At 40.0% G+C, this 126,307-nt stretch overlaps 7 protein-coding genes across 8 annotated transcripts; 1 reads left to right on the plus strand and 6 right to left on the minus strand.

Annotated features, from left to right (window-relative positions):
* Window positions 1-7,253: 7,253 nt before the first annotated feature.
* On the minus strand, window positions 7,254-8,548 carry LOC145445460 (uncharacterized). Its single transcript, XM_080323648.1, has one exon. It carries the CDS (start codon window positions 8,502-8,504, stop codon window positions 7,491-7,493), a length of 1,014 nt encoding a protein of 337 aa, XP_080179774.1. The 5' UTR covers window positions 8,505-8,548; the 3' UTR covers window positions 7,254-7,490.
* Window positions 8,549-19,742: 11,194 nt separating this feature from the next.
* Window positions 19,743-21,023, minus strand: LOC145444380 (uncharacterized). The gene has a single exon (XM_080322347.1). The coding sequence runs from the start codon at window positions 21,021-21,023 to the stop codon at window positions 19,743-19,745; it is 1,281 nt and encodes a 426-aa protein (XP_080178473.1).
* LOC145444065 (uncharacterized) lies at window positions 20,942-25,405 on the minus strand. The gene is made up of 2 exons (XM_080321975.1): window positions 24,755-25,405; window positions 20,942-22,850 (listed from the first exon to the last, which is right to left on the minus strand). Exons 1-2 carry the CDS (start codon window positions 25,367-25,369, stop codon window positions 21,228-21,230), a joined length of 2,238 nt encoding a protein of 745 aa, XP_080178101.1. The 5' UTR covers window positions 25,370-25,405; the 3' UTR covers window positions 20,942-21,227.
* Window positions 25,406-32,436: 7,031 nt separating this feature from the next.
* LOC145444066 (uncharacterized) lies at window positions 32,437-42,773 on the minus strand. The gene is made up of 9 exons (XM_080321977.1): window positions 42,098-42,773; window positions 41,167-41,430; window positions 39,945-40,169; window positions 38,570-38,641; window positions 38,406-38,483; window positions 37,666-37,740; window positions 37,207-37,299; window positions 34,344-34,449; window positions 32,437-33,115 (listed from the first exon to the last, which is right to left on the minus strand). The coding sequence occupies exons 1-9, from the start codon at window positions 42,132-42,134 to the stop codon at window positions 32,800-32,802; spliced, it is 1,266 nt and encodes a 421-aa protein (XP_080178103.1). The 5' UTR covers window positions 42,135-42,773; the 3' UTR covers window positions 32,437-32,799.
* Window positions 42,774-73,849: 31,076 nt separating this feature from the next.
* On the minus strand, window positions 73,850-79,633 carry LOC145444382 (uncharacterized). Its single transcript, XM_080322348.1, has one exon. It carries the CDS (start codon window positions 79,631-79,633, stop codon window positions 73,850-73,852), a length of 5,784 nt encoding a protein of 1,927 aa, XP_080178474.1.
* A 12,049-nt stretch (window positions 79,634-91,682) lies between these two features.
* LOC145444004 (uncharacterized) lies at window positions 91,683-99,649 on the plus strand. Its single transcript, XM_080321907.1, has 5 exons — window positions 91,683-92,274; window positions 92,338-92,529; window positions 92,589-92,822; window positions 95,444-95,537; window positions 97,945-99,649. The coding sequence occupies exons 1-5, from the start codon at window positions 92,079-92,081 to the stop codon at window positions 98,159-98,161; spliced, it is 933 nt and encodes a 310-aa protein (XP_080178033.1). The 5' UTR covers window positions 91,683-92,078; the 3' UTR covers window positions 98,162-99,649.
* A 10,154-nt stretch (window positions 99,650-109,803) lies between these two features.
* On the minus strand, window positions 109,804-113,960 carry LOC145445290 (induced myeloid leukemia cell differentiation protein Mcl-1 homolog). 2 transcript variants are annotated; one of them, XM_080323469.1, is made up of 4 exons: window positions 113,527-113,960; window positions 113,005-113,098; window positions 111,385-111,860; window positions 109,804-111,326 (listed from the first exon to the last, which is right to left on the minus strand). In XM_080323469.1, exons 3-4 carry the CDS (start codon window positions 111,856-111,858, stop codon window positions 111,213-111,215), a joined length of 588 nt encoding a protein of 195 aa, XP_080179595.1. In that variant the 5' UTR covers window positions 111,859-111,860; window positions 113,005-113,098; window positions 113,527-113,960; the 3' UTR covers window positions 109,804-111,212. The 2 variants fall into 2 exon arrangements, with proteins under 2 accessions (XP_080179595.1, XP_080179596.1); XM_080323470.1 differs by lacking the exon at window positions 113,527-113,960 and having other exon boundaries at window positions 113,005-113,446.
* Window positions 113,961-126,307: the final 12,347 nt, after the last annotated feature.

Raw genomic sequence — 126,307 nt, forward strand, 5'->3', positions numbered from 1 at the left:
ACTTTATGATGGTCACATGAATTTCCCGACAACAGTGCTTTTTAACGTAGGTGCCGCGAGTGGTTTGCCGGTGAGCTGTGACTTGAAGTGTGGTAACAAGCGTTTATTCATTTTTTTTATTCCAATGATTGTTTCACCAAATGTACTCGAACCAAGAATCGTCTCTATGCCAGGAATCATCAGGGCATCCTTCGTGTCACGCGTTATGATTTAGTGGTAGAGATTACGCAAGCGCCGAGTAAGACTACCTACACAACACATACCAGTGTTGGGATCAAGTCATTATCTTCGAGTCACGAGTCATCTCGAGTCATTGCACATTTTGACTCGAGTCAAGTCAAGTCAATCGATTTTCAAAGGTAACTCGAGTCAAGTCAAGTCACTCCTTTTTTAAGTGTGACTCGAGTCAAGTCAAGTCAAGTCAAGTCAAGTCGAGTCACGAGTCAAGTCACAATTCAAGTCAAATTGAATTTTCGAAGTATCAGTGACGATTCAAAGTCATTACATTTTGCTAGCTGTGTGAAAGACAGAATAATTAGCCATTTATCCTGCATCAAATAACTAATATAAAGTTTAATATGCATGCAAGAAGGCGTCTATCACACACACGTAGAACCGCAAATAAAATACGCGACTAACTGTATAGCTATGCTACAGTCTGTTATAATATCAGCCAATAGGATCGAATACGAAGCCTCGATAAGCTGTAACAAATTGATATGGATTTGAATCATTCAGGAGGGTTGGTAAAGGTGATCACTGCGCAATGTTAGCACTGAGCCGTCCAAGAAACATCGATACGTTAATGGCTATTGTATAATTATTATTATTATTCTACTACTACTACTACGACAACGTAGCCTGTGATCATTTCGTCTGTGGTCAATATATTTGTGATGCAATAATGGACGATCATTCAAAAGTACATTCAGTGAATGCCTGGTTACCCTCACAAGTGACACAGTCGTATCGCGAACAATACGAACATATGCACAAAATACACTGATTTGATTGATACTGTTTACTTGATGACTTGAAATTGACTCGTAAATTTTGGTCCGAGTCACGAGTCAATCCGCATTTTTGAAGCGCCGAGTCAAGTCAAGTCAAGTCATTTTTGCAAAGTGACTCGAGTCAAGTCAAGTCATACGAAAAAGTGACTCGAGTCTGACTCGAGTCAAGTCATGACTCGAGTCATCCCAACACTGACACATACACGGACGAACTACCTACAAATAGCATTCGCATGACACTTTGTGATGGCCTTCTAATTGTACCATGCTCGGCAATTCTGTAAATTGTTGCAGCGCCTCGGACCCGATTTGTATAGTAGGATTCGCGTCCCGAAAGCGAGGCAAATCGATTGGCCCTAGTTTTTCTAAGCCCCTCCGAAAGTGTTTCGTACACGATCCTGGTGTGCTACGACCAGGTGATAGGCAACCAAAGAGGTTGCACCCATAAACGTAAAACAGTAAAAAGCCAGCTGTTGCATGTTATCCATTGAAGATGAATTACGAGTCTGCCTGCCATCATTTCAAGCATTGTGACTAGAACTCGAGAGATTGAGTAAGCATAACTGGAAAGTAGGGATGGTGTGAACGTGAGGTTCGCGTTCGCGTTCTGAATGTGAACCTCGGGAATTTAGAGGTCCACGTTCACAAACGAACCTTGGTAGGTTCTGCACTGTGAACCTTTTTCATATATTATAATTTTCGCTACATTATAAAATTTTTGGTTGAAGTTTATTGCATTTCAACTGCGGCCCACTCTATGCATGGCGCTGACACCATAAAAAAGTCAACACTGAACGAGCATGAACCTTGACATGTTGCGGTCGCTGAACTGCCTATGTGATTCTGTGTAAGCTGTCTTCCCTTGAACTTACAGCGCCGCAAAGTCCTATAAGTTTCCCGATCTAAATATACGCGATCTTGAAGTACGGTAGAAAAGTATATTGCTTGAAGTTCCAATTGATCGAATTTCCTTATATCCAAATTATAAAAAGACACAGCAGTAGCACGAATAAGATATTGTCCCAACAAGATCGATAGATACAGTGGGGGAACGTCCGGTGGGCCAATTACTATTGACAAACTGTACCCTATCACAGCTATATCCAGAATATTCCCTTAGACCAGACCACGAAGTATCGTCAAGCATGCGCCATCTAGCGAATATAAGTATGGCTCCTAAATAGGCCTTTTGCAGGACTTCGATCACGTGACTAGATACGCATAGCAACAACAAATTGGTTAGCAAGCTACTTTCTCGCGCACCTGCTTCAGTGCTAAATATCGCATACTGTACTGTTGATTTCTGGTTGTAAACGTTTCGGAAATTTGTTGTAGAAGTCATCAGAGATTTACCTATGCTAGATGTCAATCCTGTACAAAGCACATAGAATGATATCGTCAGAATTACGCAGAAATCCGTCGTTAACGTAGCCGTATTTCGGATACAGTATATTATCGTTTTTGGGCTGTAAACGTTCGCAAGTGTCATGGAGATGCGCAAGGATTCAAATATGTTGGGTGTCTTTGATTCATGAACTATGTAAACTCCTTGCGTCAAAATGATCGACATTGTAGCCGTTATTTGGTAGTCAACTATGATTTTATGACACAAAATTCGACATTGCAGGATATTGACTGCGTGATATTTATTGCAGCATTAAGTTAGGTGTGGATAGTATACTATAGTTGTATTGTAGCGGTAGTTGGTAATCATTGCAGCATTTTGATGATTGATATCGATTGCAATATATATAGGATACTGCTATTTTTAAGCCTAAGAGACAATGACTGCCAGTGCCAGTACGTTGATGTGTTATGAATTCATGCAATGAGCTACATACCATATATATATTAAATATCCTAAGCTATTGTATGACTTCTCAGTTGAACAATTCAAAATATTTAGACCTCGACACCTATATTACAAGTTATTGATCATTCTGTCATGCTGCCAAGTGCCACTACCCGAAGGAAAATGATCATCAGCTCCAATTGAGGGTGAAACAAACTGTCCCGGGGCCTGGATTACTTGATTGATTGCCTGGATTGGATTACTTCACTCTATGGCACAGTGCAAATATCTTGAGTTTCAAGACATATGGCTATACCACATGCATACGGATTAATGATCTGATGGATTATCCCAAGAGAGCCGAACATAGGCAACTAAGATATTGATGATGCCTTCGTCAAGAATTCAGCCTGGATCCAATTATTATCACCACATAAAATTTGGTCATGCGGTGGAAGGCAGCGTGGTTTCATGCCAACAGAAAATGTCAGCAGATGATCTGACCACTGACTAAATGTCCTGAACTTCTTTCCCGATGTTGATGTCTGCTTTGAAAATGATATTTCATTTGTGTACAGCAAGACAAGCGCTCTTCCGTGGATGCTATGAATATGTCTAGACAAGTGGCTATGGAGGTAGAGGAAAATACATTGGCATAACAGTCTCGGCAGTTATTGAACTTGATAAGGTTAACATCAGTGGCGGCTCGTGACAATATCGGGTGGTGGGGCAAGGGCTGCGAGCGACTTTTATCAACATGACGTCACAATGGCGTTTTCCAACGTAAAAAAGTAACTTTAATATGATGGTCACATGAATTTCCCGACAACAGTGATTTTAACGTAGGTGCCGCGAGAGGTTTGCCGGTGAGCCGTGACTTGAAGTGTGGTAACAAATGTTTTATTCATTTTTTTTTAATCAAAGGATTATTTTACATAATGTACGTGAACTAAGAATCGTCCCTATGCCACGAATCAATTATCAGGTCATCCTTAGTAGCATGCGTTATGATTTCATGGTAGAGTTAGAGATTACGCAAATCGATAGGCCGTCCGAAAGTGTTTCGTACACGATCCTGGTGTGTTACGACCACTCAGCTGGTGGTTACGAGTTACGACCAGGTGATAGGCAACCAAAGCGGAGGTACCCGGCGTACGATTGGATCAATGGACTGGACAATTTCTATCATCATCATCATTGGTTTATTAGCAATTTTATCAGTTCAATACACCACAAAAATGCGATACAATGAAAAGACAGGAATATGTCGAAGCGACAAGGAGTAGTCTTCTAGACCTTTAATTTTCACTCTAAAGGCAACTGCGTAAACTAGCCTACGTACGGAGCAGAGATTCAATACGATTCATGTTCGCACTTGACTGGACCGGACTAATTACAATGACTAGAACTCGAGAGATTGCGTAAGCCTAACTGCAAAGGTCAACGACTTCGGACACATACGCATTTACGCAATTGTTATCTCATAGATTGGGCCTGTCATATTGAATCCAGAACATCAATTTGAATGGTCTTTGAAGAACTAAGGACAGCAGCCTCGGAACTTCGGTCTCGGAACAACATAGTATATTTTGGCCTTGAAACTGGAGATTGTGACGCAACACATACGGCTTACTGTCTGCTGCCAAATCGCCGTTGGAAAATATATTAATCAATAAATACATGAATGAAAGCCGTAAACTTAGCATAATGTTACATGAAATCATCGAGAAGTAGCATTCGCAATCTCATAAACCATTCCGGCATGGTACACTGTCAAAATCAATACAAACAGACGAACACCGAACTTTGAGTAAAATAGATCGAGGAATAGGCTGATCGAATGATCAGCTGTTAGCCGACATCGAAAATGAAATAGCTATCGCATTTGACAGGGGATTGTAAGCAAATGGTTTGAAGGCCACAATTTCACAGTGAAATGCACATTGGCGAACATAAAATTATGTGAATATTTGAATGCAAACCGAGAATCCTAGTTAGCTGTTTCATGCGATCATCGAGATATACCATTGGAAATATCATCACCGATCTCGTTATGGAACGCAGACTAGATTAGCACAGACAGACACCGGCTTTTCCGTGAGATCCGCAATGATGTAGGTAGGCTAAGTATCAGATCAGCGCGCATCTCTACCATACTCGACCTCGAAAACGAAATAACTGCCTCAATCATTGAGCGTCAACTTTAAGACTTGGCACCGCGTTCGATACTAAAATCAAGACATACCGTGCAAAAGTTCATGACAGATCTAGGTATGGAACACCGTTAAAATCAATAGAGACCAATAACGGCTTTTGCGTAAATCTGTTAGCGATAAATTAAGAGTCAGCTCTCACTCGACTTTGGAAACGAAATTACCACCCACATAGTTCAGTGATAAACTTAAAACTTATTACAGCGGTCGATACTAACATTAAGACTTACTGTGCCAAATATCATGACCGATCTCGGTATGGAACATCGTCAAAATCAATGGAGACCAATACCGGCTTTTGAGTAAAATCTGTTTGCTGTACAATGTACATGATAGATCAGCACACACTGAACTTCGGAAACGAAATTACCACCCTTATCTTTGAGTAGCAAGCCTGAAACTTAGAGCAGTGCTAAATACTACCTTCACGACATATCGTACCAAGTTTCAAGAATTATCATGGTGCGAAACACCGTCAAAATCGACATATACCAGCAAAGGTCGAGTCAACGCATATCACGGTAACCGAGTTCAGATATAGATACGATTGTTACATCACACCTTAAGGGCGACAGGCATAGTTGCCCCACTTGCTCGGCCATTTTACGAATAGGAGAGAGTAAATCACCGTTTCTTTATTGTGCGCGGCTTTGAGAGAATAGATAGTGAAAGCTTGTTATGAGCGCTACCGGGGCAAGCCCCGGCTAGGCATTCACAAAGCGAAAACACAGAAGAGAATTCGATTTTCGCAGAGACTTCGCTATGTATGGGCATTTGTTAGCGAAAGCACAAGAATAATGCGGGTTTCGCCATGATCTCGGTATATACTGATTGCTGTGCGTCTATAAATGGTTAAATTGTTATTGAACAGAATTTTAGGTGGGGCAATGCCCCAGTTGCCCTATAGGACGAGCCGCCACTGGTTAACATTCATTTTTCTTCAACTATTTCTTATGCTCTGGGTATCGAATGCACAAAAATTAATAAATCGATCTTCTTTGCAAGTTTATTTGTAAATTCGATGAATCAAAGAATATCATAAGTTCATAATATTACGGAGTCAATGCGAAAGAAACAATGTTAGTCGTCTTTAGAGGAGTTTTCTGAGTTGGTTGAGCCAATGCACAGAGGGGGTCAGAAACGAAGTACTATTTTACCTGAGTACTAGCGTCATTATGAGTTTAGGCTACTTCCACTTCTACTTGACACTTTTTAGGTAGTACTTTTTTGTCAGGTTTGGGATTTTGTCAACTAGAAAGTAGCTTTGGCGCATGATTGCATCCCCTTCAAGCGTGAGGTTGTCATAACAACTGGGCAAAATAGCCCCAGTACCACGGTAACTAAATTAATTTTTGAAAATTGCACTTATTTGTGGTGTCATCACCCTTTTGCGTTGATCAAGAAGATGCAACATGCAATGTTTACAGTTGTCACATGGCATCAATATCTAAAACTAAGTGACCCTCAACCAAATCTAATTCATGTAACGAATTTCTTGATCGCTTTTCAGAAATTCATTTCTACTTCCACTTGAAGTACTTTGGACATGTCCTGGAAGTAATTAATGCTACTTGTACTGGAGTATAAATTAAGGCATTACTTCAGCTCGGTTCCCAACAATGACCACGTCTGGGTATAGGATGACCGATCTTGTCACTGCGTTTGAGCTGCTCTAAGAGTTATATGATAGTTACTTCCCTTAGTTCGCTAAATATCGCACATATGTGACATCAACTATTTATCAAAATCGAGTGTGATTTGCCAAATCCACTTCAATCGCAGTTGCGAAGTAGTGGTAATAAAATTGGCATTGTATAAGGCAACAATAAAGTGCAGTGATTTGCTTAGTCTCGACGGCAGGTTCTCCCAAAAGATACTTCCGATGTGTTCAGCGACATTTGTTTTATAGCAGCACGCCAGCACCCAAACCAGCAGACAGTATATCCTGATCCTTGTGGGTCCCAGCTGCTTCAGCCATATCTTCCATGCAAAATCAGGCTCCACAACAGACAAATAGTACTGCTTGAACTAACAAATACTCATACAAGAATATAAGCTAATTGCTTTACTTCAAATGCATAAATTTAAGTACATATGATCAGAGTTAAGTACCGTAATACGACTACGTTACCGATGGATTTCTGCGTAATTCTGACGATATCATTCTAAATGCTTTATACAGGATTGACATGTAGCATAGGTGAATCTCTGATGACTTCTACAACAAATTTCCGAAACGTTTACAACCAGAAATCAACAGTACACTATGCGATATTTAGCACTGAAGCAGGTGCGCGAGAAAGTAGCTTGCTAACCAATTTGTTGTTGCTATGCGTATCTAGTCACGTGATCGAAGTCCTGCAAAAGGCCTATTGTTGAACCCCCAAGATTAACATGAAATGCCCACAGTAACATGCCCCCCAAAAAAAGTTATAAAATGACAAAGAACTTTTTTGCAAATTAAGTAAAACATTAGTCCATTACTGGCTCCTCGTCGGTGGAATCCTCGGTAACTTCCTCTGCAGCGAGAAGCACGACCAATTTGTGGATAGGTCGCTCCAAAAACTGCACATCGTTGATTCTTCGTCCGTACTGATCAATAGTACGGTCGGCGATGCGTATCTTGGCCTTTCGCACCAGCCCATCTGTCGAACTCGAAACCGAGTGTACGATTCCCAATTTCCAAGAGTTTCGCGGAATGTCATCATCATGAACGATAACAATATCTCCCACTCGAACATTTCGACTAACTTTGCTCCATTTAGTGCGTTGTTGCATGCCAGGTAAAAACTCCCTTCTCCATCTGAACCAAAACTGATTCACAGCGTATTGCGTTCTTCTCCAGCGCCTTCTTGCATAGAGATCTGGCTTGCCAAATTCCCCTGGAGGTGACAACAAAATTTTTGGTTTCATCGTTAACAGATGATTTGGTGTCAATGGTTCTGGTGCATTGACATCACCCAAATTGATAACAGTTAGTGGTCTTGAATTTACCACATTTTCCACTTCTGCGAAAAAGGTTCTGAGTGATTCATCATCCAAATGTGAACCTATTTGAAAAAGCAATGGTTCCAAAACACGACGCACCGTAAGAATTTGGCGTTCGACATTCCCATTCATATGACTAGCTTTTGGCACGTGAAAGTTGAATTCTATCAGATCACAATTTTCAGACAATAGATAATCTCTGACCTTTTTCTGATTCATCTCACCCATCGCATTTTGGAAGGCATTCTTTCCCCCAATGATGTTGCTTCCGCAATCACTCAACAGTGATTTTATCGGTCCTCTCCTTGCAAGAAATCTTCTCAGTGCATTAATAAATGAATCCAAGTCCATAGAGTTTGTTGTCTCCAAGTGTATAGCTCTGGATGACAAACAAGAGAAAATACCTCCGTACCTTTTCAATACGGATCGCCTTTCTTTGATTTCAAATGGCCCGAAGAAATCGCACGAGCAAAATGTGAATGGACCTTGCTCAGCCATTCTCGACTCTGGTAACTCGCAAGTAGTATAGTAGATCGCTCGTGAGCGGCTAATTTTTGCATGGGGCTCTTATGGGCGGGGTGGTGAGGTGCCTGAAAACCGGGGGTGGTGATGGCACCCTTTTAGACCCCCCTTGTGGTGGTGAGGTGCCATGTGTTCTTATGGATGTGGTGATGATGGCACCCTTTCGGGTATTGGCTGCGGTGGTGATGTGCCTTGAAAATTCGTGTTGGTGAGTCGTACTTTCAGACCCCCCTCTCGCTCGTGATTCGTAATGTGTTCTTATGGGTGTGGTGGTGAGTCGTACTTTCGGGTATACGCTGCGGCGATGACTCGTATTGAAAACTCGTGTTGGTGATTCACCCTTTCGGGTATAGGCTGCGGCGGTGATTCGCCGTGAAAACTCGTGGTCGTGACTCGCCTATTTTGCTATAGGCTGCGGCGGTGATTCGCCTGTCATGTATTCTTACGAGATCTCTGGTGATTCGCCATGTGTTCTTATGGATGCGGTCGTGATTCGCACTTTCAACCATATCTCGCGTGGTGTTGAATATGTACGAGTCACCAACAATAACCGCACAGACGGAAACGTGGTTTGTTGTGAGGATTACGCAGTGCGTGCGACCTATATTTCGAATGACCTGCGCGCTGAATTGTTGCCCGTGCAGCTGTTTTGTGCTACTATCGTATCGATTATTACACTAATCCAGTCAGTGTGAAATAGTTTGCTAAATCTAGGAATCACTTCCAAGGTAATATTTTGGTAATTAGTTTACCGCAGAGCCGGCGTAGACGGCGATTCGAATATCAACAATAACCGCGTTCACAAACTAACACTTCAAAAATGTGCGAAATAGGTTACAAATCCCGCGATCGCTCACAAGATAATACCTAAGACATAACCATCGCCCGCGACTTGGTGTTACAGGCATGCCGATCACTCACGAGGTATTATTTTGGTAATTAGTTTGTCACAGAACTAGATTTCACTGGTAAGATTTAATAACTAACGAATAACAGAACCGTTGCAGACGGTGATTCGAATACCGACAAATTTTCACTTATTTCTGACCCAACCTAATCCTCTGTGAAGTTGACGCTTATTCAAAAAGGTGTGAAATAATTGTAAAATCCTACGTCGGTGACGCGATAATGCATCAGACATAGCGATCTAGTTATAGTACGGTGTCGGAATTCATTCGCGAGATGTTCTATAGGTGAATTGAGATAATCCGAAACCGAATATTTTTACTTTGGCGTAGTGTGAATTGAAATAGGATTGACAAACATGACTACCATCTTTCCAAGTACCATTTCGATATTATACGCACATTGATTTGAAACAAGTAATGAAACATTGCAACTCTATTCGCGATCCCGCTTTCCGTTTGTCAAAGAGATATTTTAACATCTTACCATACTCAAAAGAATTATTCACAACATTAACAATTGTTAAAAATCTAGTTTTCACTTACTTGATTATATCACTGCAACTCATAAATTTGAATTAATTCATCCTGGCTGTATTCGTATGATCGGTCTTTTTTATTCAATTGTAAAAGTCGTTACTATTCTGAGGACAAAGTATTTACTAATCGGTGCATATACGATTTGACTTGAACATATTATATTTTGAGTATACGAGATTTGAATGTCTGAACAATAACTGAGAAATAATTTATCACAATTAAATCCATATATTACAGCGTAAAAGATATTGGAATGTCAGCAACTCGGTAAGGTCATAGTTACTACCACATTACCTAATTTACCCGACCAACTCGTCATGATCATTCCTGAAATCAACACAAACATAACCACTGACTTGAGTTAACCACAAAACAGCATCAAGTTTTAAATCCACTTGTAGCTTACGACTTATTTGAATGCGGGTTATGTTTCGTTGTAATTGAGCGTACGGAAATAGTATTACGTCTCGACATCTCACCATCTTACCATATTCAAAGAGTCAACCACGAAAACATTGTCAAGGAAATCCGTTTGTAACTTACCCAACCAACTCAAGCAGTCAGCCAAGCATACACGAATCCATACAATCACTAAAATCTAAAATCCATAACAAGTTCGGTTGTACTCTTATCCCTACGATGCATCATTTTTTATTCAACTTTAAAAGTCGTTACTATTCTGTAAGATAGAGGAATTACTACGCGGTATATTCTGCAAGACAAAGTAATTATTACTCGATATATTTTGTGAGACAAAAGTAATTACTACCCGTTGCAGGTGACTTGAGATTAACATAATTGTTTCAGTATACGAGATTTGAAAGTCTGATCAACGTATAGTTGCGACTTCATTTCTTACAATCGAACGCTGGTGTTATATCGAAAGTTACCATTCTGTAAACATAAGGATTGATACATAGATGTGTCAGATGTAATAGTTGATCATGACTTGATTATTAAATTATTCGTGTTAATTAGACCCGGCGTTGTGGTAAAGGATATGACAGCAACAAACTTTTCAGTACCGTTGTTATTAACATATCGAGTTGTAAAACTATGCATGTCCGAAATGTTCATGATTGGAAAATTATTCTACCTTGATACATATCACTCTGCGTATCGCGGATATCAGAAAATATTTTACAAATTTAATTGTTTCCAGTAACCAAGACTAAAGATGAAACAACAATTTCGTTTGCTGATTAACAACCGGTGCAATACTTTATTGTCGGAATCTGCGACATCGAATTGAAAAATACCCACATTACGCAGTACGAAAATATCACTTTGGGCTCCGGGGCGGTGTCATTTAATCTGTGTTAAACTCTGTTCACACTCTCTGTCGAAAATGCGTGAAATGCAAAAACATTACGAGGTCACACTCTAAGACTTTGATCATCAAAAAAGTAAATAGTGGTATCTTTACTGGATGGATTCTATTCAACTGGTCTTGGTTAATACAAAACCCATAACAGCAATATCGAAGTATGTGCTACACTGAAATCTACAAAAATGTGTTTGTATTGCTGTTCATAGTAGCGATATCGATTTGAACCTCCAGAATAATTGTCATCATGTAAGGGCAGTTGTTGTCAATTTGTACGATGTTCACTGAATGCGTACTAGAACTAATTGTGTAACACACACGATCAGAGAGATTGAAAATTTCCCCATTGTCATTCGTCACAATACTCGGCCACTAAAATACGTTACTTGGATGTGATTGAATCGCTGGCAGTTAACTCGATAAATCAAACCCCTTAGAAATTTCACTCACTCGTTGGATATTAAACAGTGTCACCTAATCGGTGTAGATCGTTTTTCTAAATGTAAATCATATAGGTCCAGCAGAAAACAATTTTCACTCACTCGGAAATGAAACCAATGTGTTGGTCTCCATTCGATATTTTGTTTGTGTCAAATACTTTGCAATGAGCACATTTGAGTGGTTGAGCTTTACATCATCAAGCTGTCATTTGTGAATCAAGATTTCGGTAAACTTGTGAATGTATTGTTTAACTAACCGAAATTTAGTGATTGGTGAACATACCAAACGATACACATCCACCTCCGAAATACTGCGTTGATCTTAATTCCATCATCGTGATAATCGAAGTACATTTCTTTCGAATTCATAACAACCGGCGTTTCTATGACATGATAAATTTTTGACAAGTTATGCTTAGAAGATTGGTTGCATATCGCGAAAAATATTATACCAATCATATTGATACTCATATTACTTGAGTTTCTACGCTTAATGTAAATGTAAACTCAGCCGTCTTTTAACATCACAAAGACATTGATAAAAAGTAGGCAATCAAACGCTACAAGTTTAACTTTTGTAGGTTGTGTATGATTACCCCACGCAACTCATTTCTTACCAAAGGTATATGAAATATATTCATGGCACACGGAAATACTCGATATTCCCATGCTACGAATCTGTACAATGATTGGTGACGCTTTCAAACTGTTTCGATACCTCAAGACCTTTATTGTCGGAATGGATGTTCATGTATCTTAATAATCAAATAGTTCAACACAGAACTAGTATTAACAGAAACATCAGAGTTGTTTACACAAAAGTTTGTAAGTGTACAGTATGTGAATACCATGTGTAAGTTCAGCACAATTATGGTATCAATCCGAGTTTAGGTAACACAATTTACGACACCGAGGTCGCCTCATCTTTCGTAAGACAACAAACCAACCAAGGCTTCAGGATATGTCCATGTCATAGCAATAAATCAGCTACTCCAACAACAGAGTACATATATTTTCTAGTTACGGTACTTACATCTTACACACAAGTCAATCTACTTTGCTAACGAAAAGTGCTGGGTCATCACATGGTTGTCCTCACAACAATACAACTAAAACATACTAGCAAAAAATGGTCGTTATAGTTTGCACACCAACGGTACATCGTACAAGTACCAAGTCTCGAGAATCCAGTTATTCAAAAAACGTGAAAGTATTTCTACGCCAAGTCGTGATGTTGACGAAAGCGTATATTGTAATATCATGATCGATTTGCATTCGTTGGTTACAAAATGTCACTACTCTAAATAATTATTTTTCACTCAAACACAAACGCATACTTGTCACCATTCGTTTTCATCAAGTACGAGTTCAAGAAACTTACTTACTACGACATGAATTGGTATTTTTATGTTGTGTAAATAGGTAATAATTAATTCAAGTAACACTATATCAACATCATCGAGTTGTGCGAATAGATTTACATGTGGTCTTGTGGTTTTAATCGAAGTACACAGCACGGTCTAATGTAGAGTCATCTCTATTGTACAGCAACTCGGTAATCGAAATGCATTAATATTTAAACAACGATCTTGATTCGTCACGCGAAAAATATCTTTACTGTCGCAACACTCTGATACTCTGCACAAGATGTGTAAATCCTTTTCACACTCATAATAATACACTAACGGGATACCGACGTCAAGCAACAACGTTTAACATTGGTATGACATTGTTATCGGATGTGATGACATTGGATCTGCATCAGTGTAACAATACATTTTCTCTTGGTCATCTAGCTTTTCCTAGAGTAACAAAACCATTTTCATTTTGAAATCCGACAAACACACCTGACAATTTGGTATTTGTTGCATTGACAATAGTTTGAAACAGATTACAACGAACAGTGACGGAAATATACACGGACTACCGGTTTCAGAGTATACCCCATCAGTCGTATCACATCATTATCATCGGTTAGCCACATACAATATGCTCTTGTATATCGAAATGCATGTTTTGGAAAATTGGACAATAGGCTTCAATAGTTCTTTGATGTCCGGGTTCGTGCTTTGGATTTTCCAGAGTCGAAATGTCTGAATAAAACACCTCCTCGACGATGGTTGGTATGTGGATAACGGTATTCGGAAAACGGTTGGATTTATGTCACCCATCGCGATAACAATTCCAGGTCGAGTTTTCCCCCCGCATGTTTACTATATTGTGTCTTTATTGGTCAATGTATGTCTCGACATTCAGTTTGAAATCGGAAACCCTGATAAAGTATGTAACCGGATCCGGATATCAACTCTGAATCGATAAACCAATGAAAAATATTCAAAGTAAACATGTTACACCCTGTGTTTCCACGAAAAAATACCATCCAGACATACGTCGCGCTTGTTTGCCCACATCAGTATACGCGTAAATGGAGGTGTGTGACATTGCATGCAATGTGTTGGTATACAAACATCGATCCACAGACATTAGCCGGTAATTTTGATGCAGATCCAATGTCATCACATCCGATAACAATGTCATACCAATGTTAAACGTTGTTGCTTGACGTCGGTATCCCGTTAGTGTATTATTATGAGTGTGAATAGGATTTACACATCTTGTGCAGAGTATCAGAGTGTTGCGACAGTAAAGATATTTTTCGCGTGACGAATCAAGATCGTTGTTTAAATATTAATGCATTTCGATTACCGAGTTGCTGTACAATAGAGATGACTCTACATTAGACCGTGCTGTGTACTTCGATTAAAACCACAAGACCACATGTAAATCTACTCGCACAACTCGATGATGTTGATATAGTGTTACTTGAATTAATTATTACCTATTTACACAACATAAAAATAACAATTCATGTCGTAGTAAGTAAGTTTCTTGAACTCGTACTTGATGAAAACGAATGGTGACAAGTATGCGTTTGTGTTTGAGTGAAAAATAATTATTTAGAGTAGTGACATTTTGTAACCAACGAATGCAAATCGATCATGATATTACAATATACGCTTTCGTCAACATAACGACTTGGCGTAGAAATACTTTCACGTTTTTTTGAATAACTGGATTCTCGAGACTTGGTACTTGTACGATGTACCGTTGGTGTGCAAACTATAACGACCATTTTTTGCTAGTATGTTTTAGTTGTATTGTTGTGAGGACAACCATGTGATGACCCAGCACTTTTCGTTGGCAAAGTAGATTGACTTGTGTGTAAGATGTAAGTACCGTAACTAGAAAATATATGTACTCTGTTGTTGGAGTAGCTGATTTATTGCTATGACATGGACATATCCTGAAGCCTTGGTTGGTTTGTTGTCTTACGAAAGATGAGGCGACCTCGGTGTCGTAAATTGTGTTACCTAAACTCGGATTGATACCATAATTGTGCTGAACTTACACATGGTATTCACATACTGTACACTTACAAACTTTTGTGTAAACAACTCTGATGTTTCTGTTAATACTAGTTCTGTGTTGAACTATTTGATTATTAAGATACATGAACATCCATTCCGACAATAAAGTTCTTGAGGTATCGAAACAGTTTGAAAGCGTCACCAATCATTGTACAGATTCGTAGCATGGGAATATCGAGTATTTCCGTGTGCCATGAATATATTTCATATACCTTTGGTAAGAAATGAGTTGCGTGGGGTAATCATACACAACCTACAAAAGTTAAACTTGTAGCGTTTGATTGCCTACTTTTTATCAATGTCTTTGTGATGTTAAAAGACGGCTGAGTTTACAATTACATTAAGCGTAGAAACTCAAGTAATATGAGTATCAATATGATTGGTATAATATTTTTCGCGATATGCAACCAATCTTCTAAGCATAACTTGTCAAAAATTTATCATGTCATAGAAACGCCGGTTGTTATGAATTCGAAAGAAATGTACTTCGATTATCACGATGATGGAATTAAGATCAACGCAGTATTTCGGAGGTGGATGTGTATCGTTTGGTATGTTCACCAATCACTAAATTTCGGTTAGTTAAACAATACATTCACAAGTTTACCGAAATCTTGATTCACAAATGACAGCTTGATGATGTAAAGCTCAACCACTCAAATGTGCTCATTGCAAAGTATTTGACACAAACAAAATATCGAATGGAGACCAACACATTGGTTTCATTTCCGAGTGAGTGAAAATTGTTTTCTGCTGGACCTATATGATTTACATTTAGAAAAACGATCTACACCGATTAGGTGACACTGTTTAATATCCAACGAGTGAGTGAAATTTCTAAGGGGTTTGATTTATCGAGTTAACTGCCAGCGATTCAATCACATCCAAGTAACGTATTTTAGTGGCCGAGTATTGTGACGAATGACAATGGGGAAATTTCCAATCTCTCTGATCGTGTGTGTTACACAATTAGTTCTAGTACGCATTCAGTGAACATCGTACAAATTGACAACAACTGCCCTTACATGATGACAATTATTCTGGAGGTTCAAATCGATATCGCTACTATGAACAGCAATACAAACACATTTTTGTAGATTTCAGTGTAGCACATACTTCGATATTGCTGTTATGGGTTTTGTATTAACCAAGACCAGTTGAATAGAATCCATCCAGTAAAGATACCACTATTTACTTTTTTGATGATCAAAGTCTTAGAGTGTGACCTCGTAATGTTTTTGCATTTCACGCATTTTCGACAGAGAGTGTGAACAGAGTTTAACACAGATTAAATGACACCGCCCCGGAGCCCAAAGTGATATTTTCGTACTGCGTAATGTGGGTATTTTTCAATTCGATGTCGCAGATTCCGACAATAAAGTATTGCACCGGTTGTTAATCAGCAAACGAAATTGTTGTTTCATCTTTAGTCTTGGTTACTGGAAACAATTAAATTTGTAAAATATTTTCTGATATCCGCGATACGCAGAGTGATATGTATCAAGGTAGAATAATTTTCCAATCATGAACATTTCGGACATGCATAGTTTTACAACTCGATATGTTAATAACAACGGTACTGAAAAGTTTGTTGCTGTCATATCCTTTACCACAACGCCGGGTCTAATTAACACGAATAATTTAATAATCAAGTCATGATCAACTATTACATCTGACACATCTATGTATCAATCCTTATGTTTACAGAATGGTAACTTTCGATATAACACCAGCGTTCGATTGTAAGAAATGAAGTCGCAACTATACGTTGATCAGACTTTCAAATCTCGTATACTGAAACAATTATGTTAATCTCAAGTCACCTGCAACGGGTAGTAATTACTTTTGTCTCACAAAATATATCGAGTAATAATTACTTTGTCTTGCAGAATATACCGCGTAGTAATTCCTCTATCTTACAGAATAGTAACGACTTTTAAAGTTGAATAAAAAATGATGCATCGTAGGGATATGAGTACAACCGAACTTGTTATGGATTTTAGATTTTAGTGATTGTATGGATTCGTGTATGCTTGGCTGACTGCTTGAGTTGGTTGGGTAAGTTACAAACGGATTTCCTTGACAATGTTTTCGTGGTTGACTCTTTGAATATGGTAAGATGGTGAGATGTCGAGACGTAATACTATTTCCGTACGCTCAATTACAACGAAACATAACCCGCATTCAAATAAGTCGTAAGCTACAAGTGGATTTAAAACTTGATGCTGTTTTGTGGTTAACTCAAGTCAGTGGTTATGTTTGTGTTGATTTCAGGAATGATCATGACGAGTTGGTCGGGTAAATTAGGTAATGTGGTAGTAACTATGACCTTACCGAGTTGCTGACATTCCAATATCTTTTACGCTGTAATATATGGATTTAATTGTGATAAATTATTTCTCAGTTATTGTTCAGACATTCAAATCTCGTATACTCAAAATATAATATGTTCAAGTCAAATCGTATATGCACCGATTAGTAAATACTTTGTCCTCAGAATAGTAACGACTTTTACAATTGAATAAAAAAGACCGATCATACGAATACAGCCAGGATGAATTAATTCAAATTTATGAGTTGCAGTGATATAATCAAGTAAGTGAAAACTAGATTTTTAACAATTGTTAATGTTGTGAATAATTCTTTTGAGTATGGTAAGATGTTAAAATATCTCTTTGACAAACGGAAAGCGGGATCGCGAATAGAGTTGCAATGTTTCATTACTTGTTTCAAATCAATGTGCGTATAATATCGAAATGGTACTTGGAAAGATGGTAGTCATGTTTGTCAATCCTATTTCAATTCACACTACGCCAAAGTAAAAATATTCGGTTTCGGATTATCTCAATTCACCTATAGAACATCTCGCGAATGAATTCCGACACCGTACTATAACTAGATCGCTATGTCTGATGCATTATCGCGTCACCGACGTAGGATTTTACAATTATTTCACACCTTTTTGAATAAGCGTCAACTTCACAGAGGATTAGGTTGGGTCAGAAATAAGTGAAAATTTGTCGGTATTCGAATCACCGTCTGCGACGGTTCTGTTATTCGTTAGTTATTAAATCTTACCAGTGAAATCTAGTTCTGTGACAAACTAATTACCAAAATAATACCTCGTGAGTGATCGGCATGCCTGTAACACCAAGTCGCGGGCGATGGTTATGTCTTAGGTATTATCTTGTGAGCGATCGCGGGATTTGTAACCTATTTCGCACATTTTTGAAGTGTTAGTTTGTGAACGCGGTTATTGTTGATATTCGAATCGCCGTCTACGCCGGCTCTGCGGTAAACTAATTACCAAAATATTACCTTGGAAGTGATTCCTAGATTTAGCAAACTATTTCACACTGACTGGATTAGTGTAATAATCGATACGATAGTAGCACAAAACAGCTGCACGGGCAACAATTCAGCGCGCAGGTCATTCGAAATATAGGTCGCACGCACTGCGTAATCCTCACAACAAACCACGTTTCCGTCTGTGCGGTTATTGTTGGTGACTCGTACATATTCAACACCACGCGAGATATGGTTGAAAGTGCGAATCACGACCGCATCCATAAGAACACATCGCGAATCACCAGAGATCTCGTAAGAATACATGACAGGCGAATCACCGCCGCAGCCTATAGCAAAATAGGCGAGTCACGACCACGAGTTTTCACGGCGAATCACCGCCGCAGCCTATACCCGAAAGGGCGAATCACCAACACGAGTTTTCAATACGAGTCATCGCCGCAGCGTATACCCGAAAGTACGACTCACCACCACACCCATAAGAACACATTACGAATCACGAGCGAGAGGGGGGTCTGAAAGTACGACTCACCAACACGAATTTTCAAGGCACATCACCGCCGCAGCCTATACCCGAAAGTACGACTCACCAACACGAATTTTCAAGGCACATCACCACCGCAGCCAATACCCGAAAGGGTGCCATCATCACCACATCCATAAGAACACATGGCACCTCACCACCACAAGGGGGGTCTAAAAGGGTGCCATCACCACCCCCGGTTTTCAGGCACCTCACCACCCCGCCCATAAGAGCCCCATGCAAAAATTAGCCGCTCACGAGCGATCTACTATACTACTCTCGCACATCTTTTTTGCCGATAATGGTTTCCGTAATTTCCGACAAGTTATGCATTGGTGGATGTGCTGAGAGACAGCGCTCACACCACCTATAATGCAATATCCATGTTGACGTATCTCATTGTGCGTGATTCCACGTCCCATATGATTGACCTTTCCATGAAAATGGCGAATAATCAAGTCCGTTACGTGAGATTTCCGAGGCGGCAAAATTGGATTCTTGACTTCAGAAGACAAAGAGCTGTTACGGATTCTTCCGCCAACTCTTATCAAGCCATCACTGTCCACAAATGGATCTAGTTTGTACAAAGGACTGCCTTTCTTTACAGTAGAACTCTTCGACTTTGATGCAGGATCAGGACGTTCCATTTCATCAGGAAAGAATTCACTCTGTAAGTCTTTCAAGATGATCCTTTCTGCCATTGATAACCTTCCAATAGTGAGAGAACTGTTTATTGGCAAACCCTTCAATCTGTCTTTGAATTGCAGGCAGTTAGCAACAGCCCGTTTTGCCTTGAACCACGACAAAACTGTTTTGAATTCGTATTACAAGATTTAGATCCCGAATTTTCATTGGAAGTTGTACTGAATGACACAGTCTTCCTGACTTCCACATCAACCAAGTCATCCACAGATTCGCCTGATGGACGAGCGTCCTTTGGTATTTCAAATCTTCCCTCTTTCCACAAGAATTGCGGTCCATCCCACCATAATGAAAGTGATAAAAGTTTTTCCAGCGACATACCTCTGCTTGCAATGTCACTTGGATTATCATGTCCTGCTACATGCATCCATGCAGAAGAGTCTGTCAAATCATGTATCAGTTGAACTCTGTTTGCCACAAAAACATGAAATCGCCTCGCTACGTTATTTATATATCCCAAAACAACATTGCTGTCAGTCCAAAAATACTCTTTCAAATTTTCATACCGCAACTCTGTGTTGAGAAATTTGCTCATCTTGGCGGATACCACAGCCGCAGTCAGTTCCATCCTAGGAATCGACACTTGCTTCAAGGGTGCAACTCTCGATTTTGACATAATGAGAGTGCAATGCACTTTCCCTTTATCACTAACCAATCGGAGATATGAACATTGCCCGTATCCATACTCACAAGCGTCGGAAAAATGATGAAGCTCCACTTCCTCAACAGTACCGAATTCATCACGTTTCACACATCTTTTGATTTGAATTTTATCCAAATTGTTCAAATCACTTAACCAATCTTCCCATCTACGAGCATAACTTTCTGGTAGCGCAGTGTCCCAATCGAGTTTCATTTTGCACAATTCTTGCAATAATACCTTTCCAACCAGCAGAACAGGGGCCAGAAAACCCATCGGATCAAAGATAGACGATACGACACTCAATACTGTTCGTCTTGTCACTGGCTTATCCACCAATTCCCTGTGGAACCAAAACACATCCAATGACGGATTCCATGAAATTCCCAAAGACCTCTCTGTTAACGATGACATAGTATCGAGGTCAATGTCCTGTAATCCCTTCGCCCTTTCCGATTTCTCAATCGATTCCAATACTTGCATTTTGTTCGACACAAATTTATGCAGTCTCAATCCCGCCTTTCCACATTTACCCACGCTGTTTTTCACCAATTCAACAGCTTCGTCCACAGTCTCTACCGAGGTTAATACATCAGCAACGTAGAAATTGGATCGAACAAATTCTGCAGCCTTGCAGCCGAACTCTTGCTCTCCATCATCAGCGGCCAACTTCATGCCATACATGGCCGCCCCTGGCGATGATACACTTCCAAAAGGAAATACCTTCATACGATAGGGTGGCGAGATAGCGCAGTGGTATAATCCGCGGCTACAACACCAATGGGTGCGGGTTCGAGTCCGACCGAGGTCGACTTCCGAATTCCGATATCTAAGTGTTGGAGGTTTACCTAGGCTCCTCCTCGCAACCTCATCCGCGTTAGCGGCGTCTTAAAAAAGCCTGGAGGTGGGCCGTGCTATAAGTCGGCAGTTACGGAAAATACAAAGAATATCGGCCTGGTGTAAATGACCACAGTAGTCGACAAACACCATGAATACCCAACAACAAAAACAAACCTTCATACGATACTCTAAAAGTTCCTTTGAAAGATCTTCATCTTTCCACCACAGAAATCTCAGTATATCACGATCCTTTTCATTGACATAAAATTGAAAAAACATTTTTTCAATGTCCGCCATGATGGCTACTTCGTTTTTTCTGAATCTTAACAAGATTCCCGTCATATTGTCCATCAAATTTGGTCCGCTCAATAGTACGTCGTTGATGCACAGACCACCGTACTTGGCACTCATATCATTTACAATACGAAGACTTCCTTTCTTGTTATGAAAAACAGGAGAATGAGGTATGTAGTTGATACGACCATTCTTTAAATCAAGTATGTTTTCTGGAACCTTTTCCGCGTACTTTTCAATTGTCAGATTCATTTGATCCTTATACTCCTCATGAAGATTCTGGTTTTTACCCAATCGTCTTTTGACCTGCTCTGCTCTTTTCGCCGCCAAAGGTCTGTTGTTTGGCACTCTAACATTGTCGTATTTCAATGGCAGAGGGAATTCGTAATGCCCGTCCTCTCTCCTTGAAACATCGTTTGAGAGGATGTCCATAAAACGCTTGTCCTCAACCGACAAAGAAGCTTCCAAATTACTATGTTCGATGAAATCCATTTCTAGCAAATGATTGATATTCTGTGGACACATAACTTCCTTCGCCTTTGTCATGTATACAAAGGCGGTATTCCCTTCAGCAACAACTTCTGAAGTTTCGAAGCCTTCTTCCATTAGTGCCTCTCTCACAATAGTATGATGCGATACCACGCTAGATGATTCACCCTTCAAGTCCTTACAAACATTACCAACAATTCCCCAACCAAACATAGATAGTTGACCATACGGATCCTCAGCATCACCGGCTACAACCTCACGAGGACGTAACGCTTTAGGAACATCAGTGCCAATTTTTATTCCAATTTTCATATATGGGTCATAGGGCATAATCTTATCCGCAATGCTTCGAAGATGAGCCCACTCTCTCGCCACCTGAGGTTTAGGGATTTGTGAAATTTGAATTGGAATTTCTGCTCTTGTGTAAACTTGAGGAATAGTGGCAGAAGAGGTTTCATCGATACTTGAAACTTTTATTCCAGTGATCCTGCTTGAGTTAATAACTGCACCAGATTTATACAATGTGGACATCTGTAACTTGGTATTTACAGATTTCAGTCCTAAAGTTTCCTTTAGATCACCAATGATGAAAGTCCGATTACTTTGACCATCTAGTGCACAATAACATTTGACCTTCTTGGAAGGATTGGCAGCAGTACTCACATAAACCGGGACGATCATAGTATTCTGCTTACCTCCCTCCTGTCCTTCCTGGGAGCACACTTGCGTACATTTCGAGTCCACCTCATCAGGTTCCACATGCAGAGATGTCGAATGCCTCCTTTTGCATATCCTGCAAATTATTCTTGCTGTACAGTACTTGGCCACGTGGTCTTGCGATGAGCCACAACCAAAACATAGTCCTCGTTTCATTATAAATTCCCGTTTCTCCATATGGCAGTGGTTCCCAACCTTTTTCCACCCACGTACCATTTCGAGGTTTTATGCAGCGCTCGCGTACCACCTACATCCACTATTTATGACGTCATAATCACGTATTTGACCTATGCGAGGTGTAATAAGAAATTCTATTAAGCTAGGCATCATCAGTAGGGCTGGGCACAATGATTCGAGTACTCGAATCTGAATCGAGTATCAATTTTAATGATTCGAGTCGAGTAGTAAAAGACGATATATTCGAGTACTAAAATTATACGCTTCTCACCACTGAAAGTTAATTTATCAACGAGAATTATAGTCTCGATACTAATTTTCACTGTTGAAGCCTTGAAAGCTTGCTTGGCGTTATAGTAGCATACGAAACATACAGCACAAAGCTACGAAGGTTACTGGACGTAGCACATTTCCGAAGTCGTGATTATCCCACAATATTGTCACCAAGTGGAATGAAATCGGTATGGTCGAAAAAATCCCAAAGTACATTTATGAGATGAATAACAGGCTTTATATTCTTCGTGGTGGAATAAACGTTACATATTACTTTGACGCATTGCATTCTGTTATGACGTCATAATGAGTGATACTCGATTACTCGACTCGACTCGAAGCATATTGCGTGATTCAGAATCGAATCACTGAGGTACTCGATTTTGCCCAGCCCTAATCATCAGCCAGGGTTGATGATGAGATGCATGGAATTGTTTTCTCACCTCCAGTCACAAGAAGAACAACAATTTATTGAAATAAAAACAAACAACATAAGCTAATTTGTTTAATGCAGGGGTGGCCAACCTTTTTGCTATTCACAGCCGCATTTTGAGTAGTCAATTAGCCCACGGCCGCATTCCAGGACATAGTTCGTAATGAACAAACTGGATGACAAATACCCATTTTAAACTATGTCCATTTTCGGTGAGCTCCAGACTAACCTGTTTATTCATATCGGCGTACGTACCGAAATCGCGAGTGGTCATGTTATGAATGGATATTTTGGTTTCGTCATGGTCGCGCCACGCGCGACAATTTTTCAGATTCACGAATGAATTTTGTCATTAATATTCGTAGTTTCACAAATTCGTATCTAATATTTATTCTTTCTCAGCCAATGTAATCAGATTCTCCGGTATTAAGTAGATGGACGGCGTGTTTTCGAAAATTTAGGGCATCAGTTATAAATGATGATGTATCTTCGGGTGGACCAAATGTAATAAGTCACTTTGTTGAATACTGCTATTTCCTGACCTCCCATCAGGATTGGGGGGGGGGGTATATTGGAAATATATTGAAATCGCCCAAACGCACCATAGAAACAAATTCCATTCGTGAGAAGGACACGATTCCAAGTTGGTATTTTATATCTGGGGCGCATCAGTTTTCGTTGCTGCTCACATCTGTACTGTGGTGTTCAGGTTGCAAAGGGTGCTACTACATTTATATCGAAAAAAAATGAAGTCGAAAAAAATTTCAAAGTTAATCAAAATCTCCTAAAAATTTGGGAGTAAATTCGTGAATTCAATTTTCATGTCGACGGTCGCCAACACATACAAATTGAAATACGTGCCCACGGCCGCACAAATTTCCTTCTACTGCCGCAGGTTGGCCACCCCTGGTTTGATGCGATGGCTGCATTTGTTTATTTTCCACTAGCTGGTCGATGCGTGGCATACGTTTGCTCACAGCGCATCGAAAGTCGTGCATGAGCGCAACAAGTCGGTTTCGTTTATTCGCCGTACCTTACCACGACGATGATGGCGGCTTCAGAAAACTCAAAATCAACCGCAACTGAACTAATAACTCCCTTCGGTCGAAAAAAAAAACAGAATCTACTCGCGTACCACCTGGAAGACCTTCGCGTACCACTAGTGGTACGCGTACCACAGGTTGGGAACCACTGCCATATGGGATAGCTTTCCAAAGCCTTCACAATCATCAAGGTGATGTAGTTCTTCACAAAAATAACACTTCGTCCTTGTAACACTCGTGTCGTCCTGACATTCTGTCGAGAACGATGTGACCTTAAATTTTCCCTTGTAAGAGTCTCTATTGCTCGCTACTTCAGGAGACCCCATTTTCCCTTTGTCATTTGGCGAATCCAGATCATCCAATTCTGGAATATTCATCTTTTCGGCACAGACATCGACAAATCCTGCCACTTCTTTCAATGGTGGATATGACGCCTCACCATATTTACTTCGCCATTTGTAAACTTCATCCCGCCATTTACCTCTCAGAAATTGCGGTAGTTTTCCAATGATTATATTACTTTCAATGGCATAATTCAAAACACCAAGAGCAGGTATTTTCTGCTCAGCTGCTGCGATTTGATCCAAAAAATCTGCAAATTTTTTCATACCAATCCCATCTTTGACATTGATTTTTGGCCAAGAAGATAGTCGATTCAAAAATGCATTTCCAACTACATTGTCGTTGCCGTATCTATTTTTCAATCTCTTACGTGCCTTTTCATAGGCATCTCTACTCTGCAAGAGCAGTAAACCCTTTATCATTTCCTTAGGCTCACCAGATAGATGTGACTCTAGATCAGTGGTTCTCAACCTTTTTTGACTCGCGCCCCCCTTGGAGATGGTCAAAAAAAATCGCACCGCCCCTGACCCCCCTTGCATTTATCGTCATGTCAAAAAAAAAAACATCATCTAATACAGAGGTGGGCAACGTTTTTGATAATCATGGCTGCATTTCGATTACTTATGTACGGGGTAGCGTAAGGCCGCATTCCAGGGCATAGCCGCAATGAACGATCTGGACACAAAATTCCTATGGTAAACTGTCCATATCCATTCCCGGTGAACTCCGGACTATTCTACTTTTCACAATGGCCTATTGTATGCAACGAAATCGCGAGTGGCAATGTTATGAATAGTTGCCGGGAGGTGCATATTGTCGCGCGGAGCGCGAACATTTTTCAGGGCTGCGAACGAATTGTTATTTCTTGCCAATTCCCATTCCGGCTCAGATTAAGCCGGGCGCTACTGCATTAAAATCAAAAAATGAAGTCTTGTTGAATTGCGCGGAGGGCGAAGAAAATTTCAAGATTAATTAAAATCTCTCGAAAATGCGGGAGTGAATTCGTAATTGCAATTTGCATGTCTACGGCCGCCAACATATACAAATTGAATTAGGCGTCGAACGCCGCTCAAATTCCCTTCTACGGCCGCAGGATGCCCACCCCTGATCTAATAGTATACATAAGGTATATCTTACGCCAATTTTGAATCGGCATTCCAGTTGTTGAGTCTTTTACATGACAAATTTCTCCAAACTTGTTTGAAAATAACAAAAAACATTGAACAAGACATCCATTAATTAATTTCAAGGTAGGTCACCCTGAGACTAATCCTGATGCTGGTCGTGAGTACAGAGCGCAAGGTGTCGTTCTGTCCTGCCAGGCTAAATTTGATCAGTTTTGGAAATTAATTAAATTGTGTTGATTTATAGCCTAATTGAGGGCGAAACCGGGCAACCTATGTTGCATCTAATTCTGTCTTAGGCAGTGCAGTTCGCAAGCTACTAACAAGAGCTGCCCAGCGCGCCAAGCTTTAGACTACTGTCAAAGCTATCAAGCAATGAATGACTTACACGTGGGAATTGCTCTCTATATCTCCAAAGAATTTCAAAAATTTGCTCAAATCAAGTTGAAATCAGACTATACTCCGTTGAGCGCGGTTGCTAGAGTTGGTATTTTGCAAGCTTTCTTGAATATGTAATAAATTTCATCTTCATTAAACGTCTTCTCATAATGGATGTGAAACACATGTTCGGACACGTACAATTTATACTGACTTTGTCAATTTCTCGCGCTCCCCTATAGTGACTTCGTCAATTTCTCGCGCCCCCCTGAGAGCCTTCCGCGCCCCCCAAGGGGGGCGCGCCCCCAGGTTGAGAACCCCTGCTCTAGATAGTTCAAGAGCTCATGCACATTGCATGTCTTCGACTGAATCAATGCATCAAACGAAGTTTCCCAGGCTAAATATTCCAGAATATTGCCATCAAAAACACCAACCTTAATTTCTGGTAGACCACACGATCGTGCCAACATGGCATTCGAAACAGTCAATTCCTTCAAAAGCTGATCCAGATTTGCATTAACATGATATATCCCATGAGCACCATCGTTATTAGGTGCTCTATCCATTACATTTTCGGTGTTATCCAGTACACTACTCGGTGTCGACTTCCGCCCTCCATCAATTAGCCTTTGCAAGTCTCGTTGATTCTGAGCCGACAGGTCCTTCATCTTCTGCTCGTAGTCTCGTTGATTCTGTTCAACCAGCAGAGCAGTGTCTCTTTCAGGAGAGTTTGAATCTTCTAGTACAGCAAGCCTATTCCGTCTCCCAGTGGGCTCAGAGAACTTGGCCTTCGTTTCGCCATTGTACTCATCCAAATAATCCTTTGCGTTGTGGCCAGTCTCTTCTACATGACCTTGTATATCCTTGAATGAACAAGAAATTGCTTCCGATTCCTCTGGCCTAAGACGAGGCTCAAGATCAGTCCAAAAATCTTGTGGTATAGCAAACTTCTTTTGCATATCTAAATTTGCTTTTGAAACATATTCCCGATCGTCCCGCGACTCTAGCAGGTCACTCAAACATTTGCACTGTCGCAATACCTCTTTGACACGGAAGTCAAACTCTTGCTTCATGTTTTCAATAACTGCAGAGGTTCCTCTAGTTCTCCTGTCCGATATCACGGTGTGGCCATGCTTGTAATCCTCGGCCATAATTCTATTAGGATCCGAATCTACGTTATCTTCACCCACCAAAGTAGAATTCCTTGAATTAACACCATTTCGGCCACCGCGAGAAGCCTTTCCAGACTTCTTCTTATTTCTTCCAGGAGTCATTATGAAAACCAGAGTACACGAACTTACTGTTTTCTTTAACAGAAGTGTGTCCTTTTCTCCGATATCAGTATGAATGAAGCAAGTCCAATTACCGGCACCAATCCACAGAATATGGAATTGTCCTTTCCTTATGTACCGATAGCCGTCCTGTGTTACTGTTCCGCTTCCTGGCCGTTCAGTGTATTTACTCCACGACCGGACCTTTAACTGTATCTACTGTTGCGGTCGCTGAACTGCCTATGTGATTCTGTGTAAGTTGTCTTCCCTTGAACTTACAGCGCCGCAAAGTCCTATAAGTTTCCCGATGTAAATATACGCGATCTTGAAGTACGGTAGAAAAGTATATTGCTTGAAGTTCCAATTGATCGAATTTCCTTATATTCAAATTATAATACGACACAGCAGTAGCACGAATAAGATATTGTCCCAACAAGATCGGTAGATACAGTGGGGGAACGTCCGGTGGGCCAATTACTATTGACAAACTGTACCCTATCACAGCTATATCCAGAATATTCCCTTAGACCAGACCAGGAAGTATCGTCAAGCATACGCCATCTAGCGAATACAAGTATGGCTCCCAAATTGTTGAACCCCCATGATTAACATGAAATGCCCACAGTAACATGACAATCTCAAAACTTTTACTTGCTTTGTTACAAAAGTTTGCTCGAAATATCCAGCTTTCCGTTTGTGAATATTTTGTGACTCTCTGCCGTGAGCTTGACTCGCAATCACACAATATCAAGAATGAATTACACTACAAATAGTTAGTCAGCGAATGATGCTTATTCAACCAATCAATGAGATTGATATCGCTCTCTGATGTAAAAAATCTAGCAGGCGATGTCATATGTTTATTGTATAAGAAAAAACCAAATCCGTGCTATTGGGGTGTTTGCACTGATGTATGACTTGTTTAAGGGGTAACATAGGTAGCAATTACAGAAACCCGTTTTACACTCTGCTCAATATCAAGGTATAGCAATATTCAGACGCCGAATACGTTGTACGGTCTGGCCTTGACCGTTAGAGGGTAAGTTTATATTTCCTTGCAAGTCCTCGTCGAAATTGTTGGCAAAGTGACGGAAGATAGTAATTTTCTGGGATTATTATATCATTTGATTGCCCCAGTTGATACGTTTGGCGACGTTTAAAAGGTCAATATGTACTTCAACATTGTGGCATTATGTGGCCCGAGTCGTGGCTATAGGTATCGTGTACATTAACGCTATCCCTTCACTGAAACGTAGGGTTCAAATTAGCAATATAACATCACGTGACGTCATGAGGCTCACGTTCGCGTTCACACGAACCTGAACCTTTCAGAGGTTCACACCATCCCTATACTGGAAAGGTCAACGAGTTCGGACACATACGCAATTGTTATCTCGTAGATTGGGCCTGTCATATTGAATCCAAAACATTATTTTGAATGGTCTTTGAAGAACTAAGGATAGCACGCATCCTTGGAAACTCTGTGTCGGTAGAACAGCATGAGATTTTGGCCGTGAAACTGGAGACTGTGACACATCACGTACGGCTTACTGTCTTTAAGTCTGCTGCGAAATCGCTGTTAGAAAATATATTACCGAATAAATACGTGAATGAAAGTCGTAAACTTAGTAGACTGTTGCAAGTGTTACATGACTTCATCAAGAAGTAGTATAAGCGATCCCATGACCCATTGCGGTATGGTACACTGTCACTGCCATAACATACCAAATTGCAAGAATTATCAAGGTGCGAAACACCGTCAAAATCTACCTATACCAGCAAAGGTCGACTCAACTCAACGCATATAACGGTGACCGAGTTCAGATATAGATACGATTGTTACATCACACCTTAGGGGCAACTAGGCAAGGTTGCCGGACTTGCTCGGTAATTTTATGAGTAAGAGAGAGTAAATCACCGTTTCTTTATTGTGCGCGACTTTGAGAGAACAGACAGTGAATGCTTGTTATGAGCGCTCCGGGGCAAGTCCCAGCTAGGCATTCACAAAGCGAAAACGCAGGAGAGAATTCGATTTTCGCAGAGACTTCGCTATATATGGGCATTGGGCATTTACAAGCGAAAGCACAAGAAGAATGCAGTTTTCGCTTTGATTTCGGTATATATTGATTGCTGTGCGTCTATAAATGGTAAATAATTGTTATTGAACCGAATTCTAGGTGTAGCAATGCCCCAGTTGCCCTATAGGACGAGCCGCCACTGTCAGTAGAGCCTTTGATGTATGGCTAAACCCTCGCGCGTGCTGCACTGATGCCTTGGAAAGCCGTATTACAGAAAAATATGCACTTATTTCGCACGTAGCATGTACTACCATCTACGATTGTTGGTTTGGCTTTACACTGTACATCTCAATGGCCTTAAGTTTCATAAAATATCCTAATTATGGCTCTAACGGAAATAAAATTAAAAATATGTAGCTCATAAAAGATTCCCGAGCCCTCTAGCCCAGCTAAAGTGTCACATTCTCATTGCTCAACTGTCGTTTTTCACTGTGTCGCATGTTCAAATGTTACGCAACCCGCTTGGCTAGTGGGGGAGTTGTAACATCACTTCAGTGTTTACGCAGAAAATTTGGCGTAGCCTACATGACAAATCCCATGTATAGATAACTTCGTGCCTCAGTGACATCAGGGATCTTCGACTGTGACGTAATTATCACCATTGATGTATGACACTTTGGAAATTACAATTAGAAATTAAGGGTCAATATGCCTATTCTGTCGAAAAAGGTTCCCGACCCCTGTTCTAGTGTGTACCCCTACAGTTTTTCGGGTGGTTCCGTGAACCACCTAACGTTGCAAATTGACAAGTAGATTACTAATAAAAGGTTATCACTGCCGCGAATGCCTCATACTGCCATCTTGTACAGTTGTCTAAAAAGCTACCTGATGAAAACAAAAGATAAAATAAGGACGTAAGTTAATGTAGTTTTATGGTTGAAATTTCATCAGTGACCTTTGATGGACCATTTGGAGTTAGTCCGCTGACCCCCAAGAGGTCCATGGACGCAGGACCGTAACAACACTTCGTCAGCCGCCCCAAAACGTTGGTCTTGGGCCCCATATGGTGATAAACCCCCATCTGTCTCTCCGTTCTTTCATCGACCTTTGTTATACTGTTTGTATGGCATAACAACGCGCGAAGCGCGGAAAAATTATCGAATTCATGATTCAATCGGCCAATATGATCGGGAAAATGCATATATATTGCTATCAATTTTTATCCTCTCTCTGCCCACGCATGTACGGCCTGTAAACAAAAATTGAACATACTCGGGCGGACCCGTAGGAAAGGTATAATGACATGGTTACAAGATGTTATTTCGTGACCTCAAGTCCAAGTTTATTCATAAAATTTCATCTTTTCAAAACATCACAAGACTGCAATACAACGAATGGTAGGAAGATGCCGGAACGACTAGGAGTAATCTTTGGAGATAAGATCTCCTGTGTGCTATGTCAAAAGACATTGAAATCGTCCCAACGTACCAAACAAAAAGACGCATGTAATTTCAAATTGGTATTTCTGCACGGGCAAATAATTTTTCTCTGCGGAATGGTATTTGTCTCGCGGGGTTCAGATTGCCAGGACAGGAACATTCGGCGTCAGCCATTTAGGTGGTTCCATACCAATACCGGGAAGACCATGACCGAGAATGGACATTACCGTGGATGCAATTTCCAAGAATTACCGAGAATGGTCATTACCGAGAATTGACACCACCAAGAATGGATATTACCGAGAATGGTCATTGGTCAATGCCAAGAATCTAACTTACTGGGACTGACGATGTTGAGATTGATACCGGAAAATCGACTGCGAATGTGGCAACGTCGTGATGCACATAGCCTACACACGACCTGTAGGCTACATATGCATAGCATGACTGCATTGCATATATTGAAAAAATTGCACAAATTTTCAGAAAAATTCTCTCTAATTTATGTTAATTCACGAAATAATTTTGGGCCCCCTTCGAGCTCCCCCCCCCCATTGGGTGGTTTGGGGTGCAGCAGTTACGGTCCTGCATGGACCTCAGGTTACAAACCCCTGGACTATGATATCTAGCTTGCACTAGTCTCTTTCAAGTTTTTTCATCGTCCATGCTGTTAAATCACCAATTATTGTGAAACGAACCTCGAGAGGTCGGGCCATACGCAAGCTGAATATTGTTCAAACCGGTTGATCAGTAAAACTGGTGTCCGAGTCTTCGCCGCTTGGCGCTTATAGCCATATCGGGATAGCATGGACGTGTTGTGCAACACGTAGAAAGCCTTACAAGACTACATCTGCACCTTCACTGCCCAGATGCATATGCTAATCATACACTCATGATATGGATACGCACATATCGTGTCTAAGTATATCATGAGTCGGTGTATAATATATATACCGTAGAAACATCAAGGACAAAATATATAACAGCATATTCCTAATTCATTTAATATGCTTGCCTTTTCTTTACATGTTGGGCCCATGTGTGTGTCTGATTCTAAAGACCACTCTAAGTCGTTTCAACACCTTCTTATTTTTTCATTGTATCGCAATCTTGAGTTGTTTGTAAAAGGATATAATTACCATCAATACAACTCAACAGTTTACCATATAAGAATTTTGAACTCTCTTAGTAATCTGCATCTAGTTTCATAGATGCTTAGCCTTCATAGACTGACGTCACTACAACAGCATACAAGAAAATCGTTTTGATCGTTGATTTATAGCAAAAAATAGATCCAAAAGTGCAATAACGACGATTTTATAGCCACGCCGCGTGAGGCGGTTATCGGAAGCCGCACGCCTATAAAAGTATACAAAAGCCACTAGAGCGTAGCAACAGTTCAATTGCCTTTTCAGCGATTTAATTGTAGTAGCACCAATACTTGACACCTTTTCCAATGCCGGGTGTAATATGCTGTCAGGTCTTGTGAATGCTTAACAGCGATGCAAGTTCGAATAACCTGCGTCAAGGCCGCGAGATCGTGTTTATACGTTTCGCAAGATGGCGCTATGATAGCGTAGCATTTTATCGTTAACGCGAATGAGTACACGCCTCGCAATATTCTATCTTTCCAAGGAAGAATAGGCAGGGTTTTGACATCCGTCCTCGCTCGCAACGCTGTATCTAAAATGTTCGAGATGATTGTATTGGAAATTGGTTGAGTTGTTTTCGCCGATAAGATTCGATGAAATGGACGGGATGCCGTCGCATGGCTTTGAGCATGGATGAGGCGTCGTGGGTTGTGCTTCGTAAAAACGTTCTTTGTCCACATCGATCATGTAGTCGCCCCCTTTTTTGACGCTGTTGTTGTTGTTGGTGGGCGCCGATATGCGTTCGGAAGTACATTTGCCTTTCTCGAGGCATGCTTTGATGCGTCGCCTGAAAGGAACAAGATTCTTCGGATTAGTCGATACGTACACTCGAGCAGTCAATGATGGCGGAGCACAATGACTGGAGTACTCGGAGATGAATCGAGTGTTATAATGATTCGAGTCGAAAAGTGAGAGAGGACTATTTCGAGTACTGAAATTACACGCTCTTTGCCACTAACAGGTAATTTTTTAACATAAAGTTTCGATACCATTTTCCACTGTTGAAGGCTGTAAACCTCGATTGGTCGTATCGTAGCATACGTAACATGTAGTACAAAGCTGCACACGTTACTAGAAATTTTATATATGTTGAAGTCGTAATCGACATAGTATTGTCACAAAGTGCACCGAAATAGGTATGGTAGAAAAAAATACCAAATTATCGTTCCTGTGGTGTAGAACTGGCATTCTATTTTTTGTGGCCGAATGAAAGGTATATATTCAAACTTTACACCACTTTCATACTGTTTTAACGTCATAATGAGTGATGTTCGACCTGACCCCTACGTCTAATACTCGATTCCTAAATAAGTATTCGAGCCACACTCACTACAACGTCACAGTAGAATGAATGACTGAAAAGCTTAAATATGAAGCGTTTATTCGACAACAGACAACAAATTAATGAATACTAGTAACCCTATGGCCTATACCTACATTAAAACGATAAATTGTTATTTATCGACCCGAGCAATTCCATAACGTTTTCATGACAATGTTGCATGTCAATCACTTTTCAACATAGTAATAATATTACTTCCGCCAACGTAAGCAGCGTGGCGCTACAAGTTTTGGAGGTAGGGATACTTGCACGGCTCACACAGCTATAAGAGGGTATCGGAACCATATAGTTCTGGTCGATAACATAACTTTTACTTGTAAAATCATCCTTCGCTACTCGACTGAAATCGTTAAAATTCATACGGGATTGGGAATCGAATATTTATGTCCAGCCCTAAAACGTTTTGGTGTATAATCGTATTGGCTGGATTCCTGAACATTTCTATGGCACATATGAGCTTGTCATTGGAAATTAGGCTAGACGTTGTAAAACTGTTAGAACCGCAAATACTGGGCGGGATATTTTAAACCGATCCTATTTCCCAAATGGACTCTTTCAATACATACGACTGACATCAACGAAAATATGGTGAATGGCGTAAATGTCCGTATAAATACAGTAACCATATGATTAGGACTTTAAACGTATTATAGTACTTTGTAAAAGAACTCACCGGAATATAAATGTCAACACTAATAACGCGAAGATCAAGCATAAAGCTATGAAAATTCCGATCAGAGTGGAATTCGTGGTTTTTGTTACTTCCTCTGGATTGTCATCTAAAAAATGATACGAGAATGCGTAAACGTAGGAAGGACAAATGATTACGTCACAGGTATGAGCTCTTGCCAATTCCACATTCATCCGAACAAACCTCAAAACAGAACAACCTGAGATATCACGTTCGTCTTTATATAGTCGCGAACTTTGTGAAGTCGCACCATTTGGTTACGCTGCAGACGACTACGTGAACGAATATGCAAATTGCATGCGCGTAAAGTTCGTGCTGGTCAGCCAGTGCATTTGTAATCAATCACCGACTGGCGGTCGCTCATGTGGAAGTGTATTCTCATGTAATGTGATTTATTTTGCCATATTATGCCATGACTTATGCGTAACCTATTCAACTTCCGCTTGCTGCTAGTCGCAAACTTTGAATCCAACCGCAACACGCGTATTCTGAATTGTGCCTGTCTTTTCGATACAGGGTTTACATTTTATAACCCTTGAAGAACATATAAAAGTCTGGATTCAGGTCATATCTGGGTGAAGCAACCAAAGTTATGATCAGGCCTGGATAAAGATTTGCCTGCCGTAGAAATGTAATTCATGTCTTGAATAAAACTCAATCTAGGGCTAGCATCAAACTTGGAGAGCGCGAAATTAGGGCATCTTGATCGTGTTCGTTGACACTTGATAGTGAGCGAGGTAGCGGTCTCCTCCTGGACATAAGCACTGTCGCTTAAATAGCAGTGAAATTAATTTTGAGTTGCAACATCCATCAATACACGGTGTGAGCAGATATTTGAATTTAAAACTATATATATTCATTAACCCCTGTAAGGGTGGCGAGATAACGCTTCTCCTCACCACTTGATCAGCATAAACGGTGTCTTAGAAAAGTCTAAAAGTGGGCCGTGGTACAAACTGGTAAATACGAAATCATAAATCAGTCGGTAAATACGGAATCAAAAGTAAAGTATATTGGCCTGGTGTGAAATGACCAATGTAGTCGAAGCATCATGATTATCATAGACGACAACAACAACAACAACAAGAACCACTGTATTGTGTCCCAATCTGTGGTCTAGTCTAGACCACTTCGACAAATATAGGCCATACAACAGCGTAATGTATGAGACATAACGTACCAAACCACAGGACAATATATATTCATATGGAAATGAACCCGAATATTTTCCGGTGCCACCCGTCAGGGGTAATCGCCAGTAACTATAGTGTATTGAAGAGAACATTGTACATCAACAATCATACAATCTTCTTCCCAATTCTCTACTAGTTGCTGACGAGTATCAGCCAAAAGTATTCGGATTTATTTTATTAATAATATTGTTTTCAATTTTAAGAAGTTCAAAGAATGTGTTAAAACAACAGCCGTAAAGTATAAAGTTGCTCACCCATGACTGCGTAAGTGCGTACATACAAAATCCTATCGCTACTAAGTACGATGAAATATTTTCGTAGTATGAGCAAGCAGAGTATTATAGTGACCATGTGGCCTGTACACTATACACTAAACAATGTAAGTCGTTACTGGTGAGTAACTCTGGCCGTATTCATCTAATACTAATACCACGAAAGATGAACTCGTCTTGACGGGTTAAATACCGAAGATACACGCAGACATTGGTATTCAAATCTGATCAAAAACTTTCGACATTCGAACCGAGCGGCTGAGTAAGTTATGAAATCATAGCGTTGCACCTGCGCAACATGACAAGTAGGCTTAAGTTTCATCAAACTACGTTAAGGGTTCGCTTCGAATGGATACAATTTGACTTCCTTTTGTATGGTGGTATAATGAATAAGCTTGACACCACTTTCGTTCCAGAGTACATCAAATGTCAATACAACGTTTTATCGCACTTATATGAAACAAAAAATACGCAGTTCCGAAACTTAAAAGTGCCTAGATTCCATCTAAAGCGTGGGTTAGAAGGCACTTCTTCAATCGTATCTTCGCGATAATCTCAGGATGTTGAGCAATGACGCATTCACTGAACTATCTGCGGGAAATACGCCCAAGGCGGGCTTACACGCGTCGCTGTGGAAAAGATCATTTATTGTTTATGCAGGTATGTTGTGATGAAGATATACTAAACATTGACCTCATTTTCACGAAGTTCTCCAGTAAAGCCGTGAATTTCAAAGACTCCTTAATCTGCCTGATTACTGCCTTCCGGTGATTTTAGCCGCATGGCACATCTTCGTGATGTGTTCGCCATTGTTCGCTCGCAACCAAGTTGGATTAATCATAGAAAGTGTTTTACGACTAATGATATAACACTCTAAAGACAGGTGTGTAAGTCGTGTGTCCACAATTCAACTCCTGTGTGAGACAAAGCAGTTATTATGCGGTCGTCGGACTGTAATGTACAGCGTATGTCAATCCGTATTTCCAACCTCCAAAGACACTTCGGTACGTGTATGTATCGGATTTCAAGTGACGTAGACCCCATATTTAGTAGTGTGGACTGGACATGCACAAACTATTGGAGTTTGAAAACTAGCAACTAGAACTAGAACTAATCACTTTTCAAAATCGCAACTAGAAACAGAGCTAAAACTACTCAAAACGCCACCATTCAGTTGACTGCCAACTTATACAAATATGTCGTACTGACTTTCAAGATAATTAGTTTTCGGATTCATCGTGACAAACCCCGACTGTTAATAAATTTGAAAGGTCAATATCTCATCTATAAATAGAATGTATGGATCGAAAATGTAAGTCTATCTTCATCGTATTGGATTGCACGGATAATTATGCGAAGAACAAATCAGTTTTCACCCACCTATTGGAGCAGCTTGCAAAGTGCTTGTGCTTTTAACGAGTGTTGATGTTGACCGCAATGGTATGGACGAAGTTCTTGTAGTAGAATAAGTATCTGCAATACATCTGATGTTTGTAAATCCAATACACGTCGAAGGATTTAAACATATAGCCCTATGCGGCCAATTTTGATTTATACTGCCAAATTATCTGGTACAGGAACTTCACAGCCAATATACACGTGGCAGTGTGTAGGACAATTCCAGTGTTCGAATTCAGCCAGTATCTACCGGTTCTATAGGACCGTCTCATGACATGTTATAAGATCAGCAAACCGGTTGGCACTAAATGCGGCTGTCAATCACTTTCTGTAACAGAACCGACTGGCAAATGTGATTTTAGTGGCAGAATCGACTGTCAAAATTTTTTCATCCCATCACTGAATGGCTCCGATTTATACTACGATATAGAAAACATTTACCCTTGCGCTTTGTTTGCAGTGTGCTTGTGGATCTTCTGCTAATGGTGGCAGTGGTCGTAGCTGTTTGATTCATATCTGTGTGAAATGAATTCTTTTAGGAAACAGTCAAAGATCTTTCTAGATGGCGGTAAGCTGAACAAGTGAACATTTATTCATCACCTTATTCAGCACATGTCATGAGCCTTCAAGTTTGAGATACCGTCTACCACACAGACTTGGAAAACAAGATAATGCTACATGTCTAATTAGAGCGTAGTGCCGGTAAATTATTCTTGAAATGTTTCTACGCTCTGAGTTTAATTCTACTCTAATTTCTGGTTTTCCTGAAAATGCTACAGGAGAACTGTATCGCGCGAAACGAGCCAAGCTCGATGTCAAACATTTGTCACTTTCATGCGGATGAGAATCAACTCTGTTTTTATAGGAACTGTTGTTGTTGTATTTCTTTCTCATTAGGAATTGACTTCAATTTCCAAGTTTATGCATATTCTGTAAATCTAATTCTAGTCTAGTCTGAAAAAAATTGTGTAGCCATAATCCTAATATTCTTCGGAAGAGCTCAAAATTTTCCAGTTGGCCAACTCTCTGCTGTCACATGACTTGCATTAGCGATATTTGATTGCCTGACATCCGTCAAAGCTGGGAAACGCCGTACCAGTCAGCGGGCATGCTTCCAACTGGCGTCGAGAAGGACTTCATTTTGCAGTTTAATAACCAATAGATTATAAAATCGCACTCACCTTTTGGAAGAGCTTGTGTAGTCAAACGTTGAATTATAATTGCAGCATTTGAGGCTGTGTCGTTTTGCTGCTTTACATCTGTTGAATATAACGCACGGCTTTTACTTCGAAAGGGTTGGCCTATACGCACACAAACACTTTCGAGACGCTTATTCCGGTCTTACCTTCCACGAATGGAGTTGGCGTTGTTGGGATTGTTGCCGTCGATTTGGGAGTCATGGGAGTGAAGACAGATGCTGAAAAGATGCTATATCATTGAAAATGGCAATAGTACAATGAGGTAATGTCGCGGGCTAAAGTGATGTCAGGCCTAGCGTCCACCGGTCTGGTATTTTTCAACGAATGTGCCTCAAACGTTTGTGGCTTACATAGTTCGATTGCATACATACAATTCTCTGAATGCCGGAGTAAGCTCTTTACAGAGCTATCGCAAATATATTTTCCAAATACACCACAATTCGCCCCAATTAAATTGTTATATTAATGCCAATTTTTGCGGGCCTCTATGTTGATTCTTATGTAGAAACACTATCGTCTGCGCGACTACTATAGCTTGCGTTACATTAATATATATGTAAAGTTATATTTATATGCATTAAGTAAGGCAGGACTGGCGACGTGTAACCCGAATTCTTTTTTATTGCAGTAGTAGTATTCAGAATTTCATCAAATGTTAATAAGCTGTACCGCGAAATGACTTAACCTTAAACTTCAGTGGTGATTTAGAAGTAACAACTTGAAGTGGAGAGCTGTTTTCATTGCTAACGCCATCGGGTAGCTGTACGAATAACAACAGTAGCACGTACACAGTGAACAGGCAGAAACCTTTCACCGATTAGTAACGAATCAACCAACCAACCAATTAAATCATGATAAGCGCGCTTTGGATAGTTTTTGTTTGTGATATTCATGGTATGGCGTTTCGTTGGACATTTGCGGTACACATACTCATAGCTCATGAAGGATCGTCTCTCAGAAGAATTCGAAAAATTGAAAATTTGCTTCAAATGAGCCCAGACGAATTAATATTGTATTATGTATTAATATTTAAATGACGAATCATTCTTTTCAAGGTCTCATTTTTCAAGTGGGAGATAAACTCTTCTTGAAAGAATCTCTCATAATTTCTATTAAGTGGAATATAATCTGACTTCAAATAAATGTGTCAGATCGGTGGGCTTTGTAGCGTTTCATCTTGTGACTAACTGTTTGGTCGCAAGTTCCAGCTCATTAAAACTCGACCACTCTGATGCTATACAGAGTACAGATCTCCTCTATATTATGAAATAAATAGCCTTTTTGACAAATTAGTATGCATGTTTCGATACGAAAGAAATATAAGATACTGGACAGTGCTCTTCAAGTGCATATACATATTGTTATTCTGTTTTTTTGGAGCTTCTGTTGATGTCTTGGACTATGTATTTATTCTACCTCATTTTCCTTGTTTGGTTGTTGACAACAATCTTTATCCATCTTACTCTATCTATACAGCATCGCCTTGACATCATCAAACGCAAAAAGCAAATCATAACTCACGTGGTGACTGGAAGTTGTTACAGTCGATGAAAGTGTAGTTTAGCTGGAAGCCTCTCATCTTGAACGATTTTTCAGTGTGGAACGACACCATGAACGGCCACCTGTCGTGAATCATGGAGTGACAGTGCGGAAAGTGTTCCCGAATGATATGATGACATCCGAAATCTGTTACTGTGTTGAGCATGAACGCCAGACAGACGGGCCCTTCCTTGTCGCATCCTTTCACTGAAAGGAAGGCACAAATGTTCGAGATTGATCATCTTAAAATAACATCAAAATTGCATCCCTATCTTTTGACAAAGTCTCTGGAGAAACTGCCAACTATTGTTTAATATGCTGTAACATTGCACATTCCATATTCAATGCAGCCTGAGATTTATGAGCTGCCATTTTAAAATCACACCACTGTGAAATGACGGGGTCTCTATATTAATTACCAAAGAATTGTTATTTTTATGTTTATTATATTTCTGGAGAGTATGCACCATGTCTCTGATCATTGATCATTGATCATGGTTATACCCGACCCGTAAATCCAAGTTACCAGCATATATTATTATCAATATTTAGTAACTACATCTTTACAATGAAGACATCAGCCTTCATTTTGCAGCCGATCCTAACTCTGAACTTAATTGCGGTTATAAATGCAAGCATTAATTGAATTAAAATGTTTTTTTTTATACCGTGGTGTAAGTCTGATGTAGGTTCTGGTTTCGTGTACCACCCGTGTAAATGCAGACATTTTTTCTATGAATGTAGTTCGATGGAATTGAATGATGGGAATTTCTTGCAACAACTCTCCTAGACGTGGCACACAAACTCCACTATCATGAGAGATATCCAACAGATTCCGGGCAACGTCTGATTCCGCATGATCCAAAAGATCACGTCATTGGGCACTATGCTGTGCATATTCTTAGGAAGGCCTAAAATCACACTTGTGCACGTGAATCGGAGCATAATTTCTGTCATTTAGATTCTTCATTTTAAATCATCTCTACCTCTGCTCTGCAACCCTTGCCAATTCTTTATCTACCGCAATTCTGTAGTCTGACTTATATTCATGTATTGCATAGGAATAACAATTTGACTGTATTACTGAGATTTCAAAAATTTACTCCAATCTCGTCATTTTCCTTTGGGGACAGGTTGCTCCCAGGATTATGTGTATATTTACCAGTCTTACTGTGAATAAAGAATATAATATTAAGACACTGACCGTTGCCTAACATGACATAGTCGTCAACTCCATAGCAAGACGATCCGTCGGCTGGATCCGCTACGTGTGTCTCAAGTTGTACGTTCAATAAAATGAGTTCTGATCCTCGGATATTCTGTGGTGGGTTGAGCGTCCATTCACAATTTTCGTAAGCGCTGTACTGGTCTGGATATCCGGGTGACTGGATCATACCGTATCGCTGGTAACTTGTGTAGGGCGACCCTCTATCCGAGCATTGACATTGGACGTGTTGACGAAAGAAACCTGCATCACGAAACGAGTGGATTATGTATGTGTATTCACATATTACTACAATAGACCAAAGCTACACAACTAGCGGACTGCGGTCCGAATGTGGAACATTTCAGTGTTGAATCTGTATATTATCTGTCTCAGCATTTACATTTTTGACAAGCCGAATCCATTACCATTGATTTTCAAAATTATCCGTACGAACTACGAATTCCCACTATATGTTTGGGTGTACTTACTGCTGCGAGTCAGCGTTTTCAGAATGATCTCTATAAGGAATAGATCTCACATCTGTTTGGCCATAAGTGAAAACATTACCACTGCCTTGATCTCGCTCTCATCACTTCATAACCAAGATTTCAAGAACTAGCAAGAAATAATTTTCCCACAGGCTGTAGCTAACAGAACAACAAATACATTTTGCTCAATGCCTTTGCTAATGCCGCGTTAATGAATTTTGAATCTAGTTATCACGTATTGCCTTTGTACGACTGTAAATTATTGCATGATTGTGTAACGGACCTGAGCAAATTTTAAACCATTGTAACAGAACATTGGGTGGCAGTAGTTGAGGAGCCATTTAACCGACTGTAATGGAGTAGTGGGGAAGTATTTTCATGAAATCAACGCGAATTTGTTATACTTCAAAATTTCATATCGCGCAAAATAAGTCACTTACTAGTGATAACGACTGATATCGTTAAAAAACTTTTCATCGTTGGCTATCGTCAATAAACGTAACCTAAAGTATGTAACGTACGCTATGCTGAAATAGATAGCAAGTATTGCATATATAAGAGTTTAAAAAGTTGAGGACATGACGATTCACTATTTTCTCCGCTATGTTGATATTATATAATATACCTTGGGCAATCTGAGAAAAAATTGTGCTCAACTGTCAAATCTCGAAATCATACTCTAACGTTTAAACCACACCATCTCCCAATGATGATACTAGCTAAGCCACATCTTAGAACCAAATACAGTATCTTCTGGTTGTCATCCGGCGACTCGGCTAACGTTGATACGTCTAGATCTAGCAAAACTCAACGGTGGAACACCTCAGCATGTTATTATTTAACCTCATTGCTTTGTGCGATACTAACGATGGAATAGCGTAAACCATTCATTTTAGTGATGTATCTAACATACTACATGGAACGTAATGCTTTTGGCGAACGAACAGGCAGAACCGAAAAAAAACTTATTGAATCTCAGATGTCTTAGATTTGTCGCGAGCTAAATATCGACTTAGAACAGGCGTCATCCATTTTACAGGTTATCTCTTGACTGTTTAGGCTCTCCTTTAAAACCCCATAATTATTCTTTCATTTACTCTTCCTTAAAAACAAAAACACTTTCAGATATACAAACCACTGGCCTGCCCTTGCGCAGATGAGATACATTTACACTACCAGCTTTATCACATTCAATTGATGGAAATGATGCATCTAGGCATTGACAGTCACACTATTTAATTCATAACTTTAAACACTTTGCTAATATCTGCATAAGTAAATAATTTTCACATTTATCACTAGTTTCCCTGCCAGATGCACTGCTATACGTGAGACGGTTCGAAAAGGTATGCCTATATTAACATATCGCATATACGACGATCATTAGAGAAAAGAAAAAATGTTCAAAAAGAGTCCGAAAAAATATTCTTTTATAAGACAGTTACATCTAAACGATAAACACGGGCTCAAATAATACCTATAGAACTACACGCATGAAATATATCCTGGCATTCTAAATTATTGGGTTAATTTCAACGTGTGCACAGACTATCACCGATACTACAATCAAGCTCGGCCTGGTCTCGTCAAACCTCAAAAATGAAATTAATCACGATGATAAAGTCAAATCTTGAATCGCGATCGCTCTCGATTCATATTCGTCTGCCATGGTCGTTTTGGAATCGCGCTTCCGTTAGGCTGAGTATAGATAGGTAATGTTTTGGAACGGAACTTGGATATCAGACGTATACGTGGCCGGTCGCGTTGTAGCCATGCAAATAGTTTGCCTGACATGTCAAATTGCGATGCGTTATGGCTGGGAGTTACATTGCGAATTATATATAACTGATTGTATATAGAAAAGGGCTATCGCGAGCACAAGCTTTTACTCAAACTCATGAGATATTGTGATCCTGTTGTGTTATATTATATTATTATTTGCGTCTTATATATGTGTTATATTATTACTTGTGTGTTATATATGTGTAATTTGTCTCCAAACAGTGAACGAGAATGCTGTGGTGATGAATCAGAATACCACAGTGTACCTGTCACTTTCCGCATTATTTCTTATGCTGTGTAGATGCGACATAATTACCATTGAAACTAAGCCAAAACGTATCATTACTGTTGTGTATATTACATTTATCAAGCGTTGTCCGCAGTTGGCTTGTCACGTTTCGTGTTGTAGGCTGATGCATTCATTCAACCTATGGCTGTATAAATACATCTTGATATTACACACAAATTATAATATCGAATGTGCTTGATTTTAGGGAGAATACTTCATAAAATAGAAATATGTAAGCCATCTTGTTTGTGGTTAGCTGAAATTCTTCTCGAATAACCTTGAAGATTCCGCGTCGTGTCGGCATGTAACGAGGATGGAAACGCCTCGAGAAACGATGGAGCTGCGATAACACTTGAAATCACTCCTCACAACTATTGATCGCAAATGATCTTTTCCACACAAGACCGTCGTCTCAGACTTGGCGCATTATCACCAAGCCGCAGCCCGTACGACCTCTTGGTATTTCATGACTGCGTTACGTAATGTGCTATCAATAACGGGAAGTGACTTCCAGGTATTACAATTGGCGACAGGAGGAAATGTTATCGAGCGGAGGCCGTATAAGTAAATTGCGATACACGTCTCTTTTCATGTCGTCCCGGTATATATGTATTTATTGTCTCTTCGGCAATATCAGCTCTTCTTGTACGCACTCCTGTAATAATATGATCCGACCACACGTGTTTCTAGTCACACTTTTCAACTTCCGCACGATATAGCTAACTACTACCTTATCAATTCAATACAAAACTTCTGTGACTGCTAAATCGAAGATGGTAAAAACAAATCCAAAGCCGTATTTACCTTGCAAGCGAGAGCTAACCTATGTCACTCAGTAACACACATTTAAATAGTATAGGTAGGACGCAATATATCCGAAAATCCAGAGTAATATCTGCAAGAGTAATGACATATTTGTAGTGTACTCTGATATAACCCTAACATGATCGTACCTTTTGAAACTACTTTTTGTTGCCTTGTAACTTCAACACATATCTTTAACGTGAAGTAAATCTGAACTCTCATAGTAAATCTAGAAATACGCTTGTTTCTACACTATTACACGGAATTATGAGAGTTTACATGTATGACAACTAATCTGCACTAGAGATTTTAGGAAGTCGAACGTTACGAATAACTGTTGTCATTCGATGACAGGTGTGAGCACGAGGGTTAAACCGCAGTAATGAACAAATGGTCCTTTCATTGTTTTGCCGATGACACGATATACATGGAAATCCATAAAATGCTTGCCAAGGAATATATTGTTGCTATTGCCACCCGTTCTTCGTATGCTTCATTGTCTGTAATGAAATCACGAAGCTAGTCTAAGAACCTAAACAACATGTTTTGATGCAATAAACGGTGAGGGACGAGTGATGAACACATTCGTAACATCGCTTCTACGGGCAGATTATTAGTTGTTTCGGAATGCAAGTAAAGTGCTATCACAATATTGCTAAAGTGGCATATATAAATGATGGAATGCTAATGGCCGTATCGCGAATGATGCTCACTATTCAACTCCAAAATTGAATCAGTGCAGTCACTAAACATCGCGTACGGTAAATTAATTGCCCTCATCCATCATGCTCACGTGACACCATACTCATCGATTACCGATGACGCGTTTTTATCGTGGACTATTGCTGCTTTCACCATATCTTTGAGCAGTGAAACTCAAAATTCAATGTACTTTGATTACATGCACTATATACCTTCGTCATTACTATACTGGCTTATTTTGCGATGCAGAAGCCGGGCTCACATCTCTTTACTCATTACTCAATGATCATGTTATTAAAAGGGGACGATAGGGTGCAGCGTGAGTAGTGATGATTACGAATTGTTATCGATCAATTTGAATAATATTGTATGTGTTTCGAATGCATTACGTATATTCCCGACAGTTAGCAAATAAAGAATAGCAGACGTTAAATTTTGACATAGCAATATTTCCACTTGACAAACTAACACATATTATAACTGGATCTCAACTAGCCATGGTTTGAATCGACCCAGCGCTCGAGATTACTGGCCTACGGTCTGACATATCGATTCCGCGTACCGACACAAGGCAATTTCATTTCATCGCTTGTCTTTTTATGATATCTTTTGTTACTTGACATGCAGTGTGCAAATGTGCACGCCTCTTATTTACATGGTCTAGGACTGACGAAGGTAGGTAGGTGTCTGATTGAAAGACTCCTTTGAAAGACTCCGATGACTTATTTTTGAACTGAACTGAACTAAACTATAAAAACCATCCAAAACCTTTAGGCACTGCCAAAATGATCGCAAGCTACCCACTCTAACGCAGGAACATTTTTCTTCTTTCTTTCATACCCGACTAGCTCGTTCAACCAGAAGCTTCATCGCAATATAATCTCGCTAAAATCCATACGGCATTAACAACTACTCGAATACTCGAAGCGACTGCCGTTTTCGTGGCTCACGTCGCATGATTAACGGCAAAACAAGCGTCAAATTCGAAACGTGAATCATCGTCGTGATTGTGTACAGCCGCAGTCAAAATACATGGTACTCAAAGTTGCCGCGAAAGCATTTTCTCGCCTATATTTTACGATATACGCGACGGAGTAACATAGGCCCTTTCTCCATAGTATAGACGAGATTGCTTTGCCACCCGCTGTATTGCGAACTGTCTTGCAATTGCGACTCTGACGTAGAGACATTCGACAACGTCATTGGATAATGCTAAGCGATGGTAACCGATTTTCCGTACCCGTATAAGCTAACACCTGCGACTCGCGTGATTCTATGTATTCGTCAGTTTCCGCTTGCTTTAAGAGCAGAGGTCGCACGTTTTATGTGGTGAAGACAGGAATTGGTCATTGATCTCCGACCGTTGACAGTAACTTGGCATCTCACTCCCAACATCAGAGCAATGGTGATTTGACCATTAGCTTGGCTATTCTCGGAATTTCCAAGTGCACGACGGTAAACACGAACAACTGTTTTTCGGTATTTACCAATATATTTATGACGATACTCTGCCGCCAGAAAGAACATATCTGAACCCTTGGAATATTTCATTAGTTGTTGTTGTTGTTATTCATGGTGTTTGTCGACTACTATGGTCATTGGTCATTAGGGCTCTTCAAAAATGACTTTTTTTCTCAAATCGTACTGGCTACTTGATAAAATTGTTAGGTTACCTAATTTAAGCCTACACAAAAAATTTGGTTCAATTCCAGCCAGTAGCCGCTTTGCTACAGGAAAAGAAAGTTTCTATTTATTATATAAAAATAAATAATAAAAAATTTAAAAATTTTCTGTTCACCCCATGAAAGTGTTAGGCTGTCTATAGAAACGTTGCTCACCAAATTTGGTTCAATTCCAACCAGTAGAAGCGGAGTTATTGCCTTCGAAAAATTTTGATTTGAATAAAATAGTATTTACGGTGAGCACAACTATAATAAATAAACAAAGAATCGGTCACCATAAATACTATTTTTTTCCAATCCAAATTTTTCGACGGCAATAACTCCGCTTCCACTGGTTGGAATTGAACCAAATTTGATGAGCAACGTTTCTATAGACAGCCTAACACTTTCATGGGGTGAACAGAAAATTTTTAAATTTTTTATTATTTATTTTTATATAATAAATAAAAATTTTCTTCTCCTGTAGCAAAGCGGTTACTGGCTGGAATTGAACCAAATTTTGTGTGTAGGCTTAAATTAGGAAACCTAACAATTTTATCAAGTAGCCAGTACGATTTGGGAAAAAAAAGTCATTTTTGAAGAGCCCTATTGGTCATTTACACCAAGCCAATTTTATTCGTTTTTATTCCGTAGCAGCCGACTTATAATACGGCCCACTTCTTCGCTTTATTAGACAACGCTTACACGGATGGAGGAGCCCAGATAAACCTCCAACACTTAGGTCGGGATTTTGGAGTCGACCGCGGTCGGACTCGAACCCGCAACCCATTGATGTCGCAGCTGTGGATTTATTTCAGTACGCCATTTCGCCACATTTCATCAGTATTGTATTGCTATTAGGATATTTTATAGCCGAATTTAAGTCTGTTATTCTGTAACTGTGCGTTGTTATCTGCCGTTCGCAAATCTGTGTATTTGCCATTATTACTTCAAGACGATATTCGGTCTCTATTTCGAATTTTGTTAACCGCATTTACTGATGTTCGCTCCTGATGAGAGTTAGTGGGAAAGCTTCGAGTGGAATAAATTTGGCAATGCCAGCATATTGTTTGTTGTTATATGTCGATATTTAACACCAATTGAAAAAGAAATCAATTACTTAGAAATATATTTACATGATCAAGGATTCATACAATATGCAATTTTAATGTAGACGGGCTTGAAATAAACTTGAAACGCATAAAAATGATAGAACACTCACTATGCACCCTAGAATCTTTGTACTAGGTAGGCTATAGGCCAGGTGACGTGTTGAGTGTTGTTATCGAAAACTAACGTATATTGTGGGTTATGACTTTCGGGCCTTGTGCAACAAAAGACACATGTCGTGATTTTCCGATGCCCGGACCAGTCTATATCATGTGCATGTGCATTGTATAAAATAGTCGCTCGACCGAGTTAGTGCTATCGGGGCCTACGATACCTACTACGATAAGTAACCTAGGTCCCGGTGATATATTTAATCGTTTTAATAAGATCGAATCCAGGTGCTGAGATGTTTGGATTGATTGAACAAGAAAAAGTATCTGAGCTATGGATTCGAAAGTGAATTGATCTACTTTATCTCGCAGTATGGTTAATTGACAAGGATATAATATTCTACAGCTCATTTCCTGTATGATAAGGGGCCTTTTGTAATGGTGTGGGTATGTAAATATCATAACGCACGTTAGAACACTACGGTACGAGCTTTTCTAACAAATTTTATTACTACAAGTTGATACCGATGAAGCGACCATTGTGTTCAGTTTTTAAGCGAGGTATACGTATACACCGACATGTGGCACACCTCTTGTATATAAGGCGTATTTCATGTCTGAAGTTCGATCACGTTCGCGGAAGTATTTATTACTACTACACATGTTTGGTATACGAATTGCATTCGAGCAATAATCTATTAGTGTTATTGTATTAATCCAATGCAATAAATGCTTCATATTGCCAACTACCTTACCAACTTCACGCGTATATTGTTACATAGACGAATGGATCAATATATTAACATATGCTCGCAAAGTCGCATTGTACTGGACCTGAAGTTTTATTATTATATCCGATATTTTATATTACAATGAATTAATCATCAAATCACTCATCACATTAGTCAGCCTCGACTATAAAATAATGGTGCTGTTAGATTGCCTAATAGTGAAATAGTAGTATTTACGTTACTTCGCTAAAACAAACACGTTCTTCCGGGAATGTTAAAAGGATAGAGGGTCTTCGTTTTACACTATGACGATGTAGAATATAGCATAGTATTGTTGCAATTGCACAATCCTCAACTTCTTCGGGACATTGCATTCTCCAACTGATTTCTACATTAGGTGCATCTGGATTTATCTTTATCTTTTTGTTCAAACTGCTAGCAGCCGCATCGTATATGTACTGTACAGTTTGGTACACGTTACACAGGTATAATCAATTTCTCAGACACGAAATGCAGTATATAAGATCGCATAACCAATCTATATCAGCAACAACATTATAGTAAACTGGTGCTAAGAATTTCACCTCACAATCCGACACCAGTAATTGACAAATTGCTACGCTATCCAGGTAATCTTGGATGATCATTTTGTCATTGAACGACCTATCGAATGCTTGTCGTCGCTATCATAAGAATATACTGTGTTTATAACAGACAGGCAGAACTTTTAATAACTTTTGCATGGAAGCATTGCGATAATCTGCAAGCCTTCGCGGAACCACAAATTTTCGTTAATTCACAAGCATAAAAATCGGCTACATTAAAAGTCTACTATATTACTATAGATTACTGTTGCACGAAAGGAGCTGTACCTCAGCAGATTGTTACATTTACAAAATCTTTCACACACAACGAAAACATGATAATGAATATTGCGATTCAGTGTGACTTCTGATGTTCCCTGCTTTCCTAGACAGTTCATAAAAAGTGCCATCGTATTCCTCCATCGCTGCAGCGTTCGTTTAATTACACATGAGCTTATCAATATTGGAGATACAGTCTGTATTTCAGAAGGTGGAAGTTTCGATTTCGAACATCAACCTCCCCCGCGTACGCCACTGCACACGACGTATACCATCTTAACAGTCACAATTCGACTCTTATTCGGGACTAATTGCGTGCAACCAATGATGGCCAAGACGGGCGTCTCATCACGACTCATACAAATGAGCTGAGTGTGTCTTGACCTACAGCGGAATCCCTGAGATCGGGTCAGTGAACCCCGGTTATAAAGAACCGGGTTGGAAAAAAATTGGAAATAGTTCATAATCGCACCGTATGTTTTTCCTACTTGCACTACTTCCTCAAGTAATTATTATTCTAGACTACTTTTTACTTTTAATTGACAGTTTGCATATTTGTAGGCATAACGAAGCCTAGAATACTTTTTTCTTTACTTACTTAGAATGTCTGCCTTGAGTAGAAATTCACGACGTTACTTCTACTTTCACTACAGTATCAACGATCACTGCTTTGACCAGCTTAGGTTGCTGCTGTAAGAATACCGCGGCTACTACGGCGAGGTAAGTGTGTTAATGTCGCACTTACAATCGATGCTCCAGTTGTACAGTATAAAACCGATTCTCAATTGATCGGAGACTCTTCTAACAGAAATCCGAAGGACTTCGTATCTACTTTATTCGACCAAGAAGTAATCTAATGATTTCACGTTGTAACAAGCTTCACATAGTCGGTTATAATGGCCCCCAATTCAGTCCACGCACCCGTTGACTTCACAATGACCTGTCTGGGAAACTAACGACTTGATTGTCTTCTGAACATTCAAAATATAAATATATCAAACGCGTTTCCTTGAAGTATTATTACGTCTTCCACTCTAACGTACAACGCCTTTCCAGATATAGAATATATCATCATTAACCTTTGACACGACGAATCAGATATTTATCAGTTTCCTGTGTTCTACATATTCTGTCTTTTGCGGAATCTATGTCCATTGTCTTTCCGTTATTACATCTTCTCGGGCTTTTCAAATTGACGTTCGTAATCTTGTATGATCGTTGTATCAATAATAACTCATAACCAGAGCAATAGAATAGATATCCCTTTGGGCGTTGTGGCGGCTTAATAGAGCGCGTGCCGTATATTTGTGATCGATATTATCATCACGACGCGCTGCTTTGATGCTTTTTGACAAACGATTCAATTTAGACTCACTCACGATCGGTACTGAAATAGTTTTGTGAAAAACACGAAAGGGATGGGATTATTATCTGGTCGCAGAGAAATCGTGCACCTACGCCGTACCAAACTTCGAAGATAATCCGCCCTCGCAGATAATCTATCGAGTTGGACGATATTGTGCTGGAGAAGACACTTCACGACGTTAACATGCAATAATCCAACAAAACTGCCAAGGTTATATAAGTTGTATAAGAAGTTGTGAGTCAGAACACTAAACTGAAACAATTCTAATTATGTATGATGGAAATATATACTAACGATGGCCTTTTAAAACTTCCTAATACAATCTTCAATCTTTTGGTCTGAAAGCGTCAAAGTGGATTTACTGGTACTGAAACATACAGGCTCCCATATCAGATCGTGATAAAGGGCATCCTTTCCAGATTTGGACATACCGCGCGTGGCAAAATTACAATACCTTGTTCGAGCAAGTTTGATGAGAGAACTTAACTGCTGTAATAAAATTGTCTAAAGGTCGACCGTGTGGCATAAAATTACGGGCACAAATCTCGTAACTCGTATATTCGATAATTTAACGGTTGCTAAATTTGTGGAAACAAATTAGTTCTCAGCCATATATCTCGCCGAATACTGCTAATCTGTGAAATAGATTTAAAGAATTAATAACAAAAAATCAAAGGCATATGACGAATTGTATCCTATGTTGTCTTAGGTGACAAATTTCCGTCGTTTCGTATAATTGTACATAACATGTCCAAATTATGAAGTGCAGCTCACCAGAATGAATACTGAAACCAAGGGTGCAGCTTTCCGTGCTAGTCATCTTGAAATTATGAAGGATATTTAATTTCACATAAATTGCAAAACATTATATTTCACTGGGGATTCCGATGGTAACGTCTTAATGTCGACGACTACATTTCTGTTTGAAAATTTTGGAGTTTGTGTTGTTGCTTCGGCTTCAACTTTATCCGGAATTTTTTCAGACCTCCAACAAATTTATATATCGTTACGATCTCCTGAACGATGATACTTCCAGTCTTAAGGCGATGGAAATTTCACGAGTATCGAATATGGAAAATCACTACGAGTCGTATTAAGACATTGAACTACAGATATCCATGGTATCAGATATTGATGGGACACCCTTTGCTTCCGCTACTTTTTTCACTTCATCTTCTAAGCTTTCGTCGTCATTTAAGCTATACACAAGTGATATAGAAAGTGTCGAGTCATATGACTTGGGCGAGTATGCGGCAATACATGTCGAGTCAAGGCCTAGAGGGTCTCTAATCGAGCCAAGTTATTTTCTATGTTTAAGGAGTCAAGTCATGAAATTCTTTGGATACTAAATTATCAAAGAATATAATGTTCCACATCGCGTTTAAAAAAATATGGTACTGATGTTATTCATTTCATTGACTGTGATTGTTATTTTGAAATTATGTTGTGGTCGACTTGAGTACCAACGCCAGTCTTGGTTCCTCTATTATATTCGAGATACGAAATTTGCTCGCGTTAATTTGAGAGGATACTAACTCTTTGTCGCGATACCTTACGGTTGAGTTTCGTAGACCACCGCGGGATGGAAAAATTTGGGTCAAACTGCAGTTTCGGATTCCAATATTGTATATATACGCTATGAATATAGCATGGCAATATATAAATATAACAACGAAACTCTAACTTACATATTCCAATGAAAGAAGGTTCCAAAATGGCGAGGTTATCTTGAGTCCTGCATGGATTTCTATCGTATCGACGACCGCATCTCGTTATACACGCAGAAATGTTACAAAACTATTTATTTGGATAATATATCTACGTAATTTAACAAACCGGCAACCGAATGATTGTCTGTTCGTTTCCGTTTGGAATATGGAATAAAATACGAAGTTGCAGATGATTGTCAGTGAACACAGTTCATTCTGGGCACGCTACCGACTTCACACGCCTCTATAAAATTATGGTGCGATCTGTGATTGTTCAATCAGTCAAACTTTGCGTAACAATGCGTTGTGTGTCTAACCATAGTATCCTACAATAGTGTGGACACAAACAAATCTTACGGCTCACTTCGATTGGTCTACGTTACACTTTCCATTTGACAAAAGGCAATTTGACAGTAATTTTTGACCGTCTTGCCGGGCGCACAAATTTGAAAAAATTGCTATCAATCGAAAGCTACCGGTACTGATTACGATAATAAAAAATTTATCGTGCTCGTGGTCCTAGAACCCCTGATATTTAGCCTTTCATTTTACATTGTAACGGAGTTTTTCATTTTGACACAATGCCGTTGCAAATATATCCGTTGCCCTCCATCACAAGAGTCAGCACAATTTTAGCTGAATTTCAATTCCGTTGGATTGGCAAATAGGAAAGCATGAACTGCGATTTTCAGTTCAATTGGAAATATTTGGAGAATTCCCAAATGTTACAGCCTTTGGCAATCACGACTTCGATAATTTTGTAAAATGAATATTCCTTTAGGCACGCTCAATCTGGTCTTCCTCGTACGGTTACTTTAGGACACTGGTAGTCACAGTATGGGTCGCGACGGGTAAATGTGCGCGATCTCCTGTTTCTGATTCGTACATTACCAGGTCCGTGGTTTTGGGATATGTAGCCAATGACTGAAAAAAAGTGGTAAGAATATGGTTTGAACATGAAAAGTGTTCCGACCATTATATTACTGAAGTCGGTTTGATGTCATAGACTTGTCGGACATTTGGTTTCTCTGGAAAGCTCCAAGTTGCACGGGTATATTTGGCGGATGGGGTAGAGCAGTGCTTTTCAACCTGAGTGACGGTTCGCACTTGTGCGAATGAAAAAAAATTGCAGTGCGAATGACGAAGGTGGTGCGAATGGTGCGAATGAAAATCACAGATGAGTGCGAATGACGGAGGTGGTGCGAATGGTGCGAATAAAAAATCCCGTATGAGTGCGAATGAAAATCGTGAATAATAATTGTTCCACTGACCTGGAATAATTCAAATAAACCAAAATTCAAGGGCAGTGTAACTTTTGTTGTTGCAACGCAATTGTAAAAATTTGTTTAACTTACGACGCACCACTAATCGTAGCTCTCACAAGCCGTAGTGAATTAATATATTCGCCCTATAATTATTACGAAACCAAAAGCCTGGTTTGGAATTTTATGTAGTGGCAGACATACAATAGATCAGCCCGTCTGAGCGTGCAATAGGCTGGAAAAAATGACGTCAAATTGGCTTTCTGCTTTCTTTCGCTACACAATCATCATACTTTCGTAAGGACTGTTTGATTAGTGCGAGGCACGCGGATAGTAATAAATACGATCATTACAGACTCACATTTGCAAGTTACTGTAAGGCAAAATTTTACTCCTCCAAGGTTTAGTAAAGTATGAACCGAAATGGGTCTAATTTTGGGTCGACACGGTGTCAGAGCTATATGTTAATATGTATGTAATATTTGTTGAATTTATTACAAAAATCCTGCGATAGAATTTACAAGTCTAAGGTCACGGTGTTGGCTACTGTAGCCAAAAAGCGAGACACGCAGAAAATATGGCTTTATCATGACAATTCATGATAGGATTTGTCCGACTGTTTTTTCTGGAAAACAGGTTCGAAGCCGTTGGGATGAACTAGTGTAGGGACTAGAAATGTGCAACGAGCGAGTTCAGGTCTATGACACTCATTCATTTCGAGGCCAACCCCTTCTGCGTCGGGTCACATAAAATGTAAAGTTTCAGCTAACAAACCGCTGATAAAATGCGGTGCCGAAACATAAGCGTCGACAAAACCTTGGCCAAAATGACCGATGCTGGATGGCCAAGCCATTCGATATGGACATGTTCCGTTGTCGGTACGCGGAATAGACCCGTTCTTGCAATCTGAGTAGACAGTAGTAGGCTACAACTGCGACAGGCAGAAGAATTTAATTCACCCTAATTTGAAATCACGTGCGTCAGACATATTTTGTAGAGCTGTGTGGGAAAGAATTGAGGTGTGCGCGTTCTGCATGTCATTCATGTCCGTAAAATCGTAGCATACTACTGTAATATAAAAAATGAATTCCTTTTGATGGGCGAGATGACACAAAAACTCAGATTTTGGGGGTAGTATAAAAAGCTTTAATGTTATTGAACTGTTATGAATTCTCAAGTTAGATTGAGCTGAAGAGCAGAACACACGATATCGTGAGATCATTTGCTCTTCCCAGATACTCTCGAGACAGAAAATCGCAAATCGAAATAAAAAGTTAGAGCAACGTATCGTAAGATATAGCGAGCTCTAATGTGCCTACTCTTGATCGTTTGGACCTTATTTTCCAAGACATAAGGCAAATGCCTCAACACAAATAAGTGGGTTTTTCAACCTTTCGACATGCTGGAGCCTCCTATACCTTTTTGTCAGCTCTCAAAATCGATTTCTTCCATCAAGCATTTTCACTCGTGAAAAATACGTTGTATTTTAGATAGGAGTGCAGAACAGATTTTAAGACTTTACCATCCAAGCACCAGTAGACGTTTTTGTACAAACCCAACAACTTGTTTGGCCGCGATGGGTTTTAGTGAAATAGTTGAAATCAAAACGAGCGCCTTTTTAATGAGACACTTGATAGCTGATATGATACATAGTAGCCAATTTGTTGCACATCTGAACAAATACATGTTGTATTTTCATCTTCTTTTAGTATAACGATTTTCGGTTAGCGAATGAAATTTATTTTACAAAAAAAGAGCGAGTGAAGCTCAAAAAGGCCGAAAAGCACTGGGGTAGAGGGAGGAAGTAAGTAGGCCAGTAACTACCACCCCTAATCCCCCAAACAGAAGGGGTCCTCCAATATTTCGTAAATCACCATAAAGTATTGTGTATTTTGGCAGATCTATTCATCTTAAAAATATCTTCGCGCTTGCAGCGATATATACTGTAGGGGCCAATGAGGTGAATAAAAACAGCGGGTTCATCCCAGCATTGTATTTCGTTCTCCTGTATATTTTATTCACTTTGAAATTTTAAGTGGCGTTTGTTTTATTTTTATGCGGTCAAATGCTATTATCTCTACTGCTTTACCGATATCTATATATATAAATTGCATATAGCAGTGACTCTCAAATTGTAGTCACTGGAGGAGCGCGAGAGCTTTCTGGTTGTTGTTGTTGTTGGAATATTCCCGCCACATTCATCAAATTACTGCTAATTAATACTGTTCGTTCTGTAATGAGCACTGTGAATTCATTAAACCGCATCATCACTGAGAATTCTATACACACCCCACGTATTGACAGATCGGGCCGATGAAATGACTATAAATTTGAATCAACCCCCATATTCGATTTCATGTTATCCATTATTATCAATACCCCTACATCACTCTCTTTCATCAAAAGGTGTCATAACTCTTGCGACAAATCTCTGGTTCAAACACGATCATATTTATGCTGGTAGTTGCCCTCCGTGCTGTAGCTGACTTGCCTAAACGCAGCGCTGAGCTGCGCCTGGAATGAATGTACTTTATTTTCGTCTGAGCAATGGAGGTCCCACAACGATCGAGATGCGAAGGTACTGAAAGGCTATTGAGTCTCCACCACCATTTGCTCACTCCTTGATATCCCAAATCATGATCATGCGTTAGGTGGAATTTACTATAAAAACACAAATTCACGAGTTTAGGAAAGTGTAGCGCAGGGTTAGCCAACCCGTGGCCCGCGAGAAGGTTTTGAGTGGCCCGCGAGGTAATATTAGAAATTAGTAATATCACAAAAAGTGGATTGCCCAGATTGTGAACTTGCATGGCCAACCAAAACTTTGATTAGTCTGGCCCTAAAACTTGGGATGTGACGTCTAAAACATCAGTTCCGACGCATTGGCAGATCCATGGGCCCGTCAAATTTTGGTAGATTTATCTAGAGTAAACATTTCTTCACGCTTTCCGCAATATGTTGTCACTCGATTTCTTGCTTTTAATATTGTTACCCCCTCCTGAAAATGAAAGAACGCATAATGTACCAGATTAAGTATAATTATATTCGCAATTACTAGAGAAAGTGTTGTCCAACATGCGACCTTGCGTTTGCACTCGCAGAAAGACCGTCGATGATGAAACATAGGCAGTAAATGATTGACGCATGTTGGCCGAAGCTTTCGATATCGATATGACCAGGCGCCGAATAGTCCTGTTCTTATAAACTGAGCCCAGCAATATACCACAGACCCGCAATATACTCAAGCAACAATAATATTGACCTATAAACTTAGAAAATTTTTCGCGCTTGGCGCGGCTAGTGGCCCGCACGATGGTTCGTCAGTGAATTGTGGCCATTTGGCCGAAAAGGCTGGCCACCCCTGGTGTAGTGCAATTCGCTAGATGCCCAACGCACTGTGACACCAGTGGGCGCTCAAGGCTTTCAATAAGTTCATAATTGCCTGCTCACTAAGTAGAGTTGCATTCCGGAAGATCTAAACCCCTAAAAGACGGGAGGTGATCGGTAACGAATAACTCAAGTAAGGGTTATGACTTTAGACAACCTGCACTTATATTTCAAAGTTTTCAGCTTTTTTGGCTAAACTAGTCACAGGATATTTAGTTTTTGCTTACTTGAAAATCGGTACTAACACTTGTACCTCAGTAGACGTTCACGAAGTCACTTCTACTTCTACTTCAGTACCAACTATATCTACATTGACCACTCCCGATCTAAATTGAGCACAACTGCACTTGAACATCATGTTGTGAAGTTCATGGTCGACAATGTCAGCTTACACATATATACAAAATCGAAGGAAACAAGCAACTTCATGGCCATCTGCATGAAGAATTTATTTCCTGGTTACGGATTCATTGGTTATTACAACACACAATCATTTCCTTCATTTTTTAATTAGTAACAATTCATGAGAAAAATCGCATATTAATTCCATAATTCTTTGAACCGATAGCAGACGATATAGATAATATTAAGATCTTGGTTGCTTTCACACCCTATTTAGCGTCCACTTGCAACGTTATCTCCTTTGTGATGTCACAATATGCGTATATGTTTGAATTCAGAATCGTTTTGCGTTATTTTCACTTTAACACCTGACGAAGAAGCGGAGCTCCGAAAGCTCGTGTGATAAATAATATTATTACGTTGCAAGTGGACGCTAAATAGGGTGTGAAAGCAACCAAGATCTTAATATTAATTCCAGTCACTCCAAAAATACGTTGTTGGGTGATCATGACCCTGCGGTCAAGAGTATAGAGAAGGGTTTCTTCATGTTTTTTCCGTGACACTGCTCGATAAATGCGGACAATTACGATCTGCAATTCATAATCGCGTGCTGATGGAGCATATTTCTCTTGACCAGAGATAGCATTCCAATATGTCCACCTGAAGACAATTGTAATAGCAGGGTTTTAATAACTCGACTGATGACTCGACTCGAGTCACAATTTTACGTTGACTGGACTTGACTTGAGTCATTATTTGTTAACTTAAAATAACCCGAATCAACTTGAGTTCGTTTGTGTATTGACTCAACCAAGTCATACGGTTCGTGGCATTATCTATAAATTGATTGAAGCCTTCAGTACACGGTGTAAGTACTTTGCCATGTTCGTATTGATCGGTGTCGATACAGTCAATTTTGTATAAGAGTACTTTTAAGCGACAATGGCCCTAACGAAGCCGAAACACGAATCTTTAGTAGAGTTTACCTCGATGAATCGAGAGAAAGTATTACAATATTATTTGTGTCGCAGTTATTTGGATATAGCGGAAACGAAACTTGGTACTGTATTCTTCTTCATTGTGAAAAACCATCTTCATGTATAACACCGTATAGTTATATCAAGGTCGTCCGACTAAAATACGCTGGTAACTGGTGCAAAACTATTTAACAGTAACTTGTTTAGGGACTTTCCAAGCTATATTTAAATTTCTATACTGCCGCAGCATGTGTCATTCAATGCGACGGCTGGTAACACATCACACGATATTACTTCAACATGAGTAGTCCTCAATTAAAGACAATCTACAAGTATATTATTCTAATAACAATAAGGTATTAGTATGTGCCGACAAAAAATTTTCGTGTATATTCTCAAAATAGTACATTAAGCTTAAGCCATCTATTCGGCTCGATTACTCGAATTTTAATCCCAGTGACGTGATTGTTGATATATAATTATATTTTTAATTCACTATACTAGTTACCTGACGATTAACCCTGATGGGTGCCAGCAGAAAATATTCGGGTTCATTTCAATATCAATATATTATTCTATCGTATATAGCAGTTATTTACCTTCAAGACTCTCGTCGAATTATATAATTATATATCAGCATTTAGTTGGGCCGGCTTGATTACGTGACCATAAATAAACGATATAGCCATATCGTATATGTATATAGGATATATGTCATTCTTAAAAAGTCGCGAAGAACTTTTATCAAGACGTTTATATATCAGTCATTATCCGTAACCCTAGAAGACGGGACCAAATTTCATCGATTATGCCCAATGTATATCATTACGAAGGTAATTCAGTTCTGTGACACATTCAGCTGGTAATGATGGGTCTAATCAAATGTGTATGGCCCACCGTTTTCTTAGTTACTATAGCATAATGTTATATAATAATCCGACTCGTGACATCACACTGTGCATGTACTTTTCTTTCTACAGCACCATATGATCGTGACGAGTCAAGGGGACTCTCGTGATGTAATGGAGAATTCCAAACAAAACTTATACATGTGTTTGATTGCACCAAGTCATATCAGCATGTCACAGAGTCGTAATAACATAAATTACATCATCACATGACAAATATCCTTGCGTTTCGTATGGACATTTCAAAATTAAAAGGGTTTGTCTTCTACGCCAGATATCCCTTATTTTATTTCATTTTGTCGCTTTTCTTTTTGTCTTTGCCTTCTTTTATTTTTCATTCAGTGTGCAATGTGCAGTGTGCATGCTTACTCTCTACATCGCCTATAGACCCAGGTGAGTGTCTGATTCAAAGACTACTCCAATTCGTTTCGTCACCTTCCTATCTTCGCATTATATGGCAGTCTTATGCTGTTCTAAATCGATGGAAAATTCCTAATAAACTGAACTGATATGTATTATACATGGAAATTTAGATATACCGTTACTAATGATGCAGATACTGCGATATGAAGCTGCGACTAAGAACTTCCTGGAACCTGCGCATAACATCACGTTCCCAGTACAGTGATTGCGTGGACAGGAGTCGCTCAAATGACCATTCCAATGGGCATTGTAAACATGGGCTAATGTATTCTAATTGTATTTCAATGAATAAACCAACCAGAATCATGATTACGACTTACTGCAAATACGATGCTTGTCATTGTGCGACTGTGCGCCCGGTCCACCGTATATTAAAATGTAGCGATCTCAGCAACATTTATTTTTCTCGGTACAATCTGAGCTATCGAATAGAAAATGTGTATTTCGTATGTGTTTGCCTACAACTATCAAGAGCTATATCTATACCTTATTCATGAGCTGGCGATGCCCGCTCTGGGCATCAAATGTGGTGATTGATTGCTTGTCAAAAATCTTGATCTTATCGAAAACGTATCTTCCTTTTCTATTGTCCGTGACCGATCAATCATTGGAAGTGGCTGCATTTGATGGGTCGGGCAGTTTTGATTGAATCTCTAATTTGAACGCCGTGCTATTATCGCATTATATGCGTCAAAACTCGCGATTTTGACTCCTTCGATATGCAACGCATCACTGTCATGGTAACCGTTATGTAGACTCGCCAGCCTCGGAACATTCTGTCTTTGATAATAGTAATAAGATTAGTAATAATAAATACTACTGAAATTTACACAACAAGGTAATGAGTTGACTTATCCTGAGGAGGTGTGGAAATGAATCAAATATGCTATAGAAGAATGTCAGTGTGGTACGGAAAGCTTTCTCACACTCGCTAGACTTTTCAGGTGTGTGCTTTTGAAGCAGGAAACTCAATTTGGCTCGCGGGGTGTATTCAATCATTTTGATCGCTTTCCGGGTACACCAGTCAAATGATAACAAAATGATGCCACCAAATCCAGAGGTGGTCAGTAACGAAGCACTGCTACTTTTTGGAAGTACGCAAGTAGTTTTCCTCTACTTCTGGTACTTACTCAAGTATATCTGATGTTCTCTAATTCTTTTTCGTAATATTTAGTAATCTACTTACTTAATTTTCGTTATATTCAGTTCGTCAAGTAGAATTAGTTTATTCCCCCAATAAGAAATAGAATATACTGGGGAATGCAAACTGAATACAGTGATCGGTGATCGGTCACTTAAATATAATTGGTTACCTAGTCGACGGCATGTGTACGATATGCATAACGTAACAGAGACGGTGGAGCATGACCTACTTCAATGCATTCACTCCAATTGGCAGTAGAATTATTGGAAGACTATGCAGCATAACTGAACACTGTGCCAGTACTAGGATGACTCTAGTCATGACTTGACTTGACTTGACTTGACTCGAGTCACTTTGCAAAAATGACTTGACTTGACACGGCGCTTCAGAAACGTGGATTGACTCGTGACTCGGAGCAAAATTTACGAGTCAATCAAGTCAATAAATAAACGTTATCGAATAAATCACCCTATCTTATGTACATTCGGGTTGTTCGCGATAGACCGGTGTCACTTGTGAGAGCAACCAGTCATTCGCTGATTGTACGTTTCACTGATCCTCCATTGTTACATCACAAATAAATTGACCGCAAACGAAACGATCACAGCTTACGTTGTCGTAGTGGTAATAGATTAATCAAATAGAAACGTATATTTGTTTCTTGGACGGCTCAGTGCTTAGATTACGCATTGTTCACCTTTGCCAACACTCTTGTATGATTTAAATCGAACGAATATAGAGTTTATGCGTTTATATTTTCAACGATGTGTAGATGGGTTGTGTATGTACCACATCAATTTGTTAAACTTCTCGAGGCTTCGTATTCGATCATCTATATTGGCTCATACATACTCATATATAGGCCTATATTATTAGCAGTTCTTCGTGTGCGTGAGCGATACAACACCTTTTTGCATGTATATTCAACTTTATATTCGTTATTTGATTCAAGATAAAGGGCTAATTAATCTGTCCGCCACCCGCTTAAGCAAAATGTAATGACTTTGCATCATCACTCATACTTCGAAAATTCTATTTGACTTGAATTGTGACTTGACTCGTGACTTGACTCGAGTCACCTCAAAAAAAAAACAGTGACTTGATTCGGGTCACCTTTGAAAATCGATTGACTTGCTTTGACTCGAGTCAAAATATGCAATGACTCTAGATGACTCGTGACTCGAAGGTAGTGACTTGATCCCAACACTGCCATGTGCCTATTAACATAGTATCGCGACTCGGAAACTCCTGCACTTTTTACCAGTGATTGAATATATGTTATCATAACCGAAAGGCAACTACATCATGGAATATAGGCTAAGCGAACGTATATACTTACAACACTTATGTTATAGTTGCACAACGCCGATGTGACTAAGAACCATAATCCATATATAAATACTCACCCGGTATAGAAATGAGGTTTCGTGCTGTTATATCAATACATATCAATCAGCAATATCCACCTTAAGAGCGACAACTAACTTGCGATTCTATGACTTATTGACATCAATTGCAACATACAAGATCATTTGGATTGAATTTTACTTCCTTCACAAGGTCTCGCTTTATTAAAAAAATATAAAGGCATTGCGACAGCATTGCATCATACAAATACACAGTAATAATAAGAGCATGAAATATCAAATATGTGTCCGTAATAGAACAACGTCCTCCGCTGATTCCACCAACAATGCCCAACGTGATTGCACATCACCTGCATCGTGTTGCGAAAAATTACGAAACAAGACACGAAAATAGCGTTAATAGTTGATTTCAAAAGAAACTTCAAGATGGTGCGTACAGAAGGTAACAAATGAAGTTTTAAATTTTCATATCCCACACAAAGACGCACATATTACTTAGTTTCGGCAAAGCTTCGTCAACGTTGCATAAGTCGATCATGTATTAATGTGTAGGAGTGCCATACATATATGAATGAATTGAGTTATGAATGAGTGAACATATATATAATACTTACGCCTTTAGGAGTGAAATGTAACGACCACAGTTGACACATTGCCATTGCGAGAGAATCTATATCCCCCGACAATTCGAACAGAATTTCACCACCCATACATAGGTTGCATGTACTTGGATCTACGTGATACCCGAAGGGCATGAAGGTAACCATCATTATTATTGGGCGATACCCCACACCTCAACGTCGGCTATAGTAAAATCTTCGCCTTCGGACAAAATGTCATTACAAAATGTTTCGCATTTCATACTCCTTCCGTGCAATAACTGTTTGTCAATCATAAGCCCAAATCCTCGCTTTTCCGAACCTCCGATGAGAATGTAATCTTCGCCGCAGTTGAGGAAGTAATGATTCGCACCCGTCCAAGTATATACTTGAAAACGTGGCTCCATTTTAAACAGTTTCGTTTCTCCAGTTCCTACGAAACTCTTTGACGTGTTCTGAAACAGATGTGTGCAATACGCTCCGAAGCAGTGACCGTGCGTATCTTTCACGACCAACACACACGGCATTGAGTAGTCCGGCATTCCATCGTTTTGATATTCAGTCCAAGTTGAAACCATACGGTATAGGGTCGACAAGCTGTATCCGTCTTTCGAGCTCCGGTAAATGAGATGGAGCTTTTTGTAGTACGTGGACGGCGGGAAATGTTCGGATAATGATTTGAAACTGTCTTGGGTGATGATGGAGCTTTCAACTGTGTCACTAAGATCGTGCGTATCGTAGGAGTTTGACGACTCTGGCTCCTCTGAATACGATATTTCGGCGTCATCGATTATATCCCATTCATTCAAACCGTTTGTGTGGCGATTAATGAAATCTTCATGCCTTCTAGACCATATTTGCCGATCTCTCTTGGCGATATTCTCGCTGCAAAGGTATAGAGCGAACCTTTGCGCGTTGTATATCTTTTGTCTGATCTTCTTCATTTGGAATGGTAGCGCCTGTCCCAACTTTATCTATGCCGAATGTCTCGCTCCATCCATGATTTCGCTATTTATGTCAGCATGCCAGTAGGCGCACCGATGTTTTGTTAACGTAATGACACGTAGCATGAGTCAGAATTGGTACTGCAACAGTCGGAGTTCATGTTTCAGACAGTCTCACGTAACAGCGTAGAAATTTCGACGTGTGTGGATGGTGATTTCAAAGTGTCATATCAACATATCGCTGGTGACGTCAAATCTATGTCGGGGATAATTGGAAAGCTCTTGTGATGTACACGACGTGATGTTTACATAATATGTAATTTTTACACTTGCACTCAATCAAAAGCGCATGATATTGAATTTGACGTAATCTTATGACGAAACAATACCGATCAAAATTCTGCACCATGACGAGATATATTTGCCTTCCCAAAAACTGATCAAAGCCTATCTGCTGTTCGTTTTTATTATCAATCCTATGGCGTGGGTGCTGATATGGAGTGGCTAAATCCCAAATCTGCACAAACTTGCACGGACTGTCGATTTCGTAGTATACCAACTTCGTATCAACGGAGATCAAACGTACAAAGAGCGAAATCCTGTTTATAGGCTCGGATTGCTGACCGTTGGTCGTACTCAAGTGCACTAAGTTCGATGAGACCTGGTCAGACATTGCTTTCGTGGACGCGCAGACGCAGGCATGCACAATGCATTAAGATATTCTAGATGTAGAAATTCGCATAGGGGAAACAGGCGGATACGTATGCTGATGACATGGCTTTCTTTGGATTGTGCCCGGGAAATATAGTTATCAATGGTTGGAAACAGGGAGGAAACTTTGTAATGATCCCTGTCGGTAATAGACGGATGACAATATGTTCATGTGTACATCGACGTATGACATATTGAGGCATGCACAGAAACACGTAAAAGTTCCGAGACTCCATTGGAAATCGTCGTGATTTCGTTATCTTGTTCGATTGTAAGCTCCTGCCAGGTTTCATATATACGTGTCCATCACGCCCAGCACAAACTTAACCCAAGTTAGAAACTTTGACACAAATATGAATGCATTACTACTCACACGAAGCACATACACAAACTAGTACAACTTATGTATCACTATCAACATGAACTCACGCAACGGACGTTTACATATAGATGACCCGACTGCTTCCACGAGAGTCCCCGGTTGTTGATTTTAGTTTTCCAGATTGTTCGACTACAATGGCCCGTCCACACGGAGCCGCTATTATTTATTATGATTCTTGCTGCCGACTATTACCCAGGCCCGCCTTTACTGGACCCCACTTAGGCGAATCGGTTAGCAAGAAACAAGGGCGAATGTAAACCCTACACGATATTGATCGATTGCTATAACGTAGCTAGTGGAATTCTAACAGACTTTTCGCCGGTTGTCAGTTCCATGGCAATTATGGCATTCGCAAAATTGATGCAGATATTGTACATAACAATTGGCTGGACAAAACCGAGTGTCTGAGTGAATCGAGTATTAGGTTTCGAGTCGATTCGAGTATGCCAGTCTCACTCAATATGACGTCGTAACAGGAAAGCATGTGTGGAGTTCAACTATGGACGCCTCTTCGATAGTGGTCAGACATCGAACAACGTTCACTGTGATCACCAATAAATGTTTCTCATGAACACGTCGAAATTTTATAAATGTTAATATAAATTATTTTTCGCATTCGGATTGGGGGCTTAGGGTTGGGGTGACGGATTTCGGGTTGTAGGCGGGTTTGGGTTACAGTTGGGGTTAGGGTATCGCAAGATTCGGGTTAGAGGCGACTGATATTAGGTTAGGGTTCGGGGTTGGAGGTGGATTAGGGTATCCCAAAAGTAGGAATGGGAGTATCATACCGCTCACCCCAGTCCTAATCTTAGGGAGCCCTAACTCCAACCCCCAAGTCCAACACTAATATCCCTCACCATCAACCCTAATATCGCTCACCTCATACCCCTAATCCAATCGTCCCTAATCCTGAAGCAAAAAGAAAATTATTTTGATATTTATAAATTGTACATTCATGAGAATCGTTTATGGGTGATCATGGTGAAAATTGTTCGATGTCTGACCACTACCGTAGACGTGCCCAACCATGTACGTTTTATGCGACCACGAATAAAATAATGCCACTTCTATACAGGGCTGTGGAGTCGGTAAATTTTACCACGGACTCCACACATTTTCAATATACCGACTCCAACTCCGAATCTGACTCCTGAATCTTTAAACGTACCTACTCCAACTCCAGCTCCGACTCTGGCTATTTTCTTAAGAGAACTCCGACTCCGACTCCGACAGTATTAGTGTATTATCAATTTACTTCGAAAATGATATGCTACAGTGACGATTAAATGACTATCATATAATCATTGAACACGTGAAACATATGATTAACGATGGCATGGAAAATTGTTTCATTGTGGCTCAGCTCGATTTAATCACTATGCAATTAACATGGAAAAATGCATTTCTAAATATTTATACTTCCTTTTGTCGTATATTATAAGTTTTCATAACATGGACTCTTTAATACCCTAATTGGTTAATATGTATGAATCATTCAAACGTGAAACATTATCAAATCCTGTATAATTAAAATGTAGATAAAAGTGTAGCTCTTGTGTATGAGTTACAAGCAGGGCCGTAACAGCACTTCGTTTGTTGGGAGTCTGTTTAGTGAATCAGCTTTTGTCGCCTAAGCGTGCAAAGCGCGGGAAATTTCTAGAATTCATGACTGAATCGGTCAGTATGATCGAGAATTGCGTATATATTCGGCTTACCACGGTGATTTTAGCTCTGAGCGAAAAGATGACCTTTTTTTTTTTAGTCAACCGATCGCAAAGTGGGAAAGATTCACCGGTTTTTGGGAATTCTAATCCGGTTTTGCAAGTTGAAAATTTCTGAAAAAGTGTCCTCTTTTTAGATTTCCAAAATATGGTAAGCCTAATATATATTGTTATCAATTTTTATCTTCTCTCTGCTCACGTAATCAGATTTGCCGGTAGAGCTGAGTGAGGTGTGTTTAAAAAGGTAGAACCACTCAATAATAATTAAACATCTTCGGGCGTATACCCGTTGGCAGGAACGAAACAGCACCTCGTCAGGCCCCCCTAAACGTGGGTCATGGGCTCTCATAGGGTGATGAAACGACCCCTCAATCACGTTGTTCGCGTTTGTCACGAAATCATCTGTAATGTATTGTGAGCCAGCGCGAGGCGCGGAAATTTTCGATAGTTTGTGATAAAATCGGTCAATCAGATCGGCGATTGCATATATATTATGCTATCAATTTATTGTCCTCTCTACTCACGTAATTAGATTTACCGGTAGAGTTGAGTGAAGTGTCTTGAAAACGGGAGGGCCCGTAAATAATAATTAAACATCTTCGAGCTGGCGGACCCGTTGATATGACTTCGTTACATGCAGGGCTTTGGAGCAGCCGTAAATTTAAACTGCTCCAGCTCCGGCTCCGGAGCTATCTTCTATCACACATTAGCTCCGGCTCCAGCTCCGGAGCCGCAATATTTCCACTGCTCCGGCTCCAGCTACGGCTCGGGCTCTGAAATTATCGAATGGGCCAGTCTATATCAGGGGTGGCCAACCCGCGGCCCAAATGTGGCACGCGAGAGGGTTTTGCGTGGCCCGCGAGGTAATTTCCTATTAAACTATCGAAAATGAATTGCTCAGATTGTGAACTTGCAATGCCAACTAAAATTTACGAGTCTGGCTGCGACACATAGGATGTTGATGACAAAAATAACAGTTCCGACGCATTGGCAGATCCCGGGTCCAGTCACATTTTCAGTAAATTGTCGTACATTACAATAAACTAAAATAGTAGTGAAATGTTTCTTCACGCTTCGCGTGTTTAATTGTCACACGATTTCTTGCTTGGTAACCTACCCCCTACTGAAAATAAAAAAACGCCTATAATTTACCCGATTAAGTCTAACTGTATTCGCGCTTGCGCTTGCATAAAGATCGTCGACGGTGAAATGTAGGCACAAAATGATTGTCGCATATTATCGGAGACCTTCGATATCGATGTGGCCAGACGCCAAATAGTCGTGTCCTTGTAAACTGAGCCTAGCGGACGGTATACAGTAGACCCGCAATATACTCAAGTAATAATATTATTGACCTAGTTTATTTATAAACTTTGAAAATTTTACCCGCTTGGCGCGGCTAGTGGACCGCGCACTCGTTTGTCAATTGCATGTGCCCCTTTAGCCGAAAAGGTTGGCCATTCCTGGTCTATATAGATATCAATATATATAGTAATCTAGAGTCTGTCAGACGTCAGTAACATCCGATGCAGCAACGAAGACATAGGTGCCGCCGTGCCGGCTTGTGACGTCATAATGAATACTTGTCAATTGTCGATAACATCATAGTTGCACTAGAACGCACTTTACTCTATGTGAGTCTATGCCATTGCTGTGCACAGCATTAAAATTCAGGCCTGCTGTTCAATTATGATAAATAAGCAGATGTGGTTGTTGCATATATATAACAGCATCTTATGAAATACGTCGGAGCCGGAGCTACTCCTCAAATAACGGGCTCCAGCTCCGGTGAAAATACACGGCTCCGGGGCTCCGGCTCCGGGCTCCGGCTCCAAAGCCCTGGTTACATGATGTTATTTCGTGACTTCCAGTCTGCTATATCAAAAAATATAGAATCGCCCAAACGTAGGCTTCTAAACTAAGACACGCGCACAATTTCAAATTGTTATTTCTTCACTGGCATTAAATATTTCCCAGCGGGATGGTATTTGTCTTGTGAGGTTCAGATTGCAAAGACAGGAACATTCGGCGCCAGTCATTCAGGCGCCTATGGACAATTAAACCTAAATGTATTTTGTATATATAACGAAGTCTTCGGTCAGCATAAGGACATAGACCTTTTCGGCCAAGGTTTTCTCGCCGCCGATCGTTTTGGCGCACTTCTTGGAGTCGCATGTTATATGGCCTAAAACTTGATTGTATTTCTTGGTGGGTCGTGGCGCGGTAATGGCCCAATACTAGGGTTGTCCAAAATTTGAAAAATTTCGAAAATGCTGCGTTGTAATGTCTTATTCTATAGATTGTTGATTAAAAACATCAACAAGCCTGAAAGAAGCTCTCAGGAACGTCGTTCAGATTTCTTACAAAGCGTTTGAAAGTAGCTGCCAAAGAGTGGGCGGGCCACCGACGGCGAAATTGCAACTAGGCGGGCAATGACGAAACCACGATTCTTGATTGGGTAATCGGTTATGCTTCAATGATGACGGCGGCTGTCAGCTCTGATTTGGGTGCTTCACCGTGTTTGACAGAAGGAGTAGGTTTTGCTGCTGCTGAGTCTGTTGGTGACGGCTGTAATACTGTAAAAGCGTGTTGTGGTTTGATGAGTCAATAGTAGTAATGTAACAGTGGTTCTTCGAATGTATCAGTTGTAGCAGTAGTTTCTGTTTTGCGGAGGTCGAGTCTGTTAGTAGAGACGGGAATTTGTAAAGCGCATTGTGGGTTGATGCATCAATAGTTGTAATGCAACACTTGTTCCTTGCTCAATGTTTTAGTTGCAGCAGCATTTTCTGTTCTGATGAGGTCGATTTTGTTAGTAGTGGTTGTGGTTATGTACAAGGGCATTGTGGGTTGGTGAGTTAATAGTCGTAATGTAACACTTGTTACTTAAATGTTTTAGGCGTAGCTGTAATTTATGATGAAGGCAAAAATATTACTGTCATGGCAGAGGCAAAACGGCGGAAGACTGTGCACTTGCCACAGAGAAGAACAAGATCTCGATCTGAGCATTACTTGGTCGGATATGCTTGCGATTACATCTGTGGCTCGAGATTACCAACCTTGCGAGAAGTAATGAGTTACTTTCTGCATCTGAAAGACCATTGCACTCAGTCAACCCCTACTCGTGAGCTATGTAATGTGGTGGTTCATGATGTCATGACAGTGTGGCAAATGGCGAGAATTGCCACAATACTTAAAGGAAATGCGGTGAAATTACTTGAAAAACTGAACAAAAAATATATTTTTCTGAAGGCGACCATGAAACGGGAAAGTGATCCCAAGGGTAAGAGGAAAAAATTCACGGAAGATTTGGACAAGTTGTGGGATATTGGAAGTACAGATGCGATAGCAATAATACAAAATGACATTTATCTATCACATGATAGAAAGCTCGAAGACATTGCATTCTATGAAGATCAACAGCAATCTCGCAAATGCATAATGTTGGGAAGAGACAAGATTCTCGCTAAAGACATCGAAAAGAAAACAGCAACCATGGCGGATAGAACTGTTAAAAACATTCAACATGACTCAAGTGATGACTATGTTGTTTTAGCATCTTCTTCATCTTCAAAAGAGGGTGATAGTTTGAGTTCAAGTTCTGATTATGATGCTGATGTTGGTCTTGGCACCTCGACAGCCATTAAGCTGATGGCACCTAAAAATATTATGAATAATACCCATGTGTCCCAAGCTCTGGATCGATTGCAACTAACAGACAACAAGGCAACAATGCTGATCGGAGCATTTATTACGGCTTGTGGCGGTGACATAGCAATGTTCTCTCTGTCAAGATCTTCGACAAAGAGAGCCAGGGAAACAAATCGTCTTGAAATTTCCAAGGATATTTCAGAAAAATTTGCAGAAAATAAACCTCAACATGTTGCTATTCATTGGGATGGAAAGCTCACAGAGGATAGATTAGGAAATCGGTATGAGGCTCTGTCAATTGTCCTATCTTGTCATCCTCAATACTCAGAAGGAAAACTACTTGGCATTCAAAAGATGCAAAATGCTGCAGCTCAGACGCAAGCAGAAACCACTTTCAACATAATTGAAAGTTGGAATATAAAAGATGCTGTAACAGCTTTGGTTTTTGACACTACAGCAAGCAACAGCGGCTGGAAGAAGGGTGCAGCAAAGATTCTTGAAGACCTTCTAGGAAGGAAGGTGTTCTACCATGCATGTCGGCACCATGTGTATGAGCTGGTAGTGAAAGACGTTTGGAAATCTTTATTTGGAAAGGCCACAACTGGACCAGAGAATGCATGGTTTGCCCACCTTAAAAGGAACTGGAGCAGTCTTGACAGGGAACAGCAATTCAAGACTCTGACTATTCCTCTATGTTTTGCTGAACGAGCTGCAATGATAGTTGATAAGTTCAAGCTACTGTTGAACAGAAAAGATTTTTTCACACGGGATGACTACAAGCAATGTGTGACTAATGCTCTTGCTCTTCTCGGTGCAGATGAAGATATACGTCATCACAAACCTGGTGCAGCACACCATGCGAGATGGATGGGTACAATTCTGTATGCTCAAAAGATGTTCATGTGGGCCGACCAATTACATTACAAATCTGAAGAAGTTGAACTGCTGCGCCGCTTCAATTTATTTTTGGTTCTCTTTTATATCCCTGCGTGGGTGGATTCAAGCATTGGTCGTGATGCAGCTGGTAATGACTTGAGATTCGTTCAGCACATGTTGAGTTATAAGGAATATGATGAGCAAGTTTCCACAGCTGCTTCACGAAAGCTTTTGAAGCACGACTGGTATATTGTTGAGGAAACCGCTGTATACGCCTTGTTTTCACCGACGGAAAGCAAGGAAACCCGGGAAAATATGGCAAAGGCGCTCCTGCAAGTAGAGCGAACTTCCAGTTTCAGAAGGGGCCCACCCTCATTGAATGCAACTATACAGATCAACAAGGACAGTACGTTGTCTGAACTTATTGGGCCCCAGTCGTGGTACATATTTGAAGTTTTTGAATGCTCTGGGGATTGGCTGCGTCAACCGGTTGATGATTGGCACTTTTCAGATTCATTCAATAAAATGAATTGCTACGTTACTTCTGTCAAAGTCGTTAATGATGCCGCAGAAAGAGGTGTCAAGCTAAGCACAGACTATGCTGCAATCTTGACTGACAATGAACAGCAAAGAGACAGTTTGCTTCAAGCTGTGGAACAGCATAGGAAGATTTTTGGAGACAGCAGGAAGTCTACTCTTATCAAAGGCCAGTGATCTGCAACACTGACCCTGCGATATACTTTTTAATGATGCCTTTTGTAAATAGCATTTTTGCCTTTGTTAAATCTTGAATAAAAAGTGTAATATGCGTTCGTTTTAGAGAGAGACGTCGACTTACCATAACAAGCCATAAGGAGAAATTGACTACTGGTTTGCAATTTATGAGTTACAGTCGTTGTCAACTGGTATGTTTTAGAAGGCTCGAAGGTAGCACGATGCATGCATCTAGTTCAATCTTATCTTAATTGGCCAAGCTCCTGTGCAAGAAGTAACAAAACTGTTATACACAGTGTTCAGGTAAAAAATATATTACTGGATCGTTATGCTGTTGTCGATGGCAGCATTAACAACGTCAATTTACCATATCGCCAATGCCACGAACAGAAATGGCTGCAAACCAACACAACAGAGTAGAACGAAATCGTGACCAGCAATGATCACAAAATCAGTATTTCAGCCAATCAGTAGCTTATTATTACAGGTTCCAACCAATCAAAATTCTAGGTTCGTGATTGCCCGCCCACTTCATCGATTCCCCGCCCACATGCAGACGGCTACTTTAAAACGCTTTGTAAGAAATCTTAACGACGTTCCCGAGAGCTTCTTTCAGGCTTGTTGATGTTTTTAATCAATAATCTATAGAATAAGACATTACAACGCAGCATTTTCGAAATTTATCAAATTTTGGACAACCCTACCCAATACCCAATAATAAAGATTAATGGCTACTTGAATTCGCGCTCAGCGCCCAAAAAATTGCATAAATTTTCAAAAAATACTCTATGATTTATGCTAATTCACGAAATAATTTTGGGCCCCCTTCGAGCTCGCCCCCCCCCAATTGGGGGGTTTGGGTAGCGGCAGTTACGGTGCTGGTTACAAGCAATCACACTCTCACTACTATTAACTTTGTTCAAAAAATGAATTTAGGAAGTAGTCAAATCGCATATGTCTAGTCTACATGCACTTAGTCAAGTAGGCCTATTCAAGGACTAGGACTTGCAGTCTTTCTTAATCGACCCAAGCAGCTGAGCTGCACTACAAATATTTTTAATTTTGTTAAGTGGGAAGCAGCGTTTGGTTATTTTTACATCAATCTTACAAAACCAGACTATGTATTCACCTTGTCACAGTATCATGGTATAATTCCAAAAATATGCATCAATTTTTCCGCTATGGAACTGAGTTGCAATTGGTAAGTAATGTCCAATTTTATTAATATCGTTACTAATAACAGTGATTGATGTTACATAAAAATTCTATTTTTGTTATTATTAGTGATTTGAAGATAACTTGGAAAGCAATTGTTTCTGCGCGGCTTTGATTGCCGATTTCCAGGCGCAGAAGCCTTTCTAATTTTGAGATATATTGACACAAACTGTTGCAATTCAACTGTCTGGCACTCCAATGTTAAATACTGAAGCAATGTATTGTCCGAACGTAGTGAGTACCGAGCAGGATTTACAATTAAGTAAGCGTCATCAAAAATATCCAACTGAAAATGTTCCAACCGACGCTTTATATACTCCAACTGAAACGACGCGATGAAGAAGATCACTAATAATTACATTGGTACAACGATTAAATGGCGCAAAACGAAAATCAGGGAAAACAATGAATTGACAATCGTAAACACTCCTCCCCTTGGCTGATCTCAGCCAACAACCGACTTCTCCAACAAATGGAGTTTCTGGATTGGTCTCGTGACCAATCCACGCGCTGTTTTCAACTTAAGCGTTCGGACGAGACCGTCTCTACTCCTGCACGCATCGACTACTTTTCCGGTCTTCCAGTTCGAGCGTGAATACCCTTCGTCGGCAATAAGACAGACGTCTCCGGTTTCTGGAACGGAATGCTCTGTAGTCCATTTACTTCTGCGGAGTAGTGTTGGCAAATACTCCTTGGTCCATCTAGCCCAGAAGTGTTTCAGCAAGGTCTGAAGGTAGCGAAACCGTTTTGAAACGTTCACAGTAGACTTGACCGGGAAATTCGGGAGGTGACGTAACGGACGACCGAGAGCGAGATGTGCGGGTGTAATCGCTTGTTCGTTCCTCGGGTCGGATCCCAGATAAGTCAACGGACGTTGATTCATGGCACATTCAATATCTGTTAACACAGTATACAGCTCAGAGAATGTCAATTTGGCCTTACCGAGAACTTTTCGTAGAGGCTCCTTTATCGACCTATTCATCCGTTCGTAGAAGGCGCCACGATGAGGTGCTCGCTCTGTGATGTATTGCCAGACGATCCCATTATCAGTGAGAAACCTTTGCAAAGCTTCGCCTTCCAACTTTTTCCGGAGCGAGGCGCGCGTTGATATCGTCAGCAACTTCTCAGCTTTCTTGAATGTTAACTGATTATCACAAATGATTTCATTGCACCAACCTCGCCTGTTGATCATGCGTTGTAGAGCCGCTAAGAATTCCTCCGTTGTCATGTCGTTCGTGAGTTCGAGATGAATCATCCTGCTATGAGGGCACGTAAACAGACAAATGTAAGCCTTTTTCATCCGGTCGCCACAGGACTTCACGTAAATAGGCCCTGTAAAATCTAAACCGACCTGTGAAAAGGCGGGTGAAATGCAAACGCGTTCCGGGGGAAGAACACCCATTTTTTGGTGCAGATGTTTCGTGTTGTGATGTCTACACACCACGCATTGGCGCAAAACTCGACGGACTTCATTGCGAATGTGAATGATGTGAAAACGTTCACGTAGAATGGCGATCGTCGTATCTTGTGGTGAATGAGCGGCTGCCTCGTGTACATGCAAGATCAATTTGTCAATTAGTGGTTCCTTGGCTGGAAGAATAATGGGAGCTTTTGCACGATCAGACAAGTCTGACATACACAGACGATTGCCAGCGACAATTACCGCGAGTTCAGTATCGAGCCGTGGATCCATGTCTCGGAAGGGACACGTGGTTGGAACATTTTTACTAACCTCCAACTGTTCAAATGAAGCAGCAAATCGGGACCTTTGTATCAAACGAAACAGGTGCGCCTCCGCCAATTTGAATTCATTGGGCCCTATGAAGTTATTTTCGCAATCTGGATCAAGTTTGTCAAAATCACGATTCTTCCATCGCAGAATTCTAGCTGTAACGCGAACAATTTTCGAGTAACTGCTAAACTTGCTTTCATAGAACGGAATTGAAGTCTCAGTTTTCATTAGTAGCACGTGCTTTGCGGCAATCTCGAATTTCCCGTCATCAAGGGAATGTTCTAACTTTGATTTCTTCGGCCAATTCGAACTGCCTTCCGAGAGCCAAGAAGGTCCAAACCAATACTTTGAACTGTCTTTGATAAATTTAAGACTCACCCCTCGACTGTGCATATCCGCAGGGTTATCGACACCGGGACAGTATCTCCAAACGTCGGGTGAAACAAGATCGTGAATTTCTTGCACGCGATTGCGAACGAATGTCTTCCAGTGGGAGCTTGGCTTAGCGATCCAAGCAAGCGTTATTTCGGAATCAACCCACAAATGAATCTGATCACATTCGACGTGCGAATCCCATGCGTTAAGGACATATTTGACCAATTTCGCTAAACTATGAGCAGCCATCAACTCAAGTCTAGCAACCGAAACGGATTTCAACGGGGCTACTCGGGTTTTAGCGATCAAGTATTGAATATGAACGTTACCTTGATCATCTTCTGCTCGCACGTACACAACAGCTCCATATGCTTGTTCGGAAGCGTCGGCAAATCCGTGAAGCTGCACATCTTTTACTGATCTTAATCGAGAGAAAATATACCGAGGAATCTTGATTGAATTGAGCACAACCAGGTCATCAATCCACTGTCGGAACTTCATAGCTATGTCGTCATCCACTGGTTCGTCCCATTCGTATCGTTTCTTCCAAACCTCTTGCAGCAATATTTTGGCACGTACGACATAAGCTGAAAAGAAGCCAAAAACATCATATATTTGACTCAGTTTGCTGAGCATGGTTCGCTTCGTGACGTTGGTTTCCTGTTCGCACATCTTAGGCTTGACGTTGCAGTACAGCGTGTCATCGGTAGTACACCACTTCAATCCAAGAGACGAAGCTTCACCTAAATTGTTGTCGCCGAGATCTAAATCACAATTGGGTAATCGCGCTCCCGCGGGAATGCGATCCATTAATTCTCGACTGTTGGATGCAAATTTAACCAACGTCCAGCCACCGCTCTCAAAAAAATCAACCAAATCCCGCTGTTGTTTGGCAACATCATCCACGCCATCTCCACCAATATGGATATCGTCCACGTACATGTTTTTCTTAATTAGTTCTGCAAAGTTGTGAGCGAATTTCTCTACCATTGTAGCCGAATTAGCATGGTGATGAATAGTTTGTATCGCAAGAAATGGGCTGGACGAAACGCCAAACATGACCCGTTCCATAACGTAAACGTCAGGTGCCCTTTGTGGGTCGCAATTTCTCCAAAGATACAACTGGTACCGTTGATGGTCAGGTGCAATGGCCGTTTGACAAAACATTTTGCGAATATCACCATTCAATGCTACTCGATGAGTGCGAAATCGTAGCAATACCTGACCGATATCTGGTAGCAGATTTGAACCTTTCAATAGACAATCGTTTAATGAGTGACCGTTCTCAGTTTTAGCACTTGCGTCGAAAACGACCCGCAATTTTGTTGAACAACTATCCTCACGAAACACGGGGTGGTGAGGAACAAAATAATGCGGAAGGGATTGAATTACTGCCATCTCGTCTTGACTTAATTTTCGTGCAAAACCATTGGACTGGTACTCCATGATTGCGCGATCGTAACTTTCCAATCTATCGGGCTTTCTACGCAGGGATTTCTCAATAGCCATTAGACGTGAATAAGCCTCTTTATAATTGGATTTCAATGCGATTGCATCCCTCTTGAATGGTAGAGAGACTGAATATTTTTCGCCATCGAATGTTACTGACCTGTTAAATTGTTCAATTGCATCGGTTTCCTTAGCCGTGTAAACAGCATCAATATCCACGAGCCCAATTGAATCTTGACTCCAAAACCGTTCGAGTTTCCTGTCCAACTCCTTCCACGAACCTAAATCTGGCTCAGAGACGTTCATAGAAATTTTAGTAAGTAGGCAATTTGAGGGAATGTCAAAAGCAGTCGAATTTCGCGAGTAAGGCCCAGCTAAAACCCATCCGAAAATGGTCTCAATGGCAAACGGAGCGGTCTCTGGAATTTTTGGACAAATCACTGGCCCTTGCATCAAGGAGAAGTAGTAACGTCCACCAATTAAAACGTCCACTGTACCTTCGTCCCGGGGTAGAGGATCCGCCAGTTGCAATCCATCGAGGTGAGTGACTTGATCTGATCTCAACACGGTCCGGTCCAATGGTGTACAAATTATCCCCTGTTGGACATACGCCTGAATTGTAACTGGATCATTATTTTGATATAAAGGCGATAATTTGAACTGTACAAGATCCATGATGTTTGAAGCTGATGAACCTCCAAAGCCACTAACATTCAATAAATCACTTTGAATAGTAGGAAGATTGAGGTACTCTGCTACTCTACCAGTGATGAAACTTTTCTGAGACAGAGAATCAAACGCAACTCGGACACGCTTACTTTTACCAGAGTGAGCAATCTCAGCCTGCGCTGTAGGAAGCATGGTGAGAATCTCGCTGTCGCGAAGACTGGTCGCCATTGGAATTGTCGAAACCATCGCCTTGGTACGTTGAGGTGTCTTGCCGACGTGTAAAAGCTCGTGATGAGGTTGACCACAATTCGCCACAGCGCATCGGGATTTACATTGGTAAAAATGCTTCGGATGTCCGTTTTCTCCCTTAGTAGCGAGGCATCTGAAACATGCTTGACCGGGTTTAGAGATTAAATCTGCCATGCGCTTTTCCGCCGATAATTGGAGAAATTGTTTACAGGTTTCAAGACGGTGAGCATTACTGCAATATGGACACGGCAGCAAGGGAACTGATTGAGTCACTAATGACTGTGCAGAGAATTGATTGTCGCTCTGCTTGGTCTTCGATTGCTTCTCCGATTTGTCGTCCGTTGGCCTATGACTGGCGTTTTTGATCGTCTCCATCGTTGCTATCTCTGTGGCGAGAAAATCGAAAAACAAATCAGAAGTGGCTACTTCATCAGTTTCCAACAAAGGACTAATTTTGCGCATCCAGCGCTCATGCAATTTGGCCGGCAACTGAGATTCGAGCACCTGGGTGAATATTTGATCCCAGTTAATATCGTGCTGTGAGAGAACTGTTCTCTTGGCAGTTGCTCGATCAAGCAAACCACGTACTTTACCGATTTCGCAATCAACTTTCCGTCCATCCAAGAGATCCTTAATATGGCTGCGGACGATAACTTGACTGCGGCCATATCTCTTCAATATTGCATCAATTGCGGCTTCATAGTTGCTTGCGATCGATGGGAAACCGTTGAGTACACCCGAGGCGGAACCCTTCATAGAATTTTTGAGATAAGTCATCTTGTAGAACTTACTCACCTTAGGGTTGTTGTGAACGAGAGGTTCGAAGGACTCCCAGAACGTGGGAAAGCTGAGGACATCGCCGTAGAACGAAGGGGGAGTCACTCCGCTTGGCAAACTTCCGGCTGCTTTGTCTGCTTTATCTAAAGATATCAGTTCGTTAAGCCGGGTTTTTGCGACTGGGATTGTCGCTAAATAAACTTGTGACGATTCTCTGAAGCCCTTCGATATTTCAGATTCTGTATCATCTTCCTCCAACGAATCTATCTTCGAATCGACGTACGATTTCAGATCAGCCATAGACAGTTCCGCGGACCTTACGTACACCTGAATCTCTTCGATTGAATGCGAGTTGGTGCATTTCAGGTCAAGAGTCTGTAAAAGCTCCAGAAGTTCCTTATGCATTCGACGGAAGCGTTTCAAAATCACTTCGGGTGGATTCGATTCCGAGCTAGTTGAAGATTTCTCCTTTTCTTCGGCTGTCTTCTTCACGTCTCCCATGAACGCTGTAAGGTTGTGCCGTTCTTCTTTTGCTCTTTCACGCGATTCTTCCAGTTGTAATAGAAATCGCTTTTCAGAGGCTTCCTGTTGAAGCTGAAATCTTCGTTCTGCGGCTTCCTGCTGCTGCTGCATCATAGTCAACGCAGCTTCCTGCTGTTGTTGCATCATAGTTAAGAGAAGCATCATGTCACTTGACGCACTTTGCTTAGGCGGGGAGAAAAGAGGTGAAGCAGTGGCTGATTGATTGAGCGCTGCTGAATGGTTCGAGGTTTCAGATCTGTCCAACTTTTCTTGTACCTTCGCTTCACGCGCTTTCTTCAATCTTTCGACAAGAACGGCTTTCGTCCCCGAGATCGGCTCATTTAAACTAGAGAGTTCGTTGCGAAGCTCTTCTACAGTCATCTTCGAGATAACCTTAAATGTGGCAGCACATTGCAATTGCGGTTTTCCGTCAGACGGCGAATGATGAAGAGACATATCGCTGAATTGTGAACACTAAGTAATTTGAACTGCTCCGATCCTCTCAAACAAACTTCGGTTGTTGAATCCTACGAATGAATCGTCCGTTATGTTGAAGGTCCCAAGCACAACGCCGTCTTGAATATAGCGTACACGCTTGCTAGGAATCCTTCTTCAATCGGTGATACTTAATTGTAAATTGTTTCTGCGCGGCTTTGATTGCCGATTTCCAGGCGCAGAAGCCTTTCTAATTTTGAGATATATTGACACAAACTGTTGCAATTCAACTGTCTGGCACTCCAATGTTAAATACTGAAGCAATGTATTGTCCGAACGTAGTGAGTACCGAGCAGGATTTACAATTAAGTAAGCGTCATCAAAAATATCCAACTGAAAATGTTCCAACCGACGCTTTATATACTCCAACTGAAACGACGCGATGAAGAAGATCACTAATAATTACATTGGTACAACGATTAAATGGCGCAAAACGAAAATCAGGGAAAACAATGAATTGACAATCGTAAACAGCAATTATCATAATAAAGTAGTCGAAGTCGGAGTCGGAGTCGGAGTCAGTGTCATTTTCACAAACTCCGACCCGACTCCAGTCAGTATCTTTCCCACGACTCCGACTCCAGCCACTGTAGTTTTCACGACTCCGACTCCAAGGCGTGCTAAAAAATTTTGGAACTCCGACTCCGACTCCATTAGGCGAAAAATTAGCCAAACTACGTCCGACTCCACCGACTCCGACTCCACAGCCCTGCTTCTATATCATATTAAGGGTAAATTGTTATTCAGTCGACCATACCAATTTCATTGCACTTTGTGACAATTATCAATCGAGGTTTACAGGCTTCCATAGTGAAAATACGATTGCAGCTATAATTCCTGTTGATAAATAATTAACTCTTGGTGGCAAGTAGCGTACAATTTCTGGATTGAAAAACATCGTCTCTCACTCTTCGACTGAATCATTATAGATGCTACTTGATTCATTGTGAACAGCTCTATACATAACGCGCAACAACTTTATTCACAGTAAATGACGAGAAAGGTGGACGGTAAATTATTGTCTAGATGGGGTACAACTGTACTTGTATGTATACGCCGTTTATACAGTATACACTGTAGCAAGCGACATCGATGCCAGAATATGGCTATGTAGCGATAATTTACTTCGCGCTGCATGCTATTTTGTTTTGACGCACAACGAGACCCTAGGAGAGTTGCAATTTCGCGGTAGCTCGCAATAACCGAATGAATTAGTCAAGTCGAATTAATCAGGTCAGCATGTTGCAAAAGCCGCCTTTCATTAACGTCCAATAGATGATAGCACGATATCACACGTTGCGCAAGCGAACTACGGCTCCGTCATATTATTGCATTGACATCGATCAGTAACTTGCGACGTCGATTGCAGTACAGATATATATCCTGCAGAATAGGCAATGCGATAGCTATCAATTAAAACGAAATAGCTATGTGCACATAGTCATGAAGATGCACATGGCAATAAAATCATGACTTATTTTGCATCTATGGCGGAATAGGATTGGGAAGAAAACCGCCATAGCTCATCCATTTTTGTGGAAACCTTGTCTTAAAAATACGGGGCGTTTCGTAAACCTGTTGCTGTTCTTCTGCGAGATAAGTTTCTTAATTCATCTCTCCCAAATTGACTAACTACCCATAGCTAAACAAGCAACGACAAACAAATCTTGAGAAGTGAAGTAATATAACAGAGTAAGATGAATTCCATGAAGTTCGCTCAGGTATTGGGCAGCAATTTTTCGTTAATGAGTTGATTCATCTGGAGCATGAAACGAAGTAAAGACTTTTTCTTCGAATCATTGCAGCCCTATTATGACGGTACAATTATACAACTCATCGATAATTCCATGGTTGGCTCGATTATAGAGATTGTAGGATGGAACGACGACTCATTGTTCTCAGTTTAGATCGGTGACGCTTGACTTTGCGTAGTCAAATTCCGTTCGCGAAAGTTTGATTGTCCTATTTTACATGTAAAAGTATAGGCGATTTCGGAAATACATGGACGAATTTGACCGCCAAAAGAGGGTGGAAATATTCGAGGTAGACGTTTAAAATTTTGCATGTTACGAGGAAGCATCAATATGTTCTCACTAAAAAAATTTCACAACTTTCTTCGGCCCAGAACTCGTCAGAAATCAATTCCCCGCAATGCCTTATTCCGCGATACGCTCTCCGCGGCCGACTATATGTTCGAATCCCGTAAACTCGTAACAATGCTATAATCGATAAGGTTTTATGCGGTAATAATTGAGTGGCCGTTGAAAGCCGATGATACCGTTACAAAACTGCCTAAACTATTTTCTGTGCAAAAGCAACCGATGAAAAAACGGATAGCCTACACGGAAAGCGAATGAAAAAGAGCGAAGGAAAGATTATCACTTCCGAAAGATCAATATCGTACACTGTTTCATCGGGCATTAGGCCGAGGTGGATGTTATATTGGAAGATTGCACTTATTCGTTTTGACATCTTCCTTTCTGTTCACTAGGCTACATCGCATTGCCTTATATCCCGTTGTACATTTCGCGTCTTACGCAGATAAAAATAATAGAACCGCAATTATGGTCAACAACTGCGCTATGCCTGGATGTAGCTATGTGAATAATCCGCGTATCAATACGTTGCCAGACGTAAGCTAGCAGCTGTCTCAACTTCAACCCAATTAACAGAGCAATTTACAATAGAGCCGAGATCTGCGAGAATCATTTTGAGGAGTGTGATATCATTCAGCTGAAAACCAGAAAGCAACTCAAAGTGGGAGCTCTGTCTAAGCAAAATTTGCCTGAAAGATGTAGGCCTAGTACATTCATAAAGGTATGCGTGGTATCTCTCACTCAGATGAAGAAACCAATGCACCAAACGATTCCAACTGATATGTTTATTCATATGGAAAGAAAGGAAGATCCGTTTTCCAAGAAAAGAGTTGCCAGTGACAGTGAGGCACGAAAATATTCCAGATTTGATATCACAAGTAGATATGCCATCAGTACCAATGTCACAGAACACAGCATTCAAGGGTCTGACAAGTGGAACAACAAGATTCAAATCCAATTCCTCAAGCCGTGTTCCACACTTGGAAATAGAATGACAATTGTGGCAAGCAATCTTCGAAATGTCCATTACTCGGTCGATGTCAATTTGCTCAGTTGGTGACAGGAACTTATACACTTTCCCATACTTCTTGAGTTCCCTCACGGCGGGAAATATGCCACATACGACACAACTGATTCCACTCCACTCATCCATTTTTTCAAAGCATTGGGAAATTCCTCCTGGTCGATTTACTCCCAATCCTCCCACTATGATTATTCGGCCATAAGTATCACGTTTAGTATCGGTTATAAAGGAATCAAAACTTCTATGCAAGCATAACATTCAGAACTTTATTTCCGTTGCGCTACTCAAATAATAATTACAATACCGGCACGGTGCAAGAAGATGGCTCACTGATTCTAGATAGTATCACAGCAATGTCCGCTAGCAGATATAATCGAAGGAGGCAACAGCTAGCTAGCCTATACGATCAACTGTATTGAATGCGGTAATAATGACTTCTATTTTCTCGTCGGCAAGTTAAAATACATGGCAGATTCACGAGATAAAACGCAAGTCCGTCACGCAAGTATCCAAGATCAGCCTACACTTATATGACCATATTAAGACATCCAATATGTATCACATTCCTTTATAACTATTCAACCTGCTATATGCCGACCCATTCCCATCGACAAATATGCGTTATTATCAACAACTTCTCCAACTTTCACTGTCTGAATTCCATATGGGATTGATAGTCGTGCTCGTAACAATGGGTTGTTAACTACGCAAAGCGGAGCGTGTGCGATCTAAAGGGAGTTAGAAAATTATTGCGCGCAGTGTAAATAGTGTAGTTTAATTGTTATGAGTATTTCTGTGTGAATATGCACTAATACTACTACAATATCAAATAATAGAAGTATTACTTGCAATAATACCATAAATATTCATTTTAACAAGATAGTTACTGCAAAATCACGCCAACAAAATATGTCACGGATGAATATCAATTGGGCATTTAAATCAGTAGTCACTCCATCCTACAATCTCTATAGTTCCATTGTAGTGATCGCATGTGATTCTATATCAACTATATAGGTGTTAGAGCGCTTTCAAAGTTGCATATGCTGGTCTGTGTGTCTCATTTAGAATTTATGATTTTTTTTCGAAAAGTGTGCGAATGAGTGTTGTATTATCTGCGTATTCCTGGTAATATTTTATTGACGGAACGTCGTAGCCTATCTCATGCTTGTTGTCGATATCATCACATCCTTTTGTACTAAGAAAAAAATTCATCACTGTTCACAACACAACCCCTGTCGTCACGCTTGCTTGCCCGGAGGTAATTATTGCTCAGCAATCTGAACGCAACATAAATGCTAATCCCATAGCTGACGACCCGCATGCTTAAATTCAATAAAGTTGATCTTATTTGAAAGCTACTGTCGCACTAATTCCGAAAATATACAATAAAATCTAATCAGGGTAATGGAACCCCCTTGAAATACACCTCAAAGTTTGAAAATCGGCATTGTTCTGAACAATCGCAACCACACAAGGGCCATTATTGGGTCTATACCAATACCGAGAAAACCATTACCGAGAACGGACATTACCGAGCATGGTCACCACAGAGAATGGTCATTACCGAGAATGGACACCACAGAGAATGGACATTACCGATAATTGACACAACCGAGGATGGACATTACCGAGAATGGACACCACAGAGAATTGACATTACCGAGAATGGACACCGCAGAGAATGGACACTACCGAGAATTGACACCACAGAGAATGGACACTACCGAGAATGGACACCACAGAGAATTGACATTACCGAGAATGGACACCACAGAGAATTGACATTACCGAGAATGGACACCACAGAGAATGGACACTACCGAGAATTGACACCACAGAGAATGGACACTACCGAGAATGGACACCACAGAGAATGGACATTACCGAGAATGGACACCACAGAGAATGGACACTACCGAGAATTGACACCACAGCGAATGGACACTACCGAGAATTGACACCACAGAGAATGGACATTACCGAGAATGGACACCACAGAGAATGGGCACTACCGAGAATTGACATCACCGAGAATGGACGTTACCGAGAATTGACACACCAGAGAATGGACATTACCGAGAATTGACACCACAGAGAATGGACATTACCGAGAATGGACACTACCGAGAATGGACATTACCGAGCATGATCATTACCGAGAATGGTCATTACCGAGAATGGACATTACCGAGAATGGTCATTACCGAGAATGGATAATACCGAGAATGGACATTACCGAGAATGGTCATTACCATTAATGTCGAGAATCTAACTTACTGAGACGGACGTTGTCGGGATAATTATACCTGAGAATTGACAGCGAATGTGGCAACGCCGTGATGCACATACACGTGATTTGTTCCTTCATATTCATGACATGCCAGCATGAGTGCATAAATTGTACATGTGAACTTATATATATAAAGAGAGAAATTATCTAATTCAGCACAGCATAACATAAATAATAACAATAGTCTTATAGACGGATAGTCCTAAAGCAGTGGTTCTTAACCTTGAAGGGGGCGGAAACACTCAGGGGGCGATATGGGGGGCGTTGAGCTCAGGGGGGCGATATGGGGGGCGCTGAAGAAAAATGGCTTCGCAGTAGATGATGTAGTAGTAGGACATATCATTGATGTGTATTCAGAGCAAATTAACATTCAACAAAACGTGTCAAATCGCGATATTTTTGGTCGCGTTACGCGCCGATGTTTGCTACATATGTTTTCATAAATGTATTGGGTTATCATTATTCATGTAAAATGAATCGCGCGTACTTTTAATCGTCAATTTCCCATTAAAACACAGCAGTCACGCTTGCTAGGGTTATTTTCAACAAAATGTTTTGAAGTAGGTATTATATCCTGCAGCGCAGAGCGTCTGGGAATTGAAGAAGGAGGCACTGTATATCAATTGTAGAGTGAGAGCCCCTTGTACATAAAATATGCTTTGAAGCTTTGTGCATAACTAAATATACTTGTATTTGAGAGCTACAAAATTAAATCGTCAGAATATTTTTTAATCGTATCACAAACGATGATACTATGTAATGTTGTGGTCCACCACCTCACATGAACGTTATATAATATGAGTTCCTTTGTTCGGAATACATTTATGTTAAAATTAATAACTGGGTACAGTAGTGAATTCAATGTGAGCAGATAAATGTATCCCATTCTCAGTTAACTTACTTAGTCACACAAAGCACTAAAACCAAATCCACTACCATTATTTCCCCCGTATTGCCAATCGCAGATGTGATTTAGGGATTTGTACATCTGGTTCGAACCACAGGGTATGAGCCCGTACCCGATTTTTGTTATAGACAACCTTGATTTGACCCTGAATATACCACATACAATTATTATATTGTTTATTATAGTCGAGTGGTCCTCGAGCGCGATTAAAGGGCGAAATATTTCTAATACTGAAGTCCTGAAAATACCAACCGGATTTTGACCTCTTACCAGGACCGAAACTGCTGCAGCCCAAACCCCCCAATCGGTGGGGGGGGGGGGGGAGCTCGAAGGGTCCTTAAATTATTTCGGTGAATGAACAGAAATTACACCTCATGTTTTGACGACACGCCCACGAAAAAATACGAAAAATTCAAGAAAATAGAAATGGGCAATTTGGTGTCGGTCATTACCACGCCACGATGCACGAAGACATATGAAGTTTCGGCCGATATGGGACTCTGAAAAACGTGCCAAAAAGATCGTCAGCGAGAAAACCTTAGCCGAAGAGGATTGTCCTTATGTTGACCGTAAACTTCGATGTATATAAGCCTAATTGTCCATTGGTGCTTGAATCGCTCGTGCCAAATTATCATGTCGTCGCAATCTGAACCCCACAGGATGTCTGTCATCTATCAGAGAAAAAATATTTGCCAGTGAAGAAATACCAATTTTGAATAGAGTGCTTCCTTTAGTTTGATACGTTTATGAGTTTCAATATCTTTTGACTATTTAGCGGACAAGAGGTAACAAGATAACAACATGTAACGAAGTAATTGTACCAACAGGCATGCCCGAGTATGTTTAATTATTAATTACGCACCCTACGTTTTCCTAGACAACAGCCCACTCTGTGCTACTGGTAAATCTGATTACGTGGGCTAAGAGGATAAAAAATTTATGGCGACATATAGATGCAATTACCACCTATTCATTCATGCATTAAAGAAAATTTTGGCGCGAAGGGTGACCAGGCCACATGAACTTTGCTGACCATCGAAATCACGCGACGGGGTTCTTGGTAGCGAAGCCCCCAGAAGTTTGGTTTATCACGTTATAGATGCCCAAGACCATCGTTTATTAAGGGGGGCTGACGAAGTGCGGCTACTGCTCTCTCCCTCTTACCCATTGTTTTTATTAAAGTTCTTACAATATGGGGGGCGCTAGAGCACGATAAATTTTGAAAGGGGGCGCTGGAGGAAAAAAGGTTAAGAACCACTGTCCTAAAGCATGCGATCATCGATCAATAGGGTTGGTTTTACAATATCAGCTGATTGTCTCCAATGCTTCCGATTCGTGTACCAACCATGGCATACGAATTAGCCTACGCCACTTCACTGATACGGAAATCTGTAGCATCCAGCTGTGATGCATATCTCAAAAGAGTATAATATGGTTGAAATCGAGAGGGCATCAACTCTCACAGAGCTCGCAAAGGGAGTAACAAATATGCTGGCAAATCATGGTCTACATTTTTCATTTAGGCATACTCATTTTCAGTAGACGGTTTGTCATTCTATACATTGGTCAACAGATATGTTTAGGCTGACGCGACAATGCGGGAATAGGCCTATGAGTGTATCAAGTAGACAAGAATTAATATTGGTAGCAGATTATTATATTGGAGAAAGTGCGTATTCAATCAGTAGTGACCGTCACGAAAATCTGGCTCACGAATTATTGTAAGGGAACGTGTCTTGCGGTGATTCTGGGCGCAAACACAATTTATCGTAGGGCGTAGATAATAAAGTTGGGTTGATTGAAAAGCCAATTATCGCGTTCATCAGGATTTAACAACCCAGGATAAAGAAAGTTCGTTGATCGCTGCGCATAAAATTGATCGAGGTACAGTTTTCATCTCAAGCACAGTTAGCAAACCTAGACAAACTGTACACTGCGTGCGTAATATTCCTACGTAGAAATGTATCCGATTATGACCGTGACGATTGATTCCTAGGTAATTTCCTAGGCTCAACAATCGGTTAACAATATCAGCTGATTGTCTCGAACACTCCACATTCGTGTGATGATGATACCAACTACGGCATAACAATGAATAATTCCGCTTCACTGGCGCACAAATCTGTAACGACCTGCTGTGATTCGAATCTCAAAAGAACATAATATGGTTAAGAACCACTGAAGAAACTATGGTACGATAATGAATTCCGTCGCCTCACTGGCATGGATATCTCTAATTACCCATCAACCTGCTGCGATTCGTATCTCAATTCGTTTTATCTGCTTGAAAGCGAAAAGGCAAACTATGACATAATAGTTTTCTTCAAAGGAACATATATCTGTAATACAAGCGGAACTCAACGAGCTGCTGTGATTGGTATTAAGCAAGAAGGCATCAATTCTTTCGAATCTCGAAAAGGGAATAAACAAGTATCTAGGCGAATCATGGCCTACATTTCGGTTGATACAGCTTAGTCATTTTCAGTAACGGTTGGCTATAGTATGCATCAGAGTTGGATCAATTGTAATTTGTAATTGAGCTGAATGTAATTAATTACATTTTTTCATGTAATTGTAATTGTAATTGTAATTGTAATTAAAGCATTTCTATTTTGTGTAATTGTAATTGTAATTGTAATTTGTAATCAATCATTTATTCGTCGCACCGGTGAAAATCCGGTACGAACCAGGATGAAGACGAGGAGCCTTAAGGCCTTAGTAAACAGTCACCAAATGTAATAATTATCTTATTTACATCGATGTTCTATGCGTGCTGCGTTATAACTAGATAATTCAGTCACGCTAAACCGTTTCCCATACTTCAGTAGCAACCGAAAACTTTGTGAATTACAATATAGGCTAAACCAGTGGTTCTCAAACTGGGGGCGTGCCCCCTTGGGCGGCGTGAAAGCACCTGAACGGGGCGCGACGCTCCAGTGAACTGAAATCTTTTCCGCGCTTGGCCCGATTCACCTCCGTTTTATGGTTATTGCTCGGTATATAGACTGAATTTCGTATTTGAGAATTCTCTCATCAACAGTCATAACCTTCCATACCATCAAACTATATGTAAGGATTGCTAACTTTATGGTTTCATTGTGTGCTATGACGATAAGGGGGGCACGAAATATTCACTGTCATAAAGTGCGTCTAAAAAGTTAGAGAACCAGTGGGCTAAACTAAATCTTAATATTTCAAAAATGGATGAACAGCAAATAAACTCTTCTGAAACCTGTGCTGAACCATTTCCTACACCACGGTCAAAGTTTTTTTTTAATCTCTGACCAGTACCGAGGCTTGTTGCACCAATAGCAAAAAAATTCAAGTTTCCAACCAAGGCTTCATCAAACTTGTTCATCAAATGGAACTAACAGTTTCCGAGAAAGTGAAAATGTAAATGCGAACCAAAATATTGTAATTCTTAGTTATCAGGAGGTTCTTTCCATTTATTTTAATTTTACGCACCTTATCGGTATCATCCTTATCTCTGACGCCTTACCAATTACATTTCATTATCCTGACTCAGCTCTGAGTAGCCTAATCGTTTGATTACATTTCATTGACTGTCGTGTAGCTTATTCGCTGTTAGTCGCTCAAACCTTTGGTTCTTAACAGTCGCTTGAAACATTTTTCTGTGCTTGTAGTTTTCAGTACTCAGGATTAGGAATAGTTCGAATACGTTCGAGTTTTTTTTTTAATTAAATGGTATTCTACATATCAGGAATGAAATATGAATAGCTTGAGATTGTTGCTAATTACGTCGCTATACGGTTGTCAAACAACACCTCTTTACAGAATCAATTACATGTTTAAAAGTAATTGTAATTGTAATCATAATTGTAATTAATTACATATTTAACAGTAATTGTAATTGTTATTGTAATTTGATATTTTTAGCACTGAGTAATTGTAATTGTAATGTAATTGAAACATGCAAGGAAGTAATTGTAATTGTTATTGTAATTGATCCAACTCTGGTATGCATTAATCTACTAGTAATGTCCTCTCAATAATGTTTACTTTGCTCGACTTAGAAAGCCTTATAAGGCCATTCTGCACCTTCCTTGTCCAGCGGCGTATTGTTATTAATAATTGTTAGTTGTTGAGAAGGAAACAATGTGACGCTTATCACCTTATCGGTTACTGAAAATAGTACGAGATATTCGACAGTAAGCGGGTTAGATTACCACATTTCTGTCCTGTGCCATATGCGCAATGCCTATAATGCACGCATGGTATGCATATGCACATTGCACATACAAACACAAATCGTATGTGCATCACTCATGTTCACTCTAATTTTTCACGAGGCTGCGCGCACTCCCCAACTCCATTCTCGGGAATGTCCATTGTCCATTCTCGGTATTGTCCATATTCACGGTAATGACCATTCTCGGTGATGTCCATTCTTGGTAATGTACATTCTCGGTAATGTCCATTCTCGGTAATGTCCATTCTCGGTATTGTCCATATTCTCGGTAATGACCATTCTCGGTGGTGTCCATTCTCGGTAATGTACATACTCGGTAATGTACATTCTCGGTAATGTCCATTCTCGGTGTTGTCCATTCTCGGTAATGTCCATTCTCTGTAATGTCAATATTCTCGGTAATGTGCATTCTCGGTAGTGTCCATTCTCGGCAATATCCATTCTCTGTGGTGTCAATTCTCGGCAATGTCCATTCTCTGTGGTGTCAGTTCTCGGTAATGTCCCTTCTCGGTAGTGTCAATTCTCGGTAATGTCCATTTCCGGTGGTGTCAATTCTCGGTAATGTCCATTCTCTGTGGTGTCAATTCTCGGTAGTGTCCATTCTCTGTGGTGTCAATTCTCGGTAGTGCCCATTCTCTATGGTGTCCATTCTCGGTAATGTCAATTCTCTGTGGTGTCCGTTCTCGGTGGTGTCCATTCTCGGTCATGGTTTTCTCGGTATTGACCGGACACCGCCATTATTATGGTCATTGTGCTGCGTCGCTGCGATTGTTTAGAACAATGCCGATTTTCAGACTTTGGGGTGTATTTCAAGGGAGTTCCATTGCCCTGATTGTATTATATTGTATATTTTCGGAATCAGTGCGGCAGTAGCTTTCAAATAAAATCAACTTTATTGAATTTAAGCACGTGGGTCGTCAGCTATGGGATTAGCAATTATGTTGCGTTCAGATTGCTGAGCAGTAATTTCCTCCGGGCAAGCAAGCGTGACGACAGGGCTTGCGTATATCTATCCGTAGGTTAGTTATCTATAGTTAGATTAGATTAGTGGTTCTCAAGTTCTCAACGTGGCTGATATCACCACCCAGTTGGCGATTCTGAGAAACAGGAGGGCGAAAATAACAAAGGGGGCGAAAACGTTTGAAGTAGGCTGTAGAGGCAAAAACGTTATAACGTTTAGTCAGATATATTTAATTACGCGACAACCGGATACCGGCACACATGAAAAATTGGTTGTTCTGGAATGGCCGCAAAAATTACTCGCCGCAAACTATCCTCAGATACCGGGATTAGACCTTTTTAGTCAATTTATCAGTGATCAGAGGTAGCTGTATAAATATACCGTTTATATATCTTAATTCTTGGATCCGAAAATATAGGGGGAGGCGATAAATATAAGTCGGGATTGATAAGGGGCGATGAGTCGAAAAAGTTTCGGAACCACTGAAGATAGATTAGATTATATATCATGAGATGCCATTAGTTTAGTGGCTTCCAACCATTTTGTCATCGCGAACCACTTTTGGAACGTTGCGGACCCCTAAGCTTTAGCTCAGATGTAGCCTAATTATCGCGTAACCGTCATCTGTCCTGTACAATAATAACTGCATGCTAGGGATAAACAGCAACATAATTATATTTTTGCAAATAACATCATACTATAAGTAGATCTTGGGCCGATTTTTATCAGTTCTAAGCGAATTTTGGAGCTGCCGTTTTTGATATAGGTGGCAGTGCCTTGAAAATCCGCGCCTTCGATTTGTTATAAACGTGTGCCGAAAATCCATTTATCGAGAGATACGAACAATATTCCTTTTTGATAGATTGGCTCTCATAAAATGACGCAATCGTACAACGAACTGACTTCGTCTTAGTCATGGTCCACACATCCAAATTTCATTCTGCAACAAGGAAGTATGCATACCTGTCTGTTAGCGATGCAATTGTTATGCAGGTTGCACTGATCGCCGTCCTGAACTATGGTTTACTAGTAAGGGAGGACTCCGTGAAAATCTCGGTCGCGAGTCGAATGAACAGGATGCTCCAAATAAGAGATATATTATTTTTTGCCGGTAAATGAAAGCAAGGAGCTAGATACCGTCGAATGAAGTTTACGAAGCAAGTGTTTTCGTCAGGTACATGCGTGGTAGCGTTCGGAGAACAAGATATATGTTATCAAAATACCGGAAACTTTTCTCTTCCGAATGGGGGGAAGAATGATGTCAAACTCCAGGATAAATTTTGCCGGGCACAATTCAACATATTGTTGTTGAAGATCAGAAACGTGAATTGCAGGGATCCTAAAAATCAAGAAATATCGATCAAGGGTATCTGTAATGGAAGCAAATGCAATTCATCAAATCGAAATTCTTATCATAAATTTCAGAACTTCCGATCGAAAAGGATATCTGTAAGCATGGCACCGGTCGATGCTTCGTATTCACTCGATTTCGAGCTGAAGAAGGTTTCAGTCACGCACTCCCTTCTCATGGATGCAAGTCTTTGCATTGGCTTCACGGAATGAGCGACATTATTGTTAACGTGAAAATGACACAGGCGTCGAAGGACTTCACAGAACTTGCGTCATTCTCCTATCATTTCATACATGAAGTCAGTCAAGGTGAGTCATTCCGGTCATTTGAAATTCATAAGTTAAGGAAAATATCATTACACATGACTTATTATTAGAAAATATGGTTGGCGGTACTAAACTTGAATATTGCTTTCACAACTAAATTCATTGCAGTAAAGAATTTATTAACTCGAAGGGGCACACGAAAAGTCTTCGAGTTAATAAATTCTTTACTGCAATGAATGTAGTTGTGAAAGACTTAATATTATTATGTATAAAAACATTTAGTGGTGCTTTTCGCATCGAAGGCTTTTTGCACCACGGCTATTTAGACATTTTGATCAAAATGATAGCATGAAATGTCATAAAAATACAAGATGAGTACGTAGCTAAATGCGACGCTTTGACTCTCGTATGAAGTCCAGTAGATCGGCAATAATGTTGCTGTCCGTTAAAAGGTTATATAGCTGGAAAGGTACGTTCTTTGTCTGCGCGATACGTTGTAGCTTTCTTCTTATTTCAGTCAGATGTGAGCATGTCATAATATAGTGTTCGACCGTTTCTAATTCGCCGCAATGCTCGCACAATGGTGATTCCGAGCAGCCAATGTGGTGGAGATGTGCATTGAGTCCGCAGTGACCGGTGCGTAGTCGAAACAACGTAGCTTCGCTGCGTCTTGGTGGGACTGATGGTAATTTCACCTCCAGATTTGGTCGGAATATTTTGTAGTGGCTTCCTGTTTCTGAATCGAGATATTCCCGGTTCCAAATAGCTTTGCATTTATGTAAAGAGATTTTCTTTGCATCGTCTATAGGGATGTCATGAATTGTGATGGCACGGTGTGACGATGTCGCCAGACGATCGGCTACTTCATTGCCGGGAATTCCTGCGTGGCCCGGAATCCATATGAGCGTGATTAATTTTCCTTCACTCGTCAACCTGTTGAGGAACATTAATGATTTGATTAACGATAAAAGGTCCATCTGTTCGATAATTAGCTATACAGTCCAGTGCAGTAAGGCAATCGCTGAGCACAATAGCTTGGCTAACGTTATTCGTTTCGATCCAATGAAGAGCGGATAATATGGCATATAATTCTACTGAGATTACACATGACTTATCCGACCACGAGACCGAGTGGAAATACATGTGGATATTGCGCGGTTGTTTTTCAACACACGCGAGCCCATATCCTGAGCATAGCTCACGTAATGATGATGACGTAGTCACAGATGCTATTGTTCGAGATATGAACGAATTGTGCTCAAATACGGAATTGCAATGCGTCCAGCTTCCCATTCCCATTAGTCTAGAATTGATGAATGTGACTGGTTGGGTACATTTATTTCGGTAAGTAGGAATCTAATCGCATATACACTCGTAAGCAACTAAGGCTCGTTGTCACCAATATTGGATTTGCAATCCATCGACCGATTACCTCGAGCGCTGACTAGTATTTAGACTAGACTAGTATCTGCCATCTGGACTAGAAAAGTTGACCTATTTTTTTTTAGTCAACCGCCCGACAACGTGAAGGAAAAATCAGTATTTTGGGCACCGAGCGAGAAAGTTGACATTTTTTTAGTCGACCGACCACAAAGTGGGAAAAATTTACCATTTTCTTAGAATTCACCTCCGGTTTTGCAAGTCTGAAAATTCTGAAAAAGTGTCCTCTTTTCAGATTTCCAAAATATGGTAACCCTATGATATCACAGGAATTCAAAATTAACAGTACAAGATGCCAGATTCGTTCATTCCCCGCTAACAAGAAGAGAATCTAAATCAGTGGCTCTTAACCTTTTTCATATCGTAACCCCCAAGAAGAAAATTACGGGATGCAATTACCCCTAGCTTCTAAAAATAACGAATTACAGCTTGCACTCAAGTATTGTAAAACAGCACAACTATGACGTCATAATGTACACTGAAATTCCTTTGAAAAATATCAAGTCAATGGGAAGGCTGGTGCTATTTTCGTGTTAAGGGGGATGATGAACAGCATCTCTCATGTAATTGTCAATCGTATTTTTCAGCAATAAGTTGAAGAAAATTCAATCAGAAAGTTCAATGCCATTCTGACTAAGATTGGTTATTCATTTTGAAGGCGAACCCAAAAGGTTCCAAAATCTTCCCTCGTTTCTTCGAAGGCATTCCGATGATCTCAGACTTAATTTTACTCGCTAGACTAGACCACAGCAACTACACTTTTCAATACTTACCAATATATTTCTACGATATTGGTAATGTATTATAGGTGTAAAGCTAAAATTGGACGTCCCTTGTTGTCTTTCAATTTGTCAGCATGCGCAACAATTTATGATCCGCACTACCGCAAAATAGATTGGACTTACCTAGCCCTATACTAAACTACATTCGGCCCTATTATTCATAATCACAGTAATGGTTACTATGATATCACTGAAGGCATATTATGTTAAGTGAAACGAAATATATACAAACTCCCAAAAATATATGTTAGCCTACATTCATGCGTTTGAAAATTCTTCAGTGGAGCGTTATAAGTATATAAAAAACGTCAATTTGAATTACCCCCCAACAATTGGCAAATTACCCGTTTGGGGGTAATCAACCCCAGGTTAACAACCGCTGATCTAAATGGCGCATAACAAAATGCCCGTCCAATTGTCGATGTTAAATATTAATTACAGGTAACACAGACGAGATGAAGATGCAAAAACTCGTACTCGCTCTTGTGACAATCGTAATTGTTCTGACTGTTGCAATAGTTGCGGTGGTGGCGAAGTGAGTGATGTTCTCCTACGCATATTTTATTCGCTTCGGCACGGCAGATCTCTCATTGTTCTGGTTATGCCACTGAATCAATATTTGACACCGAACGTTGTCTTTCAACGTTCGAATCTATTGCTTTCATCATGCTACCATTCCATTATCGGAAGGTTCGCTTTTCCTAGACATGGTAATTTTTGCCATGCCGTGTTGTCAATAGATACTATTTGAGTGAATAAATTATTTTCGCCTTGATATATCTTTCGATAATGGCACTTTTTAAAAATGTCACCCATTACACCATGGAACAAAATTTTGCCAAAGTTTTAAGTGGGCTAAAAAAAATTGTATTGTGTTTTAGTATTCCGAGCTAATTATCAAAATACCAAATTTTTCCTGAAGTGTTCCAAATTTTGAAGAAATGTCAATTTCTCCAATTTTTTATTTTACTTATAATTGCTCAGTATTAATCACAATAATTCTTCATTGGACGCAAAAACAAATATTGCTTACTCATGCATCAACTAACAACAATGCAAACACTTTAGAAATTGTCAGAAGTGGTTTTGTTAGCGTGAATTGCGTCTGTGAAATGAAAAATCTTCTTTCACTATGGACCACAAATAACACCATGTAACAAAATTTTGCAAAATTTTAGTTGAGTAAAAAATTTCGTCTTATTCAAATAGTCGTGTAATAATACGTATAATTCCTTATTGGACGTACAAGCTCACTAACAAAAAGAAGGAATATGCACAAATGTTGGCTGCCATGGATTATATAAGGATGTAAACACTTCAAAAAAATTTCCGAAATGGTTTTGCTTGCATGATTTGTGTCTATAAACTGAGATATCTGCTGGTGTTACGGACCGCAAATAATTCCCTTTTATGATGCAACTCCGCCACCCTTAGTATCTTCTTTCCAAATTATACATATTCTGCTGAAACACGTCACTATGTTCCTATAGTTTACATCATCCATATTTGAACTAATAAAATCAAGATAAAAGTGCTGGTAATGCGTTTTAGGACATGCCCGACTTTATTTTTTCATATATCTCGATCATATTGTTTACTAGAGGTTTATATTCATTGCTTCGTTTATTTCCAAAAAAAATTTCAACTACATCTCGAAATGCCTTGAATGCTCCTGTTTCTCATGCATTCATATTATTGTGAAGTGCTTTACAAAAGATTGTCAACATTGCCGCATAAGCAAGGAGAACCTGCCACAGAAAAATACCGAGAAATTCGTTCATGCAATTTGTTCGACGAAGGACATCGACATGATGTATGCAACAAGTTCCCTAGTTTCAACCTTGGAGTCAGAATTTCTGCATTTAATTTAGTGGGTCCCAACTAAATCCTCTAGTTCGTGTTGGTTCAGAAGGCGTGGTTCTGGATTTATATCTATTCAGAGATGTTGAAGTCTTCATCGTAGTCATTTCTGTATCTTTAAGCCCTGTCGCGTCATCTGGAGCTGTTTTGCCTAATAGTTTTATGCGATGAAAACTTACTGCAATACGGAACAGGTATTCTTAAGATGAGATGGCATAGAAGGATATGCAATGTTAAGTAATTTTGTAGTTATTCTGAATCTTGGAATGCCACCCATACAGAAATAACAGTCATCTAGACGGTTTCTAATTTATCTTCAGATTTAATGAAATTGAATGCCGATCTCCCCTTAGCCATCCATCCATATTTCATCGGCATGTTTCACAGATTACATGAAATGCCCAGTTGTTATCATTGTCTCCAATGTTCATGCCAAAGTTAATAAGTATATAATACCTTACTTCTATCTTATTCTATCCTCAACTTGTTTCAAACTGATATACAGACCACAGATATAGCAAAAACAGCCAGCAGGCAGAATAAATTTGTGATGTTAACATTAATGATGAGATTATACTCACTAGATTCACAATTAGTGCATTAACAGAACAAAACGAAAAGGAATTTAAGATGCTCTATGTAGCCTATACTGATGTAGCCTGTACTGACTAACTGAGACTGAGAAGATGATTGTTACTAACAACCAACTAATATGAATTGAATGTTGGATGAATGTGACGTCACAGTTTATAGGAAATTCAATATAGGAGCTTGGAAAACAATGGTGAGGGAAGTTTAAAAACCTTAAAATCACATTTTTAAATGACACATGTGGCAATAAATGCCGGAAACATGTTTTATAAAGGAATATGGTACAGCAAATTTCAAAGCATGAGCTCAACTAAGTTTTTGTTACATGGTGTTATTCGTTAGTCACTCATCAGGACTTCATTCTATTACTATTATCCAATATACGCCATAAAATATCCCGAATGACCACTAAACGTCATAGCAGTTCACCAATACATATTGATGACCTCATCATGTCATACCACTATAATAAACTCGTGTATTATCTTTAGAATGTGCTACATGTCACAGAAATATCAGAGAACTAATAAAGGCAGAACAACTTCAGCCATATCTATGAATGAGCCGCAATCGGACGCAGGTAACACGTCACAACCAGCCAACCCTCAAGATCTGCTTTTGATTCCTGATATTGAGAGCAATCAACAAGTCGTATCGAATAGTCTATACAACAACGGCACGCACTTGTACGAAGACGCACGATTCTGATATACTTTCTGCCTACGATATCAGTGATAGAGCAACTGATGCCCTGACAACTGCCCAGTGTGCTCAACTTCGTGTCTAAAGCTGCGGGATGCTTCAACTTGGCAAAGTTAGAGGGACATCTCTGTGGCCCGCAAACTCATTTTCGGTGTCATAAGGCATGGCGTATCCATAAACACAACGCTCATATGTTGCGAAAGTGAAATTTCCTGCGGCTTGGTGTGATTTGGACAAGTGTAACGTTGGTCAGAGCCAGGGCCGTAACAGCACTTCGTCAGCCCCCCCCCCAAAAAAAAAAACGTTGGTCTGGGGCCCCCATATATACATACATAAAATTCAGCTGGAGCCAGAGCCCGAGCTGGAGCCAGTTATTTAAGGGGTAGCTCCGGCTCCGACGTATTTCATAAGATGCAACAACCATATTTGCTGAGTTCACATAATTCAACAGCAGGACTTCGCGAAATTAAGAATATTTTCCTCTTTGGCGCTATCTTTTCCGACTAACCATGTTTCCTGGGATTTAACAGCAGCGCAGTCATATGTTCAATGCTCAATTTTCATACATGAGTGCCGAGCCTCGGTATGCTAAATATGCCTGTGAATATTGTGGGTATTCGGCATACCCGCAATTTCATCATCAGCACAACCTTGTTGGCTAATTGTACGGTTCGAAAATAATGATCACTATGTATTACGCGAAATGGGAGAGAGGATAAAAACGTAATTTCGTTGCACATGTCGATATGACAAGCACAAGCAAAGAAATTCCATCTCATCGTTGCTATGAATCGGATGAGCAAATACTCGTTATTTCGCGATAGTTCTTTAATCGGGCCGCGAAATTGGACAGTGTTGTATGCTATCATGCATGCGGATTGGAATTCATTACTGCGCATGATCGTAATTCCCTCCAGTGAGGATTTTCGAGCGTAAATAGGGGATGGAAGAAGAGTAGCCCAATATGCCGTTACACTTAGCAAACAATTGTTGCGGTGCGAGCTACTCAATGCGATGTCAGAACCTCATGGTATTTTATGTTACAGACGAATTACTGATTTGATACGCGGTTTCCAATTTGTAATCATCTGTTTCGTAAATTCATTCTTGATGTCTGCTTGATACTCTGGTATTCCCGGATTGTCGCGTACTGTGACTTGTAAATGTGAAAAGTGCATACTGCATAGTTTCATTTCGTTATGGGCATGGCGCAATGTGCATGGCCAAGTGTTTAATTCGATGATTCGATTCGTTAAAATGGTAAAATATTTTATTCCGATAAACTTGATCGACACCGGATGGACTGGTAACGAGTGCACCAATACCGAGCGTCAAACCATTGGCCATTTGGTACAAATCGGATTTCTATTGATCAGGTCGTGATATCCGCCCATATTGCTCTTACTACAGTTAGAGTTGAATAATAATCGCAAATTTAAAGATTGAATTGAGCTGTATGGCTTAATGTTACCGATTACAATGCCAGTGTTACAACGTCGCATCAGAATTTTAATGCTGTACACATCATAGGCATGGAGTAAAGTGCGTTCTAGTGCAACTACGATGTTATCGACAATTGACAAGTATTCATTATGACGTCACAAGCCGGCACGGCGGTACCTATGTCTTCGTTGCTGCATCCGATGTTACTGACGGCTGACAGACTCTAGATTACTATAGATAACTAACATACGGGTAAATTAGTAATCTATATAGACCAGGGGGGCAACCTTTTCGGCTAAAGAGCCACATGAAATTGACGAACGAGCGCGCTGCTTACTAGCCGCGCCATGCACGTAAAATTTTCAAAGGTCATATTATTATTACTTGGGTATATTGCGGGTCGACTGTATACCGCCCGCTGGGCTCAGTTTGCAAGGACAGGACTATTCGGCATCTGGACATATCGATATCGAAGATTTCCGCTAATATGCGACAATCATTTTGTGCCAACATCTCATCGTCGACGATCTTTCTGCGAGCGCAAACGTGAAAAGATTGCGAGCATAGTTTCATTTTCAGGAGGGGGTAGGCTACAAAGCAAGAAATCGTGTGGCAATTAAACACGCGAAGCGTGAAGAATAATTTTACTACTTTACTAAAAGTGCGACTGGACCCTGGATCTGCCAATGCGTCGGAACTGATATTTTAGTCATCAACATCCCAAGTGTCGCGACCAGACTAATCATATTTTTGGTTGGCCTTGCAAGTTTACAATTTGAGCAATTCAATTTCGATAATATAATGGGAATTAGCTCGCGGGCTGCTCAAAAACTTCTCGCGGGCCACATGGCCCAGAGGCCGCGGGTTGCCCACCCCTGATATAGACAGACACCGTCGATAGTTTTCAGAGCCGGAGCCGAAGCAGTGGTAATAATGCGGCTCCGGAGCTGGAGCCGGAGCTATTGTATGATAAAAGAAAGCTCCGGAGCTGGAGCAATGTAAATTTACGGCTGCTCCAAAGCCCTGATGAGGACGCAGCTGTCATACCACCAGCCTCTGTCGTAGTAAGAAGCGCTATTCCTAGATGATGAACGATCGTGAACTCCTAGTGGAAAATCGTCGATTGCTGTGATTTGAAACATGATTGAAAGTTGAATTCCCGGAGAACTAGCGCGGATACGTGCAGCCTGTATTTGTCGGAACCGGGTCCGATGCGGAAATTGCTGTATATACTATGAATTTGATAAGAGAATGTGTCCGTGGGGTCATACTTGTACTGAGTAGCAACGCTGACTACCTTGACCACCTAGACCATGACACTGCGAAATATAGTTCAAACAATTTGCTCTTCCCCCTACCGTAGTTTTTACTTGTCATATGGCCCCTTAGGCAACATGAAAGCGGACCCCAGCAATAAAGTATTCATGAGACCGAAAGGTGTATCTTTGAATAAATGCTGACTACCATTGTGATGACTCGACATAAGTTCTAGTTGCGATCTTGGTAGACTCCGCGAGCCGTACGGTTTTAATGTCGACTCCTGATATTTGGCCCCTGATTAGCTCTTAGCAAAGGCGAAAAGGCACTATATCATTGTTACATGTTGTTGTTTAACACGCGTGATGCATATTGTTAAAAAGAATTACTGCTTTACCTTAATACAGTGGCTCCCAACCTTTTTGTCTCCATTCCCCACTTCAGATTTATTCCGAGTCTTCATTGCCCACTACCTAAAACTCCTATATACCCTTGAAAAATGAACCTCCATAACATTTGACCAGACGTTTAGCGGGGACTTGCTATAGGAAAAGTGTATTGAAAGCAGTGCAAAGAAAGCAGATGATATTCGACAAATGAAACATTTCAACGAAATATATTACAAAAAAAAGCACAGTTTGCCTCACAATCAATGCGAATACCGTTGTTGTCTTTTTGATACGATAGACGGAATAATGGGTTCTATAGTTGAAATTGCACATCGCAAATCCGATTCTAAATCCAGAAGTCTGTTGCGAGATTTTGTTTTTAAAACCACAACGATTGAAAAAGCTGACTCACAAAGGTGAGTGGAGGGAAATACTGTAAGTAACTTTATTAGCTTTGCACTAGCTTTTGGATATGCGTTTTGCATCAATGCCCAGAATTTACCCAGTTTTTCATCTTCACGACAAGACTTGGCAGACGAATCGTGAATCAGCTCCAAAAATTCATCCTGGTTTTCTTCTTCATCTTCACGAAAGTCTTCAACAGAAAATCTGAAGGGATTCCTTGAGAACGCCATCGCAGAGGCGTCATGCTCAAAGCCGGGAAAGTAGCGGTGAAACTCTTCAATCAGCATGGTTAAGTGATTGACAGCCTCACTTCGAACGTTGTCGGAAAAACCATTCGTCTCAATAATTCGATTTGATGTTGGAAACGTCGTTCCAGTGCGACCAGATTTAATCTTCATTTTCCATAGTTCAAGTTTTGCAATGAAAGCAGCAATCTTGTCTCATAGTTCAAGAATAATTTAATATTTCCCTTGTAACTTGCGGTTTAACTCGTTCAAGTGAGAAAACATGTCCGCTAAGAAGGTCAATCTCCTTTTAAACAACACATCGGAAACATCCTCTTTTAGTTCTTTTTTCTTTTGAACTGCAAGAAACAGCACAATCTTTGGTAGTAGCTGAACAAGACGATTCAACATCATTCCTTTCGAGAGCCATCGCACAGAAGTATGAAACAATAGTCAGATTCCCTATCCTGGCCAGGGCATGGTATGGTATGGTATGGAACGAGAATTTTCCATACTCCATACTTGTCTTACTCTCTCCATACCATACTTGCAATTTTCCATACCATACCAACATTGTTCCATACCATACTTGATACATATTCCATACTTTCAAATACTTCAATATCATAAGTTTATTTCCTTTTCTAGCACCTATATTATTGATATTTCGGATGTCATTATTGCTTAAACTAGCAATGATGCGATTCTAATTCATTGAAATGCAGAGTCTGTTTTGGTGAGGTTTAGTTCACGGTGGTGAGGTGCCGTGTTCGTCTATTCTACAGCTTCCGCGAGCAAATTGAGATGGTCAGCAAATTCTTTTCTAGGACCGTCCATAAAAGGGACGGGTAACATACTGCCCGTCTTAAATGATAATTTGGCGTGCGGCCCCAGTCTGCCAAGATTCCCCACTACTTGTTTAAATGTAAAATTTTAGTGACTATATGTAATTATATAGCCAGGTGTGCGCACTGCGCAGCGTGCGAGAGTGGAGCTTATGCGTAAGTTCGTCGAAGCGTGTGGACTTGCATTATCGGCATTTATGATGTACTCAACCCGATTACCAGAGAACCCGGCCCTTGGAGAACCCGGCCCTACCAACTCGGCCCTCGGAGAACCCGGCCCTTGGAGAACCCGGCCCTTGGAGAACCCGGCCCTCGGAGAACCCGGCCCTCGGGAAATTTTGTATATCAAGCACGCGTGGTCTACCTGTTGTGGTATTCACGGTGTTTTTCGACTACTCTGGACCTCGGAGAATGCGGCCCTCGAACAATTTTGAATTGAAAATGCATTAAATGTGTACCCGGCCCTCGGGAAATTTTGTATTCACCGGCAATCCTAATATCCTAACCCTAATATCCCACCTCCGGCAACCCTAATATCCCACCTTCGGCAACCCTAATATTCCACCCCGGCAACCCTAATATCCCACCCCGGCATCCCTAATATCCTCCTCCCCAACCCTAATATCCCACCTCCGGCAACTCTAATATCCCACCTCTGGCAACCCTAATATCCCACCTCCGGCAACCCTAATATCCCCCTCCCCCAACCCTAATATCCCACCCCGGCAACCCTAATATCCCACCTCCCCCAACCCTAATATCCCTCTCCCCCAACCCTAATATCCCCCTCCCCCAACCCTAATATCCCACCTCTGGCAACCCTAATATCCCACCTCCGGCAACCTTAATATCCCACCTCCCCCAACCCTAATATCCCCCTCCCCCAACCCTAATATCCCACCTCCGGCAACCCTAATATCCCACCTCCACCAACCCTAATATCCCACCTCCGGCAACCCTAATATCCCACCTACACCAACCCTAATATCTCACCTCCGGCAACCCTAATATCCCACCTACACCAACCCTAATATCCCACCTCCGGCAACCCTAATATCCCACCTCCACCAACCCTAATATCCGACGCCGTGACTGCGTGACCTACGCATGCCCTGAGCTCCTTGCAAGACCGACAAATCAGTTGATTATAACATTATTACTTTAACATTTCATATTAATACTTGTGAATACACTTAATTTCAAAATTTCCCGAGGAATTCACCGAGGGCCGGGTTCTCCAAGGGCCAGGTTCTCCGAGGGCCGAGTTGGTAGGGTCGGGTTCTCCAAGGGCCGGGTTCTCCGGCAACCCTCAACCCTAATGAAATGTTATCTTGGTAAATTGTGGGTACCGGACTTATCAAATGCTTTGAAATCTTAATTAAGGATTGCACCGTGAGTTAGTTGATCAGAGAGGAGCAGACATGGCGGCGCCTGTATGACAATGCTGTTTTCAAATCCACATTGTATTGTCATTATCGCCGAGAAATGGCTTTGAATTGACATTGCTGTCGATGAAATAATACATTAAATACGATTTATTCCTTATATATATGCACGAATAATGTATCCATTCTGCAATCCAGCTCGCCAAGTACCTAATTTTCCTATATCCGGTCCACCGACTGGCGAAGTTGCCCGCCCCTGCTCCATAAGAATATCATCGCATTTCCGGTACATTGGCATGACGCACATTCAAGTTTGAAGTAAATACTCGCAAAATTATTTATAATATAGGCACACCCATAAAGGGCGCCCTGTGGATATAAAGCTGTATCAGCTGTATCAGCAGTATCAGCTGTATCAGCTGTATCACCCTGTGGATATAAAGCTGTATCAGCTGTATCACCCTGTGGATATAAAGCTGTATCAGCTGTATCACTCTACCTGTATGGAATCGGTGTCTTGTGTTCAAAAAATTCTCGATTTTTTTTTTTTTAATTACTTTAACTTTGAGAATCATCGCTGCTCCCATGTTATATAAGACAAACCGTACCGAGATTCACCCAGGTATCACTCTGCAATAAGTATCACGTCTATACTATGTCTGAGATGCGCGAAATAGTCTAGTAGGCTATCACTCAAGAATCAACCATGTCACTCAGGTATGAACTGTATCACTCAATTATCAGCTTTATCATCCAGGTTTCTCTCTGCATAAAAAGTAACACGCCAAGACTACGTCTGGGATGCAAAATAGTCAGGTATCGGAACACAAGGGTATCGTCCCCTACAGTGATTATGCAAACACGCAATGTCAGACGTAAACTAGATCCTCATAATCATTGGTTTATTAGCATTATCAGGACGCATTATAGCCAGGGCCGTAACAGCACTTCGTCAGCCCCCCCCCCCCCAAAAAAAAACGTTGGTCTTATGGGCCCCCTATAGGGTGATAAACCGACCCCCCTCAGGCTATACGCTGTTTATCGCTACATATCATCTACATTGGGTGTACATTTAGTGAGTCAGCTCTTCTCGCTCAAACGCGCAAAGCAAGAAAAATTTCTATATTTCATGATTGAGTCGGTCAATATATGATCGGGAATTGCATATAGATTGCTATTAATTTTTTTCCTCTCTCTGTTCACGTAATCTGATTTAGGCTACCGACCGGTAGAGCTGAGTGAGGTGTGTTTGAAAAGGCAGGACCCCTCGAATAATAATTAATTACACATCGCCGGGTGTATACCCGTTGGCAGGAACGAAACAGCACTTCGTCCGTCTCCGTAAAAAAACCTTGAGTCTTGGGCTCTTATAGGGTGATAAACCGTCCCCCATCACGTTGTTCGCTTTTGCCATGAAATTATTGTTGTACTGTTTATAGTGAGCCAGCGTGAAGCGCGAAAATTTTCGATAATTCATGCTACAGCTGATATATGAGTGATACAGCTGCGATACAACTGATACAGCTGTGATACAGCTGATACAGCTTTATATCCACAGGGTGATACAGCTGATACAGCCGATACTGCTGATACAGCTGATACAGCTTTATATCCACAGGGTGATACAGCTGATACAGCTGATACTGCTGATACAGCTGATACAGCTGATACAGCTTTATATCCACAGGGCCTCTATATATACCGAAATCACAGCGAAAATCGTATTCTTCTTATCCTTTCGCTTGTAAATGCCCATATGTAGCGAAGTCTCTGCGAAAATCGAATTCTCTTCTGTGTTTTCGCTTTGCGAATGCCTAGCCGGGACATGCCCCGGTACCGCTCATGACAAGCTTTCACTGTCTATTCTCTCAAAGCCGCGCACAATAAAGAAACGGTGATTTACTCTCTCCTATTCATAAAATTACCGAGCAACCGGGGCACAATAGCTCTGTGCCCCTAAGGTGTGATGTAACAATCGTATCTATATCTGAACTCGGTTGCCGTCATATGCGTTTCGTCGACCTTTGCTGGTATCGGTCGATTTTGATGGTGTTTCACACCATGAAAACTCTTGAAACTTGGTATGTTATGTCGTGATGGTGGTATTCAACACTGCCCCAAGTTTCAGGGTTTCTACTTAAAGTTTAGGGTAGTAATTCCGTTTCCGAAGTTGAGTGTGTGCTGATCCGTAATGTATCGCAAACAGATTTTACTCAAAAGCCGGTATTGGTATCCATTGATTGTGACGATGTTCAATACTGAGATCGGTTATGACATTTGGCACGGTCAGTGGTGGCTTTTGGGGTAGGCGAGGTAGGCGGTCGCCTAGGGCCCCCCCTTGTTGATTTACGCGCTTTCGAGGGCCCCCCTCCTCGGTTCACGCGCTTTTTCCAACTATTTCTCCGGTTTACGCGCTTTTTTCAAGTATTACCATTTTCTGAATAACCGCGGAATCCTTGTATCCATAAAGAATATGGTATTGTACCGTAAAGACAGGTCAATCATCAATTGTCATTTTTTAGTAATCATTTTATGAATAACCACAAAAATCCATGCACCAATGTAGAATATGGTACCGTAAGCAGTAGTCGATCTTTAAATTTCTGCACTAGTTGCAAGAGCTCACTTTGATTTGATGATCTTCATCCATTTTGCCATTAGCTAAAGGCTTCCCCCTCCTACATTTACGCGAATGTTATCATTTTGCAGAAAACTGAAAATACATGTACCGAAGTAGAATATAATACCGTAAACAGTAGTCAATCATTAAATTTCTGCACCCGCTAAAATGGCTTACTTTGATTTTATGAAGGCCCCCCCCCCTTCTACATTTATGCGAATTTAGTTATAATTTTGCGAATAACTGTGAAAATACATGTAGAATATAGTACCGAATTTTAGTTGTCATTTTACGAGTAACCGTGAAAATATATGTACCCATGTAGAATATGGTACCGTAAACAGTAGTCGATCGTTAAATTTCTGCACCCGCTAATAGAGCTTACTTTGATTTTATGAGCCCGCCTCCTACATTTATGCGAATTTTAGTTTATCATTTTGGGAATAACCGTGAAAATACATGGTAGGCCTACTTATGTATAATATTGTACTGTAAACGGTGCTCGATAATTGAATTTCTGTGCTTGTTAAGTTTGTGAGATTCTACTTGCTGGCTCTTGATGCCAGCTTTCATATGATACCGTATGTTAATTTATAATGAAGCGTGTCCACACTGAGCCTGAATATCCAAAATATCAAAGGAAATAGTCATTTGAAAGCCAATGAAAGCATGTAGGCTATTATAGCCTATATATTGTTGTTTACTGAACGATTCTCATGACTCAGTCAACATGTTAGTTGTGAATTAGGCCTTTTCTAAATGGAAATCCATTCCTAGGGTTGTCATGATGGTAAATTTGTTCATTTCTTGTCCTCGGATTGGCAGCGTATTTTCAAAGCTTTACCACGCTATATGTGCACCCGGTACAGTCAGTCAGAAAGTGTTTATCGTGTTGTCACAAAGCGTTTTTTTTATCACAGGTGGATGTCTTTTAATTGGTGGTGTACTACAGATAGAGAGTTAGGTTTAGGTGGGCGCGGGAATATTTTTTATGTTTATTCAACTCAACGACACCAGGTATTTTCATGTTTATTATGAAACTTCGATACTTCCCTTAGATATTCTATTATGTGTATTTAGGACTAATATTCCAAAAAATAAATAACATTCATTATACGCTAGATAATACTTTCCCTCCAGAAAATACAATTCAGATTATACATAAATTTCGGGGCACGGGAGTATTTTTATGTTCATTCAGCTCAACGAATATCTTCATATCGGCCTGCTTACTACATTAGCGAAGTACTTGTACATTTTGGAGTACTCCAGTATAGGTTTGGCCTGCTTGCGCTATACTCAATGAAGTGTTTACCTATTTACACTGCATCTACTTCTATTTCAGAGTTTTTCGCTTTTTCGATCAAACTATACCTACAATACTTACTTTTTAACTAACTGGGAAATCATTACTTCTTGTACTTTAGTAGGACTTTACTGCTACAATGTACTTTTTTCAGTGGACCAGTGGTCTTGGTGAGTGTTGTCAGTTTCATCTATATCCTACGAAAAGCTACTTGAGTACTTCACGGGTTCGTATCATCGCAAATAATATATTCTAAACATGTTTAGATATCGAGGAGTTGTAATTATAGGTGAAAGGGACAAATTTTATTTAAAACTGAAACTGTAAAGTATCGATAAAGTAGTCTAGAGTATTTTTTATGTTTATTCAGCTCAATGAATATCTTCATTTGGAAGTACTTGTACATTTTGGGGTACTCAAGTATAGGTTTGGCCTGCTTGCGCTATACTTAATGAATCATTCCCGTGTCATAAACACTTGACTAGTTGATGCGTGTAGACAAAAACCTACTTGAGTACTTTGAAGAAGTACATATACTTATGTGCTCAACATCTCTGAATGGTAGAAGTGGAGACATAGTCTACAAACATATTCAGTTAGTTACTTACTGTGTAATCGCTATTGCATCAAAAGTCTGTATAGAACTGCGTTGGTTTTTAAAGGTGTTACATCATGACATGTCTGACGAAATTTGGTATGGTGTATTAGCGATTCCATGCTACGCTTGAGCGCCATTTATCTCAGATACTAACAAGCTTCAAATGAGTAGCCGCCGGCGTTTTACTGCTGATGTAAATGCCTGACATGCAAAAATTATGTAGAATTAGTATGAACGCCAATTCAGTTGCACTGTGAGCTGTAAATTGGTGAGCAGCGTGAAATTACACCCAACTGAAAATATCTCGCAGATATGGTACTACAAAAAGCTACTATTCATCGTTTTGTATGGCCGCATATTGTGGTGTTGCGACATAGGCTGAACGCGACAGTGCGGGTTTTAAAAGTCGGAAAAGATACTCTGGTATTATTTGATTCGGATATTAATCCGACGGAATCTCAAGTTATTCGTAGTCATTGGAGTCATAACTCTATCATAGATGTGAAGGGGAAAGAGATCTTTCGGTTTGTGGGTGTCGTCAATATTCAACGAAAATCCGGCTACATAATCGTGCGCGGGAGCCATTGTTGAATTTGAATTGATCAACGTAGCGCTATTCATATTACACTGTATCGAAAGCATTAATGGTCCTGGCGTAGTTGTTCCTAATCCAGACATTCTGCTCGTACGGATGATAGCAAAGCGAAACCGCGAAACCTCGAAACATCAATCGATCTAGAGGATTTCAAGCAGCGAATCGACGCAATGACTGGCAACGATATCGTTGATATACTAAGCTTCTCTACTTACTTTTCATTCGCACGGGAATCATTACCTCAAATATAGCCTATCGGAACTTCATGAATTATTCGTTGGCTTTCCTTTTCTATATACTTTACAAGATTCAGTGTAGAAGTTTAGAAGTGTAGGAATTTAGTAGAAGTAGTTTTCTGTGTACTTTACGAAATTAGGTGTACTACCTCCCAAATCGGTATGGAACAACATCAAAATCATCACGGAGCAATAGCGAATTTTCTTTTTCTTTGCGCAAAACCTAATTTAACTGAATAATGTGAACATGAACCATTGAGCATGCTACTTTTCAAAACGAACATCGATACGACGATAAAATAGCATGAGCTCTAGCAACTTTTAAGTAGTCAGAAACACAACTTCTATAGAATAACGGAAAGTATTTGACGGATATCCTAACGCCACTCATATTGAATGATATCCATTTATTTGGTGAGTAACGAATTACTCCTGTTTTTTCGGAGTATACTCAGCTAAGGTTTGCCTACTTACAGTCCTTTTTCTTTGCGCAAAACCTAATTTAACTGAATAATGTGAACATGAACCATTGAGCATGCTAATTTTCAAAACGAACATCGATACGACGATAAAATAGCATGAGCTCTAGCAACTTTTAAGTAGTCAGAAACGCAACTTCTATAGAACAACGGAAAGTATTTGACGGATATCCTAACGCCACTCATATTGAATGATATCCATTTATTTGGTGAGTAACGAATTACTCCTGTTTTTTCGGAGTATACTCAGCTAAGGTTTGCCTACTTACAGTAGTTACAGAATCGGTACTTCGTGGAATTTTATATTAGCTTTGCTTTTCTATCTATACTTGATCAGATGCAGTGTATAAGTTTAGTAAAAGTCCAGAAGTTTAGTAGAAGTAGTTTTCTTAATTCCTTAATCATCGAATGACAACCTTGAAACTTTGCACGGTGTTTGTTGGTATTGTCATGACATAGAACGGAAAAATCTTGTCTCCAACCCTGATTGTTCGACGGTTTATTAAATTGACGGTTCGCGAGCCGCGTGTTTGAGATCTCTGTTTTAGACACTGTAACAATTTCAAGAGGTTGTCAGTGAAATTTGAACATTTTGATAAAAATGCGTTCACATCTAGCAAATTTCGTAGGCAGCATTATTTTAATTCAATACATATCAATTCAATCAGTGAATCCCTGGAATTTGGAGATTTTGAACAAGCTAATTGTGCGCTCATAGTAGTTATTATGACAAATAGTAGCCTTAGTTACAAGGTAGCTTGGCATTTTAGCCTACTTGAGTACTTTAAAGAAGTACATGTACTTCTCTGCTCAACATCTCAAACATCAAGGACAAAAATAAACTACGTCCTTTCCTTTCTGAACGATAGAAGTGGAGTTATAGTCTACAAACATAACCAGTTACTTACTTACTTTGAAATCTCTACTTGTACTTGTATTCGAGCAGAATTGCACGATGTTGAGTACCATCGGAGGGCGTCTATCATACTGCTGGAAAATTAAGGTTCAGTGCTCGAGTATCAAATTAGATTTACTTGAGTAAACTGATGAGTTATAAGTGATTCTATTAAAGTTTATATGAGGCTAGGTGCTGGTAAAAAATCACAAACTTGATTATTTCGGAATATAGAATAGATGACCAACTTCTTTCTTCAAGCACCATAGGACCCATCATTCATACTGAAACTGTATACATCCTACAGTAAAATGGATGCGATTAACGATGAAGAATTTTATTCTTAAAATATTACATGAGATAAAACATGCGAACATCCGTTATCTTGATAATGCCATTGCTATAGATGTCAGTCCGATTCCAACAAACACGAGTCCCTTCCAAACTTTATTGTAGTCGAAAGCGGCATTATCAAAAAATCCTACAAAGCCATCCTGTAACAAAAACAGAAGATAATTTATAAATCCCAAGCGAAGCATGTAAATCACCTACCCATCCTCCATTTCGCACTATCCACTTTAGTCTTCTGCTAGCAATGTAATTCCCAATTGTCTGTATGATAGCTTCTATATGCTCCCCGTGATGTTCATCCTCGTTTTTGCGAGCAAGAATGCTACCGAGCACAAAAATGTAGACAATCTTCCCCCAATTTTCTTTGGTATCTTTGAAAATTTCATCAGCTAGCATCAGGAACAGCCGCTCATCGGGTAAATATTCTTTATATTTTTCATTGACTTCAACATCACTATAGCGGAGACGTTTGGAAACTGCGTTTAGGACTGTTCGATGTCGCTCGAGCATTTCATCTCCAACTTGACGTAAGGTTCTCTCTGCTTTCGTATTTACCTTAACGCATGAGCCGTCGAGTTCGTACATGATAAAATTCCTGGTCAAGGAATATGTTTCGGATATAATTTCATCCTTTTCTTCAGTGATCGAAGGTGCTGATACTCGTGATGATTCCATGGCTTGAGGAGAATAGCGAGTCAAAGCTTATTTCGAGATCTAAGCTACTTTGGAAATGAGGATCCTAGGATTTGCTTAAGTTTCATCTATATCGTACAATGCGTTTTCGCGTTCCAGAATGACTTATGTCAATGAAAAATAGCAAAAATTATCTTTCAATCCTTGATCATGGTTTTGTCAAGTAGCCATTTCCGAGTAAGTAAAACGTTCGTATTGTAGGTTCATTTCTGCTTAATACTATAATTATCATGGAGTTGAAGCAGTCCAATATCAAAAACACCCGAAAGTATTTGTTGCATATAGCTAAAAACCTAATTGAGTACTCTGAAGAAGTACAAGTAGCACAGTTTGTGGTATTTCTATGACATCGAAATTTAGCTAACCAAAACTTATACTTGAGTACTCCGAAATGTACAAGTACTTTACCTTTACACGACGTTTCTGTAAAATGAATACTGATTTTATTAAAAAATAAAAAAGCACGAAAAATTACATTTTATCCCAAACCATAAGAATACTAAAGTAGCTTATCGCGTATATGAACCTAATACTAAAGTGTTTATGATTTCAGTTCGCTTCAACTTCACGACATTTTCAGTATTAAACAGAAGTATAGGCCTAGAATGTTAACTTTCTTCGTAAATTGCTACTTCTGCCGTAATTTAACGGATTTATCTGAGATCATTGCTTTACTTAATCTCTCCAAAATGTGCATTATACTAGTACGTCACCATCGAATCCCTCTGGCTATAACTACCCGATAGTATAATTGAGCCAAATACTCGAGTAAGCGTAGCGAATCTTAGAATAGCCGATGAATTATATAGCTATGCTATTCGTACCACTATAAGCATAGGTTTATATTGGTTTTATATTTTATTCACTATCAGAAATGCTAAGATAAAGCATCACTGCACTACCTATTAAATCAGCTCCATTACGTATCTAAAATCAGCGGCTTATGGGCTTGTAAAATCAGCATAATCTCAGTAGTTAGATGCTTGCTACAACTCGCAATTTATCAACTTTAGGTCGTGAGTAAAGCAAGAATTCATAGACTAACATCCATCTCAAATCTGAAGTGCATACCCGCGTAATTATAACCAAATTTAGTGCGAATCTATACGGAAACGCAGCCTAACTCACCTGCGTCATTAGGTGAAGTGCATATCGCGATAGTTGTGATAAATGTGAAATTTTCCGAGCGTAAATTGCGTATATGCGATGTCGGCGTTTTGATCTGAAATGAAATGAGCGAATTTAAATATAGGTGATAAACTATTGCTCTAGCTAATTAATTCATAATATTGTAACCACACTGCGCGAAACGAGTAATAAGGGAGGGAACTTGCATACGAATTTATCCGAATTCAGCCATATTCTCGTTTAACATTATAGTCGTGCACAGAACTCATTATTACGTTATTAGCTATTTAAAATGATGCGATATAGGGGAAATCTCGGTGTAATTCAATCTGCGCACATTATCCATGTATGCCCCAATGCGTTTTGCGGCTTTAGTATAGGTATTGGATCTAATATATTCTATAAAACATGTACGTTGCTATATATATCTTAATCTGAAGTGCGTTGCTGCATCGAAAAAATTATAGCTATACGCAGAACGCTGTCGATTTTTCAATATAGTCAAGAAATAAATTAGCCAACCTTAGTGTTGCGTAATCTGCCTTGTCACTATATGCTTGTTCCGGGCTTGCTTGGCTGCGTGAAAAAATATGTTTTAGCTTCAAACTCAGTGCATTAGCATGCCGAATTTGTAACCACAGCGAGATTCGAGTATTAAGCATGAATTAGCCCATTGAAAATAGATCACTGGATTATAGTTTACAGAAAACACCACAATTCTATGTGATATCCTTGCATACTAACAACTTTCGAACTATTCGCCACCTCATAAACACTTGAGTAGGCCTACATTTGATGCGTGTGGGGAAAACCTAGTTAAATTTTCATATGCATTTAGGTTCCAACTCTGAAAGCAAGCTTGGTCTATGATCAATAGCAACTTTTGCGTCAAACCCGTTCTATTTCACTTCATACCTATACAATGTAGATAGTCTATTCGAATAATTCGATGTATAATTGAACTTTCCCTCTGCATGATCATTAGGGCTTCTATTTTTTTTTTGTTGCAGAGCAACTTTGTTGTAGCCGAAAGCGGTATTATCTAGCAACAAGGTTTAAATGACTCGCTTTGTGGTATTTGATCAACATGGAAAATCGTGCACTTTGCGTTTTGGTCATGTTGAAAACATTAGTTACTTAACAACATTTCAACTCATAGGTGTGGATAATTTAAAATTCAGAGTGTTAAAGTCATTAAGAGATATTACCATCTTTAAATCATGGCTATCTCATTGAAGTTGACTAAATTTACGGCTTCAGCACGCGTTAATTAGTCCCTGTCGTTATAACGCTGGGGTTCGCGTATATGCAGATAAAGTGTTTGTATAATTACAGCCCTGAGAATCGCGCGCCTGCGGCTATAGTTCGTTCGATTATTTTCGCCTTGGGATTCGCGTATATGCTACTAAGCTCAGTAAGCTGTTTGGACTTCGGAACGAGCACAAGCGACTGATTTGTTTCCATAGCTCCGAACTTGAGCATCGCTTACCTGCGTCTAATCAAAATAAGTCATAAATGTGGAGACCGCAGAAACCGTAACTTGTACACATAAATCAAGTTTAAAAATATGGATGGATGAGTTATCTCCGACCAATAGAGTAATATAACCGCCTATAGTTTAGCGGGGTATTGCTAAAATGTATATCCAAACAATCGTTGCAGAATCTGAATGTTTGGTAACATAAAATCATTCATCAGAAGCGTAGGGATTAATATTTTCAAGTCACAGCGCTCAAAATCGGATTTTATATTAATTAATTAGTGATGATACATTTCAAGTTATTCAATACATATTGCTAAATATACATGGAAAATCGGTATATTTCTCGGAAGGAAGTTATACAATACATATTGCTAAATACGCATGGAAAATCGGTATTGAAATTCACAAAACATTAGAATATCTTCGGATGATGTGGCAATGTAGGCGTGGCAATTAAGGCGACGTGGCGAAATTTCACGATGAACGTAATAGCCTCAGGGGCGGACTCGACACGCATGATTGGTGCGTACCAAACGATTCAACCCTTACTACTAATATCACAATGCGAGTCATCCAATTTTTCTACTAAAGTAACATTTCACTTTCGGATTCGGATTTGGTATAGTCATACAAATTGTATTAAATCCAACATCAAAACAGAAGGACTTTTTTAGTTCATTGAAATCAAATCATTCGTCTTCGACTATTGCTTTTTTAGATTACCCGCGACAATTCGTTTCGAGTGAGTTGTAACCGAAGTCAAGATAGCTTTGTGGCCACAGATATGGAAGATGAATATAGCTAACACAATCACGAATCGACGTTTCAGAGTATTTCACGGATGTAATAAACTTGTTAGTGTCGCCTATCTAAAAGTACGCACGCGTTCGATTTCCATACCGACTGTTGCGATGTTTAGGATTCTCTTACAATAACCACGGGTGAGGATTTAACATCAATGTCGTTACTATCGGAATTCACAACAGAGAATTGAAACTCTACACAGGGCGAAAATATCTCTTTGATATCAAAGCACTACACCAAGTACACGATTAATACTCAACTCCGCTCACACTTTTCTATAATACATGCTAAATGTAAAATATCACGAGGTCGCACTCTAAGACTTTGATCATTACAAAAGTAAATTGGAATATGTTTGCTAGATGCATTCAAATCAGCTAGAAATGTCTGGTGCACAACAATCGTAATATCAAGGAAGTACTTGCTACACTATAATTCACTAAACGTGTTTTGTATTGTTGTTCATTTGTAGTATTGATTGTTTTTGAACCCTCAAATAATAATTCCCGACATGAAACTAAGCCGCCGAAAGTCGTTACCATCACAAAGAAACAATTTACACGATGTTTGACAAATGTATCCTATAGTTAGGTGTACTGGAATTATTTGTAAAACACACTCTGGTAAAGAAATCGAAAAGATATCCTACACCTGAATCTGATAAAACCATTTTGCACTTTGTGTCCGTCAGTAGTATCCATTTGAATTTTTTCCATTTCCTCTCGTCAAAGTAGATGTAATCATAGTCGCTAAAGAACTTACTTGGATGTGTTTGAATTCTAGACATAGTTCGAATTTACTCGACGCAAGACCCAAGAACAACCGTAGTTTACAACCGTGCACACATATCCAAAATATCGCACACTCCGCTATTCCTAAAGTACAAACACCCGATACAAAATATTACTTGTTGTGTTGTTGCGGCATCATCTTCACAATATCACCCTCAATACAAATGATGTTTATGTGTAACATGCTATTGATTTGAATCACACCCCACCTGACGGAGGAGGATTTACTCAATCTTTACAAAATGGATATTGACCAACATCACATCATCGGATTGTATCTGTTTTGCTGGATATGAGTTATGTTAGTTTAACAGTAAACAAATTTCACCCTCTTGGATTATGAACTCAATGCGTTAGCAGTGATTCAATATTTTGTTTGTGTCAACTAGTTACTTTGTATGTTACTCCACAACTCTTACAAAAGTACGAAGGATATTAACATCACACTAAGTAATTAACTTTACTCGATATTCTCGCATTACGAAACTAAAGAATGGTTGGTTGGACTCAACAAACTGTTTCGATATCACAAGACCTTTATTGTCTGAATGGGTGTTCATGTATCTTAATAATCAAATAGTTCAACACAGAACTAGTACTAACAGAAACATCAGAGTTGTTTACACAAAGGTTTGTATGTGTACAGTATGCGAATACCATGTGTAAGTCCAGCACAATTGTGGTATCCATCCGAGTTTAGTTAACACAAATTTATTACAACGGAGCCACGTAAACTTTCGTGAAGGAAAAGCATACTCACTTCCAGAGGGTTATGTCAATGCCATAGCAGTACCCCAACAACAAAGTACACATGTTTTCTAGTCACGGTCCTTACATCCTTCACATAGATCAATCTACTTTGCTAAAGAAAAGTGCTGAGTCATCGCATGATTGCCCTCACAACAAAACAGCTAGAAGATATTATCATTCAAAATATTCCTAACCCGTTGCGCACCAGTGACAAATCATACAACAAACATTTTTTGTGAGTCGAATTGTTGTTCAGTGTCAAGTCTATCTGTTGAAACGTACATTAAAACAACACAGTCACAATTCAATTAAAACCACAAATCTATTTTCATTTCGTCACATATAGAAAAATAAATTTTCTTTCCCCAACACATACTTGTAACCAATCGCTTTCATTAAACACACAACTCCATAAAAGTATTTACTTTCTACAACATAGACATTCCGATGTAGTCAAGAAATATTTTTATTAATCAAAATCATCGATTTCTGTTCATGGCGTTAGTGTGTGCATGTCATACCTGTGGGCTCCGTATTAAAGTGGACACGACACGACTGAATGTAGCGGGGTAGAAGTCTATCGCATCGATTTACATGTGATCTTCGCTACGGTTTCAAAAAACGAATCATCTATTTTGCATTGAACAAGACCGAGCGAACCAGTTACATGTATTCGCGGTAATGATTTTGCTTGTCATATGCGAATGATAGGGTTGCTACTCCGACAAATCACCATACAACAATCCTCTGTCAATCATAATAGCAATTTCATTTTCCGCCCCCTTCGTAACTGTATACGCACGAAAAGTATATTGTACAACTCGGCAACTACGTTTAACAAGACCAATCACACCAAACATACGATACCTACCCGAGTAAAATTACCATTTTCACCTAGAGGTCAGCCGTTACCTGAGTAAAAAAATACCATTGTCCTTTGGAGATTTATCGTTTACCCAGTGTAACAATACATTTTCACTTGGAAAAATACTTTTACCTAGAGTAACTAATCATTTTCTCCTTGGTAACAAACCCTTTTCGTCTGGAAACTATCATTCACCTGAGTACCAATACCGTTTTCACTTGGAAATCTATCTTTCCCTGAGTAACAATATCATTTTCGTTTTGAAAACTGACAACCACATCAGACAATTTGATATTTTTGTATATTGTTACAACGAACAGTGACAAAATATACACCAACAACGACTCCGATACATTTGTCTAATCAAATATTCACTTGCTCTGATGCATCCCATCAAAATCATTGGTTACTCACATAATAATGAGCTGTTGTACATCGACATGTATGTTTTCGGAATTGGCGAATAAAGGGGTTTCCGATATGTCCGTGATGTCCGGGTTCGTGCTTTGGATTTTCCAGAGTCAAAATGTCTGAATAAAACACCTCCTCGACTTTGGTAACTGGTTGATACACGGATAATGGTATTCGGAAAACGGATGAATTTATGTTCCCCATCGCCCTAACAACTCCGGGTTACTTGCGAGTTTCCTCAGGTCTGTTTACTATATTGTGTCTTTACTGATTAATACATGTCGCTCCAGTCAGCTGAAACCGGATCACTAATATGAGAAAGTATGTGGGGGCCTGATCCGGATATTCACTCATGAACCAACGACCAATATTCAAGTAAACATGTTACAGACCGTGTTTTGTCTCCATGAAAAATACCAATGCATACAAGTAACGTCACGATTGTTCACAAGTATTCGCGTAAACGAGGTGTACATACAATGTGTCGGTGTACAAACATCATGGAACACAAATTCATGTTCTCAAGTCTCATCATGCGACGACTCTGTACATTCAATGTGGGCATAGATGACACACGACATGATACAATGGACAGTGCAATATGCATACCGATATATTCTCAGTCAAATATGCGAACCATACACAACCATATGCCCTGATTTTTGCTGAATATCCACAACACCAACAAATCTGTACATTTCTTTTCCCTCGACCTCGACGATAGAGTTGCCATCCCAATGTACCAATCGAGTGTATGGTTCATCAGGTGTAAAATCCAAATCAAATGTCACCAAGGTGTCGTTTTTCATTTTCAATATTTCCACCGCTGCATCTTGTCTGTGTCGTAAAACCACGGTGTGGGGCCAGAGGAATCTATGGTGTGGGGCAGACAAGCAGCCATATTTGGACGTAACACGATCTTAGTATGAACCGCCTCCACCCAACTTGTGAAAAATGAATCTCACACGAGTACAGCCCTTTCACGGGTTCACACCTTGATTTTACAAGATTGTTCGGATTCTCAGGTAGACTTGCATCGTGATCCAGACCTCGACATATAGTAAAATCGGGTTGCGTAACTCGCTCAATCCCCGCGTATTGTTGGTCATAACCTGCGAACTTTTTTGCTGAGATCGCAGTGATTCACCTGGTTTTATGTATTTGGCGATTACCATCGTTATCAATCTTTCACGCGATGAATGGATGTCGGTACTCGCACATAACGGCTCCAGCTAAACATCGTGAACAGTGACTCCGGATTGAAATCGTAAACAGGGATTATGTGTATGTGTGAATCTCGAGTTCAATCACGATTTGATAATGTAATCCAAGGTGTGTCTCTGCGGGTTGAAGACTGATTTCGTGTTAACCACTCCGCAAGAGGGTGCTCTCTCGTAATTCTACATGTCGTTATAAAACGCGGTTGGAAACTTTTGGTCTAGTTGACCCAGCTACGTATTGAAACGGTGCAGCCACGCAGACCGCTGAGAAAACGTTGTCGTTACATGACTATATCCACGAGTAAATATGGGACTACGCGTAACGTTCCATAGATTCCTCTGGCCCCACACCGTGGTTTTACGACACAGACAAGATGCAGCGGTGGAAATATTGAAAATGAAAAACGACACCTTGGTGACATTTGATTTGGATTTTACACCTGATGAACCATACACTCGATTGGTACATTGGGATGACAACTCTATCGTCGAGGTCGAGGGAAAAGAAATGTACAGATTTGTTGGTGTTGTGGATATTCAGCGAAAATCAGGGCATATGGTTGTGTATGGTTCGCATATTTGACTGAGAATATATCGGTATGCATATTGCACTGTCCATTGTATCATGTCGTGTGTCATCTATGCCCACATTGAATGTACAGAGTCGTCGCATGATGAGACTTGAGAACATGAATTTGTTTTCCATGATGTTTGTACACCGACACATTGTATGTACACCTCGTTTACGCGAATACTTGTGAACAATCATGACGTTACTTGTATGCATTGGTATTTTTCATGGAGACAAAACACGGTCTGTAACATGTTTACTTGAATATTGGTCGTTGGTTCATGAGTGAATATCCGGATCAGGCCCCCACATACTTTCTCATATTAGTGATCCGGTTTCAGCTGACTGGAGCGACATGTATTAATCAGTAAAGACACAATATAGTAAACAGACCTGAGGAAACTCGCAAGTAACCCGGAGTTGTTAGGGCGATGGGGAACATAAATTCATCCGTTTTCCGAATACCATTATCCGTGTATCAACCGGACATCACGGACATATCGGAAACCCCTTTATTCGCCAATTCCGAAAACATACATGTCGATGTACAACAGCTCATTGTTATTGTATGTGAGTAACCAATGATTTTGATGGGATGCATCAGAGCAAGTGAATATTTGATTAGACAAATGTATCGGAGTCGTTGTTGGTGTATATTTTGTCACTGTTCGTTGTAACAATGTACAAAAATATCAAATTGTCTGATGTGGTTGTCAGTTTTCAAAACGAAAATGATATTGTTACTCAGGGAAAGATAGATTTCCAAGTGAAAACGGTATTGGTACTCAGGTAAATGATAGTTTCCAGACGAAAAGGGTTTGTTACCCAGGAGAAAATAATTAGTTACTCTAGGTAAAAGTATTTTTCCAAGTGAAAATGTATTGTTACACTGGGTAAACGCCGGATCTCCAAAGGAAAATGATATTTTTACTCAGGTAAACGACGGACCAACGAGTGAAAATGGTTTGTTGCTCAGGAAAAAGTATCTTTCCAAGCGAAAAAGGTTTGTTACCCGGAGAAAAAATATATTTCCAAGTGAAAATTGTTTGTTACCCAGAGAAAAAATATATTTCCAAGTAAAAAAGGTTTGTTACCCAGAGAAAAAATATTTCTCCAAGTGAAAAAGGTTTGTTACCAAGGGAAGAAAATAGATTTCCAAAGGAAAAGGGGTTTGTTACTCTAGGAAACGATAGACCCCAAAGAGAAAATGTATTGATACACTGGGTAAACGATAAATCTCCAAAGGACAATGGTATTTTTTTACTCAGGTAACGGCTGACCTCTAGGTGAAAATGGTAATTTTACTCGGGTAGGTATCGTATGTTTGGTGTGATTGGTCTTGTTAAACGTAGTTGCCGAGTTGTACAATATACTTTTCGTGCGTATACAGTTACGAAGGGGGCGGAAAATGAAATTGCTATTATGATTGACAGAGGATTGTTGTATGGTGATTTGTCGGAGTAGCAACCCTATCATTCGCATATGACAAGCAAAATCATTACCGCGAATACATGTAACTGGTTCGCTCGGTCTTGTTCAATGCAAAATAGATGATTCGTTTTTTGAAACCGTAGCGAAGATCACATGTAAATCGATGCGATAGACTTCTACCCCGTTACATTCAGTCGTGTCGTGTCCACTTTAATACGGAGCCCACAGGTATGACATGCACACACTAACGCCATGAACAGAAATCGATGATTTTGATTAATAAAAATATTTCTTGACTACATCGGAATGTCTATGTTGTAGAAAGTAAATATTTTTATGGAGTTGTGTGTTTAATGAAAGCGATTGGTTACAAGTATGTGTTGGGGAAAGAAAATTTATTTTTCTATATGTGACGAAATGAAAATAGATTTGTGGTTTTAATTGAAATGTGACTGTGTTGTTTTAATGTACGTTTCAACAGATAGACTTGACACTGAACAACAATTCGACTCACAAAAAATGTTTGTTGTATGATTTGTCACTGGTGCGCAACGGGTTAGGAATATTTTGAATGATAATATCTTCTAGCTGTTTTGTTGTGAGGGCAATCATGCGATGACTCAGCACTTTTCGTTAGCAAAGTAGATTGATCTATGTGAAGGATGTAAGGACCGTGACTAGAAAACATGTGTACTTTGTTGTTGGGGTACTGCTATGGCATTGACATAACCCTCTGGAAGTGAGTATGCTTTTCCTTCACGAAAGTTTACGTGGCTCCGTTGTAATAAATTTGTGTTAACTAAACTCGGATGGATACCACAATTGTGCTGGACTTACACATGGTATTCGCATACTGTACACATACAAACCTTTGTGTAAACAACTCTGATGTTTCTGTTAGTACTAGTTCTGTGTTGAACTATTTGATTATTAAGATACATGAACACCCATTCAGACAATAAAGGTCTTGTGATATCGAAACAGTTTGTTGAGTCCAACCAACCATTCTTTAGTTTCGTAATGCGAGAATATCGAGTAAAGTTAATTACTTAGTGTGATGTTAATATCCTTCGTACTTTTGTAAGAGTTGTGGAGTAACATACAAAGTAACTAGTTGGCACAAACAAAATATTGAATGACTGCTAACGCATTGAGTTCATAATCCAAGAGGGTGAAATTTGTTTACTGTTAAACTAACATAACTCATATCCAGCAAAACAGATACAATCCGATGATGTGATGTTGGTCAATATCCATTTTGTAAAGATTGAGTAAATCCTCCTCCGTCAGGTGGGGTGTGATTCAAATCAATAGCATGTTACACATAAACATCATTTGTATTGAGGGTGATATTGTGAAGATGATGCCGCAACAACACAACAAGTAATATTTTGTATCGGGTGTTTGTACTTTAGGAATAGCGGAGTGTGCGATATTTTGGATATGTGTGCACGGTTGTAAACTACGGTTGTTCTTGGGTCTTGCGTCGAGTAAATTCGAACTATGTCTAGAATTCAAACACATCCAAGTAAGTTCTTTAGCGACTATGATTACATCTACTTTGACGAGAGGAAATGGAAAAAATTCAAATGGATACTACTGACGAACACAAAGTGCAAAATGGTTTTATCAGATTCAGGTGTAGGATATCTTTTCGATTTCTTTACCAGAGTGTGTTTTACAAATAATTCCAGTACACCTAACTATAGGATACATTTTGCAAACATCGTGTAAATTGTTTCTTTGTGATGGTAACGACTTTCGGCGGCTTAGTTTCATGTCGGGAATTATTATTTGAGGGTTCAAAAACAATCAATACTACAAATGAACAACAATACAAAACACGTTTAGTGAATTATAGTGTAGCAAGTACTTCCTTGATATTACGATTGTTGTGCACCAGACATTTCTAGCTGATTTGAATGCATCTAGCAAACATATTCCAATTTACTTTTGTAATGATCAAAGTCTTAGAGTGCGACCTCGTGATATTTTACATTTAGCATGTATTATAGAAAAGTGTGAGCGGAGTTGAGTATTAATCGTGTACTTGGTGTAGTGCTTTGATATCAAAGAGATATTTTCGCCCTGTGTAGAGTTTCAATTCTCTGTTGTGGATTCCGATAGTAACGACATTGATGTTAAATCCTCACCCGCGGGTATTGTAAGTGAATCCTAAACATCGCAACAGTCGGTATGGAAATCGAACGCGTGCGTACTTTTAGATAGGCGACACTAACAAGTTTATTACATCCGTGAAATACTCTGAAACGTCGATTCGTGATTGTGTTAGCTATATTCATCTTCCATATCTGTGGCCACAAAGCTATCTTGACTTCGGTTACAACTCACTCGAAACGAATTGTCGTGGGTAATCTAAAAAAGTACAAGTCGAAGACGAATGATTTGATTTCAATGAACTAAAAAAGTCCTTCTGTTTTGATGTTGGATTTAATACAATTTGTATGACTATACCGAATCCGAATCCGAAAGTGAAATGTTACTTTAGTAGAAAAATTGGATGACTCGCATTTTGATATTGATAGATGTGTAGAGTAATATGACTAGTTTATAAAATCTCGGTAATGTTGTCATGTCTGTGATCAATAAATATGTGATCAAGTCTTACCATTCGATATTAACTTTCGCAGTCGGTGTAATTTGTTGAAGTAACAATACCGACGAGTTCAATAATATTCTCCATCGATGCATTCGAATAATCCGTCAGCTGCAAGCGGATTTAAAACTTGATGCTGTTTTGTGGTTAACTCAAGTCAGTGGTCGTGTTTGTGTTGATTTCAGGAATGATCATGACGAGTTGCCTGAGTAGATTAGTTAATGTGGTTGTAACTACGGCCGTAAAGAGTTGCTGATATTCCAATATCTTTTACGCTGTCATATACGGATTCAATTGTGCTAATTTAATTCTCAGTTATTGTCCTGGTATTCAAATCTCGTATACACAAAATATAATAGGTTTATGGTCAAGTCGCATATGTACCAATTAGTAAATAGTCTGTCTCACAGAGTAGTATAACGACCTTTACAGTTGGATAAAACTTATCGGTCATATGAATACAACCAGATGAATTAATTCAAGTTTGCTAGTTGTACTGATATAATCAAGTAAGTGAAAACTAGATTTTTAACACTGGTGTTTGTTGTGAATAATTCTTTTGAGCATGGTAAGATGTTAAAATGTCTCTTTGACAAACGGAAATCCTGATCGCGAATAGAGTTGTAATGTTTCATTACTTGTTTCAAGTCAATGTGCGTATAATATCGAAATGGTACTTGGAAAGATGAAAGATGGTAGTCATGTTTGTCAATCCTATTTCAATTCAAACTACACCAAGTCAAAATATTTCATTTTTGATTATCTCAGTTTACCTGTAGTACATCTGACGAACGGATTTAAAGTTGACAAATTACCAAAATGATTGAATATTATCGGGTTAGAGATAGTTGGTATTGATTCTATAATTGTTAAAACAGCGGCGTGGAATGTGTGAATGATTCGGAAACGGAGTTGAAAGTTGGTCAAGTCAAGTAATATTCAATTTCAAAAGGATTATACTCTTAAAAAGATTCGAGTTATACCAACAATTGACAATTTGTGGGTATTCAAGTCGTTACCGTTGTGGTTCTGTTATTCCTTACCCTTGTGAGCGATCGTGGGATTTTACAATTATTTCACACCTATTTGAGTATGCGGTAACCACACAAAGGATTAGGGTTAGGACGGAAATAAGTGACAATTTGTTGCTATTCAAGTTACCGACACCGGCGGTTCTGTTAGTCGTTACTTATTAAATCTTACCAGCGAAATCAAGTTCTGCGACAAACTGATTACTAAAATTTCACCGCGTGAGCGAGCCAACACGAGTTTCCAATACGACATGCGAGAGATATACCTATACTTGAAAGTACGACGTGCGAGCGCACCCATAAGAACACATGGCGAATCACCACCACAGCCTATACCTGTAACGTTATCATGTCACCCGAGCCATTATCTTGTCAGCGATCGCGGGGTTTTACAAATATTTCACAGCTTTTTGAAGTGTTAGTACGCGAACGCGGCTATTGTTGGTATTTGAATCACCGTCTGCGCCGGTTCTGTGGTAAACTAATCACCAAAATATTACCTTGGAAGTGATTCCTAGATTTAGCAAACTATTTCGCACTGACTGGATTAGTGTAATAATCGATAGTAGCACACAGCTGCATGGGAAACAATTCAGCGCGCAGGTCATTCGAAATATAGGTCGCACGCACTGCGTAAATCCTCTTACAAGCCACGTTTCCGTTTGTGCGGTTATTGTTGGTGACTATTCAACACCACGCAAGAGATGCCTGAAAGTACGAAATAGCCGCTCACCACCCCCGCCATAAGAAATAAGTGCCGCTCACCACCCCCGGTTTTCCAGCCGCTCACGACCCCCGCCATAAGAATAACGATATATCATTGTCGTACTCACCGTAAACGTTGGGATTACTTCAAATTGGTCATATATAATAATTTGCGATATACACATTAACTAAGAATCAATCACGTGACTATTTACTATTCCTGATACCTATTCAACACAGCGCGAGAGATGTCTATACCCGAAAGTGCGATATGCCGACGCACCCATGAGAACACATGGCGAATGCGACCACGAGTTTTCCATGCGATGTGCGAGAGATGCCTATACCTGAAAGTGCGACATGCGAACGCACCCGTAAGAACCAATGGCGATGTGCGAGCGGAAGGGGGGTCTAAAAGCGCGATATGCCAACACGAGTTTCGCGGCGACATGCGAGCGGGCCCATAAGAACCAATGGCGATTCGCGACCGATCTACTATGCTACTTATGTGTCGTGTTACAGTCTCCAGTTTCAAGGCCAAAATCTCCCATGCTGTACGGAGACCGAATTTCCGAGGCTGCTATTCTTAGTTCTTCAGATTGTTTTGGATTCAATATGACAGGC

Source organism: Botryllus schlosseri, chromosome 8 (assembly GCF_051294905.1).
Source record: "Botryllus schlosseri isolate E-star chromosome 8, Bs_hap1, whole genome shotgun sequence".
Taxonomy (NCBI): Eukaryota; Metazoa; Chordata; class Ascidiacea; order Stolidobranchia; family Styelidae; genus Botryllus; species Botryllus schlosseri.

Coding starts and splice junctions, on each gene's coding strand:
- LOC145444066 (XM_080321977.1), bottom strand. CDS start 42,134: ATGAAAAGTTTTTTAACGATATCAGTCGTTATCACTA. Junction 41,431..42,097: donor GATATCAGTCGTTATCACTA/GTAAGTGACTTA, acceptor TTCGTGATGCAG/GTTTCTTTCGTCAACACGTC. Junction 34,450..37,206: donor TTTGCAAGCTGCTCCAATAG/GTGGGTGAAAAC, acceptor ATCATTTTTTAG/ATGACAATCCAGAGGAAGTA.
- LOC145444065 (XM_080321975.1), bottom strand. CDS start 25,369: ATGATAAAGGGTTTACTGCTCTTGCAGAGTAGAGATGCCTATGAAAAG. Junction 22,851..24,754: donor GAAAGCTATCCCATATGGCA/GTGGTTCCCAAC, acceptor TGCCATATGGAG/AAACGGGAATTTATAATGAA.
- LOC145444382 (XM_080322348.1), bottom strand. CDS start 79,633: ATGTCTCTTCATCATTCGCCGTCTGACGGAAAACCGCAATTGCAATGT.
- LOC145444380 (XM_080322347.1), bottom strand. CDS start 21,023: ATGTATGGCATGAAGTTGGCCGCTGATGATGGAGAGCAAGAGTTCGGC.
- LOC145445290 (XM_080323469.1), bottom strand. CDS start 111,858: ATGGAATCATCACGAGTATCAGCACCTTCGATCACTGAAGAAAAGGAT. Junction 111,327..111,384: donor TAGTGCGAAATGGAGGATGG/GTAGGTGATTTA, acceptor TTTTTGTTACAG/GATGGCTTTGTAGGATTTTT.
- LOC145445460 (XM_080323648.1), bottom strand. CDS start 8,504: ATGGCTGAGCAAGGTCCATTCACATTTTGCTCGTGCGATTTCTTCGGG.
- LOC145444004 (XM_080321907.1), top strand. CDS start 92,079: ATGGTCCACACATCCAAATTTCATTCTGCAACAAGGAAGTATGCATAC. Junction 92,530..92,588: donor TCAAGAAATATCGATCAAGG/GTATCTGTAATG, acceptor CATAAATTTCAG/AACTTCCGATCGAAAAGGAT. Junction 92,823..95,443: donor CATACATGAAGTCAGTCAAG/GTGAGTCATTCC, acceptor TATTAATTACAG/GTAACACAGACGAGATGAAG.